The 118,255-nt window shown below is 39.5% G+C and overlaps 1 long non-coding RNA gene across 1 annotated transcript; it reads left to right on the top strand.

Annotated features, from left to right (window-relative positions):
- Positions 1 to 20,483: 20,483 nt before the first annotated feature.
- Positions 20,484 to 106,392, top strand: LOC137850532 (uncharacterized). Its single transcript, XR_011092583.1, has 3 exons — positions 20,484 to 21,012; positions 90,349 to 90,409; positions 106,210 to 106,392. It is a non-coding gene; the product is annotated as an uncharacterized lncRNA (long non-coding RNA).
- Positions 106,393 to 118,255: the final 11,863 nt, after the last annotated feature.

The raw sequence follows: 118,255 nt of genomic DNA, 5'->3' as shown, positions 1-118,255 counted from the left end.
GGGCTGAAACAAGGCTTGTTAGAGCTGTGCCAGGGGGAACAATGGTGAGTCTGGGGGATAAGGCAATGGCCCAGCTGAAGTGCATCTACACTAATGCACTCAGCATGGGCAACAAACAGGAGGAGCTGGAAGCCATTGTGCGGCAGGCAGGCTACGACTTGGTTGCCATCACGGAAGCATGGTGGGACCACTCTCATGACTGGAGTGCTGTAATGACTGGCTATAGGCTCTTCAGAAGGGACAGGCAGCATGGAAGGGGTGGTGGTGTGGCTCTCTATATCAGAGAAAGTTTTGTTGTCATGGAACTTGAGGCTGGGAATGATAAGGTTGAGTCCCTGTGGGTTAGGATCAGCAGGAAGGCCAACATGGCAAGCATCCTGGTGGGGGTCTGTTATAGACCGCCGAACCAGGATGAGGAGGCAGATGAGGAGTTCTACAAGCAGCTGGCAGAAGTTGTGAAATCACCAGCATTTGTTCTCATGGGGGACTTCAAATTCCCTGACAAATCCTGGAAACACAACACAGCCCAGAGAAAGCAGTCTAGTAGGTTTCTGGAGAGCGTGGAAGATAGCTTCCTGACACAGCTGTCAGTGAGCCTACAAGGGGAGGTGCCCCGCTGGACCTTCTCTTCACAAACAGAGAAGGACTGGTGGGAGATGTGGTGGTTGGAAGCTGTCTTGGGCAGAGTGACCACGAAATGGTAGAGTTCTCTATTTTGGCAAGGCCAGGAAGAGGACCAGTAAAACTGCTATGTTGGACTTCCAGAGGGCTCACTTTGAGCTGCTCAGGACACTGGCTGGCAGAGTCTTTTGGGAGGCAGTCCTGAAGGGCAGAGGAATCCTGGAAGGCTGGGCACTCTTCAAGATGGAAATAAATGGCACAGGAGTGGTCTGCCCCACGTGCCCAAAGACGAGCCGGCGGGGAAGAAGACTGGCCTGGCTGAACAGAGAATTGTGGCTTGAGCTTAGGAGAAAAAAGAGGGTTTACAATCTTTAGAAAAAAGGGCAGGACACTTGGGAGGACTATAAGGATGTTGTAAGGATGTGCAGGGACAAAACGAGAAAGGCCAAAGCTCATCTGGAGCTCAATCTGGCTACTGCCGTTAAAGACAACAAAAAATGTTTTTACAAATACATCAACGCAAAACGGAGGACTAAGGAGAATCTCCATCCTTTACTGGATGCGGGGGGAAACCTAGTTACAAAAGATGAGGAAAAGGCTGAGGTGCTTAATGCCTTCTTTGCCTCAGTCTTTAGTGGCAATACTAGTTGTTCTCTGGATACCCAGTACCCTGAGCTGGTGGAAGGGGATGGGGAGCAGAATGTGGCCCTCACTATCCATGAGGAAATGGTTGGCGACCTGCTATGGCACTTGGATGTGTGCAAGTCGATGGGGCCAGATGGGATCCACCTGAGGATATCGAGAGAACTGGCGGAAGAGCTGGCCAAGCCGCTTTCCATCATTTATCAGCAGTCCTGGCTATCGGGGGAGGTCCCAGTAGACTGGTGGCTAGCAAACGTGACGCCCATCTACAAGAAGGGCCAGAGGGCAGACCCAGGGAACTACAGGCCTGTCAGTTTGACCTCAGTGCCAGGGAAGCTCATGGAGCAGATTATCTTGAGTGTCATCACACAGCACTTACAGGGCAACCAGGTGATCAGGCCCAGTCAGCTTGGGTTTATGAAAGGCAGGTCCTGCTTGACGAAGCTGACCTCCTTCTATGACAAAGTGACGTGCTTGGTGGATGAGGGAAAGGCTGTGGATGTGGTCTACCTTGACTTCAGCAAGGCTTTTGACACCGTTTCCCACAGCATTCTCCTCAAGAAACTGACTGCTCATGGCTTGGACTGGCATACGCTTCGTTGGGTTAGAAACTGGCTGGATAGCCGGGCCCAAAGAGTCGTGGTAAATGGAGTCAAATCCAGTTGGAGGCCGGTCACTAGTGGAGTCCCCCAGGGCTCGGTACTGGGGCTGGTCCTCTTTAATATTAATTGATGATCTGGATGAGGGGATCTAGTGCACCCTCTTACTGTTTGCAGATGACACCAAGTTAGGTGCGTGTGTCGATCTGCTCAAGGGTAGGAAGGCTCTGCAGGAGGATCTGGATAGGCTGTCCAATGGGCTGAAGTCAACTGAATGAAGTTCAACAATGCCAAGTGCCGGGTCCTTCACCTGGGGCACAATAACCCCAAGGAGAGCTACAGGCTGGGAGATGCGTGGTTGGAAAGCTGCCTGGCAGAGAAGGACCTGGGAGTACCTGAGTCAGCTGAATATGAGCCAGCAGTGTGGTCAGGTGGCCAAGGAGGCAGTGTTTAATTCAGCCTGTTAAAGTACCACATTGAAAATACATTGGAATTTAGTTAGCTGCTAAATCTCTTTCTACTCTTTTTGGACACTCTTGCTATTTTGTTCTTCAAAAACAATGCATTATCTAGTATACTAGAAGAAGCTGAGTGCACTGTCAGAAGACATCACCCCACAGTAATCAGAGTAAAAACTATTTTTGTATAATCCCCTTTCCCAGCTGCAATTTGAATGCTAAAAATTACAGAGTGAGAGAAAAAAGGAATTACTTTTTTTCCTCAGTGAATGGGAATTTCACCTCTTCAGTGAAATTGTGGACTACACTATTCCAAGGGGAAAAAATTAAAAACATCATTAAATGCATATGTGACAAACAGACCTGTGGTAAAGTGCTAAAGCTGGTGGCTACACAAAATAAGTCTAATAGGAAGATAATAGTTGCTGTCAGGTGGCATTCAGGATATCTTGCTGGGAAGCACTCTTACAAAGAATGGTATTATATAATTAAGTAACATTGCTTGAATTTAGTTTATTTAGATAGAGCAGAAGGCAGTCTCACAGCTCCATGGTAAAAATTATTCATTCTATTTTGCCTTTAAAGCCTTGCAAGCTCATCCCATGAATGGGAAAGAGGTACTTTAGTAGAAGGAAGGCTTCATCTGTCGAAGGCCCCTTTGTGTGCAAGGTAGGAGAGTCACATCTGCTCAACAGTCAGAGGCAGTAGGTGAGAAAGCCAAGCCAAAGGATGGGAGAGGTAGGGTAATTTCTTCCTCTGCTTTACTGAAATCTGCAAGGAAAATGTCTAGGAATGCAGCCTTATGGGCTCAAAAGCTTTAAACTACCAACTAATACTTACATTGAGTTTGACTCTGAGCTGCGAGGATAGATATGTTGGGGTCTGGCACAGGACCTTTATTAAGCTAATAGACATGCCTTTTGTGCCTTGTGACCCACCCATTCTCCCTCGCTCAAATTAGTACAACTATCATAAGTAAAGGTTGCAAGTGTCTAGACCTGAATGCAAGAGCATTGCAGAGCATGGTATCCATCACTACCTGACTGCATGGCACTTCTTGCTTTTACACATTCCAAATCAATTATTTATTTTCATGTATTTTCATATATTTTATGCTTTTATTGAGCATCTGTTTCAGGTTCCTCAGCTGTGAACCCACTCCTTTTTTAATTGCACAGTAGCATCCCTTATGATAGCACCCATCTGGAAGTCATATTCACCCTTTCTTTCTGTCTCCTCAGTCCCACAAGGGGTGGAAGCAATTACCACAAGCGTGTGGGCTGCAGGCCCACAAGTGGTGGGAGCGATGGGAAACACTGTGCTACAACTCATCCAAAATAAAAGATTAGGAGAACAGCTCTCCTTGTATCTATCCTCATTCACGAATGTTTTTGCTTGAGTGGTTGTGGCTGTCTTCTCTTCTCTAGGAGGCAGATGAACAGGGAAAATTGCTCTTAATTCTTTTCTTACTGCCAAAAGATTGAATGTTCTATTGGAGGTTGGAGAGCTAAAATGACATTTCTGAGGTAAAAGCTGTAACTACCCATCAAGCTGCAGAAGTAGGTAACATTATAGCAGCCTTCTCACTGCATTGCATAGTTAATCATGCTATATGCAGTTAAAGATGCAGTTTTAGTTGTTAGTCCTGCATCTGTAGTTAAATAGCCATTTAGACAGCTTAACTGCCCCTTTTTGCTTCATATTCTTTTGAACATCCTACAATGCCTTTTTCATTAAAATATTATTTTCTCTGCTCCCAAATTGCATGAGTAGCCTTCAGTTTTTACTGAGGCTTTCATGCTAGTATGTCAACAGGCTCAGCTGTCATTTGCTGTAGCTAAAAGTCCTTATTGTGTCAGTGGCTCCCATTTTATTTTAATATTTTTTGGAGGGATGATACATGTCAGTCAAGTTCAGTTCATTTTTACACCAGTTAAGCAGATTAGTATTTTTTACTAACCTGATTATACTGCTGTTAACCTCACTAGATTATTTTTTCTGAGTTCATTCAAAAATATGTAGTTATTTGATGAAAAAAAAAAACACCTTTAGATATTAGCCACACAAGTGTTTTCCTGAGCTACTCCCACAGACTTGAAACTCTGGGAGTTCCACTGAAAGGCTGAGAACTGCTAAAATGTTTGGTAGTAACTGTATGCTGCTCTAAGACTGTATTGTCCTTAAGACAAAACACGATTCACCGAGACAAAGTTCATATTCAGGAGAAAATTGTCATAGCAGTGATTGGCATGACAGTGTGGTTTGTAAATGCAGCTCAAGGTAGATCTAACAGTGCCAAGAATATATATGAATAGAGGGTTTGTTAATGTAATCATTTGCTCTGTGAGATGGATTCCATTAGCCACAAAACTGTATAATGCCATGAGTTTTCAGTTTGGAGTTGAGATAGTTTTGCAATAGTTATAAACCATGTGGCAAAATAATCAGAATCCTGAAGTCATAGGGAAAAAAAAGAAAAAAAAAAAGTGTATCAGCCTTTTTGATGATTTGAGAAGAATCTGAGATCTAGAGATCATTTCCATCTCTTCATGGTAGGGAAACTGTCCTCTGAATCAAGTCACTGCTTCTACCTCCTGTGCGTTTTGTTTCTTCTGTAGAAATTCTTTGAGCATTAGGCAGAGAGTCTTCATGGAGCATCCCAGTGATGGTGCTTGTGGATGAAAAATAGAGGGTGCAGAAGGGGCTATGAAACACCACTGGGTGCATCCATCCTAACAGAGCTACAGCTGCATATTGTTTGGATGACTGAGAGGCATGCTACTACGTGGGTGTTTTATAGAGGGTTATGTTCAAATGAGATAGACTGAAGAGGAGTTTCTACCAGGAGGGCAGGAAAAGCAAAACAATTGTTCAGATGCCTACTAATAGCCAGGTGTATCGCTGCTGGAGAGGATTCTGCTTCCCAGGGTGATAACAGGACTGCTTTGCTAGAGAAAGAGATCAAAAGACACTGATCTGTTAGATTGGCCATAATAATGAGAACTAGAGAAAATACAAAACCTTATTGTATATTTTCTCAGACTGGATGAATCAGAGTTTGTCCCCATAGCCATAATGAAGTCTTTGAAAAGAAGGGTAATTACAGATACAGCTTGAGGACTGTAACTTCAGAGGCGTTTCTGGAGCACCACCCAGCCACTTTGTGTAAGCTAAGCCATATACTGTTTTGGAGAACTGCACATTGTGTTGCTGTACCCCATCAGTGCTTGCAGGAGAGCTCCTGATGGTGCTGGGCTGGATGGATTCACTTGGTGGCACATTTTACAGCAGCATGGTTGTCGCCCAGAAGTTTGGTGGCACAGAAATGGAGAGGGTGACAAGCAGTAAGGCTTGAGAAAGTGGTGCTCCCAGGCTCTGCTCTCTGAGCTCTCAAGAGCTGTTTAGTCAGGCATTCTAAGCAGAGGTTGGTACATCTCATTCAAAAGTGTAGAATTCATTTTGAGAAAAGATGAGGCACAAGCCAACTATAATATGAAAGATGTTCAGGAATCCAAAGGAAATCTTTCATCTCTTTGCCTATTAGAAATCTGCAGAACTAATACAAGCCTTTCGCAAAACAATACATGCCTTTCATGTGTTTCTATTCCATAAAGACTTATTTTGGCCAGTGATGAATCAGTGCTGAATGGGTTCTCTGAGAGGATTGGGTGATTGTGGCAGGAAGGAACTGGAATTTCATCCCCTTCCCTGGAGGTGGACATATTTTCTACATTGCTCTTGGCAGACGAGTCCTGAATTCCTTTTTCCACCTCTGTGTGGAAAAATATTTATCCTGTGTGGCTAAATATATTTTTTTTTTTCTCAGCAGAGCTACATCTCAAATATTGAAGAGTATTATCATGTTTTTCCTCAGTTGTCCCTGCTCTAAACTCAAATACCTGAATTCAACGGTTTCTTCTAGGATATTTTTCCAAGTGTCTAAAAATTCTCTTTACTGTATTTCAGACTGCCTTTAATTGGCCTATATCCTTCATGAGTGATATTAACTGTTTGCTAGATGGCACCTTACTGATAAAGAAGAATTGCTTCATCTTACAGCAAATACTCCTACTACATTCCCATATGGATTTTAAAAACAAATTTTAGTCTCGTGTTCAGCTTGTGATTGACAATGATGTCTTAGTTCCTTACTGTAGTATCAATACCAGACATTCCCTACATGATGCTTAAACAGCTGATTATCCCTGTCTATGTGTAGAACTTTATATTTCCCTTACTGAATTACATCCCTTTTCTTACCCTCGGACATAATTCTATTTTCAAGACAGTTTTGATTTCTTTTCCTCCTCTGTGATATGCTTGCCACCCCTCTAACTTGCTGAATTTGCAGATTGAATGAACACTTCTTAGTTATCTTCTCCAAACCGTTAATGTAAATCTGACTAGCCTCAGACCCAGAGCAGACCAATGCAGAATCCCACTAGTCTGAATGTCAGACATTGATAGGTAATTCCTAAATGCAATTTACCACCCATTTATGTGCTTGACTGGTAGTGTTATCTATTAGTTTTATCTGGTAAAATATATAATATATAGGGAGCAGTAATCATTCTCCTGAGTTGCCATATGACCAAATTGAGGATTTGCAGTCTCCTCTTGTAAGACACGTGTAGTTTTTCTGAAGTTCTTCTCTGCTACTGCCTCAGTGTAAATTCATTATTTTCTTGGATATGAATGGCCAAAATTACACTCAGTATGCCACATGTTTCAGGATGCTGGCTAATCTTTCTCTTTCAACTGGAAATATCTTTCCAATTACATCAACAATCATATCTGTCTTGTTCCACAGTAAATCTAATCACTGGCTCATAGTCATCCTGTAATTGATAACAGGTGGTTCTGTGGAATAGAAACACATGGAAGTCATGTATTGGTTTGTGTTAATAATGATCTGAATGCTCCTAGACTGTATTTCTAGTGTGTTCTTTCTCTTCATCTTGAGGATACTTTAAACACAGAAAACTAAAACAGAGTTGAGCAGTATGTTGATATTTTTTAAAAAACCCTAAGAGGCAATGGAACAAATTTAAATGCCCAGGTGACATCTTTAAACTTTGCTGGAGTAGCAAGCATCAGTGAAATTTTATATCCTGTACCTAAAATTAAACATTGCTTACTTTATTAATGGTAGTTTATTAGTTAATTACTAATTTAGGTTGTCAGCATATGTGTCACAGGTTTGGTGCTGTGACCTTCTTAAGGTATGATATAAATGACTCTGAAGTTACTCTCTCTTGCACTAGCCATAGTGTTATCTTGTTTTAGACAGGTTGTTTACCAATGGCATCAAGCTTTCTCCTGCCAGCTGCAGCTACTGCACTCGTCAGGATTGAACTACAACAAAAACGTGATAATTCTTTCCCATAGCCCAGTCTAGGGTGCATGGTAGTGTGCTGTGACTTGAATTTGTCCAGCCTGAGAGTCAGGTCTTCTCAACAGACAATAAGCAAAAACTTTATGCAGTAAGGTAACTTAGACCTCAACTTCTTTGTGTAGTATTTACATTCATTGGACCAGACTCTCTGTAATGTTTTTTCTTTTTTTTTCTTTTTTTTTTTCTTTTTTTTTCTTCCAAGACTTTTTCATGTCTTTCATTTTTCAGATAATTTATAAACAAATCTTCAAAGGTCTCTAGTTTTTTGAGGATTGTATTTTATTTTTCTTAGGTAAAGGACTTTATTCATTTTTCAGACTTAATTTTTTTCTACTGGCAATTCAGACCCTGGTGTTACAAATTTATACTTGTTTTTATTAATTGTTTCCCCTTAAAACTCTCCAGTAAACACTCAGCAGTCTTCCACAGACACTCATTTCCGGACTACTCTGTGAGGATACACAAATTGTGCCAGGGGAGGTTTAGGTTAGAAATTACGAGACTTTTCTTCTCAGAAAGAGTTGTCAGACGTTGGAATAGGTTGCCCAGGTTGGTGGTGGAGTCACTGTCCCTGGGGATGTTCACGGAAAGGTTAGACGTAGTGCTTAGGGACATGGTTGTGGCATTGGTAGTATAGGGTGATGGTTGGACCAAATGATTTTGAAGGTCTCTTCCAGTCTTAATGATTATATGATTCTATTGCAAATTTAGTGTTTCATGAAATGTGACTATGATGATGTCTATCCAATTGAAGACCAGCTTTTAGTTTGATACTTGTTATTCAAGTAATGGAATAGCGAGCGCTAAGAAACATTTTTCTCTCCTGAGATATGTTTGATATCTGCTGTTCCAGATGGAGGCTTCACACATAAATTTGTGTGCGATAGCTGATCACTATGATTGCTATGTTATTGAATGCTGTCTTATCAGAAGAGGTTGAACCTGATCAACGAAGATCAGGAAGCCCATTAACAGTATCACTATTACTATGTGATACCGAGACAGATCATTTAATCAATGTTGTTCTTATGTAAAATAGGAATAATAAAGCTTTTGAGCCAGTGGAGAATGGTTTGAAATCTATAAATGAAACAAAATTATGGAAATAAAATTGGCTGACTTTCTGACATTTAAAGAGTTATAAACATAGCGACATGAGGAAGATATGAAGCTCATATATTTACGTAAGATGGTACAACTTAATTAAAAAAAAAGTCTCTATTAACTGGAAATGAAGCTCATAGTAATAATATTAGTTCTTTGGTAGATTAAATTGTGGTATTAAGCTTGGCTGTTTAAGAATTAAATTACCTTTATTGTTAAACAAGGCTAACAATATTATTCAGGGCCCAGCTCTCCATTTCTTACTCATTGCCTTCTACAGATGCGTGCATGGGAGAACTGCTCTCTTTAACATGAAAACATGGCTTTTTGCACCCTGAATTTTATACTGCATTCACTTATCCTCTTTTAACACTTGTACTGCTATCTGAGTCATTTACCAGTACAGGTGTACTTCCCAGTACACCTCCTTAAAACTGCTTTGAGGAAGATTTTAAAGTGCTTCCAGGTAAACCAAAGGGATTACGGGAGATGTTGGAGGGATTTATAACTTTGGACATGAATGTGGTGGAGAGGACTTAATACTAGCATATTCATGAGATTCTGACCCTAAGAACAACTTTGCATATTTCACTGACTCTGAATGGTATTTATTCTTATAGTATTTATTTTTTTCATTGGCTGGTGTAGATACTATTGTGATTTTCTAGAACCTGTTTAATTATTCGTTGGATCTTTATTAAGAATTTTACTAGAGCTCTATTTCTAATGACTTTCCCAAGATTTTCACTAGGATAATTTCTGGAATTTCTATGGAAACTGCTTCAGCTTTCCCTAACTTCCATCAGCACCCAGGAGGGAGCCTTTATTTCATTTGACCTGCCTTCCTGACTAGCATTTGGCATAGTGCTCAGAACCTCCTCCTGTTGTAGGAAGCTGCAAACTCCAAAGGAGTTAAGCAGTCAGAACTGGAGGGGTAGCGCTGGCATAGCTGTTTTGCCAGAAATATAGGTGTTTGCCGCACGTTGCTGGTTTGTCTAAATGTTATGAATATATTTTGCCTGAGTATTTTTCTACCAGAGTTAGCAGCATACTTAGTTTGCTGTTAATTTCATGGTTCTTCTCTTCCATGAAGTTAGGAATGTTTTAACAATTTGTGTCCATAAAGAACAGTCCTGTCTGTCTCTGGGCCCTGCACTGGCAATTTAATTCTTGAACCACAGATGCAGTGTGTCCCAGTCTCCCCCTCATTCTAGTCAATTTATCAAGTCTTCAGAAAATACTCCTCAAATTTATGAACCTGTTTGCTTTTGTTATTCCGGACTTCTGTTTCTAACAGTTACAGCCTTTTTTTTGTCTTCTTCGAGATTAACTTAACACTGCTATAGGTGTGACTGTCCCTGTGAATGGCTGGTGAAGAATGTTATAATTACTGGTGAAGTGTCAATAAGAAAACTATTTGTGTTTGTATGAAGTCTTTGATGTCTGGGGGTTTCAGAACAACTGATAACAACTAGTGACTGTTATGGGATACTATGCAAGCCTCTGATATCTGGCCAGGTGGCCAAGAGATTAAGAAGAAGAAAAAAGAAGCTGAAGGATGGCTGGGAGACAAGACCTGCAAAAAATGTTCTATAAACTTGGTACGGTGCCAAAGGAGTACAAAGGGGAAGGATGAGAAAAAAACTTGGAGAGGAAGACTACAAGCCTTCAGCATGAAAGACCCCTAGAGACCCCCAGAGGAGACTAACGCGCATGCTCCAGTAGGAGGGACTGGACCCCGGAAGCTAATTATAATAACCTGGTTTTTTTAGAAGTAGTAATGAATATGTATTAGTCTAGGAGCATAAAAATCAGCTGCTTGATGTAACTGGTGTGCGTCCTGGTGGAGCGGAGACTCCCGGTGCACCCAGCGCTGTTTGCTTACCTCTATTCTTTTAATAAATCCTATTTTTTATTTAATCCTATTTTGAAGAATGAGCCATTTCTAACACATGAGCAATGAAGAAATTCGTGGGAGGGGGGAAGCATGGCAAGAAGGAAGAGAATTTAATGTTTTAAGAAATGATGCTAATATATTTAGGTCTGTATTCTGCTTTGAGCCTGGAGTATATAGAGATAAATCCTGCAGTCCCTGTTCTACCCTGAAAATAATTAGAATATCTTCTATCCATAAAATAGGGAAAGATGTGTGGCTTATGTTTTAATAATCCTATGTCTTGGGAATTAATGGCATGCTCTTTGTTATTTACACTGAGGAGCATCTTTTCACAGCTATTTGGTGCAGTATTGTAATCTTGTAAATCTTTACCAACGTCAATAACTTGGCAAATAGCTTTTGCTCCCCATAAAAAAGTGCCTGCTGGATCCAAATCAAATTGCCAAACAGTTGTCTGAGACTGAAGAGGAAGGATGAAAAGAACAAGCAAATTGATACATGTTAATTTACTGGGATTTTGTCCAAAAAAAAAAAAAATAGAGTAATGGATTTCTAGACTGAGAGAGGAAAAAAGAATTACAAAAAAAAAAAAAATTAACAGAAAACAGAGGCTTGCAAAAAGACAGTTATTTCCAAAATCTACTGGAATCTTAAAAGAAGAGGGAACAAAGTTTTTTTATCATGGGAAAGCAACATATCAAATTTGCCACTAGAAGGGTGGCTGTAGTACAGACAGTAACTGCATTTTGATAGAATATTGCTATTGATGGACATTACACACTTGGAACGTAGAAAACTAGGGAAAAGGGGTGTGATGCAAAAGAGTTTATTTTTTGACTCATATAATCTCAGTAATTTACCAATACCAATCAAAACTTGCATTTACCTCACAAACCCCAATGGTAGGTAAATTTAAGGAGTAAAATTTGTAGTGGAGAGCCAGCCTCTGTGCAACTTTCCAGAAAGATAGTAGTACCACTAAGAGAGAGGTTGCTGTGTAGTAATTCCTCTTTATGTAAGTAGTCATCAATGAGTTTGTGTAATCTCCCTCTGCCCCCGCTGTTCTTCCACTCGGCAGCACTCTGCCAATCACCCACACAGTGACTCACCCGGAGAGCCCTTTCTAATATATACTTAGGGAAAGGTTAGAAACATTAAGCTGTTCCTTTCCTGTTCTCCTCTCCCCTTCTCTCTTCCTAAAATCACTCAGGTAACTTTTTGGCATAGCTCTCTCCCAGTTTTCCCTTAGAAAGCTACATCTTCCTGTAACGATAAATACCATTGCAAGTTTTGCTTTGAAGTACTGAAATGCTGACCCTAGTAGAATTCAAGACAACCATTTTTGCCTTGTTTTTAATGTAATGATCCTTTACTGATCATGGAAATTGATATTCAAGTAAAGGTTCCTTCTCGCCCTAAAACTGATGGCCATCACCTGATGATTTAGTTATGAAACTTCTAAAGCCTTCTCTAAATGGGGAAAACCTCTCTAATGGGGATTAGTTGCTTATTCATGGTTTCCAGCTTCTTATTTATCGATCTTTAAATCTATGCAATAGTTCCTGTGAAAATGTTTCAGCTGGATTTGTATCAAATTGCTTGTTTTGTTGTTGGTTTTTTATTTCTTAAATATTCCTTTTGTATTTATTTACAAATGAAACATTAAATGAAATTACAGGGTGGGCAGACAGACAAAAAGATCTGTGAAAGAAGTAAAGCTTCTCATGTATGAGTGCTATGAACTTTTCTTTTAACAGCATGGTAGGCATCTCCTAAGACCCCACTGCTCAAACAAGTTCTTTTAACAAAGGTAAATAACATGGAAGTATAAAAGAAAGGAGAGTCATTTCCAGAAATGACTCTTGATGTCAAATCCTGACCTACATATGCTTATTACTGGATAATGGATCTGTGGGATATTAACAGGAGATGCCTATATGCAGTTTTGTAAGCAACAGCAAATCAAAATCCACTTCTGTTCTGCAGGAGTACTTGTTAAATGAAAAGAAATCAATGTGTAGAAAACAAGGTTTGACTCACCCAGTTCATGGATCTATTCTGTTTGCAGCGATATTACAGATCAAAGAATGTTCTGCAGCATATCTTCATTCACTTTAATGAAATGTTTAAAAAAAATACATGTTTAAAAAAATACATGCAGATTAGTAGCTCAGTAGGCAGAAGGTGACTTGCTTGGAAAAAAAAATAGGCTGAGTTTTAAAGTGTGGCTACAGCATGACACCACTGGTGCTTCATAACTTGCTGGCACAGATGTCAGCTCTGTGGCTGCAAGAACTCAGAATACAGCCTGGCTGCTCAGTTAAGGAACTCCTGGCAAGATTTTGCATTTAAAGCCCTTATGCACCCGCTCTGTCCACTGTGAGTAGAATCTTCCCTTTTAATGGTGTTTAAGCTTGAAGCCCTTTAATTTTTGCAGCTCTGGTAGCTTGGGCACTTGTTTTGTCTGCTCAATCCCAGAACATCTTTGTTTTTCCTTCCATCTTTGGGATATTCTCTTCACCTTCACTTTGTGTTGTTCCCTGCTGCTTTCTCCATCTGCTGCTTCCATAGTTATGGTAAATGAAACATTGATCTTTGAGTAGCTCCTGAGGGAAAATGAGGCCTTACCCTTTAAGTGAACAACTTTTCTTGAAGTCCCATGTACCTTAAAACACTTCTGTACTAGGAAAACAATGATGGCCAATGGGATACATTTAATAAAGGCAAAAGTAACAAAGCAAGTCAGCATTTCTTCTTTAAGGATAACAGAAATTAAAATATAAATTAGCATAAATAAATAGCATAAATTAGCAGGAACTACACAGGTTATATCAATAGTACTCATTAGTTAACATGGTCCAGCTGTACCCCAAGGCCCAAAAGCACTCCCAAATCAAGACTGCTTGTATCTCTATTTGCTGCCAACAGTTCTTGCAGGAATTATCATAGAATCATAGGATGGTTTGGGTTGGAAAGGACCTTAAAGGAGCATCTAATCCAAACCCCTTCCATGGGCAAACATCATTTGTTTTGTTTGATAAGCAGTGACTGCCAGGATGGTGGGAGCAAGGGGTGGCTGAGCTGGGTACCCCTCGCATTTCAGGGAGCATCTTTTTATGCATGCGTAAAGTTAGAGGGCTATCGGGGTAGATAGTAAGTAGTCAATCATCAGGTCTTGTTTTGAGGTTGCATTTTAGCCATAGCTATGTTGCACCAGCTGGGTCACCTTGCTGTTGGCTGAGATAAGAGATGCTGTCCTTCCAGCAATAGCAGGTGATATGGGTGCAGATGATGGGTACTTGCTATGCTATTTCAGTAAAGAGATACCAGCTTGTAGGGCAGCTGAGGTGACCCATGGGGTCTTGTTGTTCCCCATTAACCACAAGCAGGAGGGATCAGGAACACAGCCCTCAGTGGATGCTCATCAGTAGCCTGAGCTAACCCAGCATCTCCAGAAGTGTCCTTAATCAGGTCTCCTTGATCCTTTTTGCTTTCTCTTCCGGGCAGTAGCAAATAGCTGAGGATGATGGGGTACAGGAGAGAGAGAGGAACCACAGAACTGTAGGGGTTGGAAGGGACCTCAAAAGATCATCGGGTCAAACCCCCCCAACCCTCCTGCCAAAGCAGGTTTCTCAGAGCAGGCTGCCCAGGTAGGCATCCAGACAAGCCTTGAATATCTCCAGAGGAGACTCCACAACCTCCCTGGGCAGCCTGTTCCAGTGCTCCGTCACCCGCACCGTGAAAAGTTCTTTTGCATGTCAGTGTGGAACTTCCTGTGCTCTATCTTGTGACCATTACTTCTTGTCCTGTCCCTGCAAACCACTGAAAAAAGGTTGGCCAAATCCCTCTGTCTCCCACACCTCAGGTATTTACACACATTGATGAGATCCCCTCTCAGTCTTCTCTTCTCCAGGCTGAACAGACCCAGGTCTCTCAGCCTTTCTTCATAGGGAAGATGCTCCAGGCCCAGTATCATCTTTGTGGCCCTCTGCTGGACTCTTTCCAGGAGACTGCTGTCTTTTTTGTACCAGGGAGTTCAGAACTGGACATAGTACTCCAGGTGAGGCCTGACCAGGGCAGAGTAGAGGGGGAGGATCACAGATTTGTGACTGGCTCAGCTAACTAATTTCTTTCTGAATTATATCTATATATTTTCTGAATTATATATTTTTATATATATTGTGTATATATATATATATATATTCTGAATTATCTATATTATATCTATCTGCTGCAGCCTGTAGTAATTGTCTTGGCCTGCATTTATATGCATAGCAGCAAATGATTGTAGGATAAGTCCAGAACAACAGCAACAACACTCGCACCTCTGTTAATAAACCAAGCTCATAAAAAGCTAGAGAAGTATTAAAGGATGCTTATTTTCACTGAGTAATAAGACCTGGGGCAGCAAAAGCATCACAAGCAAGTGTGAGATGACAATCTTCTACAATTTACTAAATCAAGTCCATTTGACAGGGCAGGGATGATTTAGACTAAGGTAATGATCCAGTTCAGCTCTGCAATATGTTGTATAGAACAGGGAGTAATGAAGAGTAAAAAGGTATTAAGGTGAGCTAAATGGAATGAGTGATATTCTCTGAAGTTTTCTATTGTAGTGTAAATTATAATGGGATTCGTGTAGGTTTAAAAATTCACCAGAGAACTGATGCTTATTGCTTTACATATTATATGGCTGAGGGTTATACTAACTGAACAAATAACTGGTAAGAGCAGTGAGATGAGAAATGAAGAAATGACTGAAATGGGGGGTGTCATCTTTTTTTTTTAATAGACTATTGTCCATTTTTATGATCTACTGTTTTCAGTCTATTGGTAAGACTTTCAAGGAGTTAAAGGAGTTCTAGAGAAGAAATCCTCATTGTGTATATATATAAATTATTTTTTTTTCTATTTCAAATGTTCTTTTGGAAAGTATTTCTGTATTTGTTCTCCACTAACATTTTATTGTAAGGTAGATATCATGCTTTTCTGGATGCCACATTTTTAAATTTTAAACAAATGCGCTGCTCATGTAATGCTCCAGATTAACAAGTCTGAGGCTAAGGCATTCCTTATTTATGGTTTACAGAGGTAATCCAGGGTTTGGCATCTCACTCTTCAGGATCTCCTCTGTTGCTTTGCCAGTGTTTCCCAAAAACACTAAGGGTGGACAGTAGTATAAATGTATGTCTGTATTTGATTTTAATCATCTCATTAAAGCCCAATTGTCACTACAGAAATTTTTAGAAGAAAATTGTTGTGATGCATACCTTCAGGTTTGAGTAAATTACATTTGCCAGGCAATTCTTGAGCTCACAGGCTGTATATTTTCACCTGAGAATAACTCCTCAGGAGCTGAATTGCAGCTTGCTTCTTAACAGACTTTTCCGTCCTTTTCCGTCCTTTTTTCTCCCAGTATTCTCTAAATGTGTGTTTTCCTTCTTTCATTCTATAATCATTCAGCGGTGCCTGGGACTGATCCTGTGCATAATGGTGAGAGCTCCAGCCTTTTGTGGTTGTTTTGCCAAATGTCTGACTGTGCATATAAGCTTGTTTCTGTACTGCAGAGCTACTTCGGGAGTTAGTCTGTGCATCTTTGGACTTAGGTTCTGAAGTAAAGTCATATACCCATATTTGAATAGAGCATTGTGATCACAAGGGAGGTTTCAAATCCAAATGACAGCTTGGAGCCCAGCTCCTGACTGTACTTAAATGTAATATGAATCGTTTTATGGCTTTTGGAGAATCTCCAAATATTTCATTGAAATTTCCTTTTTCATCTAACCCTGGGGTTTCAGTCGGCCTAAGTGACAGTATAATATTTTCTGCCATGGAAAGATGTGTTTCCTTTTCAGTTTCTGTGCAGCTTTGCTAGTTGTTACATTTATCCAGATGAATGTTAACAACAACAACAAAAAACAGGTAAATACACGTGCTCCTTTCAATATGGCATAATAAACTAAACTCTGACAACTGTGAAAGATGGCTTTGTCACAGGGGGAAGTACTGCTTTCCTTTCTCAAACTTTCCTTCTGCTTCCCTACTCATTAATTTTTACATTCCTTTTCTCCATCTCATTTCTGAGAAATGTGCAGTAGGCTTTTCCTGCCTTACAGCTAGCTTTCTGAACTTGTAGTTGTAGCCAGCATCATTCTGCTTCTTATTCTCTCCTGTGCTAGACCTCAGAACAACAAGCAGACTGACAGTGCCTGTTTTTTTAGAAAGGGTCTCACTTCTTAGAGTTTGTGCAGCTTTGCAGGTTGTTCCTCCAGTGAAGATTTTGTTTACTTTGCATGAGAAGCCATGGTTTGTGGTATGATATTTATTTTTAACCAGGAGTATATCTGAGGGCTTGAATATGAAGTAAACTCTTGCTGTTTTATGTTTTCTCATTCTAAAATTTAGCCCATTGAAAAGGGAAAAATATTAACATTGAGCAGCAGTAAAAGTATAGGTAAAGGTAAATGCTGTTATAAACTTGGAGAAATGGGATTTTTTTTTAATTGAGATTTAATATTTTAATAATGGAGGTTGGCTAATGTCAGCCTTTGTACTTTCCTGCAATGGAAGTGACCTTTGATTTTTAAACAGATAACTTACTCCTGACTGCATGCAACTGGCCCTTGTACCTCAATGCACAAAAGTTTACAGGGAAAAAAAAAAAAAAAAAAAAAAAAGGAAAGGATTAAATAGAGAAGCTCTAAGAATGATTTGTTGTTTGTGGGACCATGAATCACAGAATCACAGAATTTCTACGTTGGAAGAGACCTCAAGATCATCGAGTCCAACCTCTGACCTAACGCTAACAGTCCCCACTAAACCATATCCCTAAGCTCTGTTTAGTGTATCAAAAAAGGCTAAGAAGATACTGGTCAAAATTTTTTTGTTTCCTATGCAGGATGATAGTATTTGATATTAGAGGCCTCTTTAGTTTCTTTTACTTATCTTTATCTTCTCAAAACTGTGTATAAATATTTCTAAGTGTTATACACAGCATATGAATAAGTATTTTCACATGAGAATTGTTTTCACTGAAAAACAGCCTCTTCAGCTAAACAGAGGTTTTTGGGGAATGCCTTTGTTCTGAAATAGTCCAAGTTTTTGATGAAATACTGAAAACTGATTGCTTTTAGTCTGCTTAAATTGAACATTTCACTGTTTTCTAGTGGGTAAAATCCATAAACTTTTATTCTTGTAATTTTTTTGAGCATTTGTCATGTACAGTAGCTTTTGTCCAGATTGGATTTTACTGCAACATCAAGTCCATAATTATTGGAATTTAAGAGACTATTATTTATAGACAGCTGTAATAACTGAGTTTGAAGTGTAGTGAATCATTTGAGACTGGATTAGCAGGTATCAGGTAACATGACTAAGGTTAGCAAATGAATGTACGTATGGCTCTTGAGATTTCTACTTCTCCTTATAACACAATTGGTCCTTTCTCAGTCTATTATTGTAATTGTCTTCATCTTCTACTAGACCTGTGATGTGTTCTTTTCCATTTTTTGAGGAATTGAAATACACATTCACACATCTACTCTGATTCAAGCATTGTTCATCTGTTTTTTTTTTATAATTTTATTTAAGAGCCTTCAAAGTTGCTTTTTTTTCCACTATCACTCATACTTTTATCTTTTATTTTTACCTGAAATTCATTAATGACTCATCACTTGTCAGTGCTAGCAACTCAACTCTGCATAGCGTTAATATGCTTCACAACAATCAGTTCTCTGCATACAGCTGGAATGCTCTAGCATCCCTTGCTGAGAGCATTAGTCTTCAAATCTTCAGCTGCTCTGATGGAGTAATATTCATTTAGGCCCTCTCTTCCATTAAATTCCTTCTTGAGCTTTTTATTTATTGGAAAGCCAACTTTCTGTTGCTTCCGACTACCACCCAGGAAGGTACTGTCATTAGATTAAAATGAAATATTTTGCTTTAGTAATTTATTTGTCTTGACATATGCTAATTTTTGTTTTCAGTTCAAGCATCTCTATTCATTAACCAGTTAATTGTTGGAAGGAAGTAAAATACTGAGTTTTACGATTATGTAGGACTATCTTTTCTGCAATCAAAATTGAATCTTAATTTATTGATTGCGTGTATATAAAATAGCCCCACTAGCACACCAGACTTCGATGAGGCAGGGCAAGGGGAGGAATGCGGTCTGTGCGATGTTGTGGTTGCTTTCTTTGGCTGGAAATGGGGGCAGTATGTCTTGCTCAAGGATACACTGAAATATGAAATATAGAAATGATGAACACTGCTGTTCACTCCAACTTAATCTATCCAGGTCAGGAGTAAAGCCTCAGAAATTACTTAAGGTTTTAGTTATATTTCCATGCCTGCATACAAGCTACTCGTCTGTTTCTGAGCTTGTGTTGAGCTATATGTCATGTGTTCTTTTACAGATAGCTTCTTCTTCAACCAATGTTACGCAGTTCCTGGCACTGTCTCCCCCCAGAAGTTAGAGAATCTAACCTTAATAGAAGCTTTATCTTGTGGCCTTTAGTACAACCTGGGGATAACTTTAGAATGTGTATTAGCTTGATGCATTGTTTACTGTGTCCTTTTTCAAGCACCGAGACATAGGCTGTGTGGCAGATGTTAGGAATCCTTTCTGAATAGCTGAATGTTCAACAGTTGATAATAGATCACACTGTTAACAAGCATTGATATTTCCTTAACAACTCTTAGACAAAAAAGAAGTACTTAGTACTGCTTGCCAGACCTATAAAATGTATTCTCAAATTTAAATGTTAAACAAGTCACTGTGGTGCTCTTTACTACATACTTTTATTACCTGTCTAATTATATGTGAGACTTCCAGTGTCAGGAAAACAAACGTGGACATCCATTCCAGGTTCTAGTATTTTTTGTTCACCTTCTGATAATTCCGTTATGCCAAAGAGAAGTAAAGTTGCCCCCTATGTTTTCAGACCTGTCCAGTTCCACTAACTTGTTGAATGTTCTAAAGTGAATATTAATACATTCTTCATTTCTCATTAGTCCTGATGGACAAGAAAATTCAAAGCTATTTACAAAGTTAAAAGTTAGTTTTCTTTGCAAGACAAGCAACATTGGTTGCTTTCCCATTTAAACTGTATTTCTTCTTGCACAAGTATTTTGGTTTGATTTTTAACCAAAATAGTTAAACAAATGTTATTAGTTTCACCCTGGAAGAATGTATGACGTAAATTATAGCCACTTGGAACATCTAAGCATTTGAGACATATGTATCCAACTGCATTTTTAAAAGCATTATTCCTTATACAGGTGTTAGCTGATTTTTATCAGTAAAGGTTCATTGATCCTACTGTTACTTATTAGGTAACAATACTGCTAGTTATCCACAGTTTTTTTTATTTGGAAAGCTCGGTTTCTGACACACAATGTAAATAAATCAGAAATTTTACATTGTCTCTACAGGCAGAAAAAAAGGCAGATGATTATTTGAAACTTTTTCCCCTTAAAATATGCAATTACGTTTTAACAGAGATAGTAGGTTTATAAAGATTTTTTTTTCTCCATTTTAATGCCTTGTGGGACAGTTAACCAGGATTCTCTCTAAGTAACATTGGAAAGCAACTAATGGGTAGGATGAGTGCCTGGACCTATGTGGGCTACTTTAAAGAGAAAGGTGGGAATAAGGGAAAGGTTCATCTGTGGGGTTTCAACCTGTATACTCTTTCTTGCAATTAATACATTTCAAACAATATTTCAACATTTTATTGTGATATATGGAGTAATAAATTATGTCAAGAAGGTGGCTGATGTTAATAAAGAAGGGGGAGATGTGGGAGTGTGGCCATGGGGGTCGACAAGCCCCATGGTTGGTGATAACATCAATCTCTTAACGATGAGGCCATCAGGAATGTAAAGAGTTTAGAGGGAACAAAAAAGGGTGATTCAGGAGATGCTATGCCATCTCTGGGTGCTTGTTCTCCAGCAGTTAAGGCATGGGAGTTGCTGGGTGTTTGCTGTTGCCGGGCAAGGTTTTTTGACCAATGAAAAGTTGTTTTTGAAAAGGACTGCTGTGGGGCAAAGGGTGTAAGAGGGGGACCTGTATATAATGCATCAATAAAGAACGAAGGAATGAATAGGGACAGGCTGGCAGAACAGAGACCAGGATGGGAACAGGCGCATGGATTGCCTCATGAAGATATGTTCAGCCAAACTCAGCAAACCGCTCAAAGAAGCTCATACAGAAAGTCGCTGGAAATGGGCGCACCGGAGCTGGGAAGAAGCTTAAGCTGAGAGAAGCGGACCTGTGCACACAACTGCCCCTCGCTGGTAAGCAGTTGCGCATTATGGGGAATCATATGTCCTTAGGAGCAAAGACTGTCCTGGTAACCTTACAGCTTATTCTCCTTATTAACAATCAGACAGTTTATGATCCGGAAATATGGGACCAAACTGAGGTCAAGGTGTGGGACTGCAACTAAAAACGACAAGGTTGCAGTGGGATTGCTCAGCGCCTAGCAAGCAGTCTCTGAGGCCTTAAAGAGCCCAGTGGGGCCACAGTCAGAAACGTGTGGTTTGCCGGATAGTCCACAAGCCCCATGGTTGGTGATAACATCGGGTTCTTAATGTTAAGGCCATCAGGAATGAATCACTAAGAGTTTAGAGGGAACAAAAAAGGGTGATTCAGTGGACACCATGCTGTCTCAGACTGCTTGTTCTCCAGCAGTTAAGGCATGGAAGTTGCAGGGTGTTTGCTGTTCTCAGGCAAAATTGTTGACCAGTGAATAGTGAGTGGAAAAGTACTGCTGGGTGGTGAATGGTATAAGAAGGGAGCCTGTCCACGGGAAGGGATAATGAAGTTGTGCTGTCAGTGTGAGAGAAGTTACGCCCCCAGTAAGCGAGAGTTGAAGTTATGTCATCAATGAAGAAGTAGCAGTTAGTGATCCTAAAAGAACCCTGTTTTATGTGTGGTCTTTATTCCACAACATACCAGAGGTTTAACATACTTCATCCTCTTGTTGCTTTAACTCTATATAGAAAACTAGGTGTAATCTGATTTCTGGCAATTCAGTGATGGTTTGTTTTGTGTTTGCTTGTTTGTTTTTCATCTGGATGATAGCTGTTAGAGGGCTGGGGGAAAAAGTATTAATGGGCTAAAAATTCTACTGAAAACCAAAGTGTTACAGTTGATACCAGATTAAACAGGAGTCAGAACTGTGCTCTCATCATGAATAAGGCAGACTGTATGCTTGACTATTTTAGGAGGAGCACAGCTATCAGACCAAGATAAGTCTTACAGCCTTGCCTTCGTGGATTTCTGGGTTCAGTTTTGGGGCCCCCCATTTCTGGATGGCTGCTGTGAAACTAGAATGGGTCTAGCAAGGAGCTGCCAGGATAACAGCACATAGGGAGAGGGAGGGAGCTGGACTGGTTTAGTCTGGCAAAGATGGACCTTAGGGGCAGTCTCATTGCATTCATAACTGTGGAGGGGGAGGTAAAAAGAAAAAAAAAAAAAAAAAAGCTAGAGCTCAACAGTAGTGGAACATAGTACACTGTCTATACAGTTGCCCAAGGCAACAGCTGCAAATTAAGGCAAATCCAGACTGGTATTAGGAAAAGCTTTTTACGAGGAATTTGGCACAGCATAGGGACCTGTTGGATGTGGTGAAATCTCCATCCCTGCAGGCTTTCATGACTTGGTTAGGAAAAGCCACAGCTGACCTGGTCAGGTGTTGGCAGTCAGCCCACTTAAAGCAGGTGGCTGGACTCCAGAGGTCCCCTCCAACCAGCTTATCTGGTGTTCTTTGACAGTCATTCATGTTTCTGGTCAAACTCAAGGAAAAACAACCTTTATTGTTGCAAATGCAAAGCTTTACAAAGCAATAAGAGTCTAGTTGAAATGTTTAACTTTCTGTTTTTTTTCACAAAGCTTATTCTCTGTTCTCATTGACTGTGATCTTTATCCTACATTTAAGTAAGTGGACCTCTACAGGACTTCAGAATGGTACATCTGAGAGATGGCAGGTATAGAACTGGGGCCGTAAGTCTCCACTTGAGACTGTTGATGAGGACTTTTCAGAAAAATAAAATTTGTGTTCTTCATTTATAGATGCTGAAAACTTTTTTTTTCTTTTTTTTTTTTTTTCCTGAGGACATGTCAGTGTAATTGATGTACTTAACAGGTTGTCTTAGTTTAGGGGAAGAAGACAGCTTTCTAAAGCAAGGCCTAAACTTGATCCCTCAATAGGTGACATATGAAACAGAACAGTTTCTGAAATCTCAGTGGATCTTCCAGGAGAGAAAGAAAGCATTTGTCTTCCAGACAGAAAACTGAAACATATTCTAGATTCAGTGAAGATGCAACTAGTGTATATGGAATTTTATATCCTGCAGTGAGTTTTTTGTTGGATCTATGTATTCCTTATTTTTACAGTCAAATATGGCTGTTACACATATTGTTTTAATTAATTTTGGAAATGCGGTGATTCATTAGAAGATAAACAAATTTAACTTGGACAGCTTATTAATGATCCCAGGGAAATCAGATATACTTTCTCCTATTGCTTGCTTTCTCAAGGGAAATCAGACTCATTGCTACTAAATTTATTTAAAATATTTAACACTATTGAATTCTTTACAGCTTCTATGATTTGATTCTTTAGCAAAAGGTGAATCACTCGTAACTGCAAGTACTTCTTTTTCTACCAGACTTTATTTGTGGATTTTGTTTTTTTTTCCAATTTCTTAGACTCAACTGATGTTATAAACTTGTATGACTTGCGAAATCTTTCTTTCCTTTACTATGATGTGTCCCTTCTTTTTCTTCTTCTGACTTTAAAGCCCGTGCTGCACTAATTGCTTTCCTACTTCAAAAGAACTAAATAAGTGACTTTTTTTTTCTTCTCATATCTCTGCATCTAACAACTAATTTAGTCTTTTTCTTTTGTTTATACTAGATGTAATTACATTTAAGCTACAGTTAGTTTTCCTCTTGCTCATAGGTGGTATGAATCAAGTTAGCAGAGGTGACAGCATTGCTTCAAATGTTTTTCTTTATTAAGAATTAAATCTGAAAATCACTTCCCTCTGGCTTTCAAACAGCTGTTGTCACAATTTGTTTGCATAATTCAGTAAACCACTGCAGACGTGTAATAACACTGCTGTTTCACAGAATGGTAAAAATTTTCAAATAAGAGTTGCCGAATATTTATATCTAGTTAACAAATTGTCTGTGACATCCTGTAAGCCTTCTTCAGCCTTTTGTTGTGTCTCTATACGATCATGCTGAGCTCTTTTCTTCTGTGAAATTTCTATGATACTGGAATTTCAAGCCAGCAAAAATAAGAGATGAATGAGGACTGTTATTGTTTTATTGACTTTGAAGAACTCTGTATTTCTATTCCTCTTCATGGAAAAGATCACTTTAATCAGTAGTGAATACTTGAGAGTTGATAGTACAACATAATCTTAATAGGTTATTTGAATAGCAATTTGGTTGAGATGAAATTCCCTTAATTGGGAGAGCATGCATTTGCAGCAAACTGCAGCATATACTGCAGAGTTCCAAGAAGAGAGCTCTGTTTCCTAGCCTGACAATCAAGAACTGATTGACAGAACTAGGATTGCTTCTTCCACGAGTGATTAAAGAAAAATGACAGCACTCCTTAAACACGTACAAGGGTGTTGCAAAAGAGAATACAGTATTAAGATGACAAGTAAATTTCAGTAAGAAAGATTCAGATTTAACAGTATGAAAATATTTCTAGCAGTCATGATAATATAAAGCATGGGGATAACTTGCCTAAGGATTCTATGGGAATTTCAATACCAAAGGTGTTAAAAGCAGAGCCAGTGTCTTAAAGTGTGACCTAGGTTTAAGACAGGACAGGACAGTCCTCTTCTGAAGCAAGAGGTAGATTAGTTGTTCCCTCAAGGACCTTCTGGCATTGTTTTCTAGGTTTTACTTGCTGTTTGATGTCAAAATTGTTCATGTTAACGTATGTGTCCAGAAAACATAATTTAGTAAGAAGGCTGGAATGAGGTTTCTATTTATTTTTACACTGCAATATCTTACCTTTTAAATCAGTTTGTTATTCAATTAGAAGTTTTGTGGTTGTTATTGTTGGTTTGTTTTTATTTTAAAACTTTTCCTTGAAGCTTAAAGAAATCTTAAGTTTTCTTATTGCTGACAATAATGAAGTTCTTGTCCTATCTCCATTTTGTATGTTTATTTTAAAATTGAACCTAAAATCTGTGGTGTCTTCTGAAACAGTCCTCTTAAGTGAGATTCACCTCAATTTAGCTTAGGTTTCTAGCTTCTAGTTAGCTAAAATTGCCCTCCACACACATACTATAGTTCATAGAGATGTCACTAGAGGACTTATCCTATATGCAGTGTTACTTAAAAAAAATGAGCATCACTTTTCAGACAAAATAAATGTTTTCAGGCAGAAACTTGTTTCATATGTATAAAGTTCATTGAACACATTTCATAACTTTCATAACTTCAGAGAAAGTGTACTGAAAAGTCACACAAGTTGTACACAGTCTGAAATATCACTTACTGCTTTGGTATATACCTTCACTTCTCTTTAAAATACTGCCACTGATATCCGCCTCCCTGCCCGAAGGATTTGTCTCTAGTACAGCTGTTTTCAAAGCAAGTGTTTGTTGCTTTGGCTGTTCAAGGAGGAAAGCATATATGGCTCTCCAGTTGATACGTGTGTGGCAATAAATCCCCAGGGGCTGTGATGGAGGATGATAAAACACAGCTTCTGTAGACCAGTATGATTGGATCCTTATGAGAAGGACAGAGTTCATCTCGTATCTCAAGCTGGGATTCCTTCACCTTTCTTTACGGAGTTGTTCCTCCCTCTCTTACTGCAAAAGAAGAGTTATTTGAAGAGCACCTATCTCCTTTAGTGCAAGTTTTTATTTTTGAGAGGCATCCTGGAATTGTTCCTGACCGCTGTCCAGGCATGATTTCCGTCTTTGGATAGTCAAGCAACAAATATAATTAACTAAACCAACAATTTCTACACGCTGATGGAGAATTTCACTTAGATTTTCAAGTCAAATGAATGACTTCTGCGGTGTTCCAGATTTCACTAGCGTTTCATGCTCATATCTATATTTCTTGTTCATTCCAAATTCACAGTGAAGTCAAAGGGGATTTAATAAATCAGTTCTTTTCCTGGGAGAAAAAGTATCACTAGTTAATAAGATTCAGTGTATTAGTATTGCTGGAAAGCTCAGGGGACTTTTTCCTGACTAGAAATTAATAATAGTGAAGAAGAACTTAAAGAAAAGTGGTATATACAGTGGAAGGTAATAAATATACTTTATGATCCATTGCCCTTGAACAGACAGTTTTGAAATGCAGTAAGAAAGCCTTTCTGTGCAGAAAGGCATCTGACACAACTCTGTAGTGCTGGACAGTGAGAAATTATACTGGAGAAAAAATACCAGGATGGAAGGAAATCAGAATTTAGTATGTTAGTCTTCCTAAACATTGTTACCTCTATTACAAATAAAAAAAAACAAACATGCAGACATCTAAAAAAAAAACCAACTCTCTGGAATAATCAACTTACAGGGATTGTATGCTCTCTTTTCTGTTCTTAAAAGAATCTGATATGATAGCCATCTAGCATCCGATAATATCTTCTAATTGAAGTAAAAATATATATATAGTAGATGTACTGCAATATTAACCCAGGGTTTCATCCATTGAACTTAACCCGTTGCTTTCCATAGCTGCAGTGGGATCTCACTACTACTGGGTAAGACCAGCTTCTCTTCCAAATACCTTCCTGATTTTCTCTTTAACCCGTGGGTCCCTAGGGTACACCTCAGGCTCATTTAGGAAATGGGATTGTGTTTCTGGCCAGGTTTTTCAATGCTTTTTGTTTTTCAGGATCAAAGCAGCTGGCTTTGTGTGCAGTGGGGAAGAGCTTGTATACATGTTTTTTCTGATAGCTCCTGTGATATGAGAGGCATGGCTATATCTACTACACTGAAGGAAAGAGGGCCACAGATCTGTAAAAGAGGGCCCTATCTATAAAATTGCATGAATTGATAGGAACGTGTCTGCAGAACTTAAGCCTAGCTCGTTTTGCAGTGGATTAGGAGGGAGGTGGCTGGAGCAGATCAGGGACAGAGCTGGTGAGTATGCTAGCAGTTAAGCACTGCAGATAATTAGGGGCTAGTTCTTAAATGTGCTCCTTGAGCCTCTTTTCTCTTCAGGATAGTTGTAGTGTATGCCTATACTGAAAAGCAAAACAAAACACCACCAAGCCAGTGTGCTCTTCCGCAGTTCCTCTTTAGCTGAACTGTTAGAATGGCCCTACTTTCATTTCATCCTGTGTCTTTTTTCTGTTTTTCTCCAGAAACGTGCTGTGCATAGTTTAGGTTACACAGTCCAGAATGCATCCTTAAAAAGCAGTCTGGATGGACCTGCATCATTCTGAAGGTTACAGAAATTTTATAGCGTGACCTGTGCTTGTTGCTGTGAATCCCAAAGAACAGTTCAGGTCAAATTTAATTCTCCAGTGCAGCGCATATATTATAGCAGGCATCTAAGTCTGTGAAGGTTCTTTTCCAGCAGAAGGCTCTGTGTCGTGCCTAGCTGCTGGTCATTTCCAGTTGTGCTGAGGTGGCACAAGCCTGTTTTCTACCACAGTTAAGTGTGTGTGTGAGGTCTCCTCAAACTCACTTCAGGCAAAACCACTTATTTAAACTGCATAAACTAACCCTTCTGACTTCATCAGCAGGGAATTAGGGAGCTAAAGAGGATTTGACAGGCTGTCTTATAGCTTTATGATTTCAAATTGGTCTTTTTTGCCCAACACTCTTGTTAATTCTTTTTCACTGTGAGGCATCACTAGGCTGTGTGTACTGCCATACTGTAATTGTTTCCATAGTAACAAAGACTTCAAAAGAGAGTGAGATGTAGGATAAAATAAAAATAAAAGTCAAGGTATAAATAAAATAAGAACAAGTGGCAGAGACAATATCTGACACTAAAGTCTAAAGGTTGTAAGGCTCTTTCTTTGCAGTGACCCTGGTTAATATGAGAGTGATGCTGTGTTCATCTCAAATTCAGTAGTGTTATAAATGAAGATACAACTCAATCTGAATTTATTAATATTTATAAAAGGTGAGTAAACAGTGCTGAGTGCACGGAGAGTCTACGCTCTACCAACACGTACACACTAACATTGAACTTTCTAAATATACAGAACATTGCTTTTACATATTAAACCCAAGTACACCTATACATATGTATGTTGTGGTTTAACCCAGCCGGCAGCTAAACACCACACAGCCACAGCTGTTCGCTCACCCTCCCCCCTCTCTCTCTGGGATGGGGGAGAGAAATGGGAAAGTGAAGCCTGTGAGTTGAGATAAAGACAGTTTAGTAAGACAGGAAAATAATAATAATAATAACAATAACAATGATGATAATAGTACTACTAATAATAATGTGTACAAACAAGTGATGCACAATGCAATAGCTCACCACCCGCTGACCGATGCCCAGCCTAACCCCGAGCAGTCCGGCCCCCTCCCCCGGCTGGCTACCCCTATATATTGTTTAGCATGACGTCAGATGGTATGGCCCCTTTGGCTAGTTTGGGTCACCTGTCCTGGGTCTGTCCCCTCCCAGCTTTTGCTGCACGCCCAGCCTGCCTGCTGGCAGGACAGAGCAAGAAACTGAGACGTCCTTGGCTTAGTATAAGCACTGCTCTGCAACAATTAAAACATCGGGGTGTTATCAGCACTCTTCTCATCCTAATCCAAAACATAGCACCCTACCAGCTACTAGGAGGAAAATTAACTCTGTTCTAACTGAAACCAGGACAATGTACAATCAGAAAAGGTATCAATAGAAACATAAACATGACAAAGTTTTAAAAGGCAAGTGTTTAACAAACAATCCTGTACTTCTATAAGTATTAATGTCCATGTCTGGGGGGGCGTAGTTGGAGTTGGTAATCCTCGATGAAGTGCTCCCATATCTTCCATGACTTAAAGTCACAGGATCACAGAATTGAAGGGGTTGGAAGGGACCTCGAAAGATCATCGGGTCAAACCCCCCTGCCAAAGCACGTTCCTCAGAGCAGGCTGCCCAGGTAGACATCCAGACAGGACTTAAATATCTCCAGAGAAGGAGACTTCACAACCTCCCTGGGCAGCCTGTTCCAGTGCTCTGTCACCCTCACCGTGAAGAAATTCTTTCGCATGTTGGTGTGGAACTTCCTGTGCTCTATCTTGTGACCATTACTTCTTGTCCTGTCCCTGCAAACCACTGAAAAAAGGTTGGCCAAATCCCTCTGTCTCCCACACCTCAGGTATTTACACACATTGATGAGATCCCCTCTCAGTCTTCTTTTCTCCAGGCTGAACAGACCCAGGTCTCTCAGCCCTTCCTCACAGGGAAGATGCTCCAGGCCCAGTATCATCTTTGTGGCCCTCCGCTGGACTCTTTCCAGGAGATCCCTGTCTTTTTTGTACTGGGGAGCCCAGAACTGTACACAGTACTCCAGGTGAGGCCTGACCAGGGCAGAGTAGAGGGGGAGGATCGTCTCCCTTGACCTGCTGGCCACGCTCTTTTAATGCACACCAGGATCCCATTGGCCCTCTTGGCCATGAGTGCACAGTGCTGGCTCATGGTCAACCTGTCGTCCACCAGGACCCTCAGGTCCTTCTCCTTAGAGCTCCTCTCCAGCAGGTCATCCCCCAGCCTGTACTGACACATGTGGTTGTTCCTTCCCAGGTGCAGGACTCTACACTTGCTCTTGTTAAACCTCATTTGTTTTTTTCGTACCCCTCTCTCTATCCTGTCCAGGTCTTGCTGAATGGCAGCACAGCCTTCTGGTGTACACCATTTTCAATTAATTTTCTTGATTACAAACAGCAGAGAATTCCAGGGCTAGTCATGGGAACAACATGTCTTGCTTTAGGTTGTTAAGCAACTCAGCCTTCGGGCCTTATGTATCCTCTTCTTCCTGGATCGAAGGGAAACATTTCCATCTCCTTTTCAAGGCCAATAGGGCCTGGGTCAAAAGGCATGTCCAGATGACCAGGGGGCGGAACAGCAGAGGGGCCTGCGACAGCAGTAGCAGCAGAAGGATCGGTGGACAAACCCGCAGCTCCCTTACTGTCTGGCAAACCATACGTTTCTGACTGTGGCCCCACATGGCTCTTTAAGGCCTCAGAGATTGCTCTCCAGCTACCAAGCAATCCCGCCACAACCTTGTCATTTTTAGTAGCAGAGTCCCACACCTTGACCTCAATTTGGTCCCATATTTCCGGATCATAAACTGTCCGATTGTTAATAAGGAGAATAAGCTGTAAGGTTACCAGGACAGTCTTTGCTCCTAAGGACATATGATTCCCCATAATGCGCAACTGCTTACCAGCGAGGGGCAGTTGTGTGCACAGGTCCGCTTCTCTCAGCTTAAGCTTCTTCCCAGCTCCGGTGCGCCCATTTCCAGCGACTTTCTGTACAAGCTTCTTTGAGCGGTTTGCTGCGTTTGGCTGAACATATCTTCATGAGGCAATCAATGCGCCTGTTCCCATCCTGGTCTCTGTTCTGCCAGCCTGTCCCTATTCATTCCTTCTTTCTATATTTATGCATTATATACAGGTTCTCCTCTTATACCTGTTATAAATGAAGTTTCAACTCAATCTGAATTTAGTAATATTTATACTTATAAAAGGTCTAAAAAGTATAAAAGGTATAAAAGGTAAGTAAACAGCGCTGCGTGTGCGGGGAGTCTACGCTCCACCAACATGCACACACAAACATCAAACATTCTAAATATATAGAATATCGCTTTTACATACTAATCGCGAGTATGCCTATACATAGGTACAATCAGGAAAGGTAACAATCCTTTAAAATCCATGACTTACTAAACTCGAGTACACCTATACATATGTATGATCAGAAAAGGTAAAAAACAATCCTCTAAGTTCCATGACTTAACAGTCTCCATTTTCCATTCCTTTTCTTGACTACAAACAAGTCTCCATTTTCCATTCCTTTTGAACAATATGTCTTGCCTTGTCAAGCAACTTGGTCTTTGGGCCTTATGTATCCCGTTCTTCCCAGATCGAAGAAAAGCATATCCATCTCTTTTTCAAGGACAATGAGGCCTGGGTCAAATGGCACATTCAGGTCAACAGGGGGCTGTCGTGGTTCCGCTCGAGTGGGCAGCCGAGCTCCACTACAGCCGCTCTCTCACTCCCCCTCCTCAAAGAGGAATGGGGAGAAAATATGTGAAAGGGGCTCAAGGATTGAGATAAGGACGAGAAAATCACACAATAATTAGTGTAACGGGCAAACCAGACTCAGCATAAGAAAACAGATAGTAAGATTTATTGCTCATTACTAACAAGCTAGAGAAGTGAGAAACAAAGGAAAGAAACCAAAAGCACCTCCCCCCCCATCCACCCTCTTCCACCTCCTCCCCCCGAGCGGCGCAGGGGAACGGGGGAATGGGGGTTATGGTCAGTCTACAGCACTTCTCTGCCGCTCCTTCTCGGTCACTCTCGTCCCCTGTGCTGTGGGGTCCCACCCACGGGATGCAGTCCTTGACGAACTGATCCAGCGTGGGCTTCCCACAGGCAGCAGCTCTTCCAGAACTGCTTCAGATATGGGTCCGTACCACGGGGTCCATCCCTCAGGAGAAAACTGCTCCAACCTGGCTCCCCTACGGGCAGCAGCTCCTGCCAGATCACCTGCTCCTGCGTGGTCTCCTCTCCACGGGCTACAGGTCTGGCCCAGAATCTGCTCCGGCAGGGGTCTTCCACAGGCAGCAGCCTCCGTCGGTGCAGGGCCACCTGCTCCACCGTGGTCTCCTCCACGGGCTGCAGCATGAAACCCTGCTCCACCGTGGTACTCCATGGGCTGCAGGGGGACATCCTGCTTCACCATGGTCCTCACCACAGGCTGCAGGGGACTTCTGCTCCGGCGCCTGGAGCACCTCTCCCCCTCCTTCTACACTGACCTTGGCACCTGCAAGGCTGTTTCTCACTCCCTTGACTCTCCCGGCTGCTGTGTGTGGCGCAGCGTTTTTTTTCCCTGTCTTAAATATGCTCTCACAGAGGCGCAAAACAACATCGCTTATTGGCTCAGATCTGGAAAACAACGGGGCCCTTCCCAAACATGGGGCGGCTTCTAGATCTTTCTCACAGAAACCACCCCTATGGCCCCCTGCTACCAAAACCTTGCCACGTAAACCCACTACAGGGGCGGAACAGCAAAAGCCTTCGATGGCTGTAGCAGCAGAGGGGCCCATGGCGTAACAGTCGGATCAGTAAAGGAGCCCGCAGCGCCCTCACTATCTGGCAAGCCACACGTTTCTGATTGTGGCCCCACAGGGCTCTTTAAGGCCTCAGAGATTGCTTGCTAGTCCCCGAGCAATCCCACTGCAACCTTGTCGTTTTTAGTTGCAGTCCCACACCTTGACCTCAGTTTGGTCCCATATTTCCGGATCATAAACTGTCTGATTGTTAATAAGGAGAATAAGCTGTAAGGTTACCAGGACAGTCTTTGCTCCTAAGGACATATGATTCCCCATAATGCGCAACTGCTTACCAGCGAGGGGCAGTTGTGTGCACAGGTCCGCTTCTCTCAGCTTGAGCTTCTTTCCAGCTCCAGTGCGCCTGCTTCCAGAGACTTTCAGCACGAGCCTCTCTGAGCAGTTTGCTGAGTTTGGCCGAACCTATCTTCATGAGGCAATCAAAGTGCCTGTTCCCGTCCTGGTCTCCATTCTGCCAGCCTGTTTCTCTTCACTCCTTTTTCCTGCTTCTTTATTGATGACATAACTTCATCAGGTCGCGTTGCCTTTTTTATCTTGCGGGCAGGCTCCCCTCTTATACCCTTCTCTCCACAGCAGTTCTTTTCAAAACAACTTTTCATTGGTCAAACAACTTTGAAAGTAACAACAACAGCAAACACCCAGAAACTTCCATGCCTTAATGGCTGGAGAACAAGAAACCCCAGACTGCATGGAGTCTCCTGAATCACGCTTCTTTGTTCCCTCTAAACTCTTTTATATTCCTGATGGCCTCATCGTTAAGAGTCTGATGTTATCTCAACCACGGGGCTTTCAAACTCCCATGGCCACACTCCCACATCTCCCCCTTCTTTATTAATATCAACCATTTTCTGGACACTAATTACCACTCCATATATAACATACCCTTTGCCCCACAGCAGTCCTTTTCAAAAACAACTTTTCATTGGTCAAAAAACCTTGCCCGGCAACAGCAAACACCCAGCAACTCCCATGCCTTAACTGCTGGAGAACAAGCACCCAGAGATGGCATAGCATCTCCTGAATCACCCTTTTTTGTTCCCTCTAAGCTCTTTACATTCCTGGTGGCCTCATCGTTAAGAGACTGATATTATCACCAACCATGGGGCTTGTCGACCCCCATGGCCACACTTCCACATCTCCCCCTTCTTTATTAACATCAGCTATCTTCTTTACACAAATTATGAGTCCTTATATCACAATAGTGTGCTTCTCCTAGCAGTCCATAGTACCATAGCATTTGTACTGACTATTTCCTTCTCCTCTGACTCTGTTTCTTTAGTACTTAAATGCATATGTTGGGTCAGATCCTTAGCTGGAAGTGTCAACTTGGGTGTCATTCTTCCAGTCCTGCCCTCAAAACCAGTATAGTCCAAATGAGAGACACACTGGACAAACTGGTTCTGCTCAGTTCAAAGATACTCATTTATACCAGCTAAGAATTACTTGATCTTATCTCTAACCAAATGCTTTTTTTTTTTTTTTTTTTTTTTTTTTTAAGTTCCATAGAAATATAGAAATGGTTATCAGGAGACCTGTGCTTTGTTGTTAAATCTGCTACTGATACATGACATGACCTTTTTATTTTGCAAACCTGTTAGTGTTTTAGGGCTTCCCCTACATGTACAAAAGAAACTTTAATGCTTCTCCATTGTATACTGTTTTTGAGAAGATGATGTTAAGATGAGCAATATTGGCAATATTTTCTCATTCAAGTCTGCTTTGCATCAAAAAATGTATAGTTAGCAGCAGTATGCCTGATGCCTAAATATTATAACATTCTGCAGGTTTTTTTTTTTTTTCTTCTGTGAACTCTCCTGCTTGTTTTGAAATATTTCAAAGATATGCCTAGCATTTTGACTAAACTTGGTGCTAGAAATATTTAAACTAAGGAGCATTTTGTCTATATAATATGTGTCAGAATGTTACTGAAAATGAGTTTTGGCTGTGCAGGAGTGCCATGCTGCCTGAAATATGTAGAGGCTCTTTAAAATATAATGTACTACATGTCAATGGCTAGTTGTGAGGATGAAAATGTTTTCTATTTGTGGGCCCAAAGTCCATCAGAGTATTGCAACTCCACATGAGAGAGTGACTGCTCTTTTTCCAGGAATCCTGCCACATTTCTAAGGAAATGAAATGGGGAAGGTTTGGCCCACTATTTCTGGAAATTGTTCCTGCAGTCAACCCAGAACCCAACCCAGCTGACACAGTCAGCTTCAGAAACTGTGGTAACTCTTGTGTTTGAAAGCTCTGTGGACTCTCCAGCTGAGACCTCCCAGGCACATACATTCATATCTCAGAGTTAAAATTTAATTTGTTTTGGCTAAACAGCCTCTGAATCTTTTCTTCCTCCAGATGGTAGGGTTTGTGTAATTAAGCATTTGGAAATGTTGGCATAAATAACCATGCCCCTTTTGGAGTAGTTTCAAAACAAATACACAGTAAATGTGGATAGGGTGATCCAGAGTCATTGTTCTTCTGGGAAAGGGTAGATTTTTGTTTGTTTGTTTGTTTGTTTTGTTTGTTCCTTTAACATGTAAAAACCCAGGCAGGTCTCCATGGTAGTTTCAGTCAAGCTTGGCACTGGTGTTCATGAAGGATGTTCACATTATCTTCTATGTAGCAATGGCAATCTTTAGCAAAGGTAAGATAATAAAAAAGTGTTAGGGGTGAGAAGGTTGTATCTAAATTTTAACCTGGCTAATCCAGTTCTGCAGTGATGACCCTGCCAAGGCTGCGGGATTGGGTTAGATTTGTGGAGTTGTCACACAAGGCTGTGTTAGGCTGTGTACAGAGGGAGTGAAACACAACTGGTAACAGGCTTTTCTCATATAGCCAAGGGTTAGCATTTCCTGCACATTGGTATAAATGACAGCAAGTATAAAGAAATGATTGGGAGGCCTCTGAGTTATATTACTTGGAGCAAAGTTTCATCAATATAAAGTTGGAGTCAGGTCTTTACAGATACCAAAGGAAAGAATAGTCAGATGATGATTTATAGATTTAATGAACTCTGAAACATAAGCAAATTTGTTGACACTGGATGTCCAGTATATCTCAGCCCATGATGGATAGCCAGTTATTTCCTATGTCTCTTAAAATGAGAAAACTGTACAATATCAAGGCCTTCAGTGTAATGACTGTTGGCATATTGCAACTTCCAAATGACCATTACTATAATTTAGTTATTAGATTTTTTAAAATGTATTCTGAGATGGGTTGTCTGGCTAGGATAGACTCAGATGTCTAACAAACCACAACCCACACTGACTAAATATATTTTGTAGGTTGCCCTTAGAAGAGGGGTGTGCCAGGGGAAAGTCATCAACATAAAGAGTGGGAGGAAGAAATCTGGTAACTGAGTTTTACAGATCATTCAGCTTCACATATTTATAAGTACTGGCAGTCTCTTAGGAATTCTACTCACAATTTATTAATGAGGAACCTGTAGGGTTTCTCTGGGGAAAAGCTTTTCATGTTTTGATTTTCTTTCCTTTCTCTGCATAGAGCCCCAATTCCTAATGTCTAGTTTGGACTGCAAAGCTCTCTGTTTTTTCACCACACCACTAACTAATTTAAAGTACTTTACACAGTAGTGCTTTGGGGTTTTGTTTGTGTATGTTTTTGGCCACCGATAACTATTTTATTTTATTTTTTAACTTGCATCAGAGCTCCACCTTCATCCCTAACAAGCCTCCTTTAGATCTAAAGGCCTCACACCTGCCTTTGCAGAAATGAGTTTCAGAGCCATGTATGGAATCTGAGCCAGCTAAATCTGACTCTATAACCAGTACAACTTCAGTGCATTTGGTATTTTAACAGCTTTTGAGGGCTGTAGTTTTATCCTGCTTTAACGTGAATCATCTTTGAACTACAAGAGACTTGAGTGAGCTGCATCTTTTAGGTTCCAAAACCATTGAATTTTTTTTTTTCATTACAGAGTCATAAGTCTGTCTGTGTTGAGCACTAAGTGAACAGAGGAAACAACAAACAAAACAATAAAGCAGTAATTGCTGTGTCTTTTGACCCAGAGAAATACCTGGTCCCAGGAAGATTTTAATTTGTCTCCTTGGACAAAGATGGTTAGATAAACCAAAGATAGAAGGACAGTATGAACTGAGTCCGCAATGCTTTTCAGTCTCATTTTTCATCTTAATTAACTTATTAAAGTTACATGAACCTCATGAATTTTCTCCCACACAAAATGGCAAAAGGGTCAATGAGACAATCTCTAGTTTTGAAGCTTGTGAAGGAGACAATATACTTGTAGAACTGGATAAATTAATTCAGTTTTAGCCATTTTTTCCACAACCCCTTAAATTCTGTCCATTTGTTGTGAGGTTTGTTACCTGCATAGCTCTCAGTCAAGGGCAGGAAGGCTGCTGTAGACATCCTTTCTAGTTTCTCCTCCTGCCTGTGGCGTTTCATTTTGCAGGAGAGCTTTGAGGGGAATATACAGTGTAGCTGACATAAATCATAGTCTGTTTGACACTTGAGTTCGATATGTGAAATATAAAAGCCATTTGCTGGAAATAATGGCAGTTTCTGTATTTCTGGTTAGTGAAAACAATTAACTTAATGTCTCTGAACATATAATTATCTAGCTTTTATTTTAAAGGGCTAAGTATTACGAATATTTACAGGATCTATTTACAGATCAACCATTAACCTCAATGCTTGTGCCTACATTGAAAAAAACATCCCATTATGTCATCCTACAGTGAAATAAACAACAGTGCACCAAATTTTGATGCATTATGTAGCATGAGGAGTATTTTTCCTTGACAGTTATCATCTCTGTGCACTGTCTGGAATTCCTGGGAGGATCACTTTGCCGTTAGTGCACATGGACAGCAATGCCACTACAGTTCTTGGAAATAAACACGTCACTATACAGAACAAATTAAGATATTTTTTTTTTATTATTCATGGCTCTCTTGGATAGTCTGTGATATTTTACAAAATTCCTATCCTTATGATATTCTGGCTGATGGCCTATTGCTGAGTTGCCTCACTGCTGTATGTCTAAGGGGAAAGGCAGTGGTAAAGTGAGATGAGATGTGCCTCATGTTGCTTATGAGGAAAATGCTGCAGGTCATATTGGTCACACTTTGTTTGTTTGTTTGCTTTTTCCTGCAGGAGGCTATCTGTAAAGAATAAAACTTTTATTTTTGTTGTTGTTGTTTTTTTTTGTTGTAGTGTTATAATACACAGCTGTAAAGATATTGTTCAAAGGGTCTTGTCCAATGTAGTCTCAGGGGATGACGCAGTGGGGAGGATCAGGTCCTTGTACTTAGGAGCTCTCTCTGCTGTTATCCTGCTCTTACAGCTGTGTAATTTCAAAAGAATCTTTTCCGTGTTTTTATGTTTGTGACTGCCTAATTTAAAAGAGCTAACACATTTATCTTCAAAATTAAGGATATTTTATAATACCCCAAATTATAATGCACCCAGTGCCTGATCCCCCTCCTGTTCATGAGGTTTGTGAGTACCTTGGCAGGATTCCCACCAGGTTCTCTGCCTTCATTCTGCTTTCTGGCATTGACAGATACTGTTTTGAAGAGCTGCACCAAGCAAACTTTTAATGCCGCCCTGCTTCCCTTGCTTTATTTTCTCCTGAATTTAGGCCAGTGGTACAACTTCATCCTTAAACTCCTCTTGCCCCTATATACATTTCATAAACAGATTACATACCTTATGATTTGTTCTTGTCAGTTTTTTTCAATTAGTTTTTATTTTGAAGGCAGTAATGGGTGTGGCAGTACTTATCAAATGCCCTTTGGTCACACTTGCTAGCTGACACTTATTTTGTGATCTGTGATGATTTTATTGTCTGTATTTCGAGAAGATTGCATTGTCACAATTATATTGTGCCATTAAGTTTTTTATTTTCCAGCCTCTAGAGTTGGGTAAGATTGGAACAAGAATGCAGACGAAGAGGGTTGTCATGAAGAGCAAGTCCCCAAGCAGTGTTAAGGGAGGAAATGGATTTCTTGAAGTGTGGTCCTAAATATTTGGCTGCTTTAGAGCTACCTCTCAAACCTCCCATCCAAGCCAGAAAGGCAAGAATGCAAACTTTCTTGAGTTTTGTTCCGGGTTCATTTCAGCTGTGGTGGCTGGGTTATGCTCTTCTGAAGAATTTTTCTTTCTCAGTTCAGGTTGCTGATGTTGGTTATTTCTATTGCTGACAGGCTTTTTGTAAGGCTTATCATTTTTTTACGTGCCCTTTAATTATTGTATATGGCATTTTTATATTTGGGAAGCATGAAATGTAATACTAAAAGGCTGAGCTTCATTTGTTATCCATGGTTTGTCTATGAAATGGAATTGAGAACAAAAAGCTGAGAATTAAATGATTCTGTGACTTTCCCTGTTCTGGTCATTTGCTTTCTAAAATGATAAGCAATTTGAAGGCAAAAAGCACAGCATGTTCAGATGGTAGTTTAAAATCAAAGGCTTGTAATATTTATAGTAATAAATAAATCTTTGAGAAAAGCTTGCTCCCCAGGAATCTGTCGTGTCTCGGGCTGTAAACCTCACCCAGTCTTCTTGTATCTTGCAAAAAATAAGATGTACTATAGTGACTTAAGTGTACTACATTGGTCCAAATACTTGTGTGCACTGTGTTCCATAGCAAATGTGAGAACACTATTGGAAAAAGGTAGCTTTTATTTCATTTTGGGGGACCCATTTTGACCTTAGATACTTTTTATCTGCCTCCTACCTAGCTTCATTGGAAGCTGGATGAACATGTGTAAGAGTAAAACAGTACCTTTTGGGCTGTATTTGTCAAACTTAGTTACTAAATTAAACTTCCATATACTTACATAAAGGCCCTGCTCCATAAGAATGCTGACAATTTTTTTTTTCCTATTTACTACTACAGCATGTTGGGCTGTTAAACTTGTAGTTTAACAAGTACAGAAAGATCAGATCATGAGTTAACAGTGGGGCTGTACAGCAGCCCCAGCCCCTCCAAGATTATTGTGATTTTCTTGATGTCTCCTAGGAGTGGAATTGCATTTATGGACTTGTGTGAGGTTTGAGCTGTGAGGCTACAAATTTTTCAGTTTGGATGTCCCTACGCTTGCCTGTGGGATCTTCCTGATCTTCCCCTTTGCAGTGATTCAGTCTACTTCAGTGATATGTAACCTGATGGAGGCTGTTGTGGGCAGGAAGGAAAGAACTCCATCCAAGCAAAAGATATCAATTGCCTACTCTCTGGGAATTATCTAAAGCTATCAGCTCTGATCGTTATTCTCCTGTTCTAATTTCTTTCTGTTTTAACCCACTTCCTTCCCTTGCTTTCCTACAAAATACTGTCGAGAGACACTACACCTATCAATTCCTTCATGCTCACATTAATGACACATCTCCTTCCTCAGGTGACTCTGTATTACAGTCTTTAATCAAATGTCATGGCCTGTGAGCATATGGTCTCACTTCATTGCAGGAAGCAGTAATTGTCAGCAAGGTACCAGTAGTACACTGTAGAGAGAAATTTTTCTTAAAAGTGAAAATGCCATTCTCCGCTCCATGATAGAATCACTGAAGTGTGTATGTGCAACTGTATAAAGCCTTTCCTTACAGCAGCCATCCCATTTGTAATCCTCTCTTGGCTATAATGCTACAGGAGCTTGGATTGCAATGTACCATTTTTAGCACTTATCACATCACAGCAGACAGCTGGGTTTTTACATTACAAAATAGCCACCACTACAGCAGTGGCTTAGATGACACTGAAGTACTGTCCATAATATATGATCTTGAGCAATGTCTAGTAGCTAGAATAAAAATCAATTTGACATCTCAAAAGACTAAACGCAGCTGAACAAGGTTGTTAAAATGAGCTATAACAACTGAAGCATGCTGCAGAAACAGGAAAAGAGAAAATACATCTGCTCTCAGGCAGGCTTAATTACCTGGGTTACAGATTACTGCTAGGTTTTAGGAGGGTAACATCACTACTACAGCAGTAGTAGTTCTGCAAAATGGGGTGCTTAGGGTGTATCTCTTTCTGAGAGTTGCTCACTGATGTTCCATTATCTGTATGCCAAGCCAGAAAATGACCACAAAATCTCATATTCAATACTTGACCAGTGTGCAATTTTATTCATTCTGTGTTAGTAGCTTGGGTGAACAACTTTTTGTGTATTTTGGGAATGATTGTTTGCACAAGCATTTGGGTTTTTATATGAGACTGATGCAGATGTAAGGTCTCTCCTTAAGATGACTTGCTTTTCTGCTGCTCAGTGTTAGCTATCCAGTTAAAGAAACTAAAACAACATGGTTGGTCATTCTTAATTAAAAACATTAAACAGTTAGGGCCCAGAAATTCTCAAACAATTAGAATAGGACACATTCCGTCTGAATCAGTGAAAGCAGGAAAGAATCTAAAACTCTTACGCTACAGGTAAACCTCCTAAACCCAAAATTGTTATTCAAACATATAATCAATAAAGTTTTATCAGACCAAAGAGAGATGCAGATTATGATCTCTTGGCCATGATGGAGGATTGCACTTAGCCTTCCCTGCTTTGGTCAGGACTGCACCTTTGAGTACTATCTCTGATATTTAGGGGGAGTTGTGCATCTACAAGGAGCCTGATGCTGGAGTGGGTAGAACTGGTTCACCTCAACATATGGTGTTGTTCTCACAAAGATTAAATCTCAGAACCTTACTACTCTTCCAAAATCAAAGCACTGTCCCTCCCCTCAGCCTAACCTCCCATAAGACTTCCCATTTGCTCTTGTAGCTGGCGCAACTTGCAAGCAATGTCACTTCCCTTGTGCAACATGGCAGCAGTTGCTGGAAGTGGTGAAGAGGAGCTCAGCTGGGTTAGAGCCAACCTGCTGCTGCAGGCTCTTTGTTAAGGTGCACAAACCAAGGGGAAGGCTTCTAAGACAAAAATAAACTGGTTCAATGAATTTGGGGAAACTGCACAAGAGGGAATGGGCTAAATTTGCACCAGGAGAGGTTTAGATTGGATGTTAGGAAGAACTTCTTTACTGAAAGGGTTGTTAGATATTGGAGTGGGTTGCCCAGGGAAGTGGTTGAGTCACCATCCCTGGAGGTCTTTAAAAGACGTTTAGATGTAGAGCTTAGTGATATGGTTTAGTGGAGGACTGGTTAGCATTAGGTCAAAGGTTGGACTAGGTGATCTTGGAGGTCTCTTCCAACCTAGATGATTCTGTGATTCTGCAGTAGGAGCTCTGGGAGGAAAGGCTGGTAGGAGGATTTATTGCAGAAGCACAGTTGGAAGTAGGTTCTGTGAGAAGGAGTGACTATGGAGACAGTACACGTTGAACAGCCTCAACTGAGGAAAATCTAGGCACTGTAGAGGGGGGTGATGATTCCCAATAAATTGAGAAGTCTACAATTTGCTTACAGGAGATAGTGTATGTGTATCTATTGGGTGCCAGGTCTGGTATTTGCTACCAAAAAATTGTCACAATTCCTTTTTAGGGGGGCATAGAATCAATTGCCTAATTTAGAGGATGGTTGTCTGGAACCCACACTGAATTTTTCACTACATTGAGCTCAGCTTCCTAAGATCACAGCTCCTGGAAGATGTTTGTTGTGCATTAAATATGATCTAGGATACAAGGTGGGAACTGGGGATGGGGTGAATGGAGACTATGGACAGGATGAATTTGAATCGGAAATTAATGTAGATTTCTGTAAAACAAAAGTCTGGAATGTTGCACAGCTGTAGCCACACAAAGCTGCAGTAGACTGCAGAAAGTAAAGTCCATTCTCTGCAGGAGACAAACAAATTCCAGCAGGACATGACTGAAATCCAGTTGCAGTAAACATGAGCCTTGTTATCAGTTCCTGTATGCTTTGGATCAAGCTCTTAATTCCTTGGTGTCTCTCTCGAATCAGAATTTTTAATAGTTTTAAGTTGTGCTGAACTCAGAGTTTGCATTTGATACAGGGTGATAACTGCTTGTCAGTATTGCTTTTTCATATGCAAATAGGTTTCATTTGTAAAATGTTCATCTCTGGAAGATATATCCAGCTGCCTTCAAATGTAGACGTTTCTTCCATACTTTTTCTGCATGTGTAGCTAGAGAATACAAATCTGGAGAGTGAGAAAGAGACCTTAAAATGTATTTTCTCACTCATAAGGCTGTATAATTCCTATTCATAGGCCAAGCTCATGCAAAAGTACAACCTCTGTCAACATATTAATGCACTCAGTGTGAGATTTCTTCTTTTCTTAGTTTTTGTTGTTGTTTTGCATATTTTTTCCCTTGGAGAATCTAATTGAATATAAGGTTAAAAAAATGGGGGTGGGTGGGGCAGAGGAGGAGGTGGTGTTGAGAAGGAAGTAAAAATTCATAGAATAACCAAAAGATATTTTAAAATAGAGTTTTAACACATTTTGTCTATCCTTTGTTCACTGGGAAGAGGGAACAGAGCAAAAAGAGTTACTGCTGGCATATACAACACTTTAATTTATGGTTTAGGTTCCTCCCAGTCCTCTAATGGTCCTTCTCCAAACCTCATTGAAATTAGCTGTTGTTCCTTATCAGCTTCAATTCATGTTTTAGACTTGATAAACCCATAATTATCAAGAAAAGCAGGATAGATGGTGGTGGGGAATTTTTTCTTTCTCAGAGGGCAAGGAGGACCTCAAGTCACTTGTAATAGATGAGCCAGGGTTGCTTGCTGTGGCTCTGTGCTCCCTTGGAGGTGGTCCATGCAACAAAGTCCACATGTGGGCAATGGGAAGTGTTGGGAGCTGAGCCAACAGGTCTCAGCTGCAATGGAGGAAGTCCAAATATTTTGTCTGTTGTGACCATTTTGCAGGTTTACAAAGAATAAGTGCTGTAGGTAGAAGCTGGAATAGGAAGCTGCCTGTCTGCTTGTATATCTTTGATCCAAGAGGAAGGTATGAGTTAAACATGACTCTGCCCTTCATATTTTACCTCTTTTTACCTCATTAGTAAATCAGCTGTGGCTTTGAGTGGGATTTTCCTTTGAGAACTATATATAATACTCCTAACTGCACCTGATTCACAGCAAGTCCAGTAGTTTCAGGGCACGCTGTACAGATAATACTATGCTTGTATGGCAAATCAAGCCAAAACTTTATCAAACCTGGCTCCTGGAGGACATGATTTTTTGGGGTGTACCCAGTAAGCCTAGTATATTCTGCCTGCACCCGGCTGATTGTGTGTGTCCTGGAAAGCTGATCTCAAAAAAAAAAATAAAAAATAAAAAACCTTGAGGGTCTGCAGTGAACATCACTCCAGTTAGACTTAAAAGGTGAGATGTTTGGGGCTGCTGATCATGATGTAAAGATTGTTATTGTTACATGCTATCCTCATAAAATATGAGTGAACTGGGAGAAACCTAGGTGAGCAATCACATGATTATGGGGTAATAAGACAGGTCTGAAGTGTGGGTGGTGTAGGTTGGAGCATCTAGGCTGTGGGTGAGGTGATGCTTGGGAAGCCAGTGCTGAAGGTACATTCACTCATCTCTCAGTCTGAGGAAAAGAACCAAACCAAAGTGTTTGTCTCTGTAAAGGGGGAAAAGCCAGAAAATGTTAGACTTGGTTCATAACAGCCATTTTATTCAGGTGATCCTGTCAATATGGCCTTATTTGTAAACCCTGTAATGAGTCCAGAAGCTGCACTTTCACTTATTTGAAGTGCAGAAGTACTTTGATACTTGCCAATATATCTTAGTGGTAGGAATTGCTCTTAAACTCAAGACGGTAAATGCCTTTCTCTTCTCTAACATGATTGCCCCAAATGATACTGATTGAAAATATGTATATATAAAATCAAGGAGTGCTATAAGCAAGTTAAAATATTTGCATGTTAGGTTACATTTTTTATTTTATTTTTTTGATGAATGGAACACTGTTACAGAGCAGAATAAAGAAAATCAGAAAAATAAATTGAATGAGTATGTGCTGCTTTTACCCTTAGGTCTGAAGAGAGGTGTTCTGAAATTTTCAACAAGAATTTTGTTGTCAGAAAAGTCGGTCTTATCCAAATAGTTGCAGTTTTTATTTTGATATGTTATAGACCATCAGTTTTTGTCTTTTTCAATATTCTATATTGTATTTTTGTAGTAATGAACAAGAGCTGCTATTGAGAACCTTTATATATTTCCTATTTGAGCTGTAAAGCTCAATAAAGCTTCAATACTTAGCACAAAATACTCTATTTAGTGATGGCTGTAGAACAAAATAAGCTCACCTGGTACATATATTTTGAAATAGGGCAAAATGTGGTGATAATGCTGACCTAACCATACCCAAGAGAGAGCTGTCCAGCATTATGTTTTGGAGAATTCAATTCAGGGTAGGAAACAAAAACACAAACAAACAAACAAACAAACAAAAAACACCTTCGCCTTTGTTCTTCTTCAGAACAAATTGAAATTCTGTAACATCAAAATTTCAAATTTGCAGGTCTATAATGCTATGCATTCAAGCTCATTGTGCCATGATGCTGTCTTTATGAAGTAGTAGAAGACAGCCCTATCCTAAACCCGAAGAACTTGCTTATAACTCTCCTGTGCTTATAACCAGCAGCACAAGAACTCTGTGGGCCTTACATCTTAGGAAAGATACTAAATGAAAGCAGGCTTTGTGTCAGGTTATTTTTATAAGAAGAAAAATGAGCCTGATCTTATAAAGCTCTTTGCCTCTTTCTTTATGTGACAAAAGCAAAAGAAAATCGCAAACACTCAAACATCCTGAGTTTATCCTGAGGTGATATAGAGTTATGCTTTAACTACTCCCTCCTCATCTCTCTATGGTTGTTAATGAAAATTATCATATAATTATATGCCATATAAATTTATTTAGCAATTCCTATTAACAAATGCTGTAGTAATGATAATAGTACTGCAATTATATTACTATTAGCAGTAGTAACTTGTAGTCATGAAACATCTCTAACATCATGAATGACTTGGCTGGCATATCAGTAGGCTGGAGCTGATCAACTGCTGGTATTTACTTGTATCATGCTCAACAAATGCCTTATCTCTTAGAAAGTGGAGATACCACAGTTATTTACACAGACAGACTAAATTGCTTACTAATAAGCAGCAGATATTACTGCCAGGTTTTGGAGAACAAACCAGGCAGCCAACAATGGTTTTGCCCTCTATGTGCTTGCCCAGTGACCCAGGGCTGACCTGGCCTGTGCTGTTTGTGAAGCACACAGGAAATCAGATGACCCAAACATAAGCCAAAAGTCTTACCTTTTTCTGTTAACTAGAAATTTCCACCGCAGTTGAGTGTAGTGTTACCTGGCACCAGCAGATGGGGTGGTTACCGTGCGTTTTCAGTTTGCTCTGCTTCTGCGATACCTCATTATTCATGGAGTGTGTTTTCCCCTGCAAAGCTCTGAAGCTTATTTTTCATTAGGAATCAGCTTTTTGTGGTTGATGGTATTATTGCCTATTGCCTGGCTTAATGTAGCGATCACTGCTGATATATGAATGTTTGAGGCTGATTTTCAGGGCAGCATCCCAAGGGCTACATCCTAACTGTGTTTTGTGAAACAGCATAGAGGAGTGGCCCATAGCAATACCAGTGACAAAACGACTTCATTTCTGTTTAGTGAGCCAGGTAATGTTCATAGCCGTTCCCCACCATTCCTCCTGTTTACAAGCCTGACTGATGTAGTGGATTTGAAATGTTAATAGCTTTTGTATGAGATTTTGGAGAGAAGGCATCAACTCTAAATCAACTGTACTGAAAATATTTTGGTACACAAACTTAGCAAATCTGTATCATTTGGCCTTGCAAAAAAAAAAAAAAAATGTTTTTTACACAGACATGCACACACTTCTTTTCATCCCATGAAAAGAAGTGTGTGCATGTCTGTGTAAATTTATTTAGGTCATAAATTAAGGGTCTGTTTTTTATATCCATAAGAAATCATATATGTCAATCTGTTGCTGCAACTATTCATTGTTTTCAAAGTATCCTGTTGTTTGGTGTAACAGAAGACAGTCTATAGAATTCCAGTAGACTCCTTTCCTAAGGTTAGTTACGACATTTTGTCTTGAAAAAATGGTGCTTTCTCAAAGTTCAAAACTCTTGTTTTTGGGGGAGTTTCTTCAGACCAGATAATACTTCTATCAGGAAAGCCAATAGCCAGAGCAGCAACTTGGGATACTGGAAACTGAAGTTAAAGTTCATTCTGTTTGATTGAGCATGGCAACTTGGACATGAAACTCCAGGAACTTTTACCTGTTCATGTTGGGAGTTCTTACCTTCTAACAATCCTATGACATGCACAAAAATGTGTGAGCTAACTTCAGTGATGTACCCACTTTCTTGCCTATTTACTTGGCATTGACTTGGTGTTGAAAAATGTCTGCAAAGTAGGGTAGAGAGGTATCAATTTAACAATATGCAAATTGGTAAAAAGGGTTCTCTTCTCCAGCATGAGCAATTCTTCATATAAGCTTTTTATGCCATCTATCTCCTGCTATGTGTCCCATACCTGAAAATTTGAAATTTGGGCATGTTGACAAAATTGTGACCAAAAAAAAATGCAGAAAGTGTGTTTCAATTCCCTCTTTTTTTTTTTTTTTCTGGTGACATTTTTCTATTAAAGCTTCTTGACTGAACTCTTTTATTAAATCTCCCTACAGTGATCTGCAATATATTGGCACCTTTCATTGTAAGAGGTGAACAGGGATGCAAGACAGGAAATTTGGGTCCACGTGCCAAGCTGAACCCATCAAAAGTATAGGAGCATGAAACACTTGAACTACTGCAGAAGGAGAAGAATAACTATCTTGAAAGCATTTCTGTGTTGAGCAGTATCAGTTTTTCTTGTCTTCAATTCAGAGGGAGCTACAGCTGGTTAACACAAATGGGAAAAAAATAACATCAAAGTAGGTTAAATAGGATTTAGAAAGCAGAAATAAAAATCGCATCCCCTTTGGAAGAAAATTGAACCCAGTTTTGCTTTTGAATCTGCAGCTTCTCTTTCAAACAAGCAAAGGTGTTTGTATAGTTTCTAACTTTTCCGAGTTTTTTTTTTTTTTTAAAGTATTGGCTATAATACTTGTTTGTACTATGTCTATCAATCATGACAGCCACAGCAAAACTCCATTTATATAATCCTCTATGGATTAGTTAGTTTATTGGAATCTTTTAACAGAGAAGGATAATATATGCCTCCCACCAAGTCTATCAAATATTTTTGAAAAACCATTTCCTTTGTTGATGATGGTCTGCAAACACTAGAGTACTTTTGTGATATGATATGATCAAAACTGAGACTGTTACAGACACAAATGTAAAATAAGAAAACTTTTTTTTTCTTTTTTTTTTTTTTACTAAGGTCTCAGATGCTCATGGTCTAGGATTAATGTTTTATATGAAAACACTACAAAAATCTATTTAGAAACATGATACAGCCTAAAACACTAAGTACCTTTTGAGTACAGCAATGCTGTATGATGAGGATAAAGGACTGGAAATCAATTTACCATACTAAGTGTTTTTTCATGATTCATTTGGTTACTCTGAAAGGCAAACAGTTGTCATAGAAACAGTAAAATAAGAAATCCACTTGTTGGGACTGGATGATGTGCTTCCTCTGAAAATGCAAATAAAAGTTTACTAGATAGATTTTTGTCAAGCATATATCCTTCCAGAACTTTTTAGCTTGGAATAATATGCTTCTGGTTGCTTTTTTAATTTCAACGGATAATCCTTTCCATGGTGGTTGGACATTTACAGCATTCTGTTCTAGTCTCTGTGATTTCACATTGCAACTTGTAATCTTAGACATTTTAGATCATGTCTTCCATTCTACATCCCCGCATAGGAGCTCTTGAAAATTTGCCTAGAAACAAACACATCAGGACCTCTCAGGATTCATTTTTCAGTTGTGTTCTCATCTGCTTTATGAGAGTCATTGTGCAAATCAAAGGCACACAGAGTACAACTGGGCTTTTCAAGCTTGTAAGCTTTTAGTTCTCTGTTTAAATCGCAAACAGTTGCATAACTGCTGTTTTGAGCACTCATAGAGTTGGGACTGCTATCACTAGTCTTTGGCCCTCTCTGCAATGTTCTCGTATACTATGAAATAAATGGCTTGGGATGCAAAAGTATAAATTGCATCACTTACTCTAACACAAGAGCTGAGAGCAAGCCTGGAACTTGGATTGGGAAAAGAAATTTTTTCTTGCCTCTGGAAAGAGTAGAGCTGGAGGTACAAACTGACTGTGGTGATCTCAGTAGTGCAGGCACCTCCAAGCTTGCTTTAAAATAGCTCAGTTTTCAGTACTAGTGTCATGGTTGGAGCTCAGTGCAATCTGATTTACTTTACATTTTTGTCAAGAGTTTTCTGCTTCCTTTGTCAGATTGTTACTGGTACTCAGGCCAACTAATATGAAGCTATCAAACAGGCCTTTACAAGATCTACCAAAGAAGACAGTTCAAGCTTCTCAGAACACCTCAAAATATACTTGATTCAGCTCTATGGTTACACGTAGAGTGTCAAATTAGATTCAAAGGTGTTTTCTGGGAAAAGATTAATATAATAATAGCACCCTGAAAACCTGGGAATACCAGGAAAGGTCATTGTAATAAAAGACAATAGACTCAGGTCCCAGTTCAGGAAATCGGCCTGATTTGGAATAACGTTTACAGTTGTCTACATATATTCTTCTGAAATGAAGCGGACTGCAAACACAAGCTCCGAGCTGTACGCAGCATGTGCTTCCTGCTGCCCTTCAGGTTTGCTCTGCTCCTCTGACTTCCAGTCTTCTCACTGAGCGTGGCTGATACATCCCCCATATGGCATGATGCAATAGTATAATGCTAACACCCTTATTTTCAAACATATTCCTAAAATGTCCAGTAATGTTCTCCATGAGTGTCAAGAAATAAGGAAGAACTAAGATTTTTTGAAAGCAAGTAACCATCTTATGACCTTCAGTATTGTTTACCCACTTCAAAACACCACCAAAATGCTCCTTCTTTATTTCTGAAGAGTCAAAATTGAATGTCTAGTCATCTTTGAAAACTGAAGCCCTGGCCCTAGCCTTTATTCATGTAGCATGGGTGAATTCTGGGATGTGAGAATACCTTAGCAGACTGAGCAAGCAGATTTCAGTTGGTGAGTTTAGGGCCACTTTTAAGACATTGACAGTAAAGTGTTTGACTGAGGTCTTGAAGGGGAAAAAAGAGCTTCTGACTGAAAGAAGTCAATCAGGCTTTTATCACTGATTTTCAGCATTCAAAATTTCACAATAAAATGTTCCTCAAACTATGGGAGCTGCATTTTGGAGAAACACACACACACAAGAAAAAAAACATAAGCCTGTCATTTGAAAAGTAAAATATTTTACCTTTTTGCCAAATTCTGAGTCTCTTGCAGCATTTTATATATCATACAGGCAGGAAAAGATAAGTAAACTTAGTAAGTCTGCTTAAAAATCTATAATTCCTTGATATGTAGAGTAATAATAAAACCTTGAGACAGTTTCATATTGCTATTTTATGCCCTTTGATAAACAGAAAGGAAATGATTACCATTCCTTTATCTTTGAGTAGATAACCTGAGTAAAAAATATTTATTCATCCACTGTTACAAATGCAGATGTCATGGAATGTACCTGAAACGTCTCTTTTAGGAAATATTTGCATCATATTTTCTTTTTTTTTGCTTCTTTTTTTACTTTAATTTTCCTGGAACTTTATATTTTAGACACAAGTTATAGTGATGTGGCTTCTTCATTTCAGAGTGGAATGTGAAAATAGATAAATAGAGAGGAAGAGATGGGTTTGAAGAGGATAAAAAAGGAAAAAAAAAAAACACCACCAAAAGAAAAAAACAAAACAAAACAAAACAAAACAAAACAAAAAACTGTGTGCTATTTTCCATCAACAAACTCTGTATCTTCTAGAGTTAAAAAACTTGTTTAAAATGTGCTTTTATCATTTGCTGTTTGTCTCTATGTAGCTGTGGTTCTCAATATGCTCTGGCCAAGCATGTCTACAAGCAATACTGACATAATGTTGTAAAAGCCGTCCTCCTGAGACTTCTTCCTCAAGCAGAAATACAATGTTTTTGAAGACTGCTTAGGAAACTTGCTATGGAGAGTGTTTCATACCAGCATTTTACATTAAAAAAACTGAAATGCAAGTTGGAGAACCTTCTGCATCAACAGTTTTCTTTTTAATATTTAAAACTGTAAATCTTCCAAACTTCACCTTTTACTGGAGCACCAGTTTCAGGAGTTTCAGGAAAACTACAGTGAGTTATGCAGTGAAAATATTCCCATGCTACCAGGAGTACAATGTACATGGTAATGTTTCCTTTGAAAATAACTTGTTTCAAGGGTATCTGAGGATTAAAAATGTATATATATGTGTCATAAAAGGTAGAAAATAAAGATAGTTAATTGCTTAATGTGCTTACAACAGATGTTTAAAGGGACAAAGAACAGTCAAGTATAGACTCACATATTAAAAAGTGACAGTCAGACATTTGTGGAGTGCTTAGGGGAATGGCAGTTGACCATTTTTAATCAGGAAACAACTTGCATAACTAAGAAACAATGGAGCAACTGAAGGGAGGCAACACCATCTGGAGAAAAAGATTGATAGATTATTGGGAAGCCAAGGGTCTGTGAAAAAGGAATGTCTCTGGGCTACATAATTAACTTGGTATTCTATTTCTTTATGATGTGTGGGTTGTGGGTTAGTTTAGAGACCAATGAAGCTCACGCAATATTCTCTGGAGGCTGGAGAGATGCACATGGCTTAAAACAAAGCTGAGCCTTTATCTTTTTTTTTTTTTTTTTTTTTCCTGGAAACGAATTTCAGTATTTGAATTTCCTGGAAACAGAGTCAACTGAAATAATTGTCTTTGAACAAAGTTTTCATCACCTACTTAAAACTCATTTTTCCTGGGTTTGCTGGTTCTGAACAGTCTTACGATTTGGCAGATGTCAGAGCTGCTCTTCATACTTGTCACAGTCTAGTGACCTGTAACAGCAAAAGGAGACCAAAAAGTAATAATAAACTATTCTGGAATATTTAGTTATTTGATACAAACAGAGATTACTGTCCTTTATGTCCCTTTTGTCATGTTAATCATCATTTTAATGGGCTACTCTATGTTCCGATGTAAGAACTTTGTTTCAGTAATTGTGGGGAAGGGGGAAGTTGGTGCCATTGAGTTATCATTCTAGTGTTTCTTTCTCCTTTTCATTGAGCTAGAACAGAAAATTGCAAGAATAAAATGCTATGTGAGAGATGTAGATAATATTCATCAGAAGTAATCCAGCCTTCCTGTAAACCCAGTAGGGATGTTTTTGATGAAATAACATTAATGGTTAGTGTTTTATTTTCTTTCTACTATTCTTCTGAAGTGACTTTTGTGAACTGTTAAATAATCATTTTTTTTCTTTCATATCTTGATTTCTCTCATTGACTTTTTGCTTTTGAGCTTTAAAATAGTATATTTTTAACAGAACTGCATGTCCCATAGTGAAAGACAAATTAAAGACACATTCCGGGGCTGTAGTGCTGGTGTGCACAGAGGTATAGGTGGATTTTAGATATATGTTCATTGTGCTCTTTTAATATTTAATTTTAATATTTTACAAGAATTTTACCAAAAGTGATTTGGGGAAATCTCTTATTTTTAAACACTTTCCTCAGATTTCTAGCAGTGAAAGTGCCTTTAAGCTACATACAAAGACAGAAAACCACAAATACAGTGGTTGATCAAGGGAAGTAGAATAATAATAGCTTCTTTTAACTCCAGTGGGAATTATGTAGGCATATATAAATGTGGGAGAATCTGCACTAGGTAAAAACTCTTGAATATGTTTCTGGGTATGAGAGTGTAAATTACATTATATTTGTGTTTGGAGAGAAGAAATTTTCACCTGAATAGCATCACTAGGGTTACAAGCCTATATATGGTAAACATCAAAAGCTTCAGCTAAGTTTAATTAGAGAGGACCCAATTGCTGTGTTGGGCATGAAATTAATGTGCTGTGTTAGCACTGAGCTGCTGTAACATAGTGAAGAATAAGCCTGATAGATTTTAGTCAAGCTCAGTCCATTTCTCCATGAGAAACGGATCTAACGTAAACCATCAGAAAAAAAAATCTCTCAAAAATCCCTCAGGCACAGGCTGTTGAAGGTAGCAGTTCCTTACTAGGAAATAAGCAATTTTTTCCTTCCCAAACAAATACAAGCTATCAACAGAGTTGGTACATTTAACAGTAGATCTTCCTGGGGAAGACTGCACTTCAAGGAATGCCCCATTGTAATGGGCACCACTGCGATTAAAGTGCTTGTTAACAGCATCTCAGTTGCACCAGCTATCATTTGGTCACTGGCAATATAATGAATACTCCTCTGCACAAGCAGGTGTGACATTTGTGTTATGAACTTAGACTTCAGCTGTACCAGGTAATACATCAAATGTATTTTTCTCCCCAGCCTGGAGAGACTCTTCCATTATTGCCCCCTTGTTGGAAGACATCTGTAGCTAATCATTCTTCTTGACCCTGGCTAAAGGAGAGAAGAGGGGAGGGGGGCGGAGGGGAGAGTCCTCCCTTTAGAAAAAAAGTTACACTGACAGCATTCCAGTATATGTCCGTTAATCTGAGAAATGTAGTCTGATGGAGGAAGATGGTAGGACAAGTGGCAGGGTTTCTGTACTTGCTTCCAGCCTTCTCCTCCCCCTCCCCTGCATACCACCCACCCATGCACATGCCTGTTTGCTTGTCCACAGTCCTGTTACAATCTGGTTCTTGCTGAAAAACACTTTTATTTTTCATATATATCTTTAGAAGATCTTGAGAAGGCACTTTCGCTCATAATTTGCTTGATTGATAATTTTTCAGGGACGCTAGTGCTGAAGGTCAGGAACATGCTGGAAACTGGATCTTGCATTTTATTTGTGTTATTGTAGGGTGAGTCGTAACAGCTATTTAAGTTTTGAACCATTTCAGTTCCTCTGTTGTAAATGGAACACCGATTTTCTATTAGAGGAAAGCCTGTAGAAAAATGTAATCACACATTCAGGGATTCAAAGATGTTCTGCATGTCGAGATGTTAGTGACTGAAATGTCAACTCCCCTAAAACCTAAAGAAGAAACACGTCTAATGCTCAGGTTATTTCCACATAAAATCAATTCATAAAAAGATTGAAGGCTGGACTCAGAGTCAGCCAACACCTCTGAAAGGTAAGTAGAAGAAAAATAGCTGCCTCAATTAGGAGAATTGCTCTATGTTTTTCTTTAGAAAAATCTGACAATTACATCACATCTCTATTTTTAGGCAAATAATAAAGTACAACACTGGGCTAATGGAAAGCAGCTTGCACAAGCTGAGCACTATGCATTCACACAGCATGCAGCACATGTATGGTAAGCTATATGTCTGTTGGAAATGCACACAATCCACCTGCCCTTTAACTATGCCTTAGACTTTTTTGCCTGAGAAGAAAAGCTGACTCTATTGCAAAACAAAAACTGTAGTTGGAAAAATCCTCTTAATCTCCTCCTTACTTCTTAAATACCTTGAGCTTATTTTAGAGATGAGACAGCACTAATGCAAATGTCTGAACACAAAAGGTGTTGAGCTGTAGGAAGGGAGGAATTTGACATGTGCAGTGGTATTCACAGTGCCTTTCTGCAAGTGGTCTACATGTTTATTCTGTAGTGCAATTCCCCAAAAACTTAAGAAAATGCCCTGAATTTTTCTGCTCCCTTAAGCCTGCTCTGATAGGCTGTGCAAAGTCTTTGAGGGTTCTCTGTTTGAAAGTACTGTGAGTTGTGATACTGTTGGTGGTGTTTTGGACAAACAAATTGAAGGAACATCTGTGGTCATAGTAGTTTCTTATGATTGTCAGAGGCTCAGTTTTTTCAAATACTAGGGATAACACAGATATTTCTAGATCTAAACGGTTGCTGCTTTCAAATGTTTGCTGATTTTGCTAGTGCAGTTGAAAGGAAGCAAGCTCAGACTGAAAAGGTAAAAATATTCACCACACTTCTAATACTATGTTAGAGAACATCATGTCTCTTATAACTTATGATCTGTACAAGAGGGAACTTGCAGAGTTTCTCACATTTTCATCATTTGCTGTTAAACACGAGGGTCTAGATGCAACCTCTGTTTTAGGATGCACCTAAACTGTTTCTGCTGGAGGGTTGGAGATCATATGAGGGAGAGAAATGCTCTACATCCGCCCCATATTTTTTTTCACTCTTCCCTGAGTATCCTCCTGACCATGGTCAGGGACTTCCTTGTCTAAATCAGGATGTTGTGATGTCTGGGTGATAAGGAAAGCAAGTGGGTATTCTTTCAGTCCCTGAGATTACGGCGAAGCATTCACTGTAATGGGACAGTTCATATACTTAAAGCAAAGCCCGTACTAACCACCTTTCTGAACCTGAATGTAGCACAGCAAGCAACTGTCAGGTTTGGAAAGGATTTGTGTGTGAGCTTGAAAGCTCTCTTCTGACTTAGAGAGTCTGATGAGAGCATAAGGGTCTGGAAAGCATAAGCTATGATGGTACTTCTCTATTTCCAAGAATAGCTTAATGACTAAATGGGTTCATACAGAATCATACAATATCTGGAGTTGGAAGGGACCCACAAGGATCATTGAGTCCAACTCCTGGCTCCACACAGGACCACCCAAAAATCAGACCAGGTGTCTGAGAGCTCCAGCAGGCTCAGTGCTGTGCCCATATCCCCAGGGAGCCTGTGCCAGTGCCCGACCCCCTCTGGGTGCAGACCCTTTCCCTAACCCCCAGCCTGCCCCTGCCCTGTCCCAGCTCCATGCCATCCCCTCAGGTCGTGTCACTGTCCCCAGAGAGCAGAGCTCAGCGCCTGCCCCCCGCTCCCTGTGAGGGAGCTGCAGGCCGCCAGGAGGCCTCCCCTCGGCTTCCTCTGCTCTGGGCTGAACAAACCAGGGGACCTCCGCTGCTCCTCATGCATCTTCCTCTCTAGACCCTTAGCCAGCTTTGCTGCCCTCCTTTGGGCACTCTCTACTAGTTTTATGTCCTTATAAAACTGTGGTGCCCCAAAACCGCACACAGTACCAGAGGTGAGGCCGTAAAATAAGTCAGAGGCAGTCAGAAACTTCTCACCAACATTTCTCCTACTTTCCTTCTAATACCCTTCTCTCAGGGAAGAGAGCTGTATGCTCCTTCCCAAATTTTAATTATCAGGAAAACATTTAAGGTATACTTGAACTTCAGTTTCAGATCACTGCGGTAGAAAAAAAAATACTTAGAACACTGTGCCAAGAAAAATCTTTTAACACAGAAATGTGACAGTCAAAAATGGCACGTAGTCCAATGACAGCTACCAAACAGATTGCAGTAGTTTCGGAGGGGCTGAGATACTGATACATCTTGCTCTGTTATAGTCTATTAAAACAGTTAAATTTTCTCTACAGTTACTAAACTCTAAGTATTGTGTGGTTTTCAAAGGCTGCTGCTCAGTCTAAAGACCAGCACATACCTGTACATTTTTTTCCTGTTGAAGTGGCACTTGTTAGCCACTGGGTAGAGGAGAGAGACATCAGAGGTATCTACAGCCTCTCAGCAGTGTGGGGCAGGAACAGGAGAAATGGAAGGGAGAGCCAGGAAGCACCAGAGCTGGTGTTTCTGCCCTGCTGGAGAACCAGAGACCCTTATATCTACCAATGACTCCTGTCCCCTGTAGATGGAACCACCACCTAATATTTCCCATTATTTCTTGTTGGCTTCTGGAAGTTTCCTGCTTCAGGCAACTGATAAACATGCCTATGCCTTAAAGATAGCCAGAGTAGGTGCAGGATGATGACATTCATTCCCCTCACCCACCTCATTTTTTTCCCCTGGAGACATTTTTTTTCTTCTCGATCTGCATTATAACATTAGAGCTCCATTTGCTTGTTATGTCTGAGCCCAGCTGAAAGTTATTGATGACTGTGTTTTAGTGATATTGACAAACAAAACAAAACAAAAATACACTTGACAATTTGGTTATTTAGTGCTATCTAATTTACAGGTATATGTGCCATAATTAAAGGTTTATGTAGGTAATAATTATCTCTGATGTGCTACATAAATCATATTTTATATATAAATACATCCCTCATGCATGAAACTTCCTTTTGTGTAAACAAGTTTGGATTAAACATGTAACTTTTAAGGGTATTTCTGATCAAATGACAGTGAGAAATAATCTTGTCTTTGTCTATGTATCTCCCCATGCTTCTTAAATTTGCTAGAAATTCTGTATCTTTCCATCTGTGACCTGGTTTAGCTGCCAATTAAGTTCACAGGAGTTCTTTCTGCTGGCTCCATACAAAACCAGATCAGGCCACTAGAGAACAAAAATGATAAATTACATTCATAAGTTGGAAGCTATCACAGGCATTGATCAATACACATGAATTTCTGCCCAGGCAGGGTTTACAGTTTGGTGTTCTCTTAGGAATACCAGGATGCCTTCTGTCATGTAGGGAAGGGTGCAAATCTAAAGTGATGCTGGGTTTTACTGTCCTGATGGGGGTTGAGACCCCCATTTGGGGTATTATTTGGAGCGGGTGTTGAGACCTTACCAATGGCATCACTAGAGCATTGCTTCAGAGATGCCTGGCCATGAGCAATGGCACCTCTAAGTAGAGCTGCTTCTAATTCTATTTTGAGCCTGTGTCCTTTTTTCCCTTTCAGTGCTGTCATTCAAGTTTTAGTGTGAGGATCTTACCTTTTTTCATTAAAAACCGTTAGCTCTACAAAAAAAAAAAAAAAAGGTGCACTTAAAGATAGGCTTGCAAAAGCATGTAATTTCAAAAATATTTACCAAAAAATATTCTGCAGTTTATTGAATACATCTTTTGAGATCTTTCAGTCTAAGTATTCTTTAACCTATTAAGACCAGCTATTAGATGTATTTCAACTTCAAAGTAAAAGTAAAAATACTATTGAATATATAAAGTGATGTTATTAAAAAAACAAACAAACAGAAAAGTTAAAAGCGTGTCTGTTATCTTTCTTCTCCCGGAGGACATTTCCCATATTATCTGTCTTGACAAACAACTAGTCTCTCTAATAAATAATTCAGCAGGAGGAGACTCCAGGGCTGTCTGTATAAAATTATGGCATACATTATCTGATGCCCTTGCTAGCCAGGAGAAACTAAGAGCTGGTGAAATGGCATTGTTAAATCCCTGGACTGTCCCCTCAATTTTCAAGTTTCTACAGTTAGAAAGTGACTGCTTCACCAGAGAAACAAAGACTAGAATAAGTTTTGTTGTGTTTTTTGGTTGGTTGGTTGGTTGGTTGGTTGTTTTTTTTTGTTGTTGTTGTTGTTGTTGTTTTTTTTGGTAGGTTGGTTGGTTTGGTTTATTTTGGTTTTGTTCCCCTTAAAGCTTTTTTTTTTATTATTATTATTTTGAACTTGTTAGGTCTCTCTGAATAGCATAAATAATTCTCCAGAATTCATTGTCTAATTCAAGATGAATTGAGCAATTGTTTTAAAGTTGTTAGTGTGGTGTTTCTTTTGCCTTACTGAAATAAGCATTTTACGTTCCTGGCATGTTAAAAAGGAAAATGAGTCAGATAACTTAAAGAGGGAGACTGTATTCTGTGCCCAAACTATTTGTGTTAAACTCTGTGTGGGTAACACATGATCAACATAAATTCTTGAATGTTTGAGGGTCATGCTAATTTCAGGTGAAGTCTTAATCTCGACAATCTTTCTTTTCATTGTAAAGATTGTATTTAAGGAATGAAAAGGCTGGGAATAATTAGTACTGTGCTTTCACACACATTACCCTTGCATTAACTATTAAAGAATTCAGTGGCAGCAATGAGCTGGTACAGATAGCCTGAACCAAAACTCACCCTGGAATCTTCATTGCCTTTCAGAGCTTCCCACTCCCTGCACTTGTGGATCCTCAGTTTTGATTTCTGCTGTGCAGCTTCCAGGAACATTTGGACCATATGAGGACTTCATAGTAATTTCAAAGTGATGAAATCCATACGGATAAAAACACTGCAGTTTAGAGAAGCTCAGTTTTTAATAATGGTGTTATCTTTAAACGATAAAGTTTCAGAAGAATTGTAAGGTGTTTTTTGTTTATTTTCTGCAAATATCATTTTCACAAAGTCACACTCTCTGAAACCACGTGTTATCTTCACTGTCAGCCAGTCTTTTCCACTTCACTGGTTCTGTAAAAGAGTTTGCATTTTAGAAAACATGGTCCTTAGCTGTTGCAGGAAAACATCAGAAGAAGACACCAGCTAAGTCACAGCAGTTGGCTGCCCTGCCTATTGCTAGACTTTTTCATTTTGAGAGGTAGGGAAGCAACTGCAGTCATGCAGAATGTCTGCAGTATCTGAACCCAGCCAAAATTATTTGATATTGTTTGCTATGGACAACTGAAGTTCCCACCAGTCTTGCTATTTCTGCAGGGATCAGAATGAGGAATGCAAAGGAAAGTCCCTGATTCTGTTGAAGCATATAGATAGTGAGGTTTGCACAAATAGATTATTGTCTCATGCTTCACTTTTTTTTCTTAATTCTAATTATGATTCACTTAAATTAATTTTCAGAGTCAACCACAGAAATGTCTGGAAGCTTGCATGCTGTGGACTTTGAGCAGTGTGCCAAACAACTCAAGAGGTGCTCATATTTCTGTTTTTAAATGTGTATCTTTTGAAATCAGTAGTTGGAAATGAGGTTCTGGAACATCTAATCTCTCAGGGAGAGTTAACGGTAAAAAGGGGTTAAGAAATCTTAGAACTTGTTCATGTTTTGATTTTCTGAGGCATGCACACCTTCCCAGAAGCATTCCTTTAACTCAAAAAAAATTAATCATATAAAAGAGGAAGGCAAAATGAAATGGACTGATACATAGTTTCAGTTAAAAGTTTCTCTTGACATGGAAGTGTTGCACATTGCTTTTGTTGTTCTACATCCTCACCCTTAAAAGCTTCAACGAGACCTATATGGAGGTTTATAAAAGCTAGATAGATCAAAGGATGTTTGTTATAAAATTACTCAAAAGCATCTCAACAGATATTAATTGCTTCTGTGTATTATTCATTAAACAGAGCATTAATCTCCTTATTGTTAAACTGCTGTTTTCCCCCTGCACATGACCACGCCAAATCAAAAAATGACATGAATTAAAGAAATGTGCAATACCGTTAGCTAACATTTAAGTTGCAAAAACAAGCTCAGCAGCTGTACAGTTTTATACTGGGAAATAGAATATACTGACAGTGACTAGGGAAACATCTTAATATGTACGTTGTCATTACAGACTGTCTCATTAATTTTTAAGATCTGGGATGGCTCTGTTCAAGGCTCTTATCTTTTGGTTATTAGTATGACTTGCACAAGCTTAGGAAATCACTAAATAATAAGCCAGGTGCTTGATGCTGCTGTAGTCTTTTTTTCTGTCTGAAAAACCTTTTCCTCTGTTTTTCATGTGTAATCAAGAAGGCTTAAAACTCCTTTTTCTTTCTTCTGGGGACGTGCCTTTAATAGTTTTAACAGTTTGTATATGATATCCTCCTATTTATTTCCTGATAGTAATGGTGGTTTGAAATTACTTTGAAGTTGCTGAATATCACAAGCCTGTCTCAATGTTCTTCACCTGCTAGAGACCACTTCTTTTTAACACTGTCACTGATTCTAAGAGATTTCTAAGGATGGTGTCAATCGTAATATGCATAGTCATATTTATTGACACAATAAGCTGATAACTCTCGTAAAACTGAGGCAAGTCGTGTGAAACACATCATACTTTAAATAAAATAATCAGAAATTTTCTTTCAAACTTCTCTCTTGATGTGACTTTACTCTAAAACACAGTGGCATACTGCTTCTCAGTGCATTGTTACAGCTATGAAACCTCGTGATGTATTAGCTGTGCTTGAGAGATGCATTCCTTCAGTTTGTAAGCCCTTAAGCAGAAGGGAGAGGAATCTCCTTTTTTTCCTCTTTACTTCTTTGTGGCATGCAAACCACAATCTGCCTCTAGTCTCATGCTGCTGTCTATACTGTGTGCTCTGCTTTGGCCAGTTGCATTACCTGATCACTGTGCATAACATGGAAATATAACATGCCATGTTTCTGAAGGATGAACTGACAGTTGTTTTTTTTTTTTTTTTTTTTTCCTACAGCTACTGTATTGTGATGAATAACTGGGTGTTGTTGTGTACTATGATCTAATTAAAAACCTGCTTTACAAATACATTTATAAAACAGAAAGACCAGAAAGATAACTAAACTATTTGCAACGTAAAGTGTCTTTGTTGAATCTGTGGAGTTGTGTCTCGTATAGCGGGTTTGTTACACATGAAAACTGAGTATTGAGACCATTGTTTCTTCCCATCCCTCCTACTGTTAATTAACTGTCCATCTTTTACATGACTCCTATCCTAAACAATGACTTTGCCAGTTCCTGTTCTTTCATGCTCTTGATTATTTCAGTTCTAAGTAACTACAATAATCCAGACACCACACCAACTAAAATGGTGACAATAATGCAATTGTAGACATGGGAATGTCCTGGAATGTGAGAAAAGGAATTTCATATTATTGCCCTATTTTGTCTTGTCTCAGGTTAATTCCTTTCCTTTATTTATATTTTGCATTGAAACATATGTAGGTAAGATGCTTCAACAACTGAGCGATCCTGATCTCAAAAATCTGATAACTCAATACAGGATTCTTCCTTGCAGAAATGCCTGTCAGAAACTCCTTTGTGTGAGGATGAGAACTGTAATGTAAAATTCACTGCACAGTGATTTTTTTAAAATGATTTTATAAATTTAAATGCTCTAATCCTCTTATCTTTACTTTTAGAAAAGAACTTAAGCCTGCATTTTTTTTTTTATAAGTCGTGGGGACAACAGGGCTGTAAGGCTGTTGTGAGTCTGGAAATAGTGGAGTAAGCTCTGGTTGTTTGTGCTTGGGCAACAAGCCTGTTGAAATCCTAAACCAAATGGGTCTCCAGAGGTCTGTAACAGTAGTTAGTTCCAGGGCTACTACTTGTGCTGTGACAATGTGGCTTGGATCATTCTCTCCCCAAGTTAATGCAGAAATGAGGATAAATTCCTTAGGCAAAGCAGTGGCAATTCATGTTTTTCACTTGGATCCTTCCATGGCTATATTGGCCAAGGGGTGGTGATCTTCATGTAGTCAAGGCTCCTGTATTGTGGGGTATTTGCTGCTATTTTGTGTAACACCAAAGGACACATACTGCTCTGGGTGCCTGAAGTGTATAACCACTTCCAAGCATGTTTCATAGCAGTGTTAGTTCTCCAAGGTGATCTGGAGAGCGCTCCTGGTAAGACAGGCAGCCTGTGACAATGATCACAAACGTAAGAGTCATCTTCCCTAATCCCTGTCTCCTCTCTACCTACTTCTATGAGCAAACCCAATGCATTTTGAGTAGCCATGGAGAGGGGGATCAGAGTGAGGATATGGCCCTACCTCCAGCAGACTGACCACCAAGTGGGTCCAGCAGGAGGGTGGCGTGCCCTGCTCTCTCTGGCTGCCATGATCGCACCATGGATGGCTGCATAGTGTTTATACAGGGAGACTTAGGGAGACTTCAGGTCCTTGGCTCACATGTGATTTCACCCATGCCTGGATCTACAGTGGACTGAGATGTGGGTACACACCAGCCCCTTTCCACTGCAAGGTATTTCTTTTCTGATGTAGATAGTTTGGTACATCAAGCTCCTTTACATGGGAAAGGAATCTCCAGAAACCTGGTACTGTGGCTGTTTTTATTGTCTCTGAAAGCTGACAGTAGTGCTGGCATTTCGAAAGTGCTGTCAGACCCCCCCTGCAGGAGCAAACAGATATGAAGTAACATTTTCCAAGTGACTTTGGAGTCCAAATGACACAGAATTACCTTCTGAAGTCACTTTTGAAACTGTTCCCTCATAGTTCTGGTAATAGGACTCCTGCCTGCATCTTTATTTTGGAAACGCTGCCTGCTAGTGCCAATTCATGAGGTTGTGTCACAGTGCTGTGTCTGCTTCATCTCTTGTCTCTAGGGACTGTAATCCGTGTTCTGTCAGTGTCAGTAGCTGAAACTCCAGCTTTGACCCCTTTTTATTTATTTGCAAAGTCAGTCTGAAGTTTATTGTTGCCTTTTGGATGTACTCCAGCTCCTTAACCAAAAGTGTGCTGATAGAAAGCTCGCGGCCCCAGGAAAGTATTGTGTTGTGAGTGCTTTGATAACTGCTGATGTGATATGTATATGGGATGGCTGGTGGTTTCTTTTTTCTTTTTTCTTTTTTTTTTTTTCCAAGTCTTCTTTCTCATATGGCCTTCTTATGGATGTCTCTTTAAATTTAGACAAGGAAGAAAGCTTCTGGTTCAAAGTGACTGTTTTTTAAGTGCGTGGTCTTTATTGCATCTCCTGTTCTTCTTTCTGCTGTATATTTTTAACTTCTCTTCATGTAAGCCTTTCTTTTTTATTCATGAAAGTTCAGACTATAAAGTTTGAATCCAGCAGGAGAAGTCAAGTTGTGCAAGTGGCTGTTCCCATGATATTCTGACCCTGTGTTATACCACCAATGTCACAAGTATTTTGAAAGTTCACGTTCTTTCCAGTCTGTTTGTCTATCTAGGAATTTATAGAAAATTAAAAAGCTTAATTTCACAGATGAACAACCTAAAATTTATTGTTTGTGGTGTTTGGTAACTATTCTTAGTTAAACCCTCTTTTCCATCATTTGTCAGAAGTAGTAATAAGAATAATGTATAATTGTTATACATAAGTAATTATAGGTAATGCAGCAATTGAGTGATAGAGGATTCCAAAAGTAGATGAACAATCCGCTACTCAGCAGTTTTCTGAGTTATTCCACATAGGTATGTGCAGCTTGGATGTTAAATAAAAGTGTCTATTTTGAGTGTATTTTGCACTGAAGAATTGATGCAGTCCCAGAGCCTAGAAGCCAGTTCCCTTTTCTTCTCTTAAGAAATTCTGGAAGTTGTTGCCTTTTTTCCCCGGGGGGAAAAAAAAAAAAAAAAAAAAAAAGTATCCATTTGATTAGTACATTATCCCATGATACCACTGTTTGCTTCTCACTGTGAAAATATACCTTCAGGAAACAGCAGACCCTGGGCCCTAAAAACATGAAAGTTTTATGATTTGCTATTTCTTTGTAGAACTGCAAGGACCTAAGCACTTGTGATCTCAGTTTCTGGTAGGAGTTTGTCCTCTGTTTTCTATTGAATGGGATTGTCAGCAGGTAACGATCTGTGCTTCACTTGTGCCATTTTCAAACATAAGCATGCTTCATGTGTGTGAATAATCCTGTATGTGGATGATAACTGTTTAAATCATGCTGGGCAGACGGAGGCCCAATGAGTATGTGACGTCTAGTGAGAATGAGTAATAAATCCAGTGACTTTTCAAACCATCCTATCTATTGTTAAAGGTAACTGAACACAATGAATAGAATTGCTTGTGTTCTGCAAAAAGGTATTGTGCATTTTTTTCCCTCTAGGGCCTGTTTTTCCCTGTGATACCGACATTGCCTCCTTTGCTTGACTTGGCCTCTGTTTCTGGCATACGTGACAGCCTTAACATTTTCCTCAATATTTCTGTTCATCTGAGGACTCATAAAACATACTTGGTCCTTTTCTTATGTCTATAAATAACCTCTCTATCCTTTGTAACATGTTCCTCTGTAACATCTAAGGAGTCAGCATTCCTCTGGCATTAAACAAAATCCTATCTAGTCCCTAGGATGGCCTATTACATTGATAAAACTGCTGAGGCATTTGCTTTCCTCACCACCTTGAGCTTATAGAAGGAATTAAATTCCTTAGACTTTGCTTCTCAGTAGACTCTGGCAGTCTTAACTTACATACTCTTTGAGACCAGATGTTTGTTTGTTGGTTTCTTTTAATGCAGCAAATCTGTATTGATCACACTTAATGCTCCAGAGAGCATGCAATCACCAAAACTCCTTCAGTTTGGGTTTTCCTGTTATATGTTTGCAACTGAAAATGCAATCCCTTTGTTCTCAAGGGTGGGGGAGGGTTTGCTATGCCCTTGTATCTCTGAGTGCTTTCATATATCTGGTGGGACACTTAACTGCTTGTCCTCCCCTTAAGGATATTCAAGTTCGTTTGACTCCAGGTCTCCAACATTCTTCAATAATGACTTGGAGCCAAGCTGCCTGGAAGAACCTGGGTTCCTGGGGTGCCTGACTATCCAGTACTGTGTGTCATAAATCACTGCACAGCAAAATATTCATTTACAAACAGTTTTCATCTGGAGATTCTTAGTTGCCCATATACATGACTTCTTTTTCTGAAGATGATATATTTTAGCTAATATTTCTGCTGTTAAAAACCTCAGAGGATTCTCTATGCCTTTATGGAAATTAGGTCAGTCAGCCTCGCAGATAAGAAATCTATTTGTATTCCGCAGTTCAGGCAAAGTGAGGCTTAAGTATCAATAGAGACACTAGAAGAGAATGAGCCCCTGCACAGATTTTTTTTTTCTTTTTCTGTTTTTCCTTTTTGGTTTATTCAAAGGACATTCCTAAGTGCCTGTGTTTTAAGTGTTACTTCAGCTTTCCTCATGCTTGTACTGGCAGCACTCTGTGCCATCTCTATTATGCAGACAGTAGTTTGCTGTGTCTTTGTTAAAGTCTGGAAGATTTGAGCATGTATTTCAGTACTTGCTCTTGACATATTTAATGTTCACATAAGTCAGTCATGTCAACTCGTCTCCAGAAAAAAAGTATGAAAAATACCAGGGGGAAAAAAAGATATTTTTTTGGTCAACAACAAAAAAAGGGTCTTGATTATGGTAGATAGTGCAAAAGATTTTTTTCTCTAGGGATTTGAAATACATAGATAAGCAGTATGTTTTGGTAAAAATCTGAAGGATCACTTTCCATGTTCTCAATACAGTAAAATGTAATGCACCACAATTGTAATTTCTGAGTGTTTCCCAGTCCATATTTTGCTTTATTAAAGATGAAAAATGTTGAAGATATGGACTTGTTGTTATGGTCATCATCACCACCACTACCACAAAGCCACCCCCCAGCACAAAACCAAGATTTAGTGTCAGGAAGCAAATCTGCCTTAGGCTAGACTAATGGTTTGGTGTTTCTTTTATTTCCTTGTAGTGGGGGACAGGAGATGGAGGATCATGATTCATGTTCTGGGAGCAATGGAGATGTTGATGACCAGTATTCTTGCTATGGCAAGGCCTTGTGAGGCCATCTTTGATCTCTTTGGTTTTCTGCATATGGCATTTTATTTTTATTATTTTTTCTTATTTTTTTTTAACTAGAATAGGAACATATAATGTAAGGGTGTTTGTGGGGGCAATGGTATGAGGGAGGCATTCTGACTCTTTTCAAGTTAGAGTAAATACTGCTTCTGTGGTTTGGCTGTAACAGCAGTGACCCATCTGTCCTTCCTAGCACTGCTCTCCAAAACGAGTAGTGGTTTGCATCAAACACATGAAATCCTCAGCCCACAGCTATGTCTAAACAGAGCATTCTACAAGCCAGAGACCCTGATATTTACTATGTTACAAGAAAGTCTTTGGATACTTTGAGGATAGATGATGAAAAAAGTAAACAAATGAATAGCTCTGGGATGGAATTACAAGAACTATCACAGGAAAAGTCAGTTAGGTTATCTGCAAATAGTTCCCTCCTCCCTAGTGTGGCATTGCTGCCTAGTTATATATCATTTAATAAGAATGTGTTTGTTCTGTCTTATTTGTGAGGCATGTCCTAATAAATTATTCACTATCTTTTGTGCACCCATAGCTTATAGCATCAAGAAATAAAATATTTCTTGTGTTTTATAAGGAAAATCTCTCTATCTCTCTTTTTTTTTTTTTTCCCTGAGATTTTAAAGGACAACTTATCACTGTTGTTATCATTTGTGATATTTGCAGTATTTACTTGAATCTATGTTTGATTTCATTGGAGGCTCTAATTTCTCATTGTGAGTGAAAAAAATGTCAAAAAAAAAAAAAAAAAGTCAAAAAAATGAAAAAGTAAGAGGTTGAAAAAACAAAACAAAAAACCTAACCCATTGTGGCCTGTCGCTGCTGACATGATGTGGGAAGAAGGTCATCGAAATGCTGGAAAAGCCTGAGTCACAGCTGATTAGGAAAAAGTTTACGGCAGGGAATCTACATGTCCTGCAAGCAAAACAACTGTGAATTCCTAAAAGTCCTCATTTTGTGAGTTTGAGATGCACCTTTCACAGTGGTCAGCATTGCCATCAACTTAGTGATTATAGGAGATGAATACTCTGCATTGAAGTCCTGCACAGATGGCTGGAGATGAGTATGTCAGGGAAACTAGTGGAAATATCTGATCCCATGAGGTATCTCAACATGGTAGTCAGTAAATTATTTTAAGAGGAATGTGTTTAAAAGTTTAAATTCTACTGTGTAAAATAGTGAAGTAATATTCTTGGTGGGAGGCTATGAAGTTTGTCATAGTCCAAATGGTTTAATATTGATATTTATAAACCTGACTACTTTTTTCCTCTTAAGAACGCCTTTTGTTACGAAGTACTTTGTCTATATATTAGCTACTGTTTATTTTTGATTTTATGTAGTGTTCCCTTTCTGTATTGTGCCAGCAATAAGCAAAGTTGTCTAGCTGACTTGGTGTTTAAAACAAGAAATAGGTCTGATAGTCTGCTGTCCTTGTCTCCCCACCACCACTACCCCAGCTTGAGTAGGCCTATTTATTAGATTTACCTTTAATGGAAATCTTTCCACCTTTCTTCCCTTTACCTTTATATTTTGTGCTGATCTCCTTTTTAGAGTAGGCTTGGCAAATTGTGTGCAATAGTCAGTGCAGGGGCAGAGTGCCTTCTTCGTACTAGTGAGGAAGACTAGTGTTAGTGCTGATACTCAGTATTGGTTCAAATTCCATTTTTATAGGCTAACATCTTGTTTTGTTCTTGCTGCCACTTTGTGTTGAGGAGATGGTTTTGTTAAATTGCCTGCTGTGATACCCAGGTCTTCTTCTTGAATGCTTTTGGAAGACAGATTAATCGTATGTGAGCACTCTAAATTGCTTTTTCCTGTTATTTTCAATATGAGTCCTTCAAGGAGAGATTTGTCTTCTATCTTGCAGTTCTGCAAAAGAATCCTTCCTGTCATTGGTATATGAAGCTGAGTAACTCTGTGCAGATCACAGCTTTACCACCTTGTTATTCCTCCAGAAAGTTTAAAATTCCAGTACAGTCTAAGTTGTTGTTCTGTACTGGTGACCTGAAAAAGTTTTGTTTATATACTTTCTTGTCCCATCAAGTGCACTGGCAAAGGATTAGGCCAAAATCTGAAACAAAAATAGAGTAAACATCTGGGCTGAATTTATTTTAATCTCTGCTTTCAAAGTTTTGGTTTATTTTTCAAAATCGATTTTCCAGAGAACAGGCTGGCAGCTCACTCTTCTTGTAAACAGGGTTGTCAAGCAAATTCCTCTCTGACACTGGCAGACAAAGCTGGACCACAATGCAGATAGTCAAAGACATATTGGCAGTACATGTTTTATAGGTGCAAGACACATGCTAAGTCACTGAAGAGGTGTACCAAATTTAATTTAAGTACTGAAAGGGAGAAAAATCCTCAGACATTGAGATCATAATTTATCTGATGATATAATTTATGGGAAGGAAGAGAAGGTAACATAAAGCATGATTGAATATCAAAGAAAACCAGACGTGTATCAGGCAATAAATTTAATGATAATGATGGTGAATTACTGAGATTTCAAACTATACCATCATTCTTCTCAAGTGAATGCATATACTCATGTAAGAGGGGAGAAATTTTTAATTATTTATCAAGCATTTGATGGTATTTCTAATGGTTGTAAGCAAAATACTACTTTTAAATGCTCTTTGCCTCATACTGTGGATAAGACTATACTGTATGTAGAGGTACTTCAAAATAGGAAAATTACTCATTCCAAGTTACTATGACATCCAGACATTTTTACAAACAAGTGCATTTTAACTAGTTCCTCTTATGACTTACTTTGGGTTTTCACATTGAAGACTGATCTGAGAAATAGTTCTAATTGGGACTCATTAAAAGTTTGAGATTTAATACACTGCATAGAGCTATTAATTTGGCATAGCAAAGAAAGGGGTTGTTTAAGCTTCATCAACTTGTGTGAAACAAGCATGTGGCTGAATTCTAAGGTCACACAACTTTAGTTGTCATTTCTTCTAGTATTCTGAAACGGGCTTGATACTATCCTGTTGCATGAGCTGTCTGCTTTGTGCTTTCTTGAGCCACCTTTTTGCATATACAGAGACTGTGGCACAGTAGAACTGAAATTCACTTTTCCTGGCAGAAGTCAGATTTTATATTCTGTAATCAATGCAACGCTTGGGTCAGAGGTACCTCTATATAGTGAATAACAAATATATGGCAAAGTAACAGATGGAAAAAAAAGAGGATAATCCGGTTAAGACAACAGGATACTATTTGAGGGGTAAGACTTGACCACCTTGTGTTTTTTTGTTTTGTTTTGTTTTTTAGAAGTCTTGCTTAGAAGATCTAGAAATTATGGCATTTTACACAGTTGTATGACCACACGCCACTGTGCTGTTTATCTTTTTGTTCTGGGCCATGGTTGCAATGTCATGTTGAGGCCTCTGTGTCTCAAATCTTTACCATTGAAATACAAAACAATTTTTGAGGTGTGTAAAAGCCATAACTATTATTTCATGTCTTTATGTTTATATTGAGGACTAACACAAATTTGATAGATACTGCAGGTGTGCATCCAGCCAGGAAGGTTAGGGAAATGCCTCATGGATGTGGTAAAATGTGGGTGCTCAAGCCTGACCTCTACTTGTTAAAGTGTAAGCCATGATCTCAGATGGTGTGAGGAGAGGAAAAAAAAAATCCATAGAAATCCACAAACCCAAAAGATGTAATGCAAACTAAACAAAATGGTAAAAAAAAAAAAGGCGCATACCCTTAAATAGCTGGATTACTTTAGAGATGACTACAGCTAGAACAGTTCCTATGCCTATCAGTAAGTACAGTTAAAATAACTTCATAAATCTAGTTCATTAGGGTATATTACTCCATCACTGTTTTGGTGTGACAGCAAAACTACAGTGAACTCCTATGAAATGAAGCTATTTATTGACAAACAACCACGTCTTTGAAAAAGTGGGAAACTAACAGTTTTTTTGTTTCCCTTCTCAGTTCTTTTCATGTGCATCACTTTAACATCAAGTGATTACTACTGAATAGATCAAAACCATGAGTTAAATGAACACTGATTGCCTTTAATCCGAGGAAAATACACACTTGAGAGGTGCCTGCTTTTCTTCCTTCTCTTAAAGCCTGTTCAAGCAACCTATTGAGGGCCTATACACTGCCAGCCATTGAGAAGTGTGCCTTTTTTTTTAACTTCAAACCCAAAGGAGAGTGTGTGCTGGGGACTGAGCCATGCGTGGATAAAAGTCTCTGACACACAGTGCTCAGCACGGAAGTGCAGAATGGTTCAGTGAGAGTCTGAAGGCAATGGGTTATAAAGGAACCTGATCTGGCAGATTTCACTTCCATTAAAAGAAATTAATCCCCTGTTCAACAGACCCAAAATAGAAGCTCTTTTGCCTGCCTGGTAAATAGTTTCTTGCATATTTGCATCTCATTGGCTTTTTCTCAATACTTAATGGTGCAGCTGCTTTTTGCTCATGATAAATTGGAGTGGGGAAAAACATATCAATTTGGTAGTAATGGTGTGTCTAATAAACTTGTTGCCTCTTGAGCATCTCAGTCCTAATCTCCTATTAGTTCCAGGAATGCTTCATTTATTTCCTTACTCTCTCTCTGTTCCTTGTTAGTTAAAGTACAAGTTTAGTAAAATGAATTTCCACATCAGCCATCTTCTATTGAAAAGCTCAGTTGAGAAGTTCACACCTTGCATCAGCCATTTTGAAATTGTGCAAATGGCAAATTACAAGAAGAGCAAACTAGGGAGCAAACGGCTAGTACATTTTAAGCATGTATTTTTGCTCCATTGCCCTTCACCTACAAGCTGCATATAGCCAAATTAATATTTTCCTTGTCTGTCACTTCCACGTAATGACTGAAAACCTTCTTTTTATGTCACGATTTATATGTACCCTGATTTAGCCACTGTGAAAGCCAGGCAGGCCCTAATGCTTAAATTAGGCTTTCTGGTTCTCTCTCAGCCTTCAGTGGTAATAATGAGTACAGTGGGGAAGTGGACGTGAACATAGTTTTGATTTAAAGATCAAAGCCAAAATTTCTTTAAGTGGTATATTCTTTATTGCAGCGCTGGATGCACGGGGGATCCTTCTGCCTATCGTGCATGTTCGAAGTGACAAAATATCTCATATTTATACAGTGAAACAATGAATATTCAATTAGCATCCATACATATTCATTACCTAACCCCGCCTACCCTCGCTTCGTATGCTAATTAGCTTATCAGTCCTTGCGCTTGCGCAAAGCCTTCCAAGAATTGTGGGCCGGGGTCTCCAGGATGTGGGCAGTGGTCTTTGGGAGGAAGGCCGTAGGTCTTCCTCGTAATGCACTTTTCACCTTTGCTTAATCAGTTGTTTTCCAAGCTGTAAAAATGCTGAGTTGGCTTTTAGTTTAACTGAGGGTCGGCAGATAACAGGAAGTCTCAGTTAACAAGACAAGACAATTGACTCAAGTTATCTCAAGTCTCAGCCTGACTAACGGTTAACAGATACTGGGATGTTTTCAAATAACAAGATGCTTAAACATAACAAAAGGTCTACAGATAACAAGATGTCGTTTACTTTGTCCTTGCTAACTTTTAACCACAAGTTTTATTCTATCCTAAAGTGAGTTTATACTATATCAGTTTTAATCCTTTCATTTGAAGAGCTGGTGAAAAATTAGGATCTTAATTGGGAAGAAACATTGTTGATAGTTGTGTATCAGGGCAAAACTCTATTGACTACCAGCTGTGAGTAAAAAAGCTTCTTTGTTGAGGGCAGGAGGTGTTAAATAGAGAGAGATTTGTCATAAACCAAGGGAAAACCAAACCAATACAGTCTGTATGAAAACTGAATTAAAAGTTAGAATTCTTGAAATTTACATTGTCCGTACTCATTTTTTCTTCAGATTATGTTGCTTTTCAAGTATTTAAATTTTATTTTTTTAAAGTCAATATTTCTCTTACTCCATTTCTATTTTCCAGTCTGAACTGGAAATGCTTCTTGTGAGTAGTTTGCTGAATCAATTCTGAGAATTTGAGAATGAATTCTTTGCGAAAAAATAAACGGAAGTGTATGTTTTGATCCTATATTTTTCCAGCATGCAACTTTAAAATGACATTAATAGTTCTTCTAATCACACCAGTCAAGAATTATTGAAAATGCTGTGACATTTTTGCTTTTTCTTTTGACATTCATTAAGCTAAATTGAGTGATAAATTTGCAGACTAATTGCTTTAACCTTTCACCTTAGAATTTGTTGTCATGAAAAGGAAAAATTTTGCACGTTATAAATAGGGAGTTTGTTACAGTACTATGAAAACCATTAAGCCACACTTACAGTCTGTTGTTTCTGAATGGACATAAAACCGTTTGCTATTTGCTACATGGCATAGTGTTGAATCCTGAAAGGAATTCACCATGACACAGTGTAGGCAGGATGACTAACTTCCCATTGGTGTCACTGGTGACTCTACACAACTCATGAGCAGAATGACTGAAAAAAATAGTCAAACCAGAAGCAGTTAAAAGGTCAGAGAAGGCACAGCCGGAAGCTGTGTTTAAATGGGGGGAAAGGCTTGGAGCCAATTATCAGAGAGGTTCTTACAGAATGAGCTGAAGATCTAACTAGTTGAACATATGCATATTGCAGTGGCTCTGTATTTTAATTTAGGATGAGGTCTTTATATTATATGACGAATATAAAGAGAGACTTCTCCAAGCGTTCTTAGGAGCCTTATGACTCTATCTGCTATACAAAGAAAAGGGATTGTTTCAGTTTAAAAAACAAATAAAAAGGACACCCTGGTTCATCTGCAGATTCAACAGACTTTCAAAAATGCAAGAGGTGTGGAAGAGCCTTAGATATGTAGTTTAAATTTTCTCTTTTTCCTCTCCAATAGCCGTCTGCTCTTGTTTGTTTGAGAAGATACAGATATCCACCAGGATTTAGCTGAACACATAGCTGAGCAGCTATGGTTCAGAGGATTCCCTGGACTTTCTCTAGCAGGCACTTGTAATATTTACCATTGGTGTGAAGTGTTAGTTGCTTGTTTGTTCCTAGATTAAAAAGCTGAGTGTTTCACTGTTGATGAGCAGCCTTTTGAAATAACAAGGCTTTCAGAATTAGATTTTTATTTCTCTATTGAAAGGCTTTTTTATTGATTGATTATTTATTGAAAATAAGGTTTCTTGTATCAGGGGAGAGAAGAAAAGCGAAAGCACAGCAGGTCTGTCCCTCCTCACTTGTTAATTACCCAGCGAGGAAGAACTTCACTCCCACCTTCTTCATCCCAAGCAGCCTTGTGCTGTGGACTTTACCAGGGCCATGTCACAGCCATTTGGATCTTTTGCTCGTTCTTGACCTTGAAAAAAATAATTTAGAAACAAAGTCTCTGATGGACACAAGAAGTATTTTGTTGTTTCAGGTATGTGCCGTCATTAATTTTCTGGTGCCTGTTTATGGCCTGGCACAAGGGAATTCTCTTTCTCATTGCATGCCAGCAGCTTACTGATAGACAATTTCCTTTGAAGAACAAGTATACTAAATTTAGAATGTAAAGAGAAGACCGATACAAAGTGTGATAGTGCACAGTGGGGGAGATAAATTTTTCTTCAAATGCTTAATTACATCTGCCTCACTAGCTATTAACCTAGCTATTGTAGAACTAGAAAACCCTCCTACTGTAGACCCTGAACAAACTCTCTCATCAAAGATCCTAGTTTAATGGAAATGAGAAATTTTCACTAAAATATATTGTTTTTTATTATCTATTATTACTGCCCTGAGAAGATAAAAGATAATGTTGCCCAGGCAGGCCATGTAAACTACATCCATGAAAACATTAAAAACCCAAGTGGGTGAGGCCCTGGCCCATAGCTCACCTGTTTTGCGTAGTGGCGAGCAGGGGGGGGGAACCTCAAGAGGTCCCATCCAGCCTCAGTTATTCTGTGATTTTATAATGATATTCACTGCTTTGCTAGTTGCTCAAGATGCAGAGAAGCCACCGGCTGGCTTTGAAAAGCCTGTGTTCTAGATTTAACCAATAGAGGTGATGCCAGCCTACTTTACGTACCAGCAGACCCTTATCTGTGAAAACTCATGTAATTTGCAGTAATAAAATGGCTGGTCTAAATGCATTTGCAGCTCTAAAAATAACATTTCATTTCAAAATTAGCATATTTTCAACTAAGGCTCACCTGTCTTTTACAAAATAAGAAGCATGCACGTTAACTACTAATTGTTCTGTCATGGAAAAATATATAAATTAAATTGACAAATGTGAGAAATGAGCTCTCTGTAAGTAAGTATGAGAGCTGCACATAGGTAAGCTGTGATACAGAGCAAGAAGATTGAAACTAAGTTTAACAAAAACTTGGTATTGGAGAACTAGGAGGCAGGAATGAATCAGGCAAGGTATGCCCATCAAGGCATGGTACTAATTTTTTTTTTTTAATATAAATTTATTTATTTATTTATTTATCATTTTGTTGGTTATCTTTCAAAATGTTGGTGTCCTGAAGGCATCCTGCCAAGAATCTGTGTCATTGTCAGAATGTTCAAATACCCAGATATTACTTGGAAAGTACAAAACAGTGTGCTGTGCATGCATGGAGAGTATGTTTTGTCAGCCTCACCTGCTGTCCAAAGATGACACTGAATTTATTGTGAGTTGAGTCCTGCGTTCATTCTACTGAAAATATGATTTTATATTCTGATCACTTTTCTTAAGCTAGAGAAAACCACTTTGGGTAACTCTGCAACGTAGGTACTACTCTGTGCTGGGGAGGAAGCTCTATCACCCTGTCTAGATGAGCCCTGTGGGAGCAATGGTCTATGCAGACAACAAGACCTTCAGGAGGTACTGCTTCTCCAGGTTGGACAGCAAGTTCCATTCCCTCCATCCAGACACCTAGAGGATACAGTAAGGATACTGGTAATTCACTAAGCCAAGCTGTCACTTCTTGCTATGCCTTGAAACTTCCAGTTTACATCTCATACATGAATGCTCACAAGGCCAATTTGAGTTTCTAAATGAATTCTGTTTGTGGTAGGACATAACAAAAATAACCTATTAATAAAACATATACATCTTATCTGGAAAAAATGGAACCCAGTAAAGAGTAGTGACTACAAGACTTTTGGAAGTTAGAAGGGGAAAGGGAATTTTGAGAAGAAAATTATAATCTATTAATTAATTAGTATATTTACGCTTGGTCTTGGCAGTTACTTGAGCAGAAAGAAACACTGGCCTGATTTTTATTTATTCATTAATCTAACTTTTTGCTTAATACTCTACAGAGTTTGAGATTATGTCTATTAATGGTTATTCAACCTGTGACCATTACTACAGGTCATTCTGGATACTTTTTGTCAGTTTATTTTTTTGTTTTTCTGAAATGTTTCATGTCTCTGAAAAATATAACTTCAGTGTTTAAAATCAAGCATTTAAAACTGGAAATAATCAAGACTACAGATGCTTCTCTGACTGCGTAGAACTTCCCAGCTTGTTGCAAATTTTTTGCTCAATTGTAGTACTGAAAATAACCTTCATTATCTCTTTTGATGCAAATATGCCAGAGACAGGTGCTAACATAATCAGAAAACTTCTCTCTGAAAGGTTAAGTTGATTCCTAACTAAGAAATCTCATTAACCAAGAGCTGTTATTCTAACTCCAAAGCTCACACCTGTAGTAGTGGAAATTGCCAAGTGGCACGAAGACTTGTAGACATTAATCACCTTTCAGCTAAATACTTTCTTTCCAATAAGTTCTTGCATTGCTATATCCTCTCTGTTGCTAAGCATTGTTATTTTAATATTTGCTCTCAGCCTAATTTATTGGCTAATTTAAGTTCAATACATTTGGACTGCAGCTTAATTTGGATTCTGAAATTTGATCTACCTGTGCAAATAGTTATTTTTTCTGTAGCTAAACTGGGAGGGGTGTGTGTGTGTAGTGGGGAGAATTCCGTTAAAAGATGAACAAATTAAATTGTGTGATGGTATAGGAAGATGCAAATGTCGCTTACTGCAATGTTTCAACTAAGCCACTTCAGCATCAAAGGGTGTTCTTGAATTCTGGTTTGGCGATAGTTACCCTATTGCGTACGTCAAAACCCTATGTGCATATCTTACAAGAGTTTGGATCTGAATGTTTGGTTGCAAATGTTGTTTTCCCTAGCTCAATCTTTAATACTCTTACCACTAAATCTCTAACAGTTTCACCTTTTGTTGCCAACGGAAGGAAGACCCAGACGCTCAATATGAGTGAACAGTGAACTTCAACTTTAATGGATAGCTCAGTCGCCTTTTATCTAGTTTGAACATAATCAACTCATACATATTGCAGAAACTAAGCTCAGGATTGGTTAACACTTCCCGGGCTTTTCAGTCTGGTCCTCCTTCTTTTGGCTACCTGTCCTGCCTTAGGGACTTTCCCCGATCGCCCAAGGGCATCGTGTCCTTGAGCCTGATTGGCTCTCAGCCAGCTGCATACGTGCCCAGGTTCATGTGAGTTGAGTACGGTGCTTCACTAGCCCATTGTCTCCTAACTGCTCAACATCCACATGTCCTACCTCACTTAACGATTCCTCCACAACCTTTCTCATTTAACACTTAGCATATTCAAAAAATAGTACACTGACCACCTTTCATTACATTATAAAAGCTAAGGACTAGTCACAGATAGCAGGTGGGTGGATGGGCAGCTAGCCAGCCTAATCAGGCTGAGATCATAGGCAGAAGATACTGCCTTCCTCCAGTTATTTCTCACTTTGTTCCCCATGCTGAAAAACTTCTCAAAATACACAGCATTGTAGCACTAGGCTCTGAACTCCTAGTGTCCAGCTTTAACTGTGTTTGTTATCATGTTAAACATCTATAAGCGATCTTTCTAGGGGTGAAATCTATGCACTGGAATAGTTAATGAAGTGCTGTTATGTATATGGATATATACACACATAAAAACACAAGTATGTATAATTACTTGTATGTCTTTTATAAATAAAAGTGGTCCTACTAGGCTCTCCTAGGTTTTATTCTCTAATTTTAATTGAATATGTAAATAGGTACACACTATCTTTTGAGGTTGCTTACTGAAGAAGGGAACTTTCTTTTTTCCTAGTACACTATGCTCAGGCTGTAGGCACAGAAGCCTTTCCTTTTTATACACAGTGCCTGACTGAGATCCCTGTGTTATCCCATCATTTTTGTCAGCATCAACCTAATGCATGTTTGAATTATTTGTGCTTTAGAAACCCTATACAAAATTAATGAGGTACTTTGGTTTCCTTTAGCTGTAGATGCTTTTACATCAAAGCAGCCCTACTCTGAAATAGATTTATTTTTTTCTGAAGAGGAATGTAAAAGGCAATTAGAGTATCAATGGGAGACAGGTAATTCTTTTTTGTTCTTTAGAAATGCATCCTAAAAATCCTCCTTTTTCAAATCCAGTTTTCTTATTTTTCAACATTCTAGATGACCAGCCCGATCTGAATGTGACCTTCAAAGTGAATCATCATAGAACAGTTATTGTACTTTTAATGCTGCTGCTGAAAATACTCCTGATTTTTTAGTAGTACTTGATTATTTATCTGCACACAATGGTTGTAAGTTTCAAAATGGTCTGGTGGCCCTCTAAGCAGTACTGTGCCAAGCCCTACCAACAATTTATCTGTCTTCCAGGTAAGAAGGCTGGGCTGCAGCTTTATTGAATAATCTGTTAAGGTAGGAACAGCTAAGGCCGGAATTACTTGTGAGGGAAGCAGAGGCCAAGTGAAGATTGGAAGCTTTGCTTGGGTTTTATTTTCCTTCCCTTTTTAAAGGAAAATCATGAGAGAGCAAAGAGTTTAGAGGACTTAAAGGTGCATGAGGTTAAAGAGAAGCAGGAGAGAAGTTCCCATTTCCAGGAGGAGCAGAGACTTCTGCTGGCACCTAATGTTCACTTAGCAAAGAGTGGGAGATGTCATCTTTCACCTAAAATACTTTTTTATAGTATTAAATAAAATGCCAGTAAGAAAGACTGCAAGAAAGTATTATTTGTGGTGGTCTAACTAGGGCAATCTGAAGAGCATCAGAGTCTAGCCATGCCTTGAAAACATCAGATACTGCTGCTCAAAGAAACTTCAGTTTGGAAAAAGGTTGTGGCGAATGTGAAGGAGATAAACACAAATACAGTTGATGGTAGTAGAAGGGCTGTTTATGAAGTTAGGTAGACAGCTGTATTACCTATTAAGGGACAAAGTAGGCATATATATATATATATATATATATATATGGCATACACATATATCCTGCTCTACTCTGCGTTGGTGTTCCCTCACCACAAGTGCTGTGTTCAGTTCTGGCACCACCGTACAAAAAGGACATTAAACTGTTGGAGAGTGTCTAGAGGAGGGCGACAAAGATGGTGAAGGGCCTAGGGGGAAAGATGTATGAGGAGCGGCTGAGGGCACTGGGCCCGTTCAGCCTGGAGAAGAGGAGGCTGAGGGGGGACCTCATCGTGGTCCACAACTTCCTCGCAAGGGGGAGTGGAGAGGCAGGTGACCTATTCTCTGTAAACACCAGTGATAGGGCCCACGGGAATGGTGTTAAACTGAGGCAGGGGAAGTTTAGGCTGGACATCAGGAAGAGGTTCTTCACTGAGAGCATGGTTGCACACTGGAACAGGCTCCCCAGTGAAGTAGTCACTGCACCAAACCTGTCTGAATTTAAGAAGCGATTGGACTGTGCACTTTGTGACTAAGTGCACACATGGTCTAAGCTTTTGGGTAGACCTGTGCAGTGCCAGGAGTTGGACTCGATGATCCTTATGGGTCCCTTCCAACTTGGGATATTCTATGGTTATATATGGTTTTATATATATATATGTATATATGTATATGTATATATGTATATACTTATGAATCCTCTAAGAAAATCTTGTCCTGAAGTCCTGCTGCCAAACTGCATCTGAAGCAACATGATTAACAGAACAAGCAGACCTCAATGGATTCTGGTAGAATGGCAGATATTTCAGTGCTCTAAACATTGATATTTTTTTCAAGCTTAAGGAAGAACTGGTCCACGTGTAACACAGTATGGTAGTCAGTGACTCTGTGTGTGTTTAGGTCTTTTTTTAATGCTTTGCTGGTTTTATCTCCCTTGATCCAAGGCCTGTGTAAGTAAATGGAAAGCCTCCCTTATGTTAAAAGATGTCTTGCATGGAGCTGTTGCTTCTGTAGCTCCTTCTGCTCCCTGTTCCCCCATAGAAGTGTCACTGAAAATAAAGTATTTTCCCTGCTGGGTCATCAGGAGAGAGCTGTTCAGGGATACTTGCAGGCCTTGCCTATGGGTGGGCTTCACCTAGAGCATCATCAGCTTGTAATGTGGCTGCCTAGAGCCAGGACATCAAACTGAAGTGACAGAATAGGCTGATATTTTTGCCTTACATCAAGTTGTAAGTAACACAAACTTATAGCAAATTAAGTTTCTGTTACAGCAGACAGAATAAATAATTTGGGTTATAGGAGCTGGTGATGATGCACAAATATCTGCACATCCATCTCAGCAATTCAGTGACTAATACCACTGTGCAGTACTTCCATGTGTTAAAGCAAATAGAAACCTGAGTCTCAGTAACTGTAAATGGATAAAGGCATAGATATCACCATTTATACAGCAACAGAGTATGAGAGTGAGGATTAGTTACAGAGAGTGTAGATTAAAAGCTCTGTTGATCTGGTAAGAATCACAGAATCACAGAATTTCTAGGTTGGAAGAGACCTCAAGATCATCGAGTCCAACCTCTGACCTAACACTAACAAGTCCTCCACTAAACCATATCACTAAGCTCTACATCTAAACGTCTTTTAAAGACCTCCAGGGATGGTGACTCCACCACTTCCCTGGGCAGCCTGTTCCAATGTCTAACAATCCTTTCAGTAAAGAAGTTCTTCCTAACATCCAACCTAGAAGATAATGAGCAGTAGTTCCTCCATAATTGTAATAGTTCGGTTAAGGTAGAAATAACATCATTAAGGGTATTATAGACCACCTGCATGGACATGTTACCTTGTAAACTTGGCAGCATTCAAAGATTTCTTATACTGCTAGGAAAATGATCGTTAGAGATCTTTAATGCTTCTGATTCATACCAACAATTTCTCAGTTTTACGATCCGTAAGAATGATTTTATGCCTTGATACCCCTGAATCTGTAACAGGATAATTTAATTTTTCTCTTCTGTGTGTGTGTGCACATCCATGCATATACATTCATGCTGTATTCTATGTCTTCCTTATCTGACCCTCTGAAAAAAAAATCAGTTGATGTTACTGTACTGGGTCTGGCTGGAATGTTAACTTTCCCGGCAGCAGCCCATACAGTGCCGTAGTCTGTACTTGTAGCTGGAACAGCAGTGTTACCACACCAGTGTTGTGTCTACTGCTGAGCAGCAGTGGCACGGCATTGGGCCTTCCTCTAACCCTCCTAGGGGGTGGGCAAAAAGTGAGGAGAGAAACATCACTAGGGCAGCTGACCTAAACCAATCAAAGGGATATTCCATACCATGTGATGTCACACTCAGCAATAAAAGGTGGAAACAGGAAGAAGAGAGGAGGGGTGGGCCCTCGTTGGGAAGACGTCGGTCCTCCTCTCGAACACCGGCTGCATGCGTTGAGGCCTTGCTTCAAGGACGTGGTCAATCATCGCTCATTTGTGGGAAGTAGAGAGTAATTTCTTTCCTCTGCACTTCCATATAGCCTTCATTTATTTTGTTTGTTTGTTTTCCTCCCTTCTTTTTATTTTTCCTTTTCCCCTTTCCCTTTTTATTTCCCCTTAGTTAAATTGTTTAGTTCATGGTAGTCTTTATTTAATTGTTATTATTATTTCCCTTTAATTAAATTATCCTTATCTCAACCTGTGAGTGGTTCTTTGCTTTACTTCTCCCCCTCCTCATCTAAAGGAGGGAGATTGAGAGAGCGGTTGTGGGGTTTAGCTGCCCAGCACGGTAAAACTGTAAAACCACCACAGTTACTTTGGAATTATATTACAGGTGGTAGGATTTCACTGTCGGTAAAAAGAATCAGTTAAGAAGTGGTCTCTGAACTGTGCCTCATTTCTGAATAGATTGTAAAAAAAAATGTAGCATAGATTATGGTTGTGTCTAGGAGTTGAATGCCACTATAGGCATACAGAAACTTTTGCCAAAAGATGAAACAGTGCAAAGTACTGAGTAGATTCAAAAGAAAAATGAGATGGGTATAAGCAGAAAGTTTGATATTTCTGAATTTACTAATGATCTTTGTCAGAAACATGAACCATAATAAAGTATATGGATTTTCTAATTTGAAAAATTAAGGCAATTTGAGCAGTAGCACAGACAAGAAGCTATTCTACTATGCTGATCATCTGTCATGAATAAAGACAAATGGTTGAAGGAGTTAGGCTTTATGCAAATAATTAAACTTAGATGTTTGGAGGGGAACTGATTACATGTTACCCACTAGTGTGGTACAGTGAGAGAAACAGACAAAGCTGCTCTGTGAGAGAAACAGACAAAGCTGCTCTGTGAGGTCTTGTAGGTCCAGTAACGCTGATGAAGCAAGAGTTGTCTGAAATGTGCTGGCTACAAGTTGAAGTGGGCCTTGTTTGTTAAGAGAAACCAGTCACTGTCGCACACGATTACTACTCTAGGAGCAAAATAGATGGATATTTGTGGTGCTATATTCACAGTATATTTAGTTTACATACACAATTTATCATCTCTCTTGAGTTCTTCTGGGCTATTCTGGTGAGTATTGTGCTACAATGGCCTTGGCTTCTCATTTGGTTTGCTCACAAGCTGTAGAATTTGACTCCTTGGACAGAAGAGTGCATAATGTGGGCAAACCACATGTTTTACAATACCCCTATCTTCTTTGCCTGCAGTATTGAATTGCTAATTAATTAGTGTGTTAAGTTGTTCCATGGCCATCATCTTGAACCTTGAATCATGTCTTTCTCTTAGTATAAGCAAAGAATTTCTTAAGGCAAAGGTGGCACTTTGATTTCTTGCTAAATGATATTGTAGGTCTGACAGGACCAAGTAAGGCAAGCAACTATGAACTTAAACATGGTTTCCTAATATCTAAAGCAATTTGATTTAAAATGTTTGACTTGCATGCCAGTAACTCCCTGCAAAACCTGAAAGAATAAATCACAATGCATGTGTAACTATATATACACACAATATAGCATGCTAATAACTTGGGAAGAGCTCATCATGAGTTTTCTGCATCATGGAAGGACCTCTTTCTTTCTCCACTTTATACCCTTCTGTATATGTATTAGGTATATGAGTTGTGCTGGGTTTGCTTTCCTTCCTTTTTTTTTTTTTTTTTTTCTGCTTAGAAACCTGAGATATCTGGGGATATGGCAGGGGGTGCAAATGAGGAATTAATTTCTATTCTCTCTAGGAGAAATATGAACTTGCAATTCATTATTGATTATGAGACACTCAGAAAGATGGAACCATTTTTTGACTTATCATGTTTGGAAATTCTTCTTTGGACTCTGCTTCAGATAGTGCTGTGGATCCCACACTGGGTTTTCCCAAGGAACATTTAGCAGTTTATAAGCTTTTGGATATGGTCAGATAAACCCTGTCTCTCATGGTAGCATTTGCAAAAGGCTTCTCTCAGCAGCTTTATAAGCAAACACAACTTCCTGTACCTTTCAATGGCCTGGGCACATACATGTGGTGATTAGGTTTCATCAGAGTTTCAGTAAATTTTTAAACAGCACAAGTGCATGCTCTAATGTATAACCCAGAAGTGGTCTTTCTGTCAGCATGCCTGTGGGTTGTTTAGCTGCTTTTTTATTTTCCGTTTTTCACTGATTAATAATACAGTCAAGCTCCAAGTATGCTTGCAGCTGTACACATAAAAACAAACAAACAAAAACACATTTGTAACCTTGCATCTGTACTGGGTCTGGCTGGGATATTAACTTTCCCTGCAGCAGCCCATACAGTGCTGTGCTCTGCACGTGTAGCTAGAACAGCACTGGTATCAGTGTTGTGTCTGCTGGTGAGCAGTGCTGGTACAGCATCAGAACTCTAACACTCCCAGGGTCAGTAGGTTGGGGATTATCAAAAAGTGAGAAAGGAACATCACCAGGGCAGCTGACCTAAACCAACCAACGGGATATTCCATACCATATGATGTCACACTCATCAATAAAAGGTGGAAAAAGGAAGAAGAGGGGAGGGGTGGGCTCTTGTTGCAAAAACGTCTGTCCTCCCTAACAATGGCTACATGCCTGTTTCAAGGATGTGGTCAAGCTTCGCTTATTTGTGGGAAGTAGAGAGTAATTTCTTTCCTTTGCACTTTCACACAGCCTTTACTTGTTTGTTTGTTTGTTTCCCCTGCCTTTTCCCCTTTCCCTTTTTCCCTCTAGTTAAATGGTTTAATTAATAATATTTTTTCCTTAATAATTATTTTTCCTTTAATTAAATTATCCTTATCTCAACCCATGAGTTGTTTCTTTCCTTTTCTTCTTCCTCTCCTCTTCTGAGTAGGGGGTGTGAGAGAGCAGTTGTGGTGGAGTTCAGCTGCCTAGCAAGGTAAAACCACCACAGCATCTTAATCCTCTTTTATATGTAGGGATGTCATAGCAACAAATGTAGGTAGAATGTGTATAATGTGTAGATAAAGTTTGTATTTCTTTGGCTTCTAAAGAGACGTGTGTGTTTAATTTCTTATTTAAAATCACATTTGTATCACCTTGCACAATCAACTGCATGGATGAAGATGACCTGATAGTCAATCTCTGTTTTACCCATTTAAAGGACTCATATTGCATACCCACAGACGATCATCAAACAGTCTTCTGCTCAGATAACTCTCTTTTTATTGCAATGGAAAAGTGAATTTTGGAGTGGCTTGTTTCGTTTTTCAGTGAACCAGGCAGCTTATCATCCTGCTTTGCATTTCCCAGTGCGCTTTATATTGTACATGCCAGATGAGCCAAGGTGCCTGTAGGGAGCTTTGAAGAAGGTAACAAACTCGTGAGGCAGAGATAGACAACAGATTAGGACCTCTCCTGTAACTGAAACTGTCCCAACAGTGCCAACCTAAATAGGAGATAACGTATTTTACTCCTGTCTTCTATGTTTATATAGCCTTGGGTTTTTGTTTGTCTGTTTGTTTTCCAGAATTTTCTTTCCTTTTTTTTTTCTTCTCAAGCACTTAAATATTTGCATAGTATTTTCCAGAAAGCACTCTGAGTCATGTTCTTTGAATGCTGCTGTGTAAATCATGTATTTCAATTGATTAACAGTTTAAACCCTTTACTTAGAACAGTTGCTAAAATTAGTAACATCACAAAAAGACTGTCTGTAAGCTATGATAATGGCTTTGAAATAAATCATTAAGTTATTTACTTGGAGTTGAAGTTTATGCAAGCTATTCTGGTTTTGTTCAGGGTGGGTTCTCAGATTAGACTGTGTTAATCCATAATTAATGAACATATGGTGCTTTGAGACCTATAGATGAAAAATAGTTGTAACAACTTCTTACTAGTACGTTCATTCAAAATTAGAAAATCCTGCATTTTACAATTAGGCTGGATGATGTCATTAACTACAATCTTGATGTGGAACGTTATAAACAAGAGCTCCAATCTGAGCACTTTCAGAATTCCTACTATAGAGATGATTAAGGAAAGTGTGTCTGTTTTGTAATGACATTTAAAATGCATTTTACTTGGTTATTTTGCAGGAATCAAAATGAAACACTTCCATCTTCTAAAATTATGCAAATATCTTCTACAATCTGCTGTCGCTCTTGTTCTTTCCTTCTTCATTTTCCCATAATTTAAATACACTGAAAGTGAAGTTAATGGGAAAGTTTAATTCTCAAACTGTAACCCTATAATATTTTTGAAAATGGACAAATTTTGAAAGAGCATTAAAAAAAAAAATAGTTGAGATAATAACTAGTAGCTCTTTCTGGTTTAAAGATTTATCACAGTTGGTAATCAGAAGAGAGAATGATTTGTGCAATTCTAAGTTTTCTTCCTCAGCAGTTCTTGATCATGTTTTGGCTTGGTGTCTTCTTTTTCTTTTCAGTAAGATCTTTTCAGTAAGATCTAAGATTTCAGCATGTTTAATTCTGAGTTGGTATCCTGAGGAAACTCCTATTTCTCTAGAACACAGTTCAGCTTTTGCAAACACTTATCAAGTCTTCTTTAGGTGCAAATATTCAAGGTACAAGCAGGACTCATATTCCAGGTTATGAAAGTAAACATACCGAGGAATTAACTTTATATACCTCTAGCTGACTATTCCTCTGACCCCTCTTTCTTTATGAGCCCAGAGCAGAATTAAAACAGACCTTTTTTTGGTTTTACCTTCCAAATGCATCTGTAGGCTAAATCCTGTCAGCATAAGACTTTTGTTGACTCACAATAATGGGCCCACAATGAAAAAGCAAAGGACAGCACAGTAAGCAAACAGAATGTTATGATCAACTCACCTGAAAGGTTACGTAATACTCTCTTATAGTGGCAATGCAAAAACTGTGTGTCTGGGGGTGTGGAGAAGGTGGCTGTTCTGCACGCATTTTCCCATGCTTCACCCTTCCTTGAATTTAGATAGACTAATTGTTAGTAATTGTCAGGTTGAATCTTGATGCTTAAAGGGTTGTGCAACTCAATGTTTGTTCAAGGCACAAAATTATATTTCTACTCTCTGTTAAGACCTGAGCATATGAGATGCAAATATGGGAATATACATCACAACATTCATAGTTGCACACTACATAACGTGGCCATCAGTATCAGGAAGTCATCCTTTGTGTACCTTAGCAGGCAAAGGACAAGTTGAAGCCACTTCCATTGCTTGCAGACTACAGAAAGTTGCAAACAGACCTTCCTCAGTTGTAGTGCAGAATCACTAATGATGATTTACACTGAAGACATATCTTGAAGTCTTTGCACAGAGCATGCTTTCCTTTTAAGCATTCATTTAACTTCTTATGGGGAATTGGAGTACTCTAAAGATTTATAGGCTATGCAACTCATCAGTGGGCTTGAGTTCTGTTTGGTGTGAATTGGCATATATCAGGCCAATGTGATATTGACAGCTTTGTTAAATATCAGATGCCCACATGGATTATATTTACTATAGCTAGTAATGCATTATAATAGTACTGAACTCCAGAATCTAATGTAATACCCAGCTGGTTTATATGTAATTAGAGAATAAAACATATCATGCCTACTGAAGCATTGCTACTTCTAAGAATGTTCCTCTTTTTTTTTTCTAGGTTTAATTACCTCTATAAATTCATATATCCTAAGATCAGTACCTTCACTGTTTCTTGTTCTAGATGAATATGATGATGACTGCGTCCCCCTTCTTTCCTTTTAGAAATAATGGTTTTTCATGGCACTTATTTTATACTCATATAGCAAAGCATCAGACACAAATGTCGAGACCCAAGAGGATAAGGACAGGAACATGTTACTACTTCTGGTGTCCTCCTGGGACTGAAAACACTGGTCCTGGAGAAGACAGGATTTCAGCCTCTTGGAAAACTCACCTTAAAACTCTTAACAAAGTTATCTCCACGTCTAATAGGACTAGTTCAAAACAGCTTTATTTCTTCTGATAGCTTTTGAAAATAGTGGCAGGAAGTTTTCTTCTCTGGCTGGTACTTTTAGCTGTAGAGTATATAGCATTGGGCTACATATCATGCTCTTCAGCTCTGGATAAACAGAAGTGTTCCAAGGGCTGAATGACACAAACATTTACTTTAAAAAACAAGGCACAGTGCTCCCCCATGCATAATTATGGAGCTTCTCACCCGATGAACTCATCCTAGAGGACTTTGAAGAGCAAAGCAGCACTCTAGTATTGTGACAATAAATGTTAATATAGTTTATAAAACTGAGAGTACTTTCTGTCAGTTCAAAGCCTCTGTCAAACAAGTGTGTCTTTTTATCTTACGTTAAAAGTAGATCAGGAAATGCTCTTTTCCTTTCTTCAGATATGGAGTGAGTTAAACAGTGAACAATCCTAGGGCTTCTGAAGGGAAATTAATACATATTTTCTGTTCTTTAAATTGCCTGTTGTTTATCATGTTTATGAATTCAGATTAAGTGTAACCTAAATATCCCAAGACTTTAATTAAAATAAAGACATGGTACTATTTTATTTTTTTTTTGAGCTTTGAGAGAAATTGGACATACAGTTAAGGTTATCCCCACAAGATATCTAGAAATCCCCTTTGTTGTAAGTCATGGTGTGTTTTTTTTGTTTTTTTGTTTGCTTGTTTGTTTTTCCTGCACAGGCTATGTATATGTTAGTTGAAAAACATGTCAGATTTTGACAGGAAAATTGCAGGAGTGTTGTTGCATGGATGTGACAATGAAGGATCCTCACATTTCTTGTTGCAGAGCAAAAGTAAGAAAGGATGTTGAGAGTCTTTTCCTTCTCCCATACAGGATAGACACCTGAAGACATACTGAGCGTAGCTTGAGCAGCTGAAGATGCGGTGGGACACCAATAGGGAATTTTCAAAAGTAATTGGACCTTTAAGTGTCTGAATACTGTTCAAAAATTATAATTCTTTCTGTTGCATGCATGATTTTGATGTTTCTACTCTACGACAATCTTTCATCAGTGCTGAAATAGAAAGGTTAGTGCCATAGCAACAGTTTCCATTGTTTACTATAATGACCAGAACTCAAACCTTCAGAGTATTGCACTGTGTTAGCCTATCTTTAGCGTGCTGTTTCAGCCCTTCTCCCTTGCAGTTAAACAGGACTTGCTTATCAGCTAAGTATCTGTTCTCTCAGAGATTTGTGCAAATCACTGCTTATGCATGTTTACTGCTGTCTATAGGTACACAGTCATGAAGGACGTTCCAGTAGAAGTGTGCAGCCATTTTGTGCAGTTTGGAGTTAATGATGACTATAGGTAGTTCCCTAAACTTAATGATCTTAATTTCTTTTTAAATTGGAGTCTTGAAGCGTCAGCATGGACGTTTTTTCCTTTTTTTTTCCCTCTATCCTCTATAGGATTTACCAAATATTTACATTCGGTAAGTGGAATCTTGACCTTCTCTTCAGGAGCATCCATGACTTCCATAGTAAAATTAGATGTTTTGTGAGTAAAACATGTTTTTCATTCCTTTACGCTGACTACTCTGTACAGACCAGAGATTGCATAGCAAATTCCTTACAGATGTGGGTGAGAACAATGCTGGAAATTTCAGGGAGCCTTAAGGAGTAACGCAAATATATATTGTGATTATGTAGTTTGCATTAGGACGGTAGGTTGCCTGTAAAACTCCAGCACTCAAAAATGTCTTTATTAAGTGCCATTCAGGCTTCTCCATCAATGTAAAACAGCAAGACAGAGAGTATTTGTTTGAAAATAATTGCCAGATCTGCCTTTCCTATCATTTATGCTGGTGATCAGCCCAATCTTCTTCTCTATCAAAATAAGCTTTCCTAGCATATGGCTAAAAAAGCAGACTTTGGAACAAAGATCTAGTTAGCCCTGTATTTTGACAATGCATAGAAGCTGATTCTGCTCCTGGGGATACTTGATGTCCATTTGTTCATTCATTTATTCATTGATTCTCTTTAAGTCCATCTCATTTAGTAGAAGAGCCTTGTGACAGACTCTTTGTGCCCTCCCACTGTCCATGTCCCTGCAGTAACCTCCTGGGCTTGAGAAGTTGGGCTTCAGTAAAATAATAACCACTTCTCACGCCATCACAATTCTTGTTTCTTAGGCAATAAATCCATCATAACTATTGTAGATGTTTAATGAAGTTAGAGGAGGTGATTAGGTATCCCTAATCCATAATTACCATCTTTAAATTCACATCATCCCCTCTGCTTATTTGCTAATGTTTCTCTGACACTTCAAATGAATATCCAGATACAAAACAAGCGTCCCTTTAACTGTTCTTGTTTCAAAAAAAAAATATTTGACTGTTTCCCAAGGCTTTTTGGGTAGTCCTAATCTTTTGATTTCTTTTTGATAGTTAACCTGGGTGCTGGTGATGTCTCACTATTTGATCAGAGTGACTGGTTTCTGCTGGCTTTTTTCTAGAAGGAGTGAAATGCACCAAACAGAGAACACACACACAGTCAGGTGGTGGTGGTGGTATTTATCCCCAGTTGTTTTGTAGGGACCTTGTCTCCCAGGCAAAAACTGTAGGATGTCTCCTTCATCAAAGCAGACATCACCATCCACATTTATTGTGTCAGGGAGGCGGTAGGGCACATTTTTGGCCATGCCCTCCGGTTTATGTCTTGTTGTCTCCCTGAGTTTGGGTGTACAGAGAGGCTCCATTGGTAAATAAGTTTTTGTTTCTGTCCAAATGCTCTGTGATGGACAGAACAGAGAAGAGTCACTTTATGAAAGCTTTTTTTTTAAAGAGAAATAACTTGGTGTGAGGGGGGGTGAAAAGGGGAAGAGGGTATGGAGAGAAAAAGAGAGTAGCTGTGTCATGTTGTCGATGGAAGGAAGACAGGGACACTCAATATGAGTGATCAGCAAGCTTCATTTTATTGCCCGAATAGCCTAACTTTTATAGTGAACTTAACAGGGGCGGACAGTGTTTCACACAAGATTATTGGTCAAAAGCACCCAGACAAACAACCACAAGAAAACAACCCCACCTGCAAGAAAAGAACCCCCCTTGTGATTAGCAGTCACGTAGACCTTGTCCTTGAGGCCAGCTGCTGGTAACAATATTTTTCTGAGTTCCTTAATTGGGTGATGTGGGAGTCATTGCCGTGGGAGCTTCTCACAGTTACTCTGGTAGCTTGGTTTGCTCAGCTACAGCAGGCCATGAGATTTTCTAAGTCCTACTCCTGGTTGCTTAAAGCAAGCTCAGATTGAACAATTGTTCCACGGGCACATGTCCACGTCCTGTATGCCAATTCCCAACAGTGTCATATGGCCTAATATAGACTAAATAACATAGTAACTAAGTAACAGTTGATACTAACTTTGAATTTTCAGTTAAATTTTCTTTGACATTCTTTTGTTGCTTATAGGTTTCTTTAATAATGTTCTGCTAATATTTATCTTCTGTTTTGGCTTGGATAATTTACTTCTTTCCCCATCACATTTTCACATTGAATTCTGATACACATAAGCTAAAATTGCTTTCTATTTGGGTGTAGTAAGCAAATACCTCTCTAGTTGCTGTTGTGAATTTAAATAAATCATGTTCAAAACACATTTCCATATAAACCTAGGAACATTGAAGTGGAAGAGACCTTGAGAACTAATCTGGTCCAACCTCCGGCTCAAAGTGTAATCAGTAGGTGCCCTTTTTGCTTCATTAAAAAAATTGCATTAATGAAGGACAAGTGGATGAGTTTTTAGCCACCATACTTTGAGACCATGCATTAACCAATTTGTACAGGATGGAATTATCTTGTGAGTTTTGCTGGCATGGTATGAGTTGGTCACTGCTGGCAACTTGGGTATAGTCATAAATTTATGTTGTCAGCTCTCTTTACAGCCATCAAGCTGCTCTTATAGGAGCAGCAATTAACATATTTGTGGGGCCTGTTCAGGTTCTTCCTCCTCACTGCCCTATTCTTTCTCTGTTGATTTTTATATAAATAAAGAGGACATGACATTTTCCTAGGGACCTTCATGCCATGCTTTTCCTACCTAGGAAGTAACGGAGAAGCTTCAAGTATGACCATATTGTTGGTAGGCACAGAAGGACAACTGAAGAAGTTGCTCACATCTCCTCATCCAAAAGGGTCACTTCTCTCTGCCTAGCATTCTGAGAGAAAGTCATAAGTTAGACATAAAACAACTCAACATACAGCATGTGCCACCCACCTCAGGCCAAAGGCCTTTTTGACGTCCTGAGGCTGGAATGTTACAGCATTGAATACAGACATGTTACGCCTCCATTAAGTCACTTTGCTTGTACCATGGTTAGATTAGGGCATACACACATTGTGAATGCCCAGCAGCAAGTGCTAGAAGTCTATCTAGAAATGCGTTCTGAGAAGCTATGAGTGTGACTGCAGCAAACTTCATTCTTGTTCCTAATATCAATTTCATTTATATTGCAGCATATCCTAAGATACAGATGTCTCCAAGGACTGTGAATACACTACAAGGAACAGAGAGCTGGTATGCTGCTAATAAGTTTCGTGTCCAGAGGAGACTCTTACTAGACTTGTGTTAAAAACTCGATATGTTTGGAGGAGGGAGAGGGGAGTAGAAAAAACTCTGGGGCTGCAAAGCTGCTGCTTTGCAAACCATTTTGATACTTTTTGCTGCAGTTTCTTTGCAATGCCACTTTCTCTCTCCAAACTCCCTTCAGCATAGAATGTGGGAACCATAAGTCAGAAAGATGGGTTTCATACCATTTTACATTCTTTAATTAGCTGGATCTCCAGCATGCAGTCAGCAGGATCTTTTTTTTTCCCTGTAACAGAGTAAGATGAAAAGTAAGAGAAGCTCCTTCTCTGAAGAGAGATGCCCTTTATCTAAATAAAAAGTTTTTAAAACATGGAGAAGTACCCTTGGCACCAGAATACCATCTTCTCTTTCCCTCATTTAGTGTTTTCCATTTTGAATCAATAAGGCTATGAACAACCTAATGTCACTTTGAAATTGTCCCAGACCATGTAGGGAGTTTGGACCAGATGACATCCAATGGTCTCTTGCAGCCTAAATTAGTCTATTATTCTAAAACAAAATAAACATACAGAATTCTTAATTCTATCTAGTAGTGAGAAGTAGATACTTTCCTTTCTTTTCTTTTAGCTTTATGTTACTGCAAAAGATTAATGTTTATCCCAAAATTTTGGATACCTAGAAGTTTTTTTTCAAGGTCTAGGAGACACAAATTGTTCTAGGTACAATTCTAGAATTCAGTGCAAGTAAAACCTTTTGAAGCCTGGCACTGTTGTGTTGTATCCAAGGGTATTTGACATCAAGAACAAGATTCTAGGGAAAGTACGTTTTTGGAAATGTATGGTAGGTGTTGACTCTAGCTCTTCATGGAAGCTACCTGAACCAGTCTGATCTACTGGGTTACATCCCTGCCTATGGCAGAGGGGTTGAAAGTAGATGATCTTTAAGGTCCCTTCCAACCCATGCCACTCTATGATGCTATGGAATTCCCATACTTTGCAGAGGGGCAGGCTAGCAAACAGGAAACTTGGACTGTAAGCATGCTGGCTTCTTTTCCCCAACCATTTTCATCAGGTGATGTGAGTTTCAGAGGAATAAGTAAATCTATTTGTATATTTGAGTTTGTGGGATCTGAATTATAAGTAGACTTCTAAGTGCATTTCTCTGGAATGTACTTTCAGTTGTTCTGACAGATGGAGAGTAGCTGAGGGGATGTTCTAGTGGATATAATTAGATTTAATAGGGCATGATAAAGAAACAGGAAATATGGAAAGAATATTGGAAAAATCTTATTATATATTTGATACATTATAACACATTAGAGAATTTAAAGCTTACATTGGTGTTTGAAGAAACAACAAAGAGAGGTAGAGATTGAAGAAGAAAGACAGCAAACTGCTGAGATAACATTATGCAAGTGGCCTGAAAAGGTGTGTTCAAAGTACGTATAATAAAATAAAACTGTCTTGGTTGACTCACTCTTTTATTGGCTACTGGGAAGAAGTGGGACTTTACAGGTGTTCAAAATCATGCTGAGAAGTATTGGAATCCAGTCCTCCAACCACCTCCAGAGCTGGCTAACACTTCCCAGATTACCTCAGCCTGCCTCTGTGTTGGCATCTTATCTGCAGTGAGTAATACTGATTTAGTATCAACAACAACAACAAAGGAACAGTGTTAAAAATTAAGATAATTCTCAGCAAGATTGCAGGTTAAATTGTCTGGAAAGGAAAATGTTCATCAAGCTTTTCAGTGGCTGCCTTAACTACTATGTTTTCTGTATTGCTTCTAAACAGGAAAAGTAGTTACTGTATGTATATGGGTATGCATCTTATGCTATTTCCAGGAAATGTGACTTGTCTTCCTTCCTTTTATTTCCTACAGAAGTTGAGGAAATATTTCTGGCATGACTATTTTCCATAAATGTATTTTTTCTTTTTCTGAGATACTGGCTTCAGAAAACCTCTACATCACCTTCTCCTATACCTAATATTTGTGGGAAGGAGTCATGCATCTTGAAGGATGTAATTTCAAAAAGCATATCGGCTTATTGAGAGCAAGATACTTTCAGTATCAGTAATATAGTTTCTCTTCAGCACTTTCTTATTCAGCACCTGGTCTGATGGCCGTAGACGGGTCCCTATCCTTTAGGGGATAAAGGATCCTGGGCCAGGAGCTGGCGGGGCTCATTGATAGGGCTTTAAACTAGGTAAGAAGGGGGATGAGGGTGAAGCAAGGATTGTTGGAGCTGTGCCAGGGGGAACAATAGCAAGGCCGGGGAATAAGGTAATGGCCCAGCTGAAGTGCATCTACACCAATGCACGCAGCATGGGTAACACAGGAGGAGCTGGAAGCCATCGTGCAGCGGGCAGGCTACGACTTGGTTGCCATCACAGAGACGTGGTGGGACCAGTCTCATGACTGGAGTGCTGCGATGCCTGGCTATAGGCTCTTCAGAAGGGACAGGCAGCACAGAAGGGGTGGCGGTGTAGCTCTCTATATTAGAGAGTCTTTCGATGTTGTAGAACTCGAGGCTAGGAATGACAAGATCGAGTCCCTTTGGGTTAGGATCGGCAGGGACAACAAGGCTAGTGTCCTGGTCGGGGTCTGCTGTAGACCGCCGAACCAGGATGAGGAGACGGATGAGGAGTTCTACAGGCAGCTGACAGAAGTTACGAAATCTTCAGCGCTTGTACTCGTGGGGGACTTCAACTTCCCTGGCATATCCTGGAAGCACAACACAGCCCAGAGAAAGCAGTCTAGGAGGTTTCTGGAGAAAGTGGAAGATAGCTTCCTGACGCAGCTGATTAGTGAACCTACCAGGGGTGGTGCCCCGCTAGACCTTCTCTTCACAAACAGAGAAGGACTGGTGGAGGATGTGATGGTCGGGAGCTGTCTTGGGCAGAGTGACCACGAAATGGTGGAGTTCACTATTCTTGGCGAGGCCAGGAAGGGAACCAGTAAAACCACTGTATTGGACTTTCAGAGGGCTGACTTTGGGCTGCTCGGGACACTAGTTGGTGGAATCCCTTGGGAGGCGGTTCTAAAGGGCAGAGGGGTCCAGAAAGGCTGGGCGCTCTTCAAGAGGCAAATCCTAATGGTGCAGGAGCGGTCTGTTCCCATGTGCCCAAAGATGAGCCAGCGGGGAAGAAGACCAGCCTGGCTCAACAGAGAACTGTGGCTTGAGCTTAGGAGAAAAAAGAGGGTTTATAATCTTTGGAAAAGTGGGCAGGCCACTAGGGAGGACTGTAAGGATGTAGCGAGGCTGTGCAGGGACAAAATTAGGAAGGCCAAAGCTCATCTGGAGCTCAATCTGGCTACTGCCGTTAAAGATAACAAAAAACGCTTTTATAAATACATCAACACAAAAAGGAGGACTAGGGAGAATCTCCATCCTTTACTGGATGCAGGGGGAAACTTAGTTACAAGAGATGAGGAAAAGGCGGAGGTGCTCAATGCCTTCTTTGCCTCAGTCTTTAGCGGCAATACTGGTTGTTCTCTGGATACCCAGTACCCTGAGCTGGTGGAAGGGGATGGGGAGCAGGATGTGGCCCTCACCATCCACGAAGAACTGGTTGGTGACCTGCTACGGCACTTGGATGTGCACAAGTCGATGGGGCCGGATGGGATCGACCCAAGGGTACTGAGAGAACTGGCAGAGGAGCTGGCCAAGCCCCTATCCATCATTTATCAGCGGTCCTGGCTATGGGGGGAGGTCCCAGCTGACTGGCGGCTAGCGAATGTGACGCCCATCTACAAGAAGGGCCAGAGGGCTGACCCGGGGAACTACAGGCCTGTCAGTTTGACCTCAGTACCAGGGAAGCTCATGGAGCAGATCCTCTTGGGAGTCATCATGCGGCACTTGAAGGGCAAGCAGGCGATCAGGCCCAGTCAGCATGGGTTTATGGAAGGCAGATCCTGCTTGACGAACCTGATCTCCTTCTATGACAAAGTGACACGCTGGGTGGATGAGGGAAAGGCTGTGGATGTGGTCTACCTTGACTTCAGCAAGGCTTTTGACACCGTCTCCCACAGCATTCTCCTCAAGAAACTGACTGCTCTTGGCTTGGACTGGCACACGCTTCGTTGGGTTAGAAACTGGCTGGATAGCCAGGCCCAAAGAGTTGTGGTAAATGGAGTCAAGTCCAGTTGGAGGCCAGTCACTAGTGGCATCCCCCAGGGCTCGGTGCTGGGGACGGTCCTCTTTAATATCTTCATCAATGACCTTGACGAGGGCATTGAGTGCACCCTCAGTAAGTTTGCTGATGACACCAAGTTAGGTGCGTGTGTCGATCTGGTCGAGGGTAGGAAGGCTCTGCAGGAGGATCTGGATAGGCTGCACCGATGGGCTGAGGTCAACTGCATGAAGTTTAACAAGGCCAAGTGCCGGGTCCCGCACCTGGGGAGCAATAACCCCAAGCAGAGCTACAGGCTGGGAGATGAGTGGTTGGAGAGCTGCCAGGCAGAGAAGGACCTGGGAGTGATGGTGGACAGTCGGCTGAATATGAGCCAGCAGTGTGCTCAGGTGGCCAAGAAGGCCAATGGCATCCTGGCTTGTATCAGAAACAGTGTGACCAGCAGGGCTGGGGAGGTGATCGTCCCCCTGTACTCGGCTCTGGTGAGGCCACACCTCGAGTACTGTGTTCAGTTTTAGGCCCCTAGCTAGAAGAAGGACATCGAGGTGCTTGAGCGGGTCCAAAGAAGGGCGACGAAGCTGGTGAGGGGCCTGGAGAACAAGTCCTACGAGGAGTGGCTGAAGGAGCTGGGCTTGTTCAGCCTGGAGAAGAGGAGGCTCAGGGGCGACCTTATCACTCTCTACAGATACACCTTAAAGGAGGCTGTAGTGAGCTTATTGCTCTGTATAAGTACATTAAAGGAGGCTGTAGCGAGGTGGGGGTTGGCCTGTTCTCCCACGTGCCTGGTGACAGGACGAGGGGGAATGGGCTAAAGTTGCGCCAGGGGAGTTTTAGGCTGGATGTTAGGAAGAACTTCTTTACTGAAAGGGTTGTTAGGCACTGGAACAGGCTGCCCAGGGAGGTGGTGGAGTCACCATCCCTGGAGGTCTTTAAAAGACGTTTAGATGTAGAGCTTAGGGATATGGTTTAGTGGGGACTGTTAGTGTTAGGTTAGAGGTTGGACTCGATGATCTTGAGGTCTCTTCCAACCTAGAAATTCTGTGATTCTTCCTGTTACATGTTATTTCTTTGGAAGTTCATCTGAACTCCTCTTCTGCTTGTGATCCTCCTGCTGTTGGATGATGACAGAACCATGTATATTGCCAAAAAATTTTAATACATGGTACATCATCTATCTAGAATTTATATGTTCTAAAGTCACTGTCATTCTTTATTTAAATATAATGTGAAATCATAGCTTTTTTGCAAGCTATGAAATACTACCCACACCTTTTTCAATATCAAGGATGTAGTATGAGTCACTGTTTCATTTAATTCAGCCAGTGACAGCTGTTCATGCAGCCTTAAAGCAAGCAGAGTAATGTTACACAGTCCTTGAACAAAGTGCATTGTAGTATACATTACAGAAAGCCTCTAGCATGACTGGGCAACTATCTAGAAGGGCTTCGTTTGGGAAGTGGAAGAGAAGCATCAGTTAAATGGCAGGGGTTGTTCAGCTTTATTACTATAGCAAGGTGATTTGGTTGAGTACCCAGAGACTAGAGTTTAAAAAGAATTTACAAAAAGTTGTTGGGTGATGTTCTGTTTAAACCCACTTTCCTTGAAACTGTTTTTGTTGCACAAAATATTTTCCGGACCACATGCCTTTTCTTTTTATCATTGCAACTGGATGTGTTTGGTGCTGTGGAGGTAGTTACATTATGAGGAGATCTGGGAGGAAGTTAAGGGGAAGCAGGGACTACTTTGTTACTCTGCATTTAGCGTTGTCGGTGTTGCCTATGAGCAGGTAGTACTTGGGCATGACTGTTGTTCATGCTCAGTCTCCTGCAGCAAATAAGATATCACAGGCATTAGCTTCAGCCTCACAGAAGCTCAGGTGCCACTCTGCGGCCTTCAGGGAAGCCATGAGACTGACAGTGACTGAGGAAAAAGAGACCAGGTGTATGTCTATAGATGGGATCCTGAGGGACATGCAGGTATATCCCAAATGCATTGCAGGTGGCAATATGAGGGCACAGGTATACATGTGATTTCAGCAGACAAGAGGGTAATGTTTTTACTGCTTTTTAGTGAAGAAATAAGAAGATACAATGGGACATTGAGCAGGACTGATGAGGTCAAAGTTTCTCAGTCTCTGACTTTGCCCTGTTGTTTTTTTCACAGCTGAGGTATCCTCACTGGTTTGGTGGAGTGAAATGTGTATTTATACTGCCTTAGTTAGCCAAAATCTCTACATCACTGAAGAAAATACACATTAAATTACAGAGGTCATTGGGATTGCTGTGGATGCAGTTTTACATAACTACTAAAGAAAATAATTGTGTTTGGGTAACGTCCCAAGCAGTGAACTACTGGCTCAAGTTGGGTGGGAGATTTGTTGATAATGGCTAAAATCCCTTGCAATGTGTATGTGTTATTTATAATCAAAACTTTTTAAACCCCACAAATTGAAATATTTGGCTGCCTGGAGGATGGTTCTGCTGAAAACACAGATTGTGTGATACAAAGTTCTGTTTCATCAGATTTATGATTATCAAGTGTAGGAAAATCTACTTTGCTCAGAATTCACCATAAGTTATTTTGTCATAGCCTTTCATTTGAAAGAGAAAAATGCTCTTAAATGATTAGGCTGGTGGGCCCGTGTATATATGCATGTCTGAGGAAAGCATCTCTCTTTTTGTATGAGTTTTTTTGGCCCAGGTCAGTTAATTGAGTGGTCTATTTCTATTACTGAAAACACAGGATATAACTCCAGTGTAGCTGAACTTTATTATAGCTTTTTGTGAACTTTTCTTTGGTTAAGCAAGTGGCTGAGATTAAGCTTGCTTCATTTTACACCAAGCAGGCATCCTTCTATGTGTTTTAAAGCTGCATAGCCAATCAACATTGATCAACAATAGTCTTCAATAGCTTTACTAATGATCTGGACAAGGGGATCGAGTGCACCCTCAGTAAGTTTGCAGATGACAGCAAGTTGGGAGTGAGAGTTGATCTGCCATAGAGGGTAGGAAGGCTCAACAGATAGATTTGGATAGGCTGAACAGACGGGCTGAGGCCAACTGTATGAGGTTCAACAAGGCTAAGTGCCAGGTCCTGTACTTGGGGCACAACAACCCCATGCAATGCTACAGGCTGGGGGAAGAGTGGCTGGAAAGCTACCCAGCAGAAAGGGACCTGAGGGTATTGGTTGATAGCTGGCTGAATATGAGGCAGCAGTGTACTCAGGTGGCCAAGAAGGCCAACAGCATCCTGGCTTGTATCAGAAACTGCATGGCCAGCAGGACTAGGGATGAGATTGTCCCTCTGTACTCAGCTCTGGTGAGGTCACACCTTGAGTACTGTGTTCAGTTTTGGGCCCTTCACTACCAGAATGACATCGAGGTGCTGGAGCTTCTCCCAAGCACCAAGTGATAAGACGAGGGGAAATGACCTCAAGTTATGCCAGGGTAGTTTTAAGTTGGTTATTAGGAATTTTTTCTTCACTGAATGTGTTGTGGACTATTGGAACAGGCTGCCCATGGAAGTAGTTGAGTCACTATCCCTAGAGGTCTTCAAAAAACGTGTAGATGTAGAGCTTATTGACATGGTTTAATGGTGGACTTGGCAATGCTAGGTTAATGGCTGGACTTGACAATTATGGAGGTCTTTTCCTAAGTGATTCTATGATTGTATGAATATTAAAAAAAAATATTTCAGGTGAATTTTACTGACTGCCGTAACACAGATTAATGTATAAAAAAAATTTCCCATCAAGAAAGTCATGTCATTTGCTTGTATCATTTTTGCTGGCTGAATCCATAGGTGCTAGTTATGCACATCATGATTCTGCCGGCTGAGCACTACATATAATTGCTTCCCAGTCTATTTAAAGCCTAAAACAGTCAGTTTATCACAGACTTACTAATTACATTGTTCATTCTAACCAGGCTGATAGACTGAAGAAGGTATATGTGCAGTCTTACGCCTGGGGCCTATACCACACAGTAGAAATGTTCTACTGAAAATGTATTGATGGTACATGGTATGGAACAAACTCAGCATTATATGTGTAGACTGGAAAACCATCACAAAAGCTGCATATACACCAGGCCTGGATTCATTGTTTTTGTTCTTTTCAGCAGAGCTTTTGTATAAATCTTTCCTCCTTCCTTTCCCACCCCCGAATAACACTGAATTTTTCCACTCCACAAATATTCCTTTCCACCTCCACTTTCCTCCCTTCCCCAGCTCCCAGTGCTGTGGATAGAACTGAAATTATCCTTGCTATTTTTATTTGATAACTTAATCTGCAATACATAGCACCTTATTTGACAAAACATCACATTTGTGCACAAGCGTACTGAGTGATACCAGCAGAGATCTGAAAATAGTGTGTGCTTGCTAACATTTCTATTAATTGTTAAAATCCCTTCCTGTTACTCTCCTACCACCTACGTTATTTATTAAGATAAAATCCTCTGGAGTCTGAAACTCAGAAGTAATCCCTTAGTATATTTTTATGCTGGCTTCCTGTGCTAATTTCAAATGAAGAACAAAACAGAACAAAACAAAACAAAAGCAAAAACAGAAAAGAGGTTTCTATTACAGGTTGGAGTACCAGCATAATTAACTTTATGCCTCATTCTTTCACTTTATTTTCCTCTCCTTATTTAGATACAGAAAGCTCTGAGTTTTGGCTCACGTGCAATTTGTAGATTTCTATTTATTTTGCATTCTTGCAATTCAGAATATGTCATATCCCCTTCTCCTTGCAGGACTGACTTTGGTACTGCTGAATTAAAAGCAGGAAATGGGCTGTGTAGATGCTTCCACTGTTCTGTCCCAGGCTTACAGGAGAGGAATAGAAGAGTGAGATTTTTGGAAAGTTGTTCCAAATCTCCAATCTCAAGGCTAACCTTGGCTCCCTGAGGAGTCAGAGCTGCTCTTAGATTGTATTAATTCCTGCTGTAGAGACATAGTCCCAGTCAGTCTTGGTTCTGCCATAGGTATGAGGAATTCCTCTCCACCCCTGAGCATGATGCAAGCCCGAGTAGAAAGAGCAGAGGGAGGCTCAGATTTGGCTTCACTGTACATTTGGTGTTTTCCCCTCCAGATGTTTCTATAATGATGCAAAACTCTTCCAAAACTGTATTTTACCTCTGATCTGTGCTTAGAATCTTAAAAATCTAACAAGTGTACTTGTTCTATATTTTAACTGTTTGGTTTTTTTGTTACCTTTCTGTGAAGGAAGGATGCTATCTTATGATAATTCTGCAAAAGATGAATTTTATAAGGATTCAGGATGAAGGCTGGAAAATGTTTTGCAGTTTAATTGAAGGATTAGAAATGGAGAGCTCCGGTCCAAGTGGCCCAATTTTACTTAGGGACCTGTTTACATAAGCTGAGACATTTGCAGTGTAAAATCACAATAAACATACTTTTTTTTAAGTATCCAAATGAAAAAGTGACAGCATCCAAAGTCTTGTACTAGACATTCCAGCAACAAGCTTGGAAACAGTAACTTAACTCAGCCCTAATAAAGAACTGCCGTGCAATTAGAGTCATCTTATGAAGATCAAACTGCTCTGCCCTCTGGGAAACACCACTTTTATCTCATTAAGGATTCTTGCCACTTTAAAATTAATAAAACGCAAATGTTTCACCTCTGTTGCAGATAGAAGATAGCTTGAGAGGAATATTCGCAGTCATGTTGCCAGACAAAGGCTCACCTGCATCCAGAGGGATGTTGATAGCACTGAGCTACCAGGACCTGCCCTGGATACAAGGAATTATGTGACTGGCTTCCACCATGGAGATTTAAACCTCTGTGGCAGGACTGAAATGAAAGCAACTATAATTAGAAGAGGTTGTTTTGTCCTACAAAGAGTTTTAATTCAGAAATGTGTTTTGTGACTATTTTATCTATAGTACTCTGTCTCCTTTTCACAACATTTTGACTTCCTTTGTGATAGAAAGCACTTTAAAAAATGTACAATGTGTTTTTAAAACCCTCATGTAGTGTAAAGAGATGAGCATGGACTTTGTAACTAAGTCCCTCAAATCAGCTAATTGCTGACACTTACCTATGTCTTTCTTTGGCATTATCATCCAAAGCAGGTCTGCACTTGTGTAATTTCACCACAGGTTTGCAATGCACAGTGTTTCAGCATAGCATAGGACTGGACTTGATCTATGCTGCTGACAGTACAGATACTTGGAGCAAGTTGCTAAATCTTGTCTTCAGCTTTTTGCTTTTCAGAAGTAATAAATCAAACCAAATATAGTTCAGAATGGTGAAGAACTATTGCTTTTGATTTGGTAAAACCTGTTGCAAAGCATGAACTTGTTCATGCCAGATGCAAGACGCTGCTTCTGCTTATTACAGGCTGCTGTGGTGCAATATGTGAGGTGGAGTAATCATTGAGAAGGAAGAAGGAAAAGGGATATGGTTTAGTGGGAACTGTTAGCATTAGGTCAGAGGTTGGACTCAATGATCTTGAGGTCTCTTTCAACCTAGAAATTCTGTGTGTGTGTGATCCAGGATTCAAATTCCAAGTATAATTCATAGATTGTTGTGATCTAGAACTGCTTAATGGCAACAGCCATCTTTCCAGTGATTCCTATGAGATCTAGGTGAGAATTCAACTGCCCACTGTGAGACTTTTGAACCACTTGAATGAAAACGGTAGTCTTAAAATTAACACTAGAGATCTCTGTTTCTTATACTACTGGGTTTTTATGAAATTTTTATCCTATCATTCAAATACTCTTAAAAATGGTAAAAAGTAAATGTATTGAAGTCACCTTAATGCAAATTTAAATTGACTTTATTTCTACTCTGGGGCTTCTTCCTTTGCAATAAGTGAGAACAGAACCCATTCTATCTATTATCTCTATTAATGTACTATTATCTTTTCTCTCTACACCCAAGCACAGAAATTCCTACAAGGAATGAATTTTTCTAGCAAAAATTAAATTACATAGAATTAAGAAGGTAAAGACTTCCCTGAAAACAGGATCCCAGAAAATGTGCTGAAAAAACAAACTCCAGGAACAAGCTAGAGATAACTCAGTTTACATCAGGGCTGTATGATGTTTTTTTTTTCTCCTTTCTTTTCTCTTCCATGTCTTCAAGGTGCCTTAGGAAAATACTATTTAACAGTAAAACTGAAACTTTACATGCATAAGGCAGTATACAGTATAGTACTAAGGTTCTTGTGAAGGATGAAGATTTGATTCTCAAAACCTGTCCATTGAACAATGATCAGTCAAGTGTTTGAATATTCGTCCATCTTCCTTTTCTGGGAGAAAGGATTAAGAGCATGTAGATGGATAAAAGCAGTTCATTTTGAGATGATTTCAAGAAAGTTTATATGGTTTCCTCCTTCTTCAATTCAATCTAGTGAGCTGGTGCTTTGTTTGTTGCTAAAATATGAACTAGAACATAGAGAGAATATCTTGAAGTTTTCAGAATGCAAATAGGTGATGCAAACAGGGCAATGCAGTCCTTTAATGTGCTGGTAGATATATGATTTCTTTCCAGAGATGAGATGTGAAATGTTGCATGAAATGCATGTAAGTGAGAGCTGGGGGGGTATCATCTAACTTCCTTATGGAAACTGTAGGTTTTCTAACAGGCTTTTGTGACAATGATTGAAAAAAAAAAAAAACAAAAAAACACTAAATGAGTGATTTGATAACTAGCACTGGGCAGAAAACAGTTTTCTAGAAAGAGCCTGGAATATAGCCTGTGATAGACATAGGCGTTTTGGATGACATTTATTAGGATAATGAATGACATGATAGATACTTGACACACCAAGTGCTTATGTCTACAACCATTCATTCACTGTCTGCCAATTCACATCCTTTCTTCAGTTCATTTTGTTTGGTGCTGGCACCCAGTGTATACAAACAATGAGCATTGTGCAATGCTTCTTAGGTCTTTCATTTACATATTAAGTAAATTGATAGTTTGTTTTGATGACCATCATAGGGCTATCTTTAGATGAAAAAACATTGTTATTTTTTAACTGGAAGTGGGACACTTAAAGGAAACTTATTCCATATTTAAGTTATATAGGAGCTTAAGTAATTTAAATAAATAAGAACTATTAAGAAATAGTTCTTTCCTTTGTATGTCATTTTCTCTGGCCCTTCTGCATGTTTGTGTCCGTCCCTCAAGACACTGTACCTCCTTCTTTCTTTCTTAGTCACTTCTGCTAATTGCTAGAAATATTTATGATAAAGAAAACTGCCATTTCTCTATTTCAGTTCATCTTTTGCTTGATCCCTTAATGATGCTGTAATGTTGTGGCATCATTGTGGACAGCAAAATCCCTTTAGAAAGAATGGTTTTTGTGTCTTACCTGTGTATTTGGTGGTGGTTAGTTTGTTGTTTGTTTGTTTGTTTGTTTTTCACTGTTCTTCTAGTATTATCCTCAGTTCATATCTAGAGAAGCAGATGTTTGGGTTAGTTTAAGTAGTGCTATAACAAAGCCTTGCATTTTCAGAACTTGCCAATAGGCCTGTCATAAACAACATGTGTTTTAAGGTATTCAGAGCAAGGTTTGCAAAGGAATAAAACTTTTATTTAGGTCTGTAATTAGTGGCCGTGCTTTTAGATTCATTCACTATGTGCTATGTTCAGCTCTTCTGAGAAAACGCTTTTTTTTCTTTTTTTCTGACAATTCAATGAATACCATTGAAAAAATTCATCCCCAGTTATGTCTGCTGAAGTCTTTCTGACGTACGTGATCAATTTAACAAAGTATGACAAATAGTCAATTAAATCTAAATACATTTCACTGTGATATTGAAGTGAGAATAGGAAATCTCTGAGAGAAGATGCTTGGCTGTTGTTGTAGCTGTTGTTAGTATTTTAATTGTACGAAGAGTATTCATGAAGAAAGGATATTACTTATAATTCAAGTAGCTAGAATCAGTATGTATGAAGTAGGTGCACCTTATACTATAAACTACATAAATAGGAAAATATTTTCCAAAGATTTTAGGATAGAAATGCAAGATAGGTAGAGACAGGCATGAGGATGCAAAGAAATTATTGGATGATAATGAATAGGTTTAGCCATCTGTGGCCTAATATATTTGGTTGTTAATGCATGGGAGGCAGGAGAGGAATGGGCACCAGTTTGTCTCTCTTTGTAATCATCAGAGTTAAGAGTTTTAGGGAAGACAGGGTTGATATGGATGTAATAGTAATGTTATTAATAACTTGCTTGTTCCAACCTTTGCATATAGCATAGGGGAAAGCACAGAGAGGTTATTTTCATATTTACCAAGGGAACGGTGAAGGCCAGCAACTTGGGCTGAGAAGTGACATCCCTCCTCGCTTTGTATGAAATCAAAGGTGAGGGATTGGGAAGGCCCAAGTCAGGAAGAAGCTGACTGAAAATGAGAGGAAGAAGCTAAACTTCAGCCCTGGGTATGGAGAGAGCAGACATCTGGCTGTTCAAGAAACTAGTTAGTAAAATCTCCTGGAAACTGCTTTTGAAGGTATTGGGATCCATCAGTGCTGGTTACTTTTTAAGAGCACCAGGGCAGGAGATTTCAAAGTGTCAGAAGTCAAGCAAGTGGGGCAGAAAGCATGCTTGTCTGGGCTTGGATCTTCTTCTAGAACATAAGCAGCAAAGGAAAGAGTATGGATACTGGAAGCAAGGTAAGGCAACATAGGAGGATATAAAGATGCTGTTCACCATTATCACAGAATCACAGAATTTCTAGGTTGGAAGAGATCTCAAGATCATCAAGTCCAACCTCTGACCTAACGCTAACAGTCCCCACTAAACCATATCCCTAAGCTCTACATCTAAACGTCTTTTAAAGACTTCCAGGGATGATGACTCCACCACTTCCCTGGGCAGCCCGTTCCAATGTCTAACAACCCTTTCGGTAAAGAAGTTCTTCCTAACATCCAGCCTAAAACTCCCCTGGCACAACTTAAGCCCATTCCCCCTCGTCCTGTCACCAGGCACGTGGGAGAATAGAAAAAAATTTATATAACTAAAGCTCAGTTAGAGTTGAAGTTTCCCAGTACAGTGAGGGACAACAGAAAGGGCTTCTTAACATATGTTAACAGCAAAAGGAGAGCCAGAGATAACATTGGTCCATTACTTGATGAGGTTAGTCACCTCACAAATGGAGACATAGGTGAAGCACAGATATTTAATACCTTCTTTCCCTCTATTTTTAACACCAGTTATGGTCCCTGGGACCCTCAGAGCCCTGAGCTGGGGGACCATGACTGTGGGAATGATAACTTCCCAGGCGACTCTGAACTAGTGTGGCATTTGCTGCTCCAGCTAGATGCTCCTAAGTCTATGGGGCCTGATGGGATTCATCCAAGGTACTGAAAGTGCTGGCTGATGTCATCTCAAGACAGTTCATCTCTTCTCTCTGGTGACCAGTGATAGGACCCAAGGGAACAGCATGAAACTGTAACAAGGGAGGTTCAGGCTGGATGTTAGGAAAAGGTTCTTCACCAAGAGGGTGGTTGGACACTGGAACAGGCTCCCCAGGGCCTTGGTCACAGAACTGAGCCTGCTGGAGTTCAAGAAGTGTTTGGACAGTGCTCTCAGACACGTGGTCTGATGTTGGGTTGGTCCTGTGTAGAGCCAGGACTTGGACTCAGGGATCCTAGTTGGTCCCTTCCAACTCAGGGTATTCTATGATTCTATAATTCCAGTTATTACAAGACAAAATCATAAAGTTTGTGGCATCACAAAGAAAGGGAAAAAATGCTAAAATGAATAGGCTAGAAAGCATACCTTTCCATAGGTATTGGTGCAGGACACACTAGGACTGCTTCTCAGGACGAGGAATAAGACTGAATTGCAGACCTCACTAATTGTGATTTTTTTGGGCTTTGTTCTGGCAGCAGGAGTTTCATTTCCTAACAGTATGTTACTCTAGGTATGCTTAATTTAAGATAAAATATAGGTGTAGTTGGACCCTGTAATAAACCTTTATTTTCAATTTAATTTGTTAGCTTCCAAAAACAGAGTAGCATACAAAATTTTCATTTCAGCTTACTTATAAGATAGCATGGAAACTAGGTAGCTGTTAGGTCATCTTGGTAATAAGTTTCATATCTCAGTAGACTTAGAATGCCAGCAAATTTTCATTATCATGCAAAATGTCTTTCATATTCCGTATTTCCACAGAAAGCATAATGACTTTCAGTGTACAGATACAATCAGAGCTCATTCACAGTAATTTCTCCAGTGCAGATAATGTGTTTACACGCAAGAACAATCTGCAGTTTTGAAAGTGGCACTTAGTGTGAGCAGTAAGGGTTTGAAAGATAATTAAGTAGTTACGTGAAGCACTATGTGTGACCCTAGGGAACATGAGTATCTCAGGACCAGGTTTGGGGAATTTATGACTACATTAAGGCAGTTACCTTAAAAATGACTGTTTAGAATGTTCTTATTTACTTCTATGGCTTATTCTAGATTGATGGAATGAGCCTGAAATATTTCTGTTTTTCTATTATTGTACACTATTATTTAAGTAACCTCAGCAGTCTGACTTGCATTTCAGTGTGACAGCTTAAGCACTTGATACATAATAGTTGTTTTAATCTAACTATAGTTTCTCCCCTTTCTCTCTCTCTCTCTCTCTCTCTCTCTTTTTTTTTTTTTTTTTTTTCCCCAGCCTGTTTCTCTGGCAGGACCCAATTCTCCTCTGTCAAGAAATATGAAAGTAACAGAGAAACTGTTGACAACTCCGTGATTTCTTACTTGGCTGGAGACTGACCATGACACAGAACAGGCTAACCTCAAGACTTCTTTAAAGCTGTTTACCCAAAATTTGCATTAAAAACATTTGATGGTGTTAGGTCCAGTCTTCCCCCTTCTTCCTGCCCCGCATCTATGTGTGGTCAACATGCTGCAAGTCCAGACATACCATAAATTGATCCCAAAGGATCAATGCAGTCAATCCAATGAGCCTTGGGAATATAAGTATGCCTCTTCTGAGAAAGCTTTTTTCAGTAACTGCTTTATGAATACTTCAGATAACTTTTTGTTTGTTCATTTTTAACATGCCTTGATTTCTTTTTTTTAGCTTAAACTCTGAGGTACATTTTAGATGACTAATACGACTGCTGTGTTGGGATCATCTCTTTGTTGAGTCATTAAGAGAAATTACATTTCTAGAGAATTTATTAAATAATACCGGTTAAAATATATCTTACAAGTGCTAGAGTACATGGCCTTCAGTCCTTTCCCGTTAAATATATCAGTTTCTGCTTGCTTTAAGTCTCTTGTTTATTGAGAGACCACATCTCAATTTCTTGCAGTTTTTTCCCCCCCAAAAAAACTTTGTATTGAGTCCATCAGCAGACACAGTTCCATGGCTAAAGTCATAGTCAAGAAATCAGATACTATACTTTTTGTAAACTTTCTTAGAGGTTTTAGGCAAGTCATCTGATGTCTTCTTGCCTTCTTCTCAACCTCAAGAAAGAAAAAAGAGTAGTAGGAGGTTTAATCCCCTGATTGTTTCATTCATCTGAAGTGCAATTTTGATACATAGGTATTTATAAAGAATGAGATTTTTGATGATTTGGGTCCCCACCTGGAAACTGCTGAAGGGACTTAATTTTAGAAAAGCTTAATCAAGATCTTTCTGAAGTATTGCAGATTAAGCATGTACAATGGCTCATTTCTGAAATCTTTTCCAAGATACATTGAGGTAGTTCTGTGGAGGCTATTAAAAAGTAATTGCAGAGTATTTACATCCTTAAGGTGGCTTTGTACAGAATATTTATATTGTATCCATGCTCATGTCTACCTTTCATAGAAGGATACAGGTCCTTAAGATGTAGAAATGAAAACCCATATATTATGCTTAATACATGTATTTTAGAAGCATTATGTTACATAATGAAATTGCATAGCTTGTAAGACCACATGCAGAGAAATGATTTCTCAAGAGTATTGTTGGAAAACAGCCTTGGTTTAACGTAGAGTATAGAGGAGATATGATACCATACAAAGAAACTCTGTTCACTGTGTTCACTGTTTTACAGTCCCCTAGCAATTCTAGCTTTGGGATCCTGTGTCCTAAATGCCCTATATTAATTAGATTGTACTTTTGGTAATTAGTTTTCCTAATGTAATATAGTCAGTGCTCTCTGAAATTTTCTTCTGATGCCTAGGGACACATTACATCAAAACCTGATGAATGCTATATGCTTATGTATGCAAAAGATGAGTTATAGTCAAGCTCACTCCTCTATACTAGGATAGCGAAGAAAGAGATAACTAGAACAATCATCTTTCTCTCTGCCCCAGCAGGAAAACTGTTCGTTCTTCCATTGTAAGGTTAACATCTGGCAATAATGAGAACCATGGGAATTTAACCACTGTCACTAACCATGGCAGATACTTTTCAGTTTCCATCTTTCATATAGGCTGGTAGATCATCAACACTTGTGCTCAGTAGTGGTTGTATCAACCATGTGCACTGATAACTAAATAGGAACTGGTGTAGAGAAGGGCAACTTTTATTTTTTCCTTCAAGATGTATTTTTATACCCAAAATTCATATCCTGGAAGCACAACACAGCCCAGAGGAAGCAGTCTAGGAGGTTTCTGGAGAAAGTGGAAGATAGCATCCTGACGCAGCTGATTAGTGAACCTACCAGGGGTGGTGCCCTGCTAGACCTTCTCTTCACAAACAGAGAAGGACTGGTGGAGGATGTGATTGTCGGGAACAGTCTTGGGCAGAGTGACCACGAAATGGTGGAGTTCACGATTCTTGGCGGGGCCAGGAAGGGGACCAGTAAAACCACTGTATTGGACTTTCAGAGGGCTGACTTTGGGCTGCTCAGGACACTAGTTGGTGGAGTCCCTTGGGAGGCGGTTCTGAAGGGCAGAGGGGTCCAGAAAGGCTGGGCGCTCTTTAAGAGGCAAATCCTAATGGCGCAGGAGCGGTCTATTCCCATGCGCCCAAAGATGAGCCAGCGGGGAAGAAGACCAGCCTGGCTCAACAGAGAACTGTGGCTTGATCTTAGGAGAAAAAAGAGGGTTTATAATCTTTGGAAAATTGGGCAGGCCACTAAGGAGGACTATAAGGATGTAGCGAGGCTGTGCAGGGACAAGATTAGGAAGGCCAAAGCTCGTCTGGAGCTCAATCTGGCTACTGCCGTTAAAGATAATAAAAAACGCTTTTATAAATACATCAACACAAAAAGGAGGACTAGGGAGAATCTCCATCCTTTACTGGATGCAGGGGGAAACTTAGTTACAAGAGATGAGGAAAAGGCGGAGGTGCTCAATGCCTTCTTTGCCTCAGTCTTTAGCGGCAAAACCGGTTGCTCTCTGGATACCCAGTACCCAGAACTGGTGGAAGGGGACGGGGAGCAGGATGTGGCCCTCACCATCCACGAAGAACTGGTTGGTGACCTGCTACGGCACTTGGATGTGCACAAATCGATGGGGCCGGATGGGATCCACCCAAGGGTACTGAGAGAACTGGCAGAGGAGCTGGCCAAGCCCCTATCCATCATTTATCAGCAGTCCTGACTATCGGGGGAGGTCCCAGTAGACTGGCGGCTAGCGAACGTGACGCCCATCTACAAGAAGGGTCGGAGGGCAGACCCGGGGAACTACAGGCCGGTCAGTTTGACCTCAGTACCAGGGAAGCTCATGGAGCAGATCCTCTTGGGAGTCATCATGCGGCACTTGAAGGGCAAGCAGGCGATCAGGCCCAGTCAGCATGGGTTTATGGAAGGCAGATCCTGCTTGACGAACCTGATCTCCTTCTACGACAAAGTGACGCGCTGGGTGGACGAGGGAAAGGCTGTGGATGTGGTCTACCTTGACTTCAGCAAGGCTTTTGACACCGTTTCCCACAGCATTCTCCTCAAGAAACTGACTGCTCATGGCTTGGACTGGCATACGCTTCGTTGGGTTAGAAACTGGCTGGATAGCCGGGCCCAAAGAGTCGTGGTAAATGGAGTCAAGTCCAGTTGGAGGCCAGTCACTAGTGGCGTCCCCCAGGGCTCGGTGCTGGGGCCGGTCCTCTTTAACATCTTCATCAATGATCTGGATGACGGCATTGAGTGCACCCTCAGTAAGTTTGCAGATGACACCAAGCTAGGTGCGTGTGTCGATCTGCTCGAGGGTAGGAAGGCTCTGCAGGAGGATCTGGATAGGCTGCACCGATGGGCTGAGGTCAACTGCATGAAGTTCAACAAGGCTAAGTGCCGGGTCCTGCACCTGGGGTGCAATAACCCCAAGCAGATCTACAGGCTGGGAGAGGAATGGTTGGAGAGCTGCCAGGCAGAGAAGGACCTGGGAGTGATGGTGGACAGTCGGATGAATATGAGCCAGCAGTGTGTTCAGGTGGCCAAGAAGGCCAACGGCATCCTGGCTTGTATCAGAAACACTGTGACCAGCAGGGCTAGGGAGGTGATCGTCCCCCTGTACTCGGCTCTGGTGAGGCCGCACCTCGAGTACTGTGTTCAGTTTTGGGCCCCTCGCTACAAGAAGGACATCGAGGTGCTTGAGCGGGTCCAAAGAAGGGCGACGAAGCTGGTGAGGGGCCTGGAGAGCAAGTCCTACGAGGAGCGGCTGAAGGAGCTGGGCTTGTTCAGCCTGGAGAAGAGGAGGCTCAGGGGTGACCTTATTGCTCTGTATAAGTACATTAAAGGAGGCTGTAGCGAGGTGGGGGTTGGCCTGTTCTCCCATGTGCCTGGTGACAGGACGAGGGGGAATGGGCTAAAGTTACGCCAGGGGAGTTTTAGGTTAGATGTTAGGAAGAATTTCTTTACTGAAAGGGTTGTTAGGCACTGGAACGGGCTGCCCAGGGAGGTGGTGGAGTCACCATCCCTGGAAGTCTTCAAAAGACGTTTAGATGTAGAACTTAGGGATATGGTTTAGTGGGTACTGTTAGTGTTAGGTTAGAGGTTGGACTCGATGATCTTGAGGTCTCTTCCAACCTAGAGATTCTGTGATTCTGTGATTCTGTGAAATTGTAGCTCTGACTTGACCAATTTCTTTTTTCAAACTTGACTATTTTACTGAACCGTTCAGAAGAACAAAGGAAGTCAGAATATTTTGTTTGATGCTTCTTTCAGTGATTTTTTCCAAAATGATAATACCTCGTGTTTAAGTATATGTCACTATGAATAATATATTGGAAAAAAAAATATACTTTCTCTGATGAAACTTAGGGTTTGGGTGTTTTTTAAGTTGCTTTACACACTGGGGAACTTTCTGTTCTTCACAGAAGTCTGAAGAAGTCTTAATGATTCAAGCAGAACTGAAATGCTAAGTCCATCCCTTAAAAATACTAAATTGATTTGTTAAATTATATCAGATGCTGCATTTTATTACAGTCCTTGAATATTTATCTAACCTGAAAGGACTATGGAAAAGTTAATGAGGTATTTCTGTACAGGATTTTTAATTACAAGAAGGAAAAAAAATGAGGAATTTCTACTTACAGAAAACTATAGGATATTTTATTAATTGGTGAAAGAGGGAAAGTTAGAATATCTGTGCCATAAAAATAATTTCAAGTCATTCTCTGAGGAAATGTTTCAGAAGTTCAATAAAAATTCTCAAAAAAAAAATCTCAAAGGCAGATTCCGTTGAAATGACACAATGCTGTTAGGCAACCTATTACAGTACATTTTTACACACACACACACACACACAAACAAACAAACAAAAACGTTTAAAATCCGTCCCATGGGTTGCATCTCCTGTAGTACAATCATCCTTTGGACACCGTGGATCATCATTCAGACAGATGGTTACAGCTGGCATGACAGGGGGACAGTCCGATGCTAAGCTGAACTTGGAACCAAAGCCAGACAGAGATGCTCTGGTTTGCAAGTGCTCTTTCCACTTCTCTTGTGTTGATGCAGATTTTGAGAGGTTGCAATTAAAAATAGGCTTCTAATACAGTTGTCATAGTTGGGATCAGCCCAGGGATACGGGTGACAGCACGGTTTTCTGGCAGGATGGCACAGGAGGCAGAGGACAGAAACAGGCAGGTGCTGGGATGTCTTATGTCATTTTTACTTTAGAAGGTATTGTATAACCATGCTCTGAAAGAAGCACCTAGAAGTGCTCTCTACATTTCTAGGGAGTGTAACATGGGGAAACTGTGAGACCTAAACTCATTTTTTATTTTTTTCAAGCCTATGCAGTGATGAGACATTTCAGTATATTATTTTATCAATCTGATAGTCAGCTAATGCTTTTAAATGAAGAAATATTCTGAGTTTTTCTTCATATTTTAACTGAAACTTTTTTTTTGGAAAAAAAAACAAACTACTTTTTCCATTAAGAAGCTGTTCCAATAGAAAATTCCCACTCTTTCTAATTAAGTAGTGTAAATACAAAACATAATGTATACATCAAAAAAGTTTTACTGTTTGTGGAGCCTTTGTCAGGACCAGAAAGTGTGCTCCACTTTAAGTGCAGAGATAAGTGCTACAATTTGCAATGCCCCTAAAATGGGAATGAACTAAAATGAACTCATTACAACATTGTTTATGGCAGGCAGAAAAGAACAAACCTCAAATATGTCAGTCAAAATATTTTGTTTTGTTGATTTTTTTCATGTCATGTCATGGAAAATGAGAAAAAAGAAAAGACTAGTTGTCATGTTCCTTTCTTAGCTCTCACTTGTGGACAGAATCTAATATTGTGTCTCAGAAGCAGAAAGCACAGCAGCAGATTTCCTGAACAGAAAATGAGACTTCAGCATTTAAAGGAGCCCATGAAAAGGGAATATTAAAGCAATTTCTCATTTCATTTGCCTAGCACATTTCTGCAGCTATAGCACAGCTCTATTGAGGCAGGCTTTTGCAGTGAATGTGAAACAGAAAAGGAGCATTAGCGGTCAGCCTGTGATGTGGGTATTTGTCTAGTGAGGCACTGGTACACTCCCTGTTGTGCACTGCAGTCCAATGTGATCCAGCTGGCTGTGACTCACATGCCCAACTCTCCTCTCCATGGAAAGAAAAATAAGGGGATGGAAGGTAGAAAAAGGGTTGTCCTCTAATCTAGAGACAAAATGGCTCCAGGTTAAGCTCTCAACTCTGAGAAGTGACTGCAGTATATCTGCAATTTTTTACCCTCAACTTGTCTCCTGCACAAAACCAGAGCAAACACTTCCCTTGGCATCCTCATTATGCTGTTATGTGGATGCCTGCTGACAATTTTAATGCATCTTCATAGCATGCAACACAGTTACTTAAAGCAGCAAACTCTGTCCACATGGATATTTTAAGTGCATGTTTTTGTCATGGATGTTCATCCACATATTTTTCACTCATTGACTCTCTTTAGAGGCATTTTCTGTGATACGTTTCAGAGGTTGTACTAGATGAGCTTAGAACTCTTTTCCAACATAAATGATGCTGCGATTCCATGAAAGGTAACGAAGCCTGGAATGGGACAATTAATATGTGAGGCTAATAAGAGGATTAGTCTAACTTACTGTGTTCAAATCGCCAATACAGTTATTGAGCAAATTTTACTGCATTTAAAGTTTGTTATACATGTGAAAAACCACACATGACAGTAAGTACTGCTATTCTTTTTACCTTCATTTTGTAGGAAAAATAAGCATTTGGCCCAGCTCCATTGCAGCTTGGGCCCATCTGATCCTTTTTGCCCTCTGTCCTCTAAAGAAGGGGTAACTAATTCGCATCACAAGAGTCTCTTCTCTTTCAGCAAGACCAAACTTGAGTTTAGAAACTCTACCTGAGTGCAGCAATGTGGAGATTTCATTAGACAATGTTGCAGTCCCTTAGGGAGCAAGTAAGTTCCCTAACTTCAGTGCTAAAAGAACAAAAATCAAACTCCATAGCAAAAATAAAGCACACAAAGGGAAGGGGATTAATTTCATTTAAAGCCTTGACTGGAAAACTTGATGGTTAACAGAACTAATAAAAACTTAGGCATTCACACAGTTCTTGAGTTAAGGGGAAGAAAGAGCCTTTCTCTTATTTCCTAGTACTTTCAGATCTGCAGAAAACCCATGAAAAATGATGATAAGCTTATACTCTTAAATTAGTAGAGCCTCTGAGAGGAAGACTTTGATGTGAAGTTATTTAGCTCTCTCTCTACTAACACTTTGATCTATTTAATTATAGACACAGTATGTTTTACAAATATTTTGTTTACAGCTTTCTGCATGAAAGTACAGGAAAAATATGGAAAGAAATTTATATAATTATAATTTAATGATCTGTATTTTAATTGTGATTTTACCAAATAATTTTGCAAAAAGTCAGAAATACTCTGGTAATGCTGGCATATGTTTAGATGCTTGGAGTTTGAATTCTGCTTTTTTATAGTAACACCTTTAAGGGCACAAAGGTAGGAGCTTTAAAATAGGATTTTTGTACTTACTTACGTTTGTGCTATGCTAGAAAAACATCTCCTCTTTGACTGATCAGAAGTAGCCAGACATAAGTATATTATATAGTGTGTTGAAGAAGCACTTTAATTAAAGTTGATAGTGAGGTCTACACATACTCTCAAAACAGGTAGCTGTGCTGCTGTTACTATCCAAGGTGCTCACCCCCAAATTCTTCTTTGAAGGCAGAACCACAATGTCTTCATTTTCTACTTGTCAAGTCCTGCAGGTTCTGCCCTGTTTCCCAACAGATACTCACTTGACAGATATTGTGACTTATGAATAGAGAGTTAAGAATGAGGTAGTAGAGGAAGCTGCCAGGACTGCTCCTAAGATATCTTTCTGCATGATTTATTATGGTGTGACAGTTACCATCTTGGTTAAGCAAGCAGGAATTGAACCAAGATAATCTAATGGCCTGTGATACTACTATTTCATCCTTATTTGGATAACACACTCCTCTACCCTGTCACTTTGGTTCAGAGGACAAATGTGCCCTTAGTAACGCTAAAGTTAACGCTCTCCCCATTGAATGGTGATGGAAACTAATTTTCTAGAGCTTTGTCTTTCACTGATAACTTTGATACAGTTAGCAAAGCTTGTCAGAAGCATGGAACTTACCTTTGTGACTGCAAGGTCGGAGGGAGAGAGAGGCCCAAAAGTGTCCTTGGGAGAGATGGTAAACTTGCTCCATGTTAACTTATCTGTGCAGGTTCTTGCTATTCAGATGCAAGTTGGTTAGAAATCAGATCCTGTCATGTAAGGTACTGACAAAGCAGTTAGCAGTCTGGATTTTGCTACTTTTATAATAACTTCTTTGTTTGTCCATATTTCAGACCAAGCACTGAGAAGAACACCAAATGAATGTAGCTCACTGTTTTCAAAGTAGTCCTCTGTAGCAATTCTTGTTCCCCTACTGCTATGTTAAAGGAGCCAGAATTATCTACTTAAATGTGTTTATTTTCTTTGTGATTTTTCTTTGCTGCTAATTGCTAAGGAATTTTTGACAATTATTAAATCACATGTTTTATGATTTCTCAATTACTACAGGTACTAGGATTTATTTATTTATTTATTTAAATATAATATTAAATCAAAATGTTCTTGGTGAATGCACAAAATGAAAATGCAGCTCTTCCCACCTTCAAGGATAAAAGCATCAGGATATATCCCTCTGGATATTGTCATCTTTCAGATGTGCAGAAGGATTCCTACCATTTTGGAGTGTGTTTAGAAGTCACAGCTGGGTGTATAACCTTGGGAATGGATTGAAAATCGTGTTTGAAGTTAGTTCTTGTAGAAATGAAGTTGTAAGTCTGTAAATTTTAATGTACTGGTTTTTAATTTTCCTAGAAACCTCTTCCTTATCAGTATCTCATCACCACTGTCCAGCCTTGCCTTTTCTGCTATAAACTCTAATCCACATAAAATAGTTATCTTAGTCTGTGAAGCCATGAACAGCATCTTAGGCAATTATTTGTTATGGGCATTTAGATTTGCAATGTGTGAATATTCACTAAGCTCAACCATACTTATAAGTCACACAAGACTCACTATTTGAGTGCAGCCTTGAGTGGCTACAGTTCAGTTCCCATTAAGTATCAGCTGGGAGAGCTGCATGTGTCATGTAAAGTACACGAGTGAAAATTTTATGCTTCTTTCTCTGCAGGAACTTTTCCAGCTGTGTGCATGTGTCAAAATAGGTTATGTACTTAAATTATGCATAGAAGTCATCCATTAATAACCTCCTCTCGTAGTTGAGAAAGATCTCTCCTGCAATACAAACATCTCACTCTTTTGCATGTATCTTTTGTGATCTGTGTCTTGGATATTATTCTATATCTTATTTTAATGGGTGCATTTCAGCTTAAATACCTTTTTTATTTCATTGTCTTTATCTGTGCTTTACCTTTTTAATAAAAGTTTTTTTTCTCTCAGACACAATGTGTAGTTATCTCAAGGTAGACTGTAGCTGAGAGTTTCTGGCTCCCATTTGTGATTACTTTTGTTTCTTGTTTATGGATAATGTATTCTATGGTTTGCCATATGCTAAGCAGCCAGCCTGATGAAAAATCTACAATCAGCAAACAAACCAGTACTTAAAAACAGGAAAATCAATGATGCAACTATTTGTAATCTCATTTAACCCTGTCTGATACTCTATTAGATTTTGACTCAAACTTCCAGCAGGTGTGTATGCAACCCATGAAACACTTAATAGAGACTAATACTGCATTATTTTCATTACTGCAGAATAGTATCGAAAATAGGATTGCTTGCTGTAGCTATTCAATCTAGATTGAAAAAAAAAGAACACTCAGTTGCATTAGACAAAACTCAATTTGTCATGTAGGGTCGGAATTCTAACAGTTTAATAGAAAGAAATTTTGCAAAGAACAAATTTGCAAAGAACAAATCCATAACATCTATGCTTTGCCTTTCTTTGTATCAGCCTACTGGCCAGCAGTGGAAATAAGGTGACAGAGTAAAGGGAACACCACTGTGGTATCCTAAAGATAATTCATATCATGTTTAGAGTAACATGTTAAACTGTTCTTCCTGTACAGAAATAAGCAGCAAAGTTTCCTATAGGATCTGGGACAAAGCAGCTGCACCACTTACTGCAGGCCATAATTCTTAAGGAAAAGAGAGGGCTTAGACTATGATGTTGTCCCATGAAGCTAAACATAGGGGAAAATTAAAATTAAATCATTTGTACTATTGCAGAGTTGTGAAATCCTTGGAGGATGAAAGGACAGATCTGAGTGTGAAAATCCATGATATTTTCTAACCAAAGGATATTAGTTCTATGAATCTGAATGTAGAGGGTGGACAGACTGCATAACAGTTACAAACTCCTAAACAAAGTGTGAGAGAATTATAATTACCACGAGTGTAGGATCATTGCTTACGTAATGCCATAAGAGTCCTGAACCTTGCCAGAAACAAAGAACCAGCATTTTCAGAAAGTTTTGCTATTCACTGATTGGAGCTTCTAATGTAGGCAAAAGGATGCATTCTGTCTTGTAAGAACGTATTTTCTAAGTAGAAGGTAGATATGTAAAGAAAAGGAGATGGTGATAATATACTGCTTTTTTGAGGACTATGGTTTCAAAGGGTTAGTTGCAGAAACTGGATGTAAAGAAACACCACTCCACTCCAAAACTGTGTTTAATGTAGAATATTCGAGAGCCTTTTAGACTTTTTCTCTGACTTTTCACCTCTATACACATTTGCTCATACCTGAAAGCACAGAGCAAGTTGAACTTACTGTCTTGATCTTCAGAGCAGGGATGAGTCTGCATGAAGTTTTCTTCTTTTATGCTGTTCTTCATCTCTTTGAATGTTTTTGGTGTCATACTGCTATAGTAAAGCTCAGGTAGTTTAGTCTCAAGTTTTGTGAGGAGGCATTGGCCTTGTGATGCTAAGATTGCACAACTGCCAATGACAAAGGTAGATGTACTGTGACTTTGCACAACTTCTTACTCAGGGAAAACTGTACAGATGGCCATAAAACCAGAAGTGATGAGTGTGAGAAACTCTGGCCATAAAACCAGAAGTGATGAGTGTGAGAAACTCCCTTTCAGTCTAGGGGAAAGGCGGTTACTTCACACTCTAGTGGTCTTCCCTTTCAACAGCTATTTCTTCTCTATTGACAAGAGAGAGAAACCAGAACTGCTCCTGTGCTTATTGCTGACCCCATTTATTTGTTCATACCAGGGGAAACAGGCAAAAAGCTCTTGTTCTTCACATTTTCTTTCTTCAGTGACTAAACACTTTTTATATATGGTATAATATTACATTTAGAGGAACTTAGGGCCCAGTGTGTTGGTGGGGGCTAATAAACTCATGGGGATGTGCAATCAGAAAAGACCAAAGCTTTTGATATACTTCATATGAATGTGTTTTCTGAAATACATATGATTTAGTTGAATGTGCAATCACTACTTGATTGAATGGCATATCTGATGGTAGTTTTTAGGTAAATGTTAAGAAATCTGGAAAGTATCCTATGAAATGAGCTTAAGAATAGGTGAAATGCTTTTGACAAAATTGGATGTGGTATTAGATTTACACAAAAAGTTTTCAGACATTGTTTACTAGCTGAAAAAATCAATTTCCTTGTGACCTAAACAGTCTACCAGTGGGAACTTGGTTCAGAAATAATTTTCCTTTGGGAAAATTGAGGGCTTTATCATAACATTCCTTCTCATCTGTCATGCTGCATTTTCAAAGTGAAACCATTTTCCCTTTTCAAATTCACATTTTAGATTATAATAAACAAAATTAAAATTTTGGGAAGATAGCCAATGTC

This window comes from Anas acuta, chromosome 2 (assembly GCF_963932015.1).
Source record: "Anas acuta chromosome 2, bAnaAcu1.1, whole genome shotgun sequence".
NCBI lineage: Eukaryota > Metazoa > Chordata > Aves > Anseriformes > Anatidae > Anas > Anas acuta.
Note: the sequence above shows the minus strand (reverse complement) of the source record. Positions and strands in the feature narration are given on the sequence as shown.